The following is a 144,179-nucleotide window of genomic DNA, read 5'->3' as shown; positions in this document are numbered from 1 at the left end:
ACCTCCCCCTTTGCTCATCTGGGATGGCCTTTTCCCCCTGTTCACTGGCAGGTAGTAACTACAGATGCCAGTCTCCTGGGCTGGGGTGTGGTATTCCGCCACCTGATTGTCCAGGGACGATGGTCGAGGCAAGAATCCTCACTATCAATCAACATTCTAGAACTGAGGGCGGTCTTTCTAGCACTTCTACATTGGGAAAGATACCTCAACAACCAGCCAGTCTAGAATCAAACGGACAATGCCACGGCGGTGGCATACATCAATCACCAAGGGGGTACCAGAAGTCCCCGGGCACTGGCCGAGGTATCCAGAATCTTCAACTGGGCAGAAACCACAATTCTGGCAGTTTGCAGTCCTGGCACAGACAACACGGCCGCCGACATCCTCAGTCTGAAGGGGCTCGCGGCAGGGGAATGGTCCTTACACCAGGAAGTGTTCCGTCAGATATGCCAGCTATGGGGGACTCCAGATGTGGACCTCCAGGCATCGCGACAGAACAGAAGGGTCCAACAGTTTGTCTCAAGATACCAAGATCCTTTAGCAATAGGGGTCGACGCGCTGGTCATTCCCTGGGCACAGTTCAGACTCTCTTACCTGTTCCCTCCCCTTCCTCTTCTTCCCAGGCTGCTAAAGAAGATCAAGGCGGAAGGGGTGCTGGTCATATTGATCGCCCCGTACTGGCCCAGGAGGGACTGGTTCACCGAAATTATCAATCTTCACACAGGCACCCCCTGGAGACTCCCCGACAGACCAGATCTCCTGGCTCAGGGGCCATTTTACCACCCATCTCGGTTGCTCAATTTGACGGCATGGCCGTTGAAACCATAATACTGAGAGCAGCGGCTTTTTCGGACCGAGTCATTAATACAATGATCCAGGCTCTTCCAGGGTCTATTATCGAGCCTGGAAGGCCTATTTTGGCTGGTGTGAGTCTAATTACGTCACACCTATGCCCTGTTCCCTGCCAGCTGTCCTAGCTTTTCTCCAGGCAGGGTTAGATGGCGGTCTGGCCCTAAGTTCCTTGAAAGACCAGGTATCTGATCTCTCTATTCTTTTTCAAAAAGAATTTGGCCTCCCGCTTAAAGGTTAAGACCTTTCTGCAAGGAGTGGCACATGCGGCCCCTCCTTACAGATCCCCTGTGGCTCCATGGGATCTTAACTTGGTCTTGGAAGCCTTGACAGGTTCACCCTTTGAACCCCTACAGGAAGCTCCCATGTCTTTGTTGTCCTGGAAGGTGGTATTTCTCGTAGCCATCACCTTTATTAGGCGGGTTTCAGAATTAGCTGCATTGTCCTGTTGTCCTCCATTCCTAATTATGCACCAGGACAAGGTTGTTTTGCGGCCTCCTCCTAACTTTCTTCCCAAGGTGGTATCGGCCTTCCACCTGAACGAGGATATAATCCTTCCGTCATTTTGTCCCACTCCAACCCATCCTCTGGAGCGTTCTTTGAATAAGCTAGACCTGGTCAGGGCAATAAGGATCTATCTGGCCAGAACCGCTCCTTTCAGGAAGGTGGACACACTCTTTGTTATCCCCAATGGGGTGAGAAGAGGCCTGCCGGCCTCTAAGGCAACAATTGCCTGCTGGATCAGAATGGCAAGCCTACCGGGTAAAGGACAGGGGGTCCCCTGCTGGGGTCAAGGCCCATTCAACCTGGGCGGTGGGCGCCTCCTGGGCAGTACACAACAGGGCATCAGCCATGCAGTTGTGCAAGGCTGCCACATGGTCGTCCGTGCATACCTTTTCAAGGTTCTATAAGGTCCATACCTATGCTTCAGCGGACGCCAGCCTAGGCAGAAGAATCTTGCAGGCGGCAGTGGCGAGTTCTCCGACCTGAAGGAAGTTTCTGTCTTTTCCCACCCCAGGGACTGCTTTTGGACGTCCCACGGTTCCTGTGTCCCCCAATGAGATGAAAGAGAAAACAGGATTTTGGTTGCTTACCGTAAAATCTGTTTCTCAGAGTCTTCAATGGGGACACAGCGCCCTCCCATGATTTTATTACATGTAATGAATATATGATGACTTACATGATGTCTCCTTCTACTGCTTTTTCACTAACTGATTGTCCTACAGCCGGTCAGAGGGGTGTATACTGCGGAGGCAGAGTTAACATTTTTCATGCATAGTGTTAACCTCCTAGTGACAGCAGCACACACCCACAGTTCCTGTGTCCTCCAATGAAGACTCTGAGAAACAGATTTTACAGTAAGCAACCAAAATCCTGTTTTGGTCTCCCTGCACAGATAAAATCCAGCGGAATCAAGTGGTGCCTCTACCGTCTTATTTGGACCTTCGGTCGAAAGTTATGGGCCATCCTTGGTTCTGGCTGGAAAATCATACTCAGATATGGGAGGGGGGAGACGGCCCAGCCCAGGGGTGGGTGCAGCATGTGGGAGGGAGCAGCCCAGGGTATATTGGGAAGCTCCTCATTTTGAACTCAGTTTTTCTACTGGCAGGAAGCCCGTTACCGGAAGTGGCCAGGGAATTGCGTAACAAAGATTTGGACCTGTCATCCATCGCCGCCTCCCTGTGGTCACATGCTACATAACACAGTAATTGCAATCTATCTATACCTTACCCTTACACTCTTGACTGTATACTTGCATATCTGTTCTTGTAAATATATACCTGTATATTTCTAGTGCGCATTTCGGCGATTAAACATAAAATTAATCTTGAGCTGCTCTTTTATCTCGATTCACGAGTCCCCACGTCTTCACGCTCCATTGGTTATATACTACCCGGGTTGGTTTCTGATATATATCCCCCCTCACTGGGAGCGCCTCAATAACTTGTACTTTATAAGGGAAGCCTTTAAGGTGACTATTTGCCCTCGGTGCAGTTCCCTGACTGACCTAGGGCAAGTGATGGCGCCAGAGAGCCGATCCCTGCTGGGTCCTTCTCTCCCTTCCCCAGAGGTGGGTGAAGTTGACACACCCTTTCCCCTGCGATCCGTCACACCCAGAAATGATGGATCCATAGGATACGCCAAATCTTGCACTTAAGCCGGGTCAGACTTGCGAGAAACTTGCACGAGTCTTGCATCTCAATACCTGGCACTGCCGCCGGCATTCGGGACTGGAGTATGTGGCTCCATGTATTTCTAAGCAGCTAAGCGCTCCGATCCTGAGTGCCGGCGGCAGTGCCAAGTATTAAGATGCGAGACTCGTGCGAGTTTCTCGCAAGTCTGACCCCTGCCTTAGCTTCACTCTTCCCACTTGCCCTGGTGCGGTGGCAAGTGGGGTGATAGTATTGGGGTCGATGTCACCTTTGTTTTGTCAGGTGAGATCAAGCCCAGAGGTTAGTAATGGAGAGGGGTCTATAAGATGCATTTACTACTAACCCCATAGTCAAATTGTAAAAAAAAACCACCCAGAATAAGGTCTTTTATTTCATATAAGACAGACTCCTTTTAAAGGGCACCTGTCACCCCCTCCAGGCATTATTAAGTAAAAGAGCCACCTTGTGCAGCACTAATGCTGCATTCTGTCAATGAGGCTCTTTTACTTAGCCTCTGTTCCACCGCAGAAATAATCGATTATAAAGTTGTTCCAAAATACCTGAAATTTGTCAGGTGGGCAGGACTTTCCTCCTCTGCCAGATGCCTCTCATCCATCCTTCCTTTCAGATCTGGCGCCGCCTCCTTAGTTTGCTTTTGAAAGTCTGGCGCCTGCGCTGTACTGTATGTTAGGGGGCATGCGGAGTTTGCGCTGCCTGACGTGACCAGACTGTCAAATAACATCTTGGCCTTTGATCTCGCGCGGCCTGAGATCCCGCCCCGCAGTTGTTTATGACTTATCCACACTGCGGGGCTGGGATTCTCAGGCATGCGCAGTGTTGACCTGCGGCACTCCGCCTCCTTCTTCCTACATTGCTTCGTCAGCCTTGTAATCGTCTAACCGAGAATCCCAGCCCCGCAGTGTGGATAAATCATAAACGACTGCGGGGCGGGATCTCAGGTAAATGTTTATTTTTCCCTTTAACATTCCATTAATTCTTCTGAAGCACCTGAAGGGTTAATAAACTTCTTGAATGTGGTTTTGAACGCCTTGAGAGGTGCAGTTTTTAGAATGGTGTCACTTTTGGGTATTTTCGGTCACATAGGCCCCTCAAAGTGACTTCAAGTGTGATGTGGTCCATAAAAAAAATTGTTTCTGCCAATTTTGTTGTAAAAATGAGAAATCGCTGGTCAAATTTTAACCTTTATAGCGTCTTAAAAAAAAAAATGTTTAAAAAATTGTGTTGATGTAAAGTAGATATGTGGAAAATGTTATTTATTATTAGAGTTCAGCGAATTTGTTCAGATCTGAATTTGCCACATTTATGCCATATGGGTACCCTATCCGTACCGAATATATATTTGATGTTCAGTAATTTCTACTCGCATTGACTCTAATGATGTTCGGCTGTGTTCGACGAATATTGCAAAAACAATATTCGCTGTCGATCGTATTCGGAACCGAATCCGATCAAATTCGCTCAACTCTATTAACTATTTTGTGTGATATGACTGATTGAAGGGCATAAAAAATAAAAGTTTGAAAATTGCTAAATTTTCACCAAATTTCTGTTGTTTTTTTTTCCACAAATAAGCGCAAGCTATATCAAAGAAATTTTACTATCATGGAGTACAATATGTCACAAGAAAACGCTCTCAGAATCAGTGGGATCCACTGAAGCGTTCCAGAGTTATAACCTCATAAAGTGACAGTGATCAGAATTGTAAAAACTGACCTGGTGAGGAAGGTGAAAAAAACAGGCTTTGGGGGTGAAGGGATTAAAGTCTTCAACAAAAAGGAGGACAGCACTGTGTACATTACTATAAAGTGTGTGAAACTAAATATCAGGGATTTTTCATTTTTTTATCCCTGTATAGACTAGATTGGATTTGATGGACTACGGTGGACTAACGTGAGATCTTGATCACCCTATAAAAGCAAGAAGCGAAACGCGCGTCAGGGTAACGGGCTGGTGATCTCCTTCTCCCCCACTATAGGTAAGTGATCTACTCTACTTTGGTGTTGTTTATGTACACGCTCCACAGTTTAATTCATTTTCCTCTGTGCACATTTTGAGATTGTATCTATATCTGCAGGCCTGCATTGGCATTTTCACAGACATATGCATTATTCACGCATCTTCCATACATGTTTTATGCACTTGGCACTTAGATTATGCACTTGTAACTTAGATTATGCACTTGTCACTTTGACTCTCTTCTTATGATCAGTAATTCTGTATAATTACTCCATGCATGCCTTATATATGTCTCTGTATAGGTAGCCGTAGATCTGTGTGTATTCATAAGGACTCTTTACATATATTGAGCCACCCATGCTGTGTATACTATAGTGTGGATACACACATTCCTGTGTCTAATAATATCCTAACTACCAATTACCACCACTTTATGCAATCGCTTTTGGAGATCGTTCCCTTCTCGTTTTTTTCTACTTGTGTTATTTTTTATGACCTCCTACAGAATTTGTTTTTAAGTTTATCTATAAATCATTCTTATTTTTAATGCATTTTCATTGTTCCTCTCTTGGTGTTTTCAGCGTACTCCATTCCTTTTCCATTTAATGATTACATAGGAGCACATCACCGCTACTACTATTATGATACATTGTGGGGGACACCATACTAACGTGATATGTTTCCAACCCAACATAATATATTTGTTTGCTCTGGTTTTTTCTTGTTAACAAGGGATCTAGTTGGTTAGTAAAATTATCAGAGGGGATGATGTAGAGTAGTTGTTCTGTTTGCTTTTTGATAGTTTTTTTGTAACACTTTATTATAACATTAGTAATGGAGGTTCCTGATAGACACCTTTTAAATTATACTCTCTGTGGCTTAGTGTCAGCCAGCGTTGTTTTGTTGCCTCGAAAATGTACCCGTCCTCACTATTAATTCACTGCTTAATCCACCAGGGGAATTGGGAAGGAGTCAGTTACCACCAGAAACAGACCATCCAATTTGGTAGTTTGTGCCTATGACGGCTGCAAGCCATTATTTGTAGATAGGGAAGTGACCAGCATCTAATTACCATGTATAATGCAGGCAGCTGCCATGCTACCAGTCTGGAGCCACAATGTACAGTGTGTGTAAGCTTCAAAGAAAAGTGGAGGGCAGCTTCTAAGTGAACAACTAGATGAGGAACGTAGCACTTACTATGAGATAGATGAGAGTGCTATACGTCCTGATCTTCTGGTTGCTGGGGCAAACCTTGGTGTGAAGCAAGCGGCGATGGGGAGCGTCCTCTCGTTGCTAAGTATTCCCCTGGTACTCGTGAAGACACGAGGTGGTGGTGAACTCCAGTCGAAAGCACCGCCATGAAGTAGCGAAGTGAGTGGGAGGCGTGATTATGGAGACAGCTCGTGTATGGACCAATTACAGACGCGTTTTGAAGGACCCAGTCCTTCCTCAAGATATAGTCCATCTATGTGAGCTGTCTCCAAATAACCTTGCTCGCTTCCTCTGCTGAATACTATTGGTTCAAAGCTCTCCATGAACTTGAAATTGCTGCAATAGTCTGAGTTTGCATGTGGCAAACGTCCATGTATGCCAAAGATGTGGAACAATATGTAAAAAGTATATATATGCTTTTGGTGGCAAATACTTACGGTAATTATTTCATAATAGCCCCTACTATTATAGTCTGAACTGCCACTGATTCATGAATAAAATAAATAGAATAAAGAATGAATCCCTAATTGTTGTATATTGGCAGTATTAGCTCCCCCTAAAACATAACTACGGACTGAGCTCTCTTCCTCAATACTGTATGTGGTGGAGATGTGTCCAATGTGAAACATATTAAAAAAATATTTTATTCATTTATTTAAAAACTTTTTGTGATGTTTTGTTTTATAACAAGGTCTCTCCTTACAAAAATTACATCTTATGTAAAAAAAGGTGCCTGTTTAATTAAAAATTCTTTATTAATTTAAATAAAAACTGTTATTGAAAAAATAGAATGTAAAGTAAAAGAATAACCTGCAAATTTTTAAAATTTAGTAAATTTTTTTTAGATATTCAAGTCAAGTATGTATACTAAGGTTGTTTGTAACTAATCAAAAAGTAGGAGCGTGACTAATAGCCTGAGAACCAGACACTATGCATTACGTTTCCCTATACAGACCTTTATTGTGAAAATATATACTAAGCAGTCACCCTCTCCACAAATGGGTAGGTGGTGAGTGGCTGTCTATTTTTGGAGGATTTTAATAATCTTTTTGTGGCTTTGATATTAGTTTAGTGATAGGACTCGCAAGTGTGGGGACCAGTGACATGGGTTGCGAGTTTACATGTTTTGGCCAAAATATCGACCGATACCTCACTATTTTGATGTGTTTTGTGCACTATATTTTTCAGAGTGCAGCCAAGCCCAGTACGTTTGGTCTTGTATACAGGGGTGTTTACACTGGGATGCATTGAGATAGTGTCGGCCAGCCCGCCCAATCGAAAAGTAGGGGCGTGACTAATAGGCTGAGAACCAGACACTATGCGTTACCTTTATGTGAACAGTGCCTACAGTGAACAGTGAATACAGGCCTTTATTGTGCAAATGTCTACTAAGCACTCACCCCCTCCATGAATGGGTAGGTGGTGAGTGGCTGTCTATTTAGTATTTTGAACCTGTGTTGCCAACATCTTGTTGTATGGGCTGGCTGCATCCTGTAGTGCATTTGTCCAAAGACCTGGGCAGGTAAGCGGTGCTGACTTTTTTTTCTGCTATTTTTTTTTGTTTGTAACTAGTACTATATGTTCTATGTGTGTTACAAATAAGCATCCTACGGACATGTGCTTTGAGCGCTCTATAAAGCATATAATTCTATTTTGTGGTTAAGCCACTTAAAGGGGATCTGTCACCCTTTTTTTCCCTTATTAGCTGCCGGCATAGACATCGGGGGCTTATCTACAGCATTCAGTAATGCTGTAGATAAGCCTCCGATGTAACCTGAGAGATAAGAAAAACACGTTATATTATACTCACGGAGGTGGGCGGTCCGGTCCGATGGGTGTTGCGGTCCGGTCCGGCGCCTCCCTTCTTCATGCGATAACGTCCTCTTCTCCCGTCCTGAAATGGCTCCGGCGCAGGCGTATTGCTCTGCCCTGTTGAGGGCAGAGCAGAATTCTGCAGTGCGCTGGTGCCAGACCTCTCCTGATGCCTGCGCACTGCAGGACTCTGCTCTGCCCTCAACAGGGCAGAGCAGTGCGCCTGCGCCGGAGCCATTACAGGACGGGAGAAGAGGACATCATCGCATGAAGAAGGGAGGCGCCGGACGGGACGGCGACACCCATCGGACCGGACCGCCCACCTCTGTGAGTATAATATAACGTGTTTTTCTTCTCTTTCAGGTTACATCGTAGGCTTATCTACAGCATTACAGAATGCTGTAGATAAGCCCCCGATGTATATGCCGGCAGGTGAAAGGCCATAAAAAGGGTGACAGATTCCCTTTAAGGACCAGACTGTCCAGTATAAAGATCAATTTGGATTCAATCCTGGACATTTGTGTCAAGTAGTCCCCCCCTCTCGGATTTTTCTGGACAATTTGGATGCCACTAAAATAGACCCCACTATAGGACCAATTATGTTTGTCCAAATAGTGGCGGCTGTTATGAATGGGTCACCGAGGAGGAGAGCAGGTCCAGGCGAAGCCACAGAAAACCAGAGAGGTTGGTACCTAAGTTGATTGCAGACCCCTGATTCTATCCACACAACTAGCAGTCGCCGTGGAGCGTACCTACGATGATCCTAGACGCCGGAGAGCTAACTAAGCCTAAAGCAAGAAGGGGAAATCTAAACTGCCCCAGAGCAGACCCCAAAGGAATAGATAGCCCCCAAACATATATTGTCGGTGAGACAAGATGAAAACAAACACAGGCAGGAAAATAGACTGAGCAAATGATGGGGCCCACACTGACGAGACAGGACAGGAAAGACACTCTGCAAATTAAGCAAAAAACCCTGCAAAAGTCCAACACATCTGATGCAAAAAACACTGAAGTCACATGACTTCGCCCCCCACTATATCAGCACTCTGGTATATTCTGAAAGCAGAGCAAAAAGAGACCAATCTAACAGGGGATAAAACAAACTGGCACAAGCAGTAACATATGGGCAGTGATTCAGCACAGCCCCAGCCAGAGCTGGTTGACCGCCACCAACCAGATCAAGTGCCAACAGAAAAGCAAATAAACCACTTAGTTGAACATGCAGGGACAGAGCTGGAGAAATCAGACCTCAGAAGGAACGGGAAGCAAATCACCAGCAGGGATAGAGGGAGTCGGCTGTCTTAAATCCCAATCTGTAACCCCAGATCTCCAATCGTCATCATCATTATCAGGTGGCCAGCCTCTGTCAATCAGATCAGCTCCATTACCTCCAGTAACCACCAGAGGGAGCCCAGAAAGAGAACTTGCAACCCCTCTGTCGATCTGACCAGCTCCACTACCTTCAGTAATAACCAGAGGGAGGCCAGAAAGCGAATTCACAACAGTACCCCCCTTGAGGAGGGGTCACCGAACCCTCATCCACGCCACCAGGCCGATCAGGATGGGCCCGGTGAAAAGTACGAACCAATCTTTCGGCATGAATGTCAGAAGCAGAGACCCCAGAATTATCCTCCTGGCCATAACCCTTCCATTTGACCAAGTACTGGAGTCTCCGTCTAGCCAAACCAGAATCCAATATTTTCTCTACCTCATACTCCAAAATGCCTTTAACCAATACAGGTTCAGGAGGCGCCGCCATAGGAACTACAGGCTCCACAAACCTCTTCAACAAAGATTTATGAAACACGTTATGGATCTTAAACGTAACTGGAAGAGCCAATCGAAAGAAACGGGATTAAGGATCTCCAAAATCTTATAAGGTCAAATGAATCTTGGCTTGAATTTTGGAGACGCAACCTTCATAGGAATATTCTTTGAAGACAACCAAACTATATCACCCACTTTAAACCGGGGACCAATGGTCCTATGCCGGTTGGAAAACCATTGGGCTTTTTCCTGAGAGTGGGACAACTTATCCACCACTTGGTCCCAAATCTGCTGCATTCTCTCTACCACAGAGTCCACACTTGTGCAGGCCAAAGATTCCACTTGCCCTGAAGAAAATCGAGGCTGAAACCCAAAGTTACAGAAAAAGGGCGACATCAAAGTGGCAGAACTAGCTCTATTGTTTAGCGCGAATTTGGCCAAGGGCAAAAATGAGACCCAGTAATCCTGATCAGCAGATCTGAAACATCTCAAATAGGACTCCAAAGTCTGATTTGTTCTCTCATTCTGCCCATTGGTCTGAGGATGAAATGCAGAGGAGAAAGATAACTGAATTCCCAGTTTGGAATAAAAAGCTCTCCAAAATCTGGAAACAAACTGGACTCCTCTGTCCGACACAATGTTCTCAGGAATCCCGTGCAACTGAACCACCTGTTGTAAAAACAAGGGCATCAACTCAGAAGAAGATGGCAACTTTGGGAGTGGTACAAGATGGACCATCTTAGAAAATTTATCACAAATCACCCAGATAAGTCATTCTCTGAGAGACAGGAAGATCGGAAATAAAATCCATTGAGATATGGGTCCATGGCCTCCTGGGCACCGGCAGGGGCATCAACAACCCACTAGAACGAGAACAGGGCTTGGACCGAGAACAAGTCCTACAGGACTGCACAAATTTCCTGACATCACGAGATAAGGCAGGCCACCAAATCTCTGGTACCAAAAATACCTGGATGACTAGCCAACGTGGAGCAATGAATTTCAGACATTACTCTTTTCCTCCACTGGTCAGGGACATACAATTCTCCCATTCAGGTTTGTCCTCCTGAAATTCCTCCAGGGCACGTCTCAAATCATGTGAAATAGCGGAAAGAACTACACCCTCATTTAGAATGGTAGTAGGCTCGGTCACATCAAGAGAATCCGCAAAGAAACTCCTAGAAAGGGCGTCCGCCTTAACATTCTTAGTGCTCGGAAGAAAAGAGACCACAAAATTAAAATGCGTGAAAAACAAGGCCCACCTAGCCTGTCTAGGATTCAAGCGTTTGGCTGATTCAAGATAAATCAAATTCTTGTGGTCGGTGAGGACCACAACTTGATGTTTAGCTCCTTCCAACCAATGTCCCACTCTTCAAATGCCCATTTCATGGCCAACAATTCCCAATTCCCCACATCATAGTTGCGTTCAGATGGGGAGAATTTTCGAGAAAAGAAGACACAAGGATTCATCTTAGAAGTCACTGGATCTTTTTGGGACAAAACGGCTCCTGCACCAATCTCAGAAGCATCTACCTCCACCTGAAATGGGAGTGAGGCATCAGGTTGCCGTAGAACCGGAGAAGTGAATCTCCGCTTAAGCTCCTGAAATGCCGAGACTGCCTCTGGAGACCAATTCACCACATCAGCACCCTTTTTGGTCAAATGAGTCAGTGGTTTAACAATACCAGAAAAATTACTTATAAATTTACGGTAGAAATTAGCAAAACCCAAAAACTTCTGGAGAGCCTTCAAAGAAGTGGGCTGAACCCAATCATAAATGGCCTGTATCTTGGCCAGGTCCATTTCAATAGCAGACGGGGACAAAATGAATCCCAAAATTAAAATCCTCTGTACACCAAAAAGGCACTTTGATCCCTTAACATACAGAGAATTTTCCCTCAAAATCCGGAACACAGTCCGGACATGTTCCACATGAGAATCCCAATCACTGGAAAAGATCAAAATATCATCCAGATAAATGATCAAAAACTTATCCACAAAGTCCCGGAAAATATCGTTCATAAAAGATTGGAAGATAGAAGGGGAATTAGTGAGCCCAAAAGGCATCACCAGGTACTCAAAATGTCCCTCCGGAGTATTAAACGCCGTCTTCCATTCATCCCCGTGCTTGATGTGAATAAGATTATGCACCCCCAGAGGTCAAGCTTGGTAAACCAACAGGCACTTTTAACTCTGGAAAATAAATCAGAAATCAGGGGTAACATGTACTGATATTTAACAGTGATTTTGTTAAGGGAACGATAGTCAATACATGGCCTTAATGAACCATCTTTCTTGGCCACAAAAAAAAAACCCAGCACCTAAAGGTGAAGAGGATGGTCTAATATGACCCTTCTCCAATGACTCCTTGATATAAGATCACATAGCATCATGTTCAGGTACCGATAAATTGAAAAGCCGACCCTTGGAAAATTTCCACCCGGGCATTAACTCATAGCTCCTATGAGGAGGCAAAGACGCAGACTTACTCTCACTAAATACATCAAAAATCAGCCAAATAGTCAGGAATATCATGATACTGGGGAGAGTTGGAGAAAACAGGAGTGTCACTAAGAACACATTGACAACCCCAACTCACCACAGACACAGATTCCCAATCCAAAACAGGATTATGAGTTTGCAACCAAGGAAAACCAAGAACAATAGTATCATGCAAATTGTGCAACACCAAAAATTTTCAATTTTCTTGGTGGTCCGGGGCGACCGGCATTATCACCTGGGTCCAAAACTGGGGTTTATTCTCTGCCAAAGGAGTAGCATCAATGCCCCTCAATGGGATAGGAGTCTGCAGGGGTATCATGGGAAAACCACAATGTTTATCAAAGTCCAAATCCATCAGATTCAAAGCTGCTACTGAATCTACAAAAGCCTTAGCGGAAAATGTTGACAAGGAGCAGATCAGGGTAATCGCCAAAAGAAACCTAGGTGGTACACTGCCCACCGCAAATGTGTGAGCAAAACGCTTTTCTCGTTTAGGGCAGACAGAAATGGTATGAGGCGTCTCCACAGAAAAAACACAGCTTATTACGCCTTCTAAACTCCTGACGTTGCGCCCTAGACAAAACCCTATCACATTGCATAGGTTCAGACGTTCGTTCGAAAGGCAGCAACGCCTCTCGTGTAGTTTTACATTCATGTAAACGCCAATCAATTTGAATGGCCAATGACATCGAATCGTCTACACCAGAGGGAACAGGAAATCCTACCATAACATCTTTTACGGTTTCTGCCATACCCTTCCGAAAGAGAGCTGCTAGGGCATCGTCATTCCATTTAGTAAGGACCACCCACTTTTGGAATTTTTGACAATATAACTGCAGAATCCTGAGCCTGGTTCAATGCCAATAAGGTTTTCTCAGCTTGATCAATAGCATTAGGTTCATCATACAACAACCCCAAGGCTTGAAAAAAAACGCGTCCACATTAGCTAGAATAGGAACTCTGGGTGTCAAAGAAAAGGCCCAATCCTGGGGATCGCTGCGCACACAATAAGAGAAAAAAGAATGGATCTACCTGTGGCAAAACATTTCTGTATCCCTGATCACAGCAGCATGGATATGAAATTACTGGTATTGAAAGATAACTTCACATCTCAGAGAGAGAGACGAGTTTGGGAGTACAAATTTATGACGAACTTTGACACTCTCAGTGCTGGAATGAATGTGTCGCATGGATTTATGTCTTTTTACATCAATTAAGGAATTTCCTTTTAAAACCTTGCGGGGCAACACAGAACTAGACCCCAATCAGAGGACCATAAAACATCCAGACTCCTTATCTATGAACTGGTCCAATGTTTATATTTATGTTTCTCCCTCTCCCATATTGATAGTTCTGCTTCACGTCACTTGTCTTATCTATTGCATTTTTTCTAGGCTGTATTGTGCATAAATATGTGACTTCAGATTTTGTATTAGTCTAGCTTGATGAAGAGACCTGAGTAGTCTCGAAAGCTTGCAATGTATTACCATCTTTTCAGTTAGCCATTAAAAGGTATCAACTACTGAGGACTCTCAATCCTGAATATTTTTCTATCCACTGGCTAACACGGTACAAAGATATACATCTTTCCTGCATCAGGAGTAGGAATTTTTGGTTCAACAGCAGATGATTGAGCGAGATAGGCAGAAATTCCCCTCACTTCAGCAGCGAGCTGCTCAGCACGATCAGAGAATTGCTTAGTCTCCATTTAGAGGAAAAAAAAAAAAATCTCCTCCTGCAGCCCCCCCCCCCTAAAAAAAGGGGTGCACCATACGAAGACTGGAAAACATGTAATTGGAAATCGCCTTGCTACACTTATAAGGAGAGCTTCAAACTAGAACAATGCGGGAGGGGAAGCCAAAGGCCCGAAAAAGCAATACACCTGACAAATGCTATTGAGAACTCTGCTATTAGAAGTGGAAAGGAAGAACAAAGACAAAAGAATCTAAATAATAAAAATATTGGAGAAAGAGAAACCAATCACAAACTAAAATGTTTCTATACTAATGCACAAAGCATGGGCAACAAACAAGGAGAATTGGAAATACTAACGCAGGAAAAGAAATATGATGTCATTGGAATCACAGAAACTTGGTGGGACAATATACATGATTGGAATACAAGGCTAGAAGGATACAACTTATTTGCAAGAAACAGACTTGATAAACGAGGAGGAGGTGTCGCATTGTATGTTAGAAACACGTATATCTGCACAGAGATTGAAGCTTCAGAGCCTGGGAGTTCTGCAGAAACTGTTTGGGTAAGAATACAAGGACAGAACAATGGAAAGGACACCATTGTAGACATTTACTACAGGCTGCCTGTGCAAGCTGTAGATATGGATGAACTCTTTATGCTTCACATGGCCAAGTTCTCCAAAAAATATGACATAGTTGTCATGGGAGATTTCAACTATCCAGACATTTGTTGGGAATCTCTCTCAGGCAAAACTAACAGGTCAAGGAAATTCTTATCCTCTCTTGCTGACAACTTTATCTTCCAAAAGGTAGGGGAGAAAACAAGGGGAACTGCTACCTTGGATCTAATCCTTATAAACAGGGAGGAAATGGTTGGAGGTAAAAGAGGCTGGGACCCTAGGACGTAGCGACCATGCTATTTTAGAATTTTGGATAACTAGAGGAGGAAGACCTGTGAAGACTCAGACGTCAAGGTTAGATTTCAGAAAGGCAGATTTTAAGGGATTCAGAAAGAATTGGAGGGATCCAATGGCTGGATATCCTTAAGGATAAAAATGTCCAGGAAGGATGGGAAATCTTGAAAAATGAAATTCTCAAAGCACAATCATTAACAATTCCGAAAAGAGGGAAGAATAGGAAGCATTTAACTAAACCAGGATGGATGAACACAGAACTTAAGCACATGCTAAAAAGGAAGTAAGAAATGTTTATAAAATTGAAAGAGGGAGGCATATCTAAAGAAGAATATAATGCTGTCTGCAGAACCTGCAGGGCACGAATCAGATTACTAAAGCTGACAATGAATTGAGGCTTGCAAGAGACATCAAAAGCAAAAATAAAGGATTTTTGGGATATGTCAAAAGTAAAAGAAAAGTCAAAGATGCTATAGGATTTTTATAGGATGAAAATGATGAAATGATAAGACAGGATGTTGAGAAGGCCAAACTTTTAAATTCCTATTTTGCATCTGTTTTCTCTCAGTAAGGAAATGTAACATCAACTGTTCTTCACTGTCCTATTAAGGGAATAGAAGAATCCAGGATATCTATAAACAGAAATATAGTGAGGAAACACTTAGATAACCTAAATTCAAGTCTCCAGGTCCAGAAGAGTTACACCCCAGAGTATTGAAGGAGATAGCAGAAGAAATTTTTGAACCGCTCTCCATAATCTTTGAAAATTCGTGGAGAACAGGAGAAGTCCCAGAAGACTGGAGAAGAACAAATGTTGTTCCTATCTTCAAAAGGGGAAGAAGGCGGACTCAGGCAACTATAGGCCGGTGAGTCTGACTTCTATACCAGGAAAGATCTTTGAACAAATTATTAAACATGTATGTCAGTACCTGGATAAGAATGAAGTGATTAAACAGAGTCAGCATGGGTTTGTAAATAATAAGTCATGTCAGACTAACTTAATTTCCTTCTATGACAGAATCACTGATTGGGTGGATCAGGGAAATGCTGTAGATATAGTATATCTTGACTTCAGCAAAGCATTTGACAAAGTATCTCACACAATCCTTATTGAAAAAATGACTAAGTATGGAATGGACAAGGCAACTGTTAGGTGGATTCATAACTGGCTTAGTGATCGGACCCAGAGAGTGGTCGTAAATGGCTGCACATCCAGTTGGAAGAATGTCTCAAGTGGGTTACCACAGGGCTCTGTCCTGGGCCCTGTATTGTTCAACATCTTTATCAATGATTTAGATGAAGGAATTGAGGGTAAACTGATTAAATTTGCTGATTACACAAAGCTAGGATGGATAGCTAATACTAGAGAAGAGAGAGAGAAGATTCAAAAAGATGTAAATAAACTGGAGCAGTGGGCAGCAACTAACAGAATGGTTTTTAACAGGGAAAAATGCAAAGTACTACATCTGGGCAATAAAAATGAAAAAAGCATATACCGAATGGGAGGAATAGGGCTAAGCAACAGCACATGTGAAAAGACTTGGGTATACTAATAGATCAGACTGAATATGAGTCAACAGTGTGATGCAGCAGCAAAAAAGGAAAATGCAATTCTAGGATGTATTAACAGAAGCATACAGTCTAGATCACGTGAAGTCATTATTGCCCTCTACTCCTGTTTGGTCAGACCTCATCTGGAATACTGTGTCCAATTTTGGACGCCACATTTTAAAAAAGATATCAATAAACTGGAGCAAGTTCAGAAAAGAGCGACCAGAATGGTAACCGGTCTGCAAACCCTGTCTTATGAGGAAAGGTTGCAGGATTTGGGAATGTTTAGCCTGCAAAAGAGAAGACTGAGAGGCGACTTAATAACGGTCTACAAATATCTCAATGGCTGTCACATTGCAGAAGGATCATCTTTATTCTCATTTGCACAAGGAAAGACTAGAAGCAATGGGATGAAACTGAATGGGAGGAGACACAGATTAGATATTAGAAAAAACTTTTTGACAGAGTGATCAATGAGTGGAACAGGCTGCCACTAGAGGTGGTGAGTTCTCCTTCAATAGAAGTCTTCAAACAGAGGCTGGACAGATATCTGTCTGGGATGATTTAGCGAATCCTGAGCAGGGGGTTGGACCAGATGGCCCAGGAGGCTCCTTCCAACTCTACGATTCTATGAAAAAATATATATCTAAAAAAAAATTTGACACTTACTGCCCCAGAGCAGACCCCGAAGGAATAGATAGCCCCCAAACATATATTGTCAGTGAGACAAGATGAAAACACAAACACAGGCAGGAAAATAGACTGAGCAAATGATGGGGCCCACACTGACTAGACAGGAAAGGAAAGACAGTCTGCAATCACGCAAAAAACCCTGCAAAAAGTCCAACACGTCTGATGCAAAAAACACTGAAGTCACACGACTTTGCCCCCCACTATATCAGCACTCTTGTATATTCTGAAAGCAGAGCAAAAAGAGACCAATCTAACAGGGGATAAAACAAACTGGCACAAGCAGTAACATATGGGCGGTGATTCAGCACAGCCCCAGCTGGAGCTGGCTGACCCGCACCAAGAAGAGAGAGACAAAACCAGATCAAATGCCAACAGAATAGCAAATAAACCACTTAGCTGAACATGCAGGGACAGAACTGGAGAAATCAGACCTCAGGAGGAACAGGAAGCAAATCACCAGCAGGGATAGAGGGAGTCGGCTGTCTTAAATCCCACTCTGAAACCCCAGATCTCCAATCGTCATCATCATTATCAGGTGGCCAGCCTCTGTCAATCAGATCAGCTGCATTACTTCAAGTAACCACCAGAAGGAGCCCAGAAAGAGAACTCGCAACTCCTCTGTCAATCAGACCAGCTCCACTACCTTCAGTAATAAACAGAGGGAGGCCAGAAAGCGAATTCACAACAGGCGGCATACTTTGATATTATCAAAATGTTCTGTCATTCTGTCCATTAGCCGTCTCTTGGTTCGACCTATATATTTTTGTCACAAGGACATCTGACCATATGGATGACCCCTGTGGAGTGGCAGGAAATGATATCTTTAATAGTAAATTGCCTAGTTTTGTTGGTATCCATAAAGGACGTTTGCAGTGTTATTTTGTATGTTATGCGTATGCAACAGGAGCAACTGCCGCACGATGTAAAGCCCATGTTCAGTAATGAAAAGTGTTTGTTAGATGGAACTTTTTTTTGCCTATAGTTTGGGCTTTTCTGTAGATAACCATCAGGTGGACCGGTAATAGTTCCCCTGTACTCTTGTGTTTCTGAAGAACGGGCCAGTGTTTCCGGATAATATTCATGAACCTCCTTGTCATGATCCAGTCCAGTTTGTTTTCTGCGGTCTTCTCTTTGGACTGGTCATGCGGGGGTTAATCCCCTCTGCCTCGTTCTGGAGCTGGCTGGGCTATTTCAGTCCTCTGCAGCCTGCGGGCCAGCGTCAGCTATACTGCAAGCTTCCAAGCTACTGCCTCTGACCTGTATTCATTTAGTGTTCATCTTGCCACTGATTACCTGGACCTGTGTATGACTTGGCTTGATCTCTGGACTCTGCGTCTGGTTTTTGTGTTTCTGATACCACGCTTTCCGGCTGGCTTATACCCTGACAACGGCTTTTGTTTCTGATACCACGTTCCTGGTAGGTCCTGACTTATCACTCATCCCTGACTTGCTGTCTCCCTTGGTGCTTCTGCTCCTGACAGTTGCTGACTTCAGCTAGTCTGACCACTCTCATTACCTGTGACACCTGTGGTGTTGCACTGTACTACTACGCTGTGTGTGCAACCTCTCTTCCCTCACCATCACCCCCTGGTGGAGGTTGCGCTGTACTGCACTGCAGCAGCACGTTACACTCCTATGATCTACATAATAGGTAGTTCCCTAATTTGTTGTGCAAGACTAGGAGGTTCAAGTGTTTTTACCTTATGGATGATTGGTTCTGGGAATAGCTCTTACATCCAGCCTTGCTTTCTCAAGCAATGGCAGTTGGTATCCTTTTTCCAGGAACTGATTTTTGAGATAATCTGGCTCAATATTGTAGTCTCTTACATTAGTACAGTTCCACCTGATCCGTGTAAATTGGCCCCTAGAGATGTTGGTAAGCCATACCTGTAAATGGCAGCTGCTAGTATGGATAAAATTGTTGGAGTCAACCTCTTTTGCGATAACATTTGGTTATCAAAGTACTGTTGTCCACGCAAATGTTAAGATCCAAAAAATTCACATTCGTGTTACTTGTAGCTGGTGTGAACTCCAAGACAAAATTATTATTGTGTCCAGCCATAAAACAGTTGAGATCCATCTGTGTGCCTTCCCGAATGAAAAAAATGTCCATGAAGCGATACCATAACTGACCATTTGTGAAAATGAGTTTACTTCCATTTTCCTACATACAGGTTGGCATAACTTGGGGCAAACCGTGTCCCCATTGCCATTACCCACATTTGGAGATTATTATTTCACATATGAGTCTGACCAACAATTTTATGTTTCAGAATGAATTAGATGCTTTCCACAATGAATTGGACTTAGATCTGACTATATATACCTAGTGTACATAGGAAATAGTCTGCAGATTTGCATACTTTTTGTTGATTAATGATCTTATATAGTGACTTAATGTCCAAAGTACACAAGATGTAATTTTCTGTCCAATTGACCGATTCTAGAATTTGAATTGTGTGTCCAGTATCCTTTAGATATGTAGGTAGCAGTGACACACATTTTTGTAGATGTGTATCCACATATCCACATAGTTGTGCTCAAAAGTTTACATACCCCTGCAGAATTTTTGCTTTCTTGGCCTTTTTTTTTTTTTTTTTTTTTTTTAGAGAATATGAATAACACTTATTCTCCACTCATTGTTTGGCTCTTTTTACACTTACCGTGTTTTTGCGGCCCCAATAGATTTCTTTGGGGCCGCAAAAACAGCCCGCAAAAAATTTGTCGCATCGCCGTATTTACGGCCGTGAAAAAATATTGAGCTTGCTCGATATTTTTCACGGCTTGCGGACACAGCCCCCATTTAAATCAATGGTGCCACAAAAACAACGGTAGCTTGTTTTTGCGGTACACTGTATTTTTTCCCCCAATTGTCAAAACGGCGATCCGAGAAGGTTTTTTGTGGTCCATTTTTGCGGGTGACCCTGAAAATCACGGCAATACAGCCCGCGAAAATCACGGGAAGTGTAAAAGAAGCCTTAGGCCTCCTTCACATCTGTTTTTTGGCATCAGTAGCAATCCAGCAGTTTTGGAAAAAAAACGGATCCGTCGCAGATTGTGAAAAACTGATGCAACGGATCCGGTTTTTTGCTGGATACGACTGCCCTACCTGATAATTGGAGCATGCCAAGTTTAAAAAAAACGGAATCCGTCGCTGGATTCTGTCATTTGCCGGACAGCTAAGGATCCTGCGCCCATAGGCTTCCATTACAGCCAACGACTGACGGCGCTGCATCCGTCGCTGTTCGACTTTTCAACGGAGACAAAAAACATTTCTTTGTCCGTCGTCTCCGCCCGACAGACACAAAATTTCCGACGGATCCAGTGAATGACGGACAAAACGTGAGGCCATCCGTCGCAAATACAAGTCTAGAAGAAAAAAAACGGATCCAGCGTTATCAGTCGCCGGATTCATTTTTTTCTAAAAACTACGGATTGCAACTGATGGCAAAAAACTGATGTGTGAAAGGGGCCTAAGTTCAGTTGTGTACCTGGACTGTGTCTAGGCATACATACATATTAGAGCTGTTCAAAGAGTCAACATAGGGTAAATCATAATTATTTACAAATCGCTAAAGGCAAATAGTCCTTAACTTAAGACTTATGGTATATAACTTTTTTTAATAACAGGAATTTTAATGCTGTTAAAAAGACAATGCTTAGCAGGTGGAATGCAAGGAGACACAGCACAGTGGCTCAGTGGATAGCACTGCAGCCTTGCAGCGCTGGAGTCCTGGGTTTGAATCCCACCAAGCACATACTGATAGGGAATTCAGATTGTGAGCCCCATCGGGGACAGTGATGATAAACTGTAAAGTGCTGCAGAATATGTTAGCGCTATATAAAAATAAAGATTATTAGTAGTAGTATACACACTCCCAATCAGATACATACAGGGTATCTGTCTAATCAGGTGATTCCTTAACTATCATTTGATGTCAGACTTTGTGCGGCTTCGTACCTACATGCACTTGCCAATACACACTTATTAATGACCACCCAAAGCTAGCTTATGCCATTCAAAATCATCATTAGCCTCTTTCTTGGGCAGATAACCTGAGCCCTGACTCCATGGACTTCCGGGTCAACAGACTGGTTCTAGTTTGCCATGGTTGTACTGTTTTGTCCTTTCCCGGGTGTACTGTCATAAAGGATATACAAAGGCTTTGTCATGCTTCAGCTGACCAGATTGTTCTCCACAAGTGTGGAAATCCTTATATTTCTCAAAATAAATCAGGCATTAATCAGTGTGGATTTTTACTTCTCTAATCTCAATGACTACATCTAGCATCTACCTTTCTATTGTGATCTGTACTGTTCTGTTGCAATTAGTGCTGAACCCTCACACAACCAAATACATCTTCCCTATGCATCATGTTATATCTATACTGCTACCAGGGCTGCTCATCTCCTGTCTGTCCATCATGTTCCATACTGTGGTATTGCTGACTCTTCCACTCTTAATAGATTTTTGAAAAGCTTTCAAGAACTGCTGATTTTTCAGTTTTTGCACTTGTTTCCTCCACTATTTTCAACAGACATATTTTTTATTTTTCCATCAACATGGCCAAATGAGGGGGCTTGTTTTTGCAAGTTAAGATGTAGTTTTGAATAACACTATACATTTTATTGTATGATGTACTGGAAAATAGGAAAAAAATCAAAGTGCGGGGAAAAGGATGCACATTCCTGTGTTGAGTTTTGTTTTTACAACATTCAGCATGTGTTAAAAAAATAAGCTGACAATATGATTCTCCAAATCAATATCAGTGTGAATACGGGGATATTAAACTCATGCAGTTTTCTGTTTAAGGGTGTGTGCACACGCTGCGGATTCTGCTGCGGATCCGCAGCGGTTTTGGCCCTGCGGATCCTCAGCAGAGTTAGCTGCATTGTACAGTACCATTATATCCAATGGAAACCGCAGTGCAGACAGTGCGGAATTTTCCACGCGGTTTTTGCTGCGATTTCCAATCCGCAGAAAGAATTGACATGTCACTTCTTGTCTGCCAATTCCGCAGCATTTTGCCATCTCCTCCATTATAGAGATGATAAACCGCAGGCTAATCCGCAGATAAACCGCAGGTCTTTTGAGTTTGCAAAATCTGCGCGGATCAATCTGCAGCATGTGCACGTACCGTAACAGTTAAAGTCTGTTTTTAAATCAATGAGAAAATGGAAAACGGTCTTAGGAGTGCAGGAAAGACACTCAGACAAGAGATGGGTTTAAACCATAACTTCCACCTGATGAAGACGGATCCTCCGTCGAAACGCGTTGTGGTTTAAACCCATCTCTTGTCTGAGTCTCTTTCCTGCGCTCCTAAGACCGTTTTCCATTTTCTCATTGCTACTATCCTCCATTGGAGGTTTTCGGCTGGAGCTGCGGTGGAGAACTGACATCCTTGTCTGCCCCTGGGTTGCTTCCTAAGCGCTCCTTTATGACCGCTTATCACTGACTCTTGTTTTTAAATCAAATCATTTTTATTCAATAACTCCAAATACAAAATTGCCATAAATTGCATAATAATTCCATAGTATAATACATAAACTCAACTTCAATTCCTTAACCCACCCTAAACCCAAATCCCAACATTCCAGAGAGGACCATTTTCATTTTTAGAGCAGTTCTAGAATAACGAAAATTCGTAGGAGGGAGAAGAAAAAAAAGTTAACAATTAACGGATAGCATCGCAAATATTCAATCTCCAATTAGAAGATTTGTAGGCAGCCGTGGAGCATCAAACCAAGGACTCTATCTTTTTAAATTCGAGACTAGAGGTAAGCTTATGATTTGCTCCTCTTTCCAACCAGATTATATTATTTATCCTTCATTGTAGTTCTCCCACAGATGGAGATTGTGCGTTTCTAACCAAAGAAATGCAAGAAGTTTACGTGCTTGAAATAAGATATGAGAGATACCTATGATTAGGGGCAACTCAGGATCCACTCCGTCTTCAAAAAAGTCTAATAAACATATACAGTATATAGGGATCTGTTAACATTTCATTCCACACACTCTACCAAGGAGATTCCAGTGAACCTGGAAATTATAGGCCAGTAAGTCTAACCTCTATTGTTGGTAAAATATTTGAAGGGTTTCTGAGGGATGTTATTCTGGATTATCTCAATGAGAATAACTGTTTAACACCATATCAGCATGAGTTTATGAGGAATCGCTCCTGTCAAACCAATCTAATCCGTTTTTATGAAGAGGTAAGCTATAGACTGGACCAAGGTGAGTCATTGGATGTGGTATATCCTGATTTTTCCAAAGCGTTTGATACCGTGCCACACAAGAGGTTGGTACACAAAATGAGAATGCTGGGTCTGGGGGAAAATGTGTGTAAATGGGTAAGTAACTGGCTTAGTGATAGAAAGCAGAGGGTGGTTATCAATGGTATATTCTCTAACTGGGTCGCTGTGACCAGTGGGGTACCGCAGGGGTCAGTGTTGGGACCTATTCTCTTCAACATATTTATTAACGATCTGGTAGATGGTTTGCACAGTAAAATATCGATATTTGCAGATAATACAAAGCTATGTAAAGCAGTCAATACAAGAGAAGATAGTATTCTGCTACAGATGGATCTGGATAAGTTGGGAACTTGGGCTGAAAGGTGGCAGATGCAGTTTAACAATGATAAATGTAAGGTTATACACATGGGAAGAAGGAATCAATATCACCATTACACACTGAACGGTAAACCACTGGGTAAATCTGACATGGAGAAGGACTTGGGGATCCTAGTTAATGATAAACTTACCTGGAGCAGCCAGTGCCAGGCAGCAGCTGCCAAGGCAAACAGGATCATGGGGTGCATTAAATGAGGTCTGGATACACATGATGAGAACATTATACTGCCTCTGTACAAATCTCTGGTTAGACCGCACATGGAGTACTGTGTACAGTTTTGGGCACCGGTGCTCAGGAAGGATATAATGGAACTAGAGCGGGTACAAAGGAGGGCAACAAAATTAATAAAGGGGATGGGGGAACTACAATACCCAGAGAGATTAGCAAAATTAGGATTATTTAGTCTAGAAAAAAGACGACTGAGGGGCGATCTAATAACCATGTATAAGTATATAAGGGGACAATACAAATATCTCTCCGAGGATCTGTTTATACCAAGGAAGGTGACGGTCACAAGGGGGCATTCTCTGCGTCTGGAGGAGAAAAGGTTTTTCCACCAACATAGAAGAGGATTCTTTACTGCTAGAGCAGTGAGAATCTGGAATTCCCTGCCTGAGGAGGTGGTGAAGGCGAACTCAGTCGAAGGGTTCAAGAGAGGCCTGGATGTCTTCCTGGAGCGTAACAATATTGTATCTTACAGTTATTGTTAGGTTCTTTAGAAGGACGTAGATCTGGGGATTTATTCTGACAGAATTTTATAGGCTGAACTGGATGGACTAATGTCTTTTTTCGGCCTTACTATGTTACCTCTTTCCAAAATGGGCCTATCCGTCTACATTTCTATGTCATATGCATCAAATGTGCCTCCTTAATCCATCACCTAGGGCATTTTGCACCATGGCGATATCCTATTCTTGCGTAAAAAGCTTGGAGTTTTGTACACTCTATGAAATATATTTCAGAACCTTTGCACCTCACAGGGAAATAATTTGAGAATAGTTTATAGAATCTCTCCTCACTGCTCTGTTTTTTAACTGTCAGAGGGTGATTATCCAGTTGGGATGACAATAGGCACTTATATATGGTTGAAATTAAAGCGGATCTGTCACCCCCCTGGGACGTATATGACCTATTAATATGGGCATACAGGTAATAGAAATGTTACACTAGTCCCACATGTATGCCTCATATTAGCAGTTTTGTTGCTGAGAAATGTTATATTCTGTCTTTATGTTAATGATTTCTAAAAGGCTCTGGGGGCGTGCAGTGCCAGGAAGAAATCCCGGCCTCCTGTCCGCATTTCAATACTACCCCTCTCCCATGCACGTCAGTTATGGCCCCGGAATCCTACGTCCTGTAGTCCCTCAGAAATACATACCTCATCATCTTTTCTATGGGCGCTGCATTTAGGAATCTTCTGTGCAGGTGCCAGTGACTTCTGATGTGTGCACTGATAAGGTGCTCTCCCCACTTCCTCCCTGCAGTCATCACTATGTACACCTGGTTCCTAGTGATGACTGTACAGGGAGGAAGTGGGGAGAGCACACCGGCGGTCACAGTGACTTGCCTGCGCAGAAGATCCCTGAATGCAGTGCCCACAGAAGGGAGGATTAGGTAAGCATTTCTGAGAGGGTGCAGGACTCCGAGGAAATAACTGAAGTGCATGGAAGGGGGGTAGTATTGTAATGAGGAGAAGAGGCAGGGATTTATTACAGGCACTGCACACCCCGGGGCCTGGAATAAATCATTAACATAAAGACAGAATATAACATTTCTCAGTATCAAGACCATTAATGAGGAATACAGGTAGGACTAGAGTAACATTTCTGTCACCTGTATGCCCATATTATTAAGTCATATACGTCCCGGGAGGGTGACCGATCCACTTTAAACCCTTTGTATGACCTGTAGAAGTAACAGTATTAGATGATGTTGTATGCAAACCATAAGGCTATGTGCACACGTTGTGGATAGTCCCGTGGATTCTTCCACACAAAAAACGCAGCTCTTGGCAGGTGTGTTTTTGCCGCGGATTTGATGCGGTTTTTCTTGTGTGGTTTTGCCTGCGGATTTATATGTGTTTTTGTAAGCTAAATAAAGATGTTATTTAACAAAAAAAAAGATTTGTGATGTCATTTCTGTCCAACCTTGTCCAACCCACACTCCATTACATAGACAGATGATAATAGATAGATAAATAGATACATATGGGATAGATGGATAGATAATAGAAAGATACAAGGATAGATGATAGATAAATATGGAATAGATAAATATGGGATAGAAAGATAGATAGATAAATTTGGATAGATATAGTTAGATATAGATATATGTCCATCCATAGATATATCCATAGATATTTCCATAGATATATCTATAGACATATACATAGATATATCTAAAGATATATAGCCATATTTATTTAAAAAATAAGGGAAAAAATGGCGTGGGCTCCTGCGCAATTTTCTGTGCCAGAGGGGGAAAGCCGACAACCGGGGCCAATATTTGTAGCCTGGGAAGGGGGTAATAACCATGGCCCCTTCCCAGGCTATGAATATCAGCCCGCAGTCTGCATAGCCTTTACTGGCTATTAAGATAGGGGGACTCCAAAAAAAACAAATACCAACCCGAAGCAGCCCCAGAAATGGCGCATCACTAAGATGCGCCAATTCTGGCACTTAGCCCCTCTCTTCCCACTCCAGTGTAGCGGTGTGATATGTGGTAATATAAGGGGTTAATGTCACCTTGCTATTGGAAGGTGACATTAAGCCCAGTTAATAATGAAGCGGTGTCAATAAGACGTCTATCCATTACTAATCTTTTGAAAGGGTTAAAAAAAAACCCACACACATAATAAAGTCTTTTAATTAAATAAAAACACGGTTTTCATATTTTTATTTGACTCCCAGATCCAAGCGACGCCCTCGTCTCCTACGAAAAATAATAAACCAACTGTATACTCCCTGTCTGACGCGGTCCAATTAATAACGAAGGTCCCACAACGCTCTCCCCTATAGAACAGTGACATCAGGTGATGTCACTGCTCTATGGGGCCTCCAAGTGATGAACTGACAGGAGACAATGCCTACTGCAGTCCATCACTGAGGTTACCTGAGTTCAGGGTCTCACTTTACAGCACTGCTGCGTGAAAATTAGGGTTAGGGCTAGGTTTACAGGACCGCTTTCCCGGCGGAGAGATACACAGCCTGTCATTTCAGTGCTGGAGCCTCTGGAGAGCGGTCGCATCAGCTGATGCGGCTGTTCTCCACGGGAGATCGTCGTGGTACCCTTGATATTAATTGGACTATGGGGGAGAGGTAAATATAGGTTGGTTTATTATTTTATGTTTATTACAGGAGATCGATGGCTTCGGGTAATTAGGTGTGTGTGGTGAGTATGTACTCTGTTATGTGTTGTGTGTTCTGTATGTTATATGTTCTTTGTTATATGTTCGTTCTGTATATTATATGTTGTATGTTCTGTATCTTACATGTATGTTCTGTATGTTATATGTTGTTTGTTATATGTTCGTTCTGTATGTTATATGTTCTGTATCTTACATGTATGTTCTGTATGTTATATGTGCTGTATCTTATACGTATGCTCTGTATGTTATATGTTCTGTATGTATGCTCTATGTATGTTCTATATGTTATATGTTCTGTATGTTGTATGTTCTGCATGTTGTATGTTCATTTTTTTTTTACATTCAACACATTAGTCGGATGATGGGATTACTACTGTCTATAGACTGATAGACTGTCCCGAGGAAGTGGTGTGATCACCATGAATCGTGTAGAAATATTCTATTTTCTATTACATCCACTTGGAATCCTCTGGTACATCAACCTGACAGGCGAGCAGTGCAGTCTGATGCCAATTCTCTTCACCTAGCAAAGGATCATCACATCGGGGCTTGCAGCAGCCGCCAATGCTAAGTGCAGTGGTTGTGTCTCACACAACCAAAATAGGTGAGTGAATTTGATTATCCCTCACGAATGTTCCTTTTATCTCGGATAAGACCCTATGTGCGCTCTATATCCCTTCTAGGTACTTATGATGTGTTTCTTGGATCCAACATTTTCAGCCTCTCTCTTTGACCACTTTCCCCAAGTCTGTGACATGCCAAGCTATCACATTACTGATATGCGCTATATTAAGTAGTATGTGATTTTAGAACAGGATAAGTCATACAAAAAATCCTGTCAGAAGCCATACTGGTGCTCTGATTTAGTATTCACCAGTATGGCTTCTGACAGGTCAGTGACCTGCCCCCTAGTTTACATAATGAATATTATACATACATAGTGAAAAAAAACATTCTGCAGGCAGTTAGGCGCCAGCCATGGCACCTGCGCTGCAGCATAATCATATGTGCTGTGCATATAATTAAAATATTTCAGGTCATCCTGATGTTCCAAAAAAAAAATAATGCATTTGAAAATGGTACCCGCCGCACCTGCGCAGTAGCATCTATCGGTGTATATACAGAAGTGATCTGATAGCTATTACTGCGCAGGAGCCGACAGTGTCATCTTAATAGAGGGAAAAAAAAAAGTCCTCCTCCAAGATGGCGCCGCCGCTCTCTTGGAGGAGGAAATGTGTTTTTTTTTTTCTTTTCTAGCAAACTGGCGCCTGCGCAATAGGTGCTACTGCCATCTTGGAGGAGAAATTTGTTTTCACTAGCAAGATGGCACCGCCGGTAGCACATTATGCACAGTAGCAGCTACCGGATCTCTGATAGCTGCTACTGTGCAGGCGCCATTTTCAAATGCATATTTTTTTGGGAATATCAGGATAATCTGAAATATATTAATTATATACACAGTACATATGCAATTATGCTGTAGCGCAGGTGACACCGCTGGTGCTTGCCTGCAGAAGGTTTTTTTTTTTTTTTTTCAAAATGGATATATAATATTCATTATGTAAACTAAGGGGCAGGTCACTGAGGGGATTACTGACCTGTCAGCAGTCTTCATTATGAATACCTAATCACAGCACCGCATGAAGAGCCCCCCACAGGCCGCCCCCAAAGCACGAGCATATCATTAACATAAAACTGAAAATAAAGATTAAAGAACCACATGACGGATTTCATCAACCAAGCTATCATTTTAATCAGTATAACGGCGCCGACCTGACAATGTCTGTAGGTTACTGTGCACAATGCTGCAGACAGGGTCCGTTTAATATAATTTAGGCTAATTACCAACCTGACTGCCCTTAAAAGAATAGTTTGTATGTACAATAATGTAGGTACATATATTATCATAACTCAACACTTTCCGCTCATAGTGAAATAGCTGAGCATAATCAGATGTTGGCTAAACAAGCATAGTATAGGCACTTTTTCATAATTGAATATGAAAAATATTTGGAGAAAACTGCCTCTAGAAGTCTCTCATCTAGCTCCATTTCGCAGAGATCTCTCATTGGCGTCCAACCATGATAAAGCATCTGGAGCAAAGTCAAACATATGAATTCCACCCAGGGCAACCACCCTGAGTGGAGTGGAGTAGATCATATAAAAGGAAATTTGCTTTTCACAGAACCTTCTTTTTAGATCCCATAACTTGGCCCTCTTGTTCTGAACTTCTGTTGAAAACTCAGGATAAATGGATATTTTTCTTCCATCGATGGTAAGAGTGGTCCCTGGCCTTTCGTAGTATAAGATCTACATTTTAAAATGTAGTAATTTGATGAGTACAGGCCTTGGGGGAGCTGCCGGGGGCAAAGGACATGTTGTCAGGTTTTTCAATTGCAAAAAAATTGAGATAGTGTCTTTGCTCAAGGCCGGGGTCACACTTGCGAGAAACTTGCACGAGTCTCGCGTCTCAATACCCGGCACTGCCGCCAGCACTTGGACCAGAGCGCTCAGCTGCACAGAAATACAATGCCTTGCGAAAGTATTCGGCTCCATGGAACTTTTCAACCTTTTCCCACATATCATGCTTTAACCCCTTACCTACAAGGGACGTAATATTCTGTCCATGTGACCCTGGACCTAATTACCATGGACGGAATATTACGTCCCAGCGATCAGCGGCACCCACGTGGTGAGCGCCGCTGATCGCGGCCGAGTGTCAGCTGATTATCACAGCTGACACCCGGCACAATGTGTCAGGAGCGGTCACGGACCGCCCCGACACGTTAACCCCTTGTATACCGCGATCAAACGCGATCGCGGGGTACCGGGGGTTAAAGGGAAGCATCGGCAGGGAGGGGGCTCCCTCCTTGCTTCCCTGAGCCCCCCACGGCAGCGCAATGTGCAGCGCTGCTGCGGGGGTCTCTTTCCCTACAGGCCCCCGGATACAAGATGGTGACGGGGGCCTTCGGGGGCCTGTAGGGAGCTGACTTCCTCACTGCCTGCAAAGCGCAGGCATGAGGAAGTCTGCAGAACTGCCTGTGACAGATTGCTGATCTGTCACAGTGATCTGTGATGTGACAGATCAGCGATCTGTCACAGGACAGTGATGTCCTACCTGGGACAAGGTAATAAAGTAAAAAAAAAAAAAAAAGTGTTAAAAATAATTTAAAAAAAAATCGCTAAATAAATTAGTAAAAAAAAAATATTCCCCAATAAATCCATTTTTTCAAAATAAAAAAACAAAAAACAATAAAGGTACACATATTTGGTATCGCCGCGTCTGTAGCGACCCGCCCTATAAAACTGTCCCATTAGTTAACCCCTTTAGCGAACCCCTTAAAAATTAAAAATAAAAAACGAAGCAAAAGATAATGATTTATTATCATACCACCGAACAAAAAGTGCAATAATGCACGATCAAAAAGACGCATATAAATATCCATGGTACCGCTGAAAACGTCATCTTGTCCCGCAAAAAACGAGCCACCATACAGCATCATCCGCAAAAAAATAAAAAAGTTATAGCTCGCAGAATAAAGCGATACAAAAATTATTATTTTTTATATAAAATTGTTTTCATTGCAAAAAACCGACAAAACATAAAAAAACGACCTAAATGAGGTATCGCTGTAACCGTACTGACCCGAAGAATAAAACCGCTTTATCAATTTTACCGCACGCGGAACGGTGTAAACGCACCACCCAAAAGAAATTCATGAAGCGCTGGTTTTAGTTCATTCTGCGTCCCAAAAATCGGAATTAAAAGTTATCAAAAAATGTCACGTGCCCGAAAATGGTACCAATGAAAATGTCAACTCGTCCCGCAAAAAATAAGACCTCACATGACTCGGTGGGTCAAAATACGGAAAAATTATAGCTCACAATATGTGGTGATGCAAAAACTATTTTTACAATAAAAAGCGTCTTTTAGCGTCTGACAGCTGCCAAACATAAAAACCGCCATAAATAGTAAATCAAACCCCCTGTTGTCACCCCCTTAGTTAGGGAAAAATAATAAAACTAAAAGAAAATGTATTTATTTCCATTTTCCCATTAGGGTTAGGGTTAGGGCTAGGGTTAGGGTTAGGGTTAGGGCTAGGGTTAGGGTTAGGGCTAGGGTTAGGGCTAGGGTTAGGGCTGAGATTAGGGTTAGGGGTGTGTTGGGGTTAGGGTTGGAGTTATAATTGGGGGGGTTTCCACTGTTTGGGCACATCAGGTGCTCTCCAAAGGCAACATGGCGTCTGATCTCAATTCCAGACAATTCTGCGTTGAAAAAGTCAAATGGTGCTCCTTCCCTTACAAGCTCTGCCATGCGCCCAAACAGTGTTTTACCCCCACATATGGGGTATCAGCCTACTCAGGACAAATTACAAAACAACTTTTGGGGTCCAATTTCTCCTGTTACCCTTAGGAAAATAAAAAATTGGGGGCAAAAATATCATTTTTGCGGAAGAAAATGATTTTTTTATTTTCATGCCCAGGCGTTATATGTAAATCAATCAGCCGCGGAGACACCATCACATGTTTCTCAATGCAAGCAATGACTAGCCAAGTCTTTCACCGGGAAGGAACAACCACGGGAAGGGCAGTCTCCAATGAAGGAAACCACCTATGCCAAAACATGGTATCCATCCACAGACAGCTGTTTCGGGGTATTGCCCCTCATCAGTGTGGAGTAGGAAACTGGCTAGTAGGAGCAATGCCTAGTAAAACTTCTGTGAAGCACTTGGGGGTTCAAAGTGCTCACCACACATCTAGATAAGTTCCATGGGGGGTCTAGTTTCCAAAATGGGGTCACTTGTGGGGAGTTTCAATAGTTTAGGTACATCAGGGGCTCTCCAAATGCACATGACACCCGCAGACCAATCCATCAAAGTCTGCTTTCCAAAACGTCACTACTTCCCTTCCGAGCCCTGACGTGTGCCCATACAGTAGTTTTCTCCCACGTATGAGGTATCAGCGTACTCAGGACAAATTGAACAACAACTTTTGGGGTCCAATTTCTCCTGTTACCCTTGGGAAAATAAAAAAATGGGGACTAAAAGATGATGGTTGTTGAAAAAATACGTTATTTTTATTTTCACAAATGAAAAAATATTTTTTAACAACCAACGGCGCTGAGTGGGGGTATGACAGCTGCAAATTAACAGACTATGCCACCTATTTGTCTGAATATTAAAACAATTAAAAATAAAGCAGAAATTTGCGCTAGTGATACCCACATAGAACCACTCTCTCTAAAGAAAGTAAAATAAATGCCAATCTGTATGCAATAATAATGATACCCCTTAATAGCTGTGGGGGTGTATTATAAATATATATCTCGCTATAGAAACTATATAACAGTTTAAAAAATACAATCAATCTCAATGTCCAATATACATAAATGCGTCTATCACCAAGGAAAAGACATCATACTGACCGTCCAGGTTACTGTTCATACCATGGGCAATAATGGCGGTCTTGGATTCAGCACATAGCAACTCCTCTCCTAATAGGTTTTGATGAATTCCAGTGGTGGTATATTTCTCAGTCCAAAAAATGCACGATCCGAAAGAATGCAGGCTAATGCTGGGTAAAATCCAAAAAGGGTCACCTCTATTATGATACCGGGCGATGCTCCGGCCGGTAGCAATCGCCCAATTCCCCCGTTGTTGCGCTACCCGTTAGTAGTGGGACATGCAGCGGGGGACGCAGTTAATGCCGGCAAGGTACAGGACCTTGCGTGACGTCACAGTCACGTGTTGAGTCACGTGACCGGCTTAGAAAGACTGACAGAACCAACAACCAATCCTACGCGTTTCGGAGGCTTACTGCTTCCTTCCTCAGGGATGATTCCTGTCATAGAGGTGACACATATATATATATACCCAGTCCGTATAATGTATTTATCCTATTTATTAAAAGCAAATAATTCAATTTCGCTATTCAAGCCATTTGGTCTAAGCGTGTTCATTTTAAATATCCACTCACTTTCTACTTTTGACATTTGTTCAATGAAGTTACCTTTTCTCCAGCTTTTCTTAAATGTTTTAATACCGGTTACCGTAATTCCCCTAATAGAGCCTCCATGATGTGTAAGAAAGTGGTTAGAGAGAGGATGACCAGTAAATTTGTTAATAATATTGCGAAGATGTTCAGCAATTTGTACCCGCATTAGACGGATAGTTCTTCCAATATATAATTTACCACATGGGCAAGTTACCCCATAGATAACCCCTTTTGTGTTGCAATCAATAAAGTCAGTTATATTATTCTCAATACCTTTATTGGTGATCATTTTTTGTTTCTTAGTATTTAATTTTTTACATGGTCCACATTTCTTACATGGGAAAAAGCCACTTAGAAGGTTTCGTTCACCATTAGTTATACCATTTGGAACCCTTGGGATTGAAGGTGCTATCAAATTCCCAAGATTATTTGCCTTCCGAAAAACAAATCTAGGGTGCATGGGCAATAATTCCCCAATAATTTTGTCATTTTGTAAGATATTCCAATATCTACTAACAATATTCCTAATAATCCTGACATTGGAATTGTATTGTAAAATAATCAGAATTTCATTTTTAGCAAAAAAATCATTAGGATTGCGTTTTATTATAGGGTCCAGTAGTTGGTCTCTTGGTATTTTTCTAACCATTTCTGTAGTTTTTTCCAATGATTTTACATCATAACCCTTATATTTTAACTTGATATTCATGTACTCGGCTTCTTTTTCAAAATCTTGCTGTTTAGAGCAATTTCTATGTGCTCTAATAAGCTGACTCTTAGGAACATTAAGAAGCCATTTGGGAAGGTGGCAACTATCTAGAGAATTAGTGAAGGGGTTAAACATAAATCTTCACCAAAAATTTACATTTGGTATCTTTAACAAATGGAACACAACTGTGCAGTTGAACAAAATTTATTGATTATTTTAAATTTTTGTGGAAAGTCAAAAACTGAAAAGTGGGGCGTGCAATATTATTTGGCCCCTTTACTTTCAGTGCAGCAAACCCACTTCAGAAGCTCATTGTGAATCTCTGAATGATCCAATGTTGTCCTAAATGACTAATGATGATAAATATAATCCACCTATGTGTAATCAAGTCTCAGTATAAATGCACCTGCTCTGTGATAGTCTCAGGGTTCTGTTTGAAGCGCAGAGAGCATCATAAAGACCAAGGAACACAACAGGCAGGTCCGTGATACTGTTGTGGAGAAGTTTAACCCCTTTAACACCAAGGGTGTTTTGCACGTTAATGACCGGGCCAATTTTTACAATTCTGACCACTGTCCCTTTATGAGGTAATAACTCTGGATCGCTTCCATGGATCCTAGTGATTCTGACATTTTCTTGTGACATATTGTACTTCATGATACTGATAAAATTTCATTCATATAACTTGAGTTTACTTGTGAAAAAAAAAGGAAATTTGGTGAAAATTTTGAAAATTTTGCAATTTTCTAACTTTTAATTTTTATGCCCTTAAATCACAGAGATACGGCACACAAAAAACTTAATAAGTAACATTTCCCACATGTTTACTTTACATCAGCACAATTTTGGAACCAAACATTTTTTTTTGTTAGGAAGTTATAAGGGTTAAAATTTGACCAGCGATTTCTCATTTTTACAACACCATTTTTTTAGGGACCACATCACATTTGAAGTCACTTTGAGGGGTCTATATGATAGAAAATACCCCAGATTGATAATATTCTAAAAACTGCACCCCTGAAGGTACTCAAAACCACATTCAAGAAGTTCAATAATCTTTCAGGTGCTTCACAGGAATTTTTTTAATGTTTAAAGGGAACCTGTCACTCACCCAGGGCGTTTTTAAGTAAAAGAGCCACCTTCAGCAGTACTAAGGCTGCATTCTGTGAAGGTGGCTCTTCTGTTTCTGATCCACAGGAACGCCCAAATATTAATTTTTATAAATAGGTCCAAATACCTGTAATTAGAGTTGAGCGATACCGTCCGATACTTCAAAGTATCGTATCGGATGGTATCGGCCGATCTTTAAAAAAAGTATCGGTATCGCCGATTCCGATACCGGAAGTCCCATTCAAGTCTATGGGACTTCCGGTATCGGAATAAGAAAAACCCTTTCCTGCCCTTGTACAGCCTCTCTGGGGTCTGTACGGGCCTTTCGGGGGGCTGTGCCGGCCTGCCAGGGGGTCTGTGCAGGCTCCGGTGGTCTGTGCCGGCCTGCCGGTGGTCTGTGCAGGCTCCGGGGGGCTGTGCCGGCCTGCCGGGGGGCTGTGCTGGCCTGCCGGGGGGCTGTGCCGGCCTGCCGGGGGGCTGTGCAGGCTCCGGGGGGCTGTGCCGGCCTGCCGGGGGGCTGTGCCGGCCTGCCGGTGGTCTGTGCAGGCTCCGGGGGTCTGTGCAGGCATCGTCCGATGGGACTACAAGTCCCATCGGGCGATGCCTGCTACCATGACAGTGATTGACACATTAGCCAATGATGGGACAGTAGTAGTCCCATCATCCGGCTAATGTGTTAAATGTTAAAAAAAAAAATAAAAAAAAAAAAAAAAATACTACATACATACTACATACATACTACATGCATGCTACATACATACTACATACATGCTACATACATACTGCATGCTACATACATACTACATACATACTACATGCATGCTACATACATACTACATATATACTACATACATACTACATACATGCTACATACATACTGCATGCTACATACATACATACTACATACATACTACATGCATGCTACATACATACTACATATATACTACATACATGCTGCATGCTACATACATACTACATACATACTACATACATGCTACATGCATACTACATATATACTACATGCATGCTACATACATACTACATGCTACATACATACTACATATATACTACATACATACTACATACATGCTGCATGCTACATACATGCTACATACATACTACATACATACTACATACATACTACATGCATGCTACATACATACTACATGCATGCTACATACATACTACATGCATGCTACATACATACTACATGCATGCTACATACATACCACATACATACTACATGCTACATACATACCACATATATACTACATACATACAATACATTCATACAATACATACATAGACATACAGTACATATAACATAGAGTAACATACTTACCAATACTTGTCACATTGTTCCCCGAAGCCATTGTCTATTCCGGGATAAATATTAACATAACAAACCACAAAAATACTCACCCACGATCCGAAGCAGTCCACGAGTGTGTCCCACGACGATCTTGGGTAGAGAACTGCAGCATCAGATGATGCTGCCGTTCTCTACGGGCTGCAGGAATCCAATGACGGAAGGTAGGTATCCTTCCGCACTGTATTCCTCCGCCACTTAAAAAAAAAAAGTCCCTAGTCTCACTTTATGCCATTGCTGTGTGGGAAATTCGGCCGATACCCGATACTTGCGGTATCGGAATGCTCAACACTACCTGTAATACGTCCCATAGGTATGGTGCGTCCCCCTATAGCAGCCGCCTCCCCGCCATCAATCATGCCCTCCCTGCGCCGCCTCCTCCTGCTTTCCTGTCGTAGTTACATGGCACAGCGCAGGCGCCCGCCGGCAACAGTTTTCGGGCATGCGCACTGCCCTGGAACTGACATCAGGCTATTGCGCCTGCGCGTTTTGCAGGCCCCAGATTCCCAGCTCCGCAGTGGGAATACATCATAACACACTGTGGGGCGGGACCTGGCGCCTGCAAAACACAAAAAAATTACTTCAGGTCCAATTTTTTTTATTTTACCAAAGGTAACAGGAGAAATTGGACTGCAAAAGTTATTGTGCAATTTGTCCTGAGTATTCTGATACTTGGGGGGGAACCACTGTTTTGGCGCATGGCAGAGCACGAAAGGGAAGGAGGGCTGGAATTCAGATCGGACACCACGTCACGTTTAAAGAGCCCCTGATGTGCCTAAACAGTGGAAACCCCGACAAGTGACCCCATTTTGGAAACTAGACCCCCCCAAGGAACTTATCTAGACATGTGGTTATGAGAACTTTGAACCCCGAAGGGCTTCACAGAAGTTTATAACATACAGCCGTACAATTTAAAAATCATATTTTTTCCACAAAAATGATCTTTTCATCCCCTATTTTTATTTTCCCAAGAGAAACAGGACCCCAAAAGTTATTGTGCAATTTGTCCTGAGTACACCGATACCCCATGTGTGGGGGTAAACCACTGTTTGGGCGCATGGCAGAGCTCGGAAAGGAATGAGCGCCATTTGACTTTTTCAACGTAGAATTGGCTTGACGCCATATCGCATTTGGAGAGCCTCTGATGTGCCTAAACAGTGGAAACCCCCCCACAAATAACACCATTTTGAAAACTAGACTCCCAAGGAACTTATCTAGATGTGTGGTCAGAACTTTGAACCCCCATGGGCTTCACATGTTTATAACGTACAGCGTAAAATTAAAAAATCCTATTTTTTCCACAAAAATTATCTTTTCACCCCCAATTGTTATTTTCCCAAGGGAAACAGGACTACAAAAGTTATTGTGCAATTTGCCCTGAGTACCCTTAATACCCCATATGTGGGGGTAAACCACTGTTTGGGCGCATGGCAGAGCTCAGAAGGGAATGAGCACCGTTTGACGCAAAATTGGCTGGAATTGAGATCGGGTGCCATGTCGCGTTTGGAGAGCCCCTGATGTGCCTGAACAGTGGAAACCCCCCACAAGTGACCACATTTTGGAAATTAAACCCCCCAAGGAACTTATCTAGATGTGTGGTGAGCACTTTGAACCCCCAAGTGCTTCATAGAAGTTTATAACGTAGAGTCATAAAAATAAAAAAAATCATTTTTTCCACAAAAATATTTTTGCCCCTAATATTTTATTTTCCCAAGGGTAACAGGAGAAATTGGACCTCAAAAGCTGTTATGAAATTTGCCCTGAGTAGGATGACACCCCATATGTGGGGGTAAACCACTGTTTGGGCGCATGGCAGAGCTTGGAAGGGAAGGAGCACCGTTTGACTTTTTCAACGCAGAATTGTCTGGAATTGAGATCAGACGCCATGTTGCATTTGGATAGCCCTTAATGTGCCTAAACAGTGGAAACCCCCCAAATCTAACTCCAACCCAAACCCCAACATACCTCTAACCCTAATCTCAGTCCTAACCCAAATGGGAAAATGGAAATAAATACATTTTTTTAATATTATTCTTCCCTAACTAAGGGGGTGATAAGGGGGGCTTGATTTACTATTTAGCTGGGTTTTTATGTTTTGCAGCTGTCACACGCTAAAAGACTATTGTAAAAATAGTTTTTGCATCACCACATTTTGAGAGCTATAATTTTTCCGTATTTTGACCCACAGAGTCATGTGAAGTCTTATTTTTTGTGGGACGAGTTGACATTTTTACTGGTAGCATTTTCGGGCACGTGACATTTTTTGATCGCTTTTTAATTCCGATTTTTGGGATGCAGAATGAACAAAAACCAGCATTTCATGAATTTCTTTTGGAGGGGGCGTTTATACCGTTCCGCATGTGGTAAAATTGATAAAGCAGTTTTATTCTTCGGGTCAGTACGATTACAGCGATACCTCATCTATATCATTTTTATATGTTTTGGCTCTTTTATACAATAAAAACAATTTTAAATAAAAAATAATTATTTTTGCATCGCTTTATTCTGCGAGCTATAACTTTTTTATTTTTTGCTGATGACGCTGTATGGCGGCTCGTTTTTTGCGGGACAAGATGACGTTTTCAGCGGTACCATGGATATTTATATCTTATGTCTTTTTGATCGCGCGTTATTGCACTTTTTGTTCGGCGGTATGATAAAGCATTGTTTTTTACTTTGTTTTTTTAAGGGGTTCACTAAAGGAGCTAACTAGTGGGACAGTTTTATAGGGCGGATCGTTACGGACGTGGCGATACTAAATATGTGGATTTTTATTATTTTTTTATTTACAAAAAAAGAATTTATTAGGGATTTTTTTTTCAATTTAGGATTTTTTAAAAATTATTTTTACATTTGTTTTTTTTTTACTTTATTATATTGTCCCAGTGTGGGGCAATATACCGTATATACTCGTGTATAAGCCAAACCCCCTAATTTTGCCACAAAAAACTGGGAAAACTTATTGACTCGCGTATAAGCCTAGGGTGGAAAATGCAGAAGCTGCTGGTAAATTTCAAAAGTTAAAATAGATACCAATAAAAGTAAAATTAATTGAGACATCAGTAGGTTAAATGTTTTTGAATATCCACATTGAATCAGGAGCCGCATATAATGCTCCATACTGTTCATGATGGCCCCGTAAGATGTTCCATACAAAATACACCCCATATAATGCTGCACAAAGGTTAATAATGGCCACATAAGATGCTCCATAGAATATGCCCCATATGCTGCTCCATAAAGGTTATGGCCACATAAGATGTTCCATAGAATTATGCCCCATATGCTGCCCCATAAAATGATCCATAGATTATGCCCCATATGCTGCCTCATAAAATGCTCCAAAGATTATGCCCCATAAAATTCTCCATAGACTATGCCCCATATGCTGCTCCATAGATTATGCCCCCATAAAATGCTCCATAGATTATGCCCCATAAGATGCTCCATAGATGCTGACCTATAAAATGCTCCACAGATTATGCCCCCATATGCTGCTCCACAGATTATGCCCCTATATGCTGCCCCCATAAGATTCTCCATAGATTATGCTCCCATAAGATGCTCCAGATTATGCCTCCATATGCTGCTCCCATAAGATGCTCCACAGATTATGCCCCCCTATGCTGCCCCATAAAATGCTCCACAGATTATGCCCCCATATGCTGCCCCATAAGATGCTCCATAGATTATGCCCCCATATGCTGCCCCCATAATATGCTACACAGATAATGCCCCCATATGCTGCCCCCATAAGATGCCCCCATATATTATGCCCCCATAAGCCACCGCCGCTGCTGTAAATAAAAAAAAAAGACATACTCACCTTTCCGTCGCTGGGGCCAGGTGCCGGGGCCCTGAGCAGGCAGGGACAGGTGCTGATCTCGCCGCTGGCTCAGGACCCCAGCACTGGCAATATTCATCTGTCCCCACTCCATCGCTGCGCCCGCTCTGTCTCTTCCGGGTCTTCTGTCAGTGACGTTCAGGCAGAGGGCGTGGCGCGTACTAACTATGTCACCGCGCCCTCTGACCTGAACATCACAGCCAGAGGATGGAGGACAGAGTAGCGCGCAGCGATGGACCGGGGACAGGTGAATATTGCATATACAGTTAGGTCCATATATATTTGGACAGAGACAACATTTTTCTAATTTTGGTTCTAGACATTACCACAATGAATTTTAAACAAAACAATTCAGATGCAGTTGAAGATCAGACTTTCAGCTTTCTTTTGAGGGTATCCACATTAAAATTGGATGAAGGGTTTAGGAGTTTCAGCTCCTTAACATGTGCCACCCTGTTTTTAAAGGAACCAAAAGTAATTGGACAATTGACTCCAAGGCTATTTCATGGACAGGTGTGGGCAATCCCTTCGTTATCTCATTCTCAATTAAGCAGATAAAAGGCCTGGAGTTGATTTGAGGTGTGGTGCTTGCATTTGGAAGGTTTTGCTGTGAAGGAAACATGCGGTCAAAGGAGCTCTCCATGCAGGTGAAACAAGCCATCCTTAGGCTATGTGCCCACGTTGCGTGTTAAAACGCACACTAAAACTGGACTCCTTCCCAGAAATCGTGCATTTTTTTCCACGTGATTTCACAGCGATTTTACCGCGATTCTGTTCGTGATTTTGCCGCGATTTTCTCAAGTACATTCCAAGCAATTTGAAGCATCGCTTGGAAAGTGATTGACAGGTTGGTCACACTCGGCAAACATAGTGTTTGACAAGTGTGACCAGCTTTTTACTATTGAGGCCGCCTATGCGGCATCAATAGTAAAAGATAAAATGTTAAAAATGATAAAAAAATAAAAAATCGGGGTATATTTACCTTCCGACGTCCCGCGCTGCCATCCTAGGCCTCAGCGTTCCCAGCGATGCCTTGCGAGACCTGTGATGACGTTGGTCTCGCGTTACTATAGCGATCTCGCGAGACCGCTAGAGTCACGCGAGACTACGTCATGACAGGACCTTGCCGCAAGGCATTACTGGGAACGCTTAGGCCGGGAATGCAGCGCGGGACGTCGGAAGGTAAATATACCCTGATTTTTTATTCTTTTTTTACAGGGGTATGGTACCCAGGGCCTGGAGGACAGTCTCCTCTCCTCCACACCGTGGGTACCAACCGCACATGAGACGCTTAACTTCCCGCATGGTGGGTATAGCCACATGCGGGAAGTAAGCGATTCTCATGCATTCCTATGGGTGCGGAATCGCGGCAATTCTTTGCGATTCCGCACAAAAGAATGACCATGCTGCGATTTTTTCCGCGATGCAATTCGCTGAAAAAAGTGCAGCATTAGCACAGCATGTGCGGAATGCCATAGGAATGCATGGGGTGCGTTCTGTACACGATTTTTAAACGTTTTCGCAGCGTTTTCGCGCCAAAAATCGCGGCAAAAACACTTAAAAATCGCATTGTGGGCACACAGCCTTAAGCTGCAAAAACAGAAAAAAAACCATCCGAGAAATTGCTACAACATTAGGAGTGGCATAATCTACAGTTTGGTACATCCTGAGAAAGAAAGAAAGCACTGGTGAACTCATCAATGCAAAAAGACCTGGGCGCCGATGGAAGACAACAGTGGTGGATGATCGCAGAATAATTCCCATGGTGAAGAGAAATCCCTTCACAACAGCCAACCAAGTGAACAACACTCTCCAGGAGGTAGGCGTATCAATATCCAAATATGTAAATAGAGAAAGGCACCGCGCTCACAGGAGGATTCACAGATGATAACGTAAAAATGAAAATCTGCCACAGCAAGATACACTGATGAATGGTAAAGGACTTATACAAATTTACCCTAGCTCTGCTGAATGAAGGTGCTGTGCTGATCACAGTGAATGATCCACAGAAATGCTGGAAAACCAGGTGAGAAGCTGGGAGGATGAAGTAAATGAACTAGCTGACTGGGGTGCAAGTAATGAAGAGAGCTGGGCAGAGCCAGGATAGCTCCGGCCGGTAGCGTCCTGGATGCACAGCTGAGGGGGGCCGACACTGTCCTGCACTGACAGCGTGTGACGTCACAGGCTGAGGCTACGGAGCCTAGCTGGGGCCAAAAACCTACGCGTTTCAAGCAAAACGTGCTTCTTCATCAGGGTTACTGCTCACCCAGTGTAGCTGTCATATATAGTGTGCATATGTTCAAACACCTGTTTAACTCTTGGATTGAACACTCACCCCCACCCTCCCAGTAGAAGGCTAATTAATGATTAAGATAATATCATACATTTAAAAAGAAAGAGAAAAGAACAGCCATAGCGTATACCTCACAAAAATGGGTTGTAATATTGAGAATAATAAGGAATGTTAAAAACTATAACTTTATTATGCTGATAATTTTTTAAACATTTTAATATGAATAAAATCGAATACAAATATAAATATAAAGAAAAACTATGCGCGTAAAAATAAAATATGCTCTACCAACCGCAAATACTCATACAAAAAGCAGACATTGAAAATATGAATATAGAGAATATGGTAGGGGAAGGCAAATGCATCTATCCAAAAAAAAAAAAATATTTATAAAACCACATAATGTATATATGGCTGATAAAAACAGTCATAAACAACCTCTATGTATGCATTTCACACTACTAATATTGGTTATAAACGCTGTTCTATTGCATACCAAATCTTAGTATAACTAGTGAGGATAATGATTAAAATTACTTGTATATAAATACCCCTTATAGATATAGTAAAAATCCAGTTTGAATAGTAATAAAAATAGAATAAGTGTGAAAGAACTGGTTAAAAATAATTAATAGGTACATGAAACCTCTAATGCAAGCATCCATATGTATTCATTTGTCTACAATCATATTAGAAGGCATATAATTCCAGTTCGTGATTCAGGCCTTTTGGGGCCAAACTGTCCAAGGAGAATATCCAATAGGACTCTGCTCTAGACATTGCCTTGAGGAAATCACCCCCTCTCTGGTTATAATGGACCACCTGAATGCCGCAAAAGTGAACGCCTTTCAAAGATTGGCTATGTTTGTCTTTAAAATGGCGTGAGAGAGTGTGTCCTATAAAGCCTTTACGAATGTTAGAAAAGTGTTCTTTGATGCGATCCATCAAACGACGTTTGGTGCGGCCCACATACAATTTGTTACATGGGCACCTGATGCAATATATAACCCCCCTGGAAAAACAGGATATGTTCTCTGTGATATTAAACTCCATCGTGCCACTGGAGTTAGAAAAGGTCAATTGGCGTATCTTTTTAAAAGAGGTGTTCATACACCCAAAACACCCTCCACATGGTAAAAAGCCTGTATTGCCTTGATTGAGGGCTTTCCATGGACCTGGAGGGCCCCTGAAAACCATCTTTGTAGTTGGGGCCACAAGGTTCCCTAATGTTTGTGACTTCCTATATACAAATCTAGGGTTGCTAGGGAGAAATTCCCCAATCACTTTATCCTTCTGAAGGATTGGCCAATGTTTGCATATAATGTTGGCATACTTATTGTAACCCATGTTAAACTGAGTAATGATTGGGAGTTTTGAAATCTGTTCCTGTATACTAGAGCCTGGAAGGTCATTTAATTGTGTGTTGCTGATCAAGTTTTCTCTAGAAATAGAGGCAATGTCTTGCCGAACCTGTTCAAGTAGGGCACTAGGGTACCCCTTATCCAAAAATTGTTGAGTTAAATGATCAGCTTCACTATTAAAATCATCCATTTTACAACAGTTACGCCTAATCCTCATGTATTGCCCTTTTGGTATATTTGTGAGCCAGACCGGAAGGTGGCAACTGGTGATATGGATAAAACTATTTGAGTCAACCTCCTTCCGGTGGCATCTGGTAATCAGTCGGTTGTTTTCCACATAAATATTCAAATCTAAGAAAGTCACACTACTTGTACTAATGTTTGGGGTAAACTCAAGGCCATAAGAGTTGTCATTAAGGCTAACAATAAAAGTGTTTAACTCAATTTCAGAGCCTTCCCATATAAACAAAATGTCGTCAATAAAGCGACGCCACATAATTAAGCCTGGACGTAATTGTCCAAAAGGCTGAATATGCGACTCCTCCCACTTGGCAACATATAAATTAGCATAGCTTGGGACAAATTGCGTCCCCATAGCTGTACCCCAAGTCTGAAGATAAAAATTACCCTCATAAACAAAATAATTGTGCTGCAGGATGAATTTAATGCACTCCACAATGAACTGAATTTGTGGTTCATCATGTATGCCCAATGATTGGAGAAAATGCTCAGCTGCTTGGCACCCTTTCTCATGGTTGATAACAGTATATAATGACTTAATGTCTAGAGTGCCAAGTATATAATTTTTATCCCATTTAATTGAATCGCGGACTTTTATAGTATGACCCGTATCTTTAAGATATGCTGGTACTAGGGACATGCACTTATGCAAATGCACATCCACATAATGTGACAAATTAGCTGTTAAGCTATTAATCCCTGAGATGATGGGTCTCCCTGGCGGACATGTTACACTTTTGTGAATTTTAGGGATATGGTAAAACACCGCCAGGTTTGGGTTTTTGTTCCTAATGTATTGAAACTCTTTTTTATTGAGAATACCAGAAGACTTGCCTTTAGAAGCCAGGCAGTTTAATTTCCTAATATATTGTTCCGTGGGATTACTATCTAGTTTTTTATAAGTGATACTGTCCCCAAGAAGTCGGTGGGATTCCTCCTGGTACATATTCTGACTAAGGATAACTATACCCCCACCCTTATCGGCAGGGCGGACCACGATATCATGATTATTTTTCAAGTCTTTAATAGCTTTAATTTCTTGAGGATTTAAATTACGTGGTGCATACCTAGAATTCCTCTTGGTAAGGCGTCTGATATCCCCTGTTACCAACATATCAAACGTGTGAAATGCACTTGAATATTCCTGGATAGGATTAAGGTGGAAGGATTGGCTAAATTAGTATGTATAAAGCCTGATGTAATCTGCTGTGTGTGCATAGTAGTACGTTCTTTTTTAAGAAAGTACTTTTTTAATGCTAAATTCCGAAGATATTTTTTCATACCAATATACAAATGAAATGGTTTGGCCTCATTGGTTGGTGCAAACTTTAAGCCTTTTTGTAAGAGAGAAATCTCATTCTCAGACAATTGATGACAACTGAGATTATATATTTTCTGTGGAACCTTTTGTGTTTCTCTTACTACCTTTTTGGTAAGTTTCCCCCCCCGTTTACCTCTTTTTGTTTTCGGGTTCTGACCCGAAAAAAATCCCTATTAATTAATGAACGGTTTCCTGCTCCTCTACTAGACTTAGATAGCGTATTAGAATTTCTTTGATTGGTACTCTTGTTAATAGAAACTGGAATAGTACTAGGTACCCTACTGGAGAGGGACTGAGAAGGTTTAGAATATAGTTTTGAAGATGCCTTTTGGTTAACAATAGGGATTTGGTTTCTGACCAATTCGTGATTGTGGGCAGAGACCTGTGGTTCACTCTGATTGGGTGTTAGCCCTGAACTAGTGATAATGGATTCCTCAGCGAGGGATAACAGAGACGAATATCTATTGCTGGAATAAATTGGGGTATACCAATATCCAAATATACCATAAAGAGAAGACAGCATGAAAGTAAATACAGAGGGTTCACTGCACGGTGCAAGCCACTCATAAGCATCAAGAATCAAAAGGCTAGACTTGACTTTGCTAAAAAACATCTAAAAAAAGCCAGCACAGTTCTGGAAGAACATTTTTTGGACAGATGAAACCAAGATCAACCTCTACCAGAATGATGGAAAGAGAAAAGTATGGCGAAGATGTGGTACAGCTCATGATCCAAAGAATACCACATCATCTGTAAAACATGGCGGAGGCAGTGTGATGGCTTGGGCATGCATGGCTGCCAGTGGCACTGGGTCACTAGTGTTTATTGATGATGTGACACAGGACAGAAGCAGCCGAATTAATTCTGAGGTATTCAGAGCCATACTGTGTGCTCAGATCCAGCCAAATGCAGCCAAACTGATCGTCTTTTCAAACTCCAGATGGACAATGACCCAAAACATAAAGCCAAAGCAACCCAGGAGTTTATTAAAGCAAAGAAGTGGAATAGTCTTGAATGGCCAAGTCAGTCACCTGATCTCAACCCAATTGAGCATGCATTTCACTTGTTAAAGACTAAACTTCAGACAGAAAGGCCCACAAACAAACAGCAACTGAAAACCACCGCAGTGAAGGCCTGGCAGAGCATCAAAAAGAAGGAAACACAGTGTCTGGTGATGTCCATGAGTTCAAGACTTCAGGCAGTCATTGCCAACAAAGGGTTTTCAACCAAGTACTAGAAATGAACATTTTATTTACAATTATTTAATCTGTCCAATTACTTTTGGTCCCTTTAAAAACAGGGTGGCACATGTTAAGGAGCTGAAACTCCTAAACCCTTCATCCAATTTTAATGTGGATACCCTCAAATGAAAGCTGAAAGTCTGAACTTCAACTGCATCTGAATTGTTTTGTTTAAAATTCATTGTGGTAATGTCTAGAACCAAAATTAGAAAAATGTTGTCTCTGTCCAAATATATATGGACTTAACTGTACTTACCCCCTCCTGGTGCGGTCTCTGCAGCCCCGCTTCTCCCGGTCTCAGGCTCCTTCCTTCATCGGTCATGTGGTACCGCTCATTAAAATACATGAATAAGCGCATATTTATGGCTTTAATGAGAGGTACCACGTGACCGCTGAAGGAAGGAGCCTGAGACCGGGAGAAGCGGGTGGCTGCAGAGACAAGGGGGGGTGTAAGTATGATCTGGCACCCCCCTCTCACCCTCCCGGTATATGACTCGCATATAAGCCGAGAGGGGGATTTTCAGCCCAAAAAAATGGGCTGAAAGTATCGGCTTATACGCAAGTATATATGAAATAAAGTGTCAGATCGCTAATTTGACACTTTGCAGTGCACTGTCAGATCAGCGATCTGACAGGCACTGCTGCAGGCTTTCTCAGAGCAGGCACTGAGAAAACCACCTGCTCCGGGGGTCTCAGGGAAGCACGCAGGGAGCCCCCTCCCTGCCCTGCGCGATTCTTCCCTGTGCCTCTGGTACACTGCTATCATGTTTGATCGCAGTGTGCCGAGAGTTAATGTGCCGGGGCGGTCTGTGACAATCTGCTGACACCGGGCCACGATCAACTGATCGCGGTGACGTACCATCCCGTCCACGGGTACCGTGGACGGGATAGTACGTCAGATGGTAGAAAGGAGGTAAAAGCCGAATGTGGATGCAAAATGATTTCCAAATCTTTAAACACCCAAGGAGCACTGTTGCAAGCGATCATATTGAAATGGAAGGAGTATCATACCACTGCAAATCTACCAAGACCCGGCCGTCCCTCTAAACTTTTATCTCAAACAAGGAGAAGACTGATCAGAGATACAGCCAAGAGGCCCTTGATCACTCTGGATGAACTGCAGAGATCTACAGCTAAGGTGGGACAGTCTGTCCATAGGACAACAATCAGTCGTGCACTGCACAAATCTGGCCTTTATGGAAGAGTGGCAAGAAGAAAGGCATTTCTCAAAGATATCCATAAAAAGTGTCACTTAAAGTTTGCAACAAGCCCCCTGGGGGAGACACCAAACGTGTGGAAGAAGGTGCTCTGGTCAGATGAAACCAAAATCGAACTTTTTGGCAACAATGCCAAACGATATGTTTAGCGTAAAGGCAACACAGCTCATCACCCTGAACACACCATCCCCACTGTCAAACATGGTGGTGGCAGCATCATGGTTTGGGGCTGCTTTTCTTCAGCAGGGACAGGGAAGATGGTTAAAATTGATGGGAAGATGGATGGAGCCAAATACAAAACCATTCTTGAAGAAAACCTGTTGGAGTCGGCAAAAGACCTGAGGACTGGGACTGAGATTTGTCTTCCAACAAGACAATGATCCCAAACATAAAGCAAAATCTACAATGGAATGGTGCACAAATAAACGTATCCAGGTGTTAGAATGGCCAAGTCAAAGTCCAGACCTGAATCCAATCGAGAATCTGTGGAAAGAGCTGAAAACTGCTGTTCACGAATGATCTCCATCAAACCTCACTGAGCTCGAGCTGTTTGCCAAGGAAGAATGGGCAAGAATTTCAGTCTCTCTATGTACAAAACTGATAGAGACATACCCCAAGTGACTTGCAGCTGTAATCGCAGCAAAAGGTGGCGCAACAAAGTATTAAGTTAAAGGAGCCGAATAATATTGCACGCCCCACTTTTCAGTTTTTGACTTTACACAAAAATTTAAAATAACCAATAATTTTCGTTCAACTTCACAATTGTGTTCCACTTGTTGATTCTTCACCAAAAAATGTACATTTGGTATCTTTATTTTTGAAGCATGATATGTGGGAAAAGGTTGAAAAGTTTCAGGGAGCCAAATACTTTCGCAACGCACTGTATATGCAGCCGCTCACTCTGGTCCCGAGTCCCAGGTATTGAGACACGAGACTCATGCGTGTTTCTAGCAAGTGTGACCCCGGCCTAACATTGTAGTCACAAGATTAAAAAAAAAAATCAATTGAATTACGACCTTCCGCTTTTTCAGGAACCCCAACTAAACGTTTATTTTGCAGAAGCCTATTCTCTAGATCATCAGCCTTGTGGAGAAGAGCATTGATATTCTGAAGACCTCTCCAGAGACCTTTATGTACAGTAGGCATTTGGTCCTCAACAGAATAATTCTTTCTGCATGTTTTGCATGATTAGATTAATAAGCCCTCCTATGTGTTTGTTGAGAGTTTCTAAAGAGAGGCTGCAGGATTTTACAGCAGAGAAAACATCTTGTAGTGTAGCCTCTTGCCCAGAAACACTGGCTGGATCTCCATAGGTGTTGTTAGTGCTCTGTATATCCTGTTGAACTGTTGCTGTGAGAGCGGAGCCATATTGCCTACTCAGCACAGACTGTTTCTTTCTCCCCCTGCGAGCATAAGAGCATACTGGATCAGGTGGTAAATAATCTGAAGGGTCCTCAGGGTCTAAGGTGAGTCCAGCAAATCTCCCCAGCTTTGCTGCAGCAGCTGCTCTCACTCTGGCATGATGTCGGGGAAGGAAGCTCCATGTTGGAAGGTACGCTAGCTCACTCTGCTCCTCCTGATACTTGCTTCTTGTCATGCCTGAGTGCACTTTAAGCTTCTCCATTTATTTCTGGGACTTTCCTCCTGCCTTCCGGGCAAGGAATCCATATTTCACTGCTAATAGCCGTGGAAATGACAGGCTGTAGTGCAGAGCGAAGCTCAGTGTGTCCTCTTCACATGGCCGTCTAGACGCGCCCACCTTAAAAATAAATAATTCTTAACCAGAACTTTTTGTCTCTATTGACAATTTCTAGCAGCCATAACTATTTTAATTTTTCTGTCAATGGAACTTTGGGAGGGAATTCATTTTTATGCACCGAGTTGTAGTTTTTACCACCATTTTAGGGTACATATAAAGTTTTGATCTCTTTTCTTTGCATATTTTGGCATTTCAATTTTTATTACTCTACAACGTTTATCTTATTGTTAAAATATTGTTACATTTTCATTGATCAGGTTTTTACAGATACAGCTAAATGTTTATTAATTTTATTTTACAATTTTATTTTTGAATGGGGAAAGTAAACTGATTTAAACTTTTATATTTTAGTCCCTCTTATGGGAACTGCACAGGCAAAATATGCAGCAACAAAAACTCAGCAAATACTCATTATAGGAAGTTAAGGGTATAAACCTCTATTGTTTCTTCTTTTTGCAAATAACAAACCTGTTGCTTTTCCCTAATAGGAATAATATTTGGATCAGCACTTGTCAAAATGTCATGGATTCATGGTGTAGAACGGGCAAAATAAGCATCTGTCAGCCAAAAATATATTTTCTTTGGCCATTTTTAAATTTTAAATGTAACACCCCTTTAAGCCGACATTGTAAACAGGGAGTCTGGTAGAGCTCACCTCAATATGTCTTAGCACCTCCATTCAATTCTTGGCAGGTGCTCTAGGGAAATGCAGCAAGGTCTTCCTCAAGGGTTTAAATGGTGAACTATGCAGGGTGAAGAAAAAGAAATAGCAAATCAGATGATGCCACACAAACACAAGAAATGTGTTACACTCTTAAAGGAATTGTCTACTCAAAACTGATAAGTCTGCAGGCACTCTGAATGTCTGCAGACTTATGAATCCTCCCAGTGTACACACTGTGTGCTGCAGGGATTGGCCGGTTTCAGACCCAGGACCGGAGGGTACGTAGAACTTTGTTATCAGTTTTGAACGGACACCACCTTTAAATGTAAAGGATGTACGCTTCAATGCTGTGACAGTATGGGGTAGTCCCTGGATGGCACAACTGTATTAACAAAAAATCCCCAATTCTACTTCTGCTACTTACACACAGTTAAGAATGACAGTTTTCCTGTAAGTGACAACAGACACTCCTAATTAAGAACACATAACACACAAATGGCTGCACTAATGTAAAAAATATTCAGGATTGAGAGTCCTCAGTAGTTGATACCTTTTAATGGCTAACTGAAAAGATGGTAATACATTGCAAGCTTTCGAGACTACTCAGGTCTCTTCATCAGGCTAGACTAATACAAAATCTGAAGTCACATATTTATGCACAATACAGCACAGAAAAAATGCAATAGATGAGACAAGTGACGTGAAGCAGAACTATCAATATGGGAGAGGGAGAAAGATAAATATAAACATTGGACCAGTTCATAGATAAGGAGTCTGGATGTTTTATGGTCCTCTGATTGGGGTCTAGTTCTGTGTTGCCCTGCAAGGTTTTAAAAGGAAATTCCTTAATTGATGTAAAAAGACATAAATCCATGCGACACATTCATTCCAGCACTGAGAGTGTCAAAGTTCGTCATAAATTTGTACTCCCAAACTCGTCTCTCTCTCTGAGATGTGAAGTTACCTTTCCTTTTAAAACCTTGCAGGGCAACACAGAACTAGACCCCAATCAGAGGACCATAAAACATCCAGACTCCTTATCTATGAACTGGTCCAATGTTTATATTTATCTTTCTCCCTCTCCCATATTGATAGTTCTGCTTCAGGTCACTTGTCTTATCTATTGCATTTTTTCTAGGCTGTATTGTGCATAAATATGTGACTCTTCAGATTTTGTATTAGTCTAGCCTGATGAAGAGACCTGAGTAGTCTCGAAAGCTTGCAATGTATTACCATCTTTTCAGTTAGCCATTAAAAGGTATCAACTACTGAGGACTCTCAATCCTGAATATTTTTCTATCTACTGGCTAACACGGTACAAAGATATACATCTTTCCTGCACTAATGTAAGAACTGCAGTCCAATGTTGTGGTCTAGTTGCAATGAATGTTAGCACGCTTTGAGGAACCGCAAGTTCAAGTTACTATTGCGATCAAAGCAGAATTATATATAAAAACACGTATGCACAGAGCGCATACATATACACATCTGTATACACAAAGCACTATATATATAATTTATTACATGTTCCAGAAAATGAAGTATTTATCTTAGAAAATTATTGAAATTACACGTTTAGTTATACACGTCATTTGTGTGTATTGGAACAACACACAAAAAAAAGGAAAAAAAAAAAAAAGGCAAATTGGACATAATTTCACACAAAACTCCCCAAATGGGCCTGGCAAAATTGTTGGCACCTTAAAAAAACTGTGCATAGGCAACTTTGTTTCAAGCGTGCGATGCTCGTTCAAACTCACCTGTGGCAAGTAACAGATGTGGACAATATGAAAATCACACCTGAAACCAGGTAAAAATGGGAGGTGATTCAATATTTGCTTTGTAGCTAATCTCCTTGAACGTGGATGACAGAGAAAAAATTGATGAAAAGTTGCAACGCAGGATAGTCTAGATTAAGATAAGCAGCCCCAATCAAGTTCCAAAGAAATTCAGGCTGTCTTGCAGTCTCCGGTTGCATCAGTGTCAGTGCAAACTATAAGTTGACATTTGAATTAAATGAAAAGGTATGGCAGGAGACCCAAAAGCAACCCACTACTGATACAGATACTTTTTTTAGACTGCAGTTTGTGAGTAAGCCAAAATCCTTCTGGGAAAGCGTCTTGCGGGCAGTTGAGACAAAGATAGAACTTTTTTGTAAAGCACATCATTCTACTGTTTACTGAAAAAGGTCTACAAAGAAGAGAACACAGTACCTACAGTCAAATATGGTAGAGGTTCAAAGACATTTTGCTGCCTCTGACACTGGGTGCCTTTATAGTCTACATGACATCATGAAATATGAAGATTACCAAAGGATTTTGGATCTCATTGTAGTGCCCGGTGTCAGAAAGCTGGGTTTGCGTCTTCCAACAGAACAATGACCAAAAACATACTTAAAGCATCCAGAAATGGGTGGCATCCATATATATGACCTTAATGAGCAGTAACATGTGGACCACGCGCTTTCACAGGAAAAAAAGATACTAGTGATTATGATGTTTTGCGGAGGGCGGTTGACTGACCCCGGACTTATACATAAAAAAAAAACTTGTTCAGGTGCCGAGTAGGCCCCCCCGTCTCGTCAGGGCCCCGGCACTTGCCCGTGTACATCGGGTGCTAACACCGGCCCTGGTTGTAGCCATATTTGGTGTAACCCCCATAACTCCGTCATCCACAGATCCCCCATAACAGTGCGTCACCACAGATTCCGCATAACAGTGCGTCACCACAGAACACCCATAACAGTGCGTCACCACAGATCCCTTATAACTGTGCGTTACCACAGATCCCCCATAACAGTGCGTCACCACAGATCACCCATAACAGTGTGCCACCAGAGCCCTCATAACAGTTCATCACCACAAATTCCCATAACAGTGTGTCATCCGCAGATCCTCCCATAAGTGTGTACCCTGCAGATTCCCCATAACAGTGCGTCACCACAGATCCTCATAACAGTGCGTCACCAGATTCCCCATAACAGTGTGTCATCCGCAGATCCACCCATAAGTGTGTACCCTGCAGATCCCCCATAACAGTGCATCACCACAGATCCCCCTAACAGTGCATCACCACAGATCCCCCTAACAGTGCATCACCACAGATCCCCCATAAGTGTCACCACAGATCCCCCATAACAGTGTGTCACCAGATCCTCATAACCGTGCATCACCACAGATCCTCATAACAGTGTGTCACCACAGATCACAGATCCTCATAACAGTGTGTCACCACAGATCCTAATAACAGTGCGTCACCACAGATCCCCCATAACAGTGCATCACCACAGATCCTCATAACAGTGCGTCACCATAGATCCCCCATAACAGTGCGTCACCACAGATCCTCATAACAGTGTGTCACCACAGATCCCCCATAACAGTGTGTCACCACATTCCCCATAAGTGTCACCACATTCCCCATAACAGTGTGTCACCACATTCCCCATAACAGTGTGTCACCACAGATCTTCATAAGTGTGTCACTACATTCCCCATAACAGTGTGTCATACGCAGATCCTCCCATAAGTGTGTACCCTGCAGATCCCCCATAACTGTGCGTCACCACAGATCCTCATAACAGTGTGTCACCACGGATCCTCATAAAAGTGCGTCACCACAGATCCTCATAACAGTGCGTCACCACCGATCCTCATAAAAGTGCGTCACCACAGATCCTCATAACAGTGCGTCACCACAGATCCTCATAAGTGTCACCACAGATCCTCATAACAGTGTCACCACAGATCCTCATAACAGTGTCACCACAGATCCTCATAACAGTGCGTCACCACAGATCCTCTTAACAGTGTGTCACCACAGATCCTCATAACAGTGTCACCACAGATCCTCATAACAGTGTCACCACAGATCCTCATAACAGTGTCACCGCAGATCCTCATAACAGTGTGTCACCACATTCCCCATAACAGTGCGTCACCACAGATCCTCATAAGTGTCACCACAGATTCCCCATAACAGTGCATCATCCGCAGATCCCCCCCATAAGTGTGTACCCTGCAGATCCCCCATAACAATGTTTTTCTTCATCACAGGTGTAGAGAAAGACATGGGCCACCCATCTAAAATCATAAGTTCATCTAATGCCACTTAGGCAAAATGAAACTGAACATGGGGTTCTTAGTTTAACATTCTACCGTAATTACGGTAGACTGTATGAAGCCGCTAGCACATGACGGCGAAACTCTTAGTGAGCAAAAATAGGCGGAACCCCTATTGCAGTCTCCAGCCTTGCAGCATGGGTACTGTGGGGCACCAGGTACCCACCCTGCTGGTTCATTGCAGCTGTGGTGGTGGTCGGCACATTGCTCCACACCTTTAAAGCTACAGTATTTAAAGCTATGGACACACTGAGATTCATAAGCTTCATAAGTCTGACCATAATGTTACGGAAAACTAAAAACTTCTTGTTCAGTCGAACATGGTACATTTTTGCCTAACACCACTAGATCAACTTGCGATTTTTGGATGTACGGTCCATGTCTTTTCTACAGCAATAGTACCGTATTCATTCATGCTCTCAGTTGCAATGCCCCCTGTTATGAATGAGTCACCGTAGGAGGCAAAAACAGAAATGCTAGCTAAGTCCAGAAAACCAGAGAAGTTGGCAGCTATCGGATTGCAGACCCCTGAACCTATCAACACAACTAGCAGTAGCCGTGGGGGGTTACTACGATGCCCTAGACCCCTCGATCACAGCCGGAGGACTATATAGTCTAAAGACAGCAAGGGAAATCTAAACTGCCCCAGAGCAGACCCCAAAGCAAAAGGCAGCCCCCAACATATAATGACAGTGAAGCAAGAAGAAAGAACACTAACACAGACAGACAGAAAGATAGACTGAGCAAAGACGGGGCCCAAGCTAACTAGATAGGAAAGGACAGGAAGGCTGCTGTCTGCAATCCGTGAAAAACCCTATGAAAATAAGAGCCAACAGACTGACAGTGAAAAAGGCCCTGAAGACGCTAGGCTTCAAAAAGGCTATGTCAGTACTCAGGAATATTCTGAAGACAGAGCAACCAGCAAAAGGAGATTCAGCTCACCCCAGCAGGGAATGGCAGAATCCAGAAAAGCAAGGCAAACAAAACACAAATGCTAACAGGCAAAGCAGAAAACTTAGCTTTAGAGGAGCAGGAATCAGACTGGTCTCCTAGAAGTCCACAGAGAAATCACCCGCAGGGCAGAAGGGCGTCGGCAGCCTTATATCCAGTCTGTGACTCCACTCAGCCAGTCATCATCATTAGGCTCAGGTGCCTGATAATCAGGCTCATTACCTTCCTTTACCAGAATAGGGAGTTCACCAGATCTCAGTGACGAAGGGGAAAATGAACTCACAACAGCCCCCATAACTATGAAGGACAGAGCTGAAAATTGTTTCAATACTGTACTGCCACCCTATGTGGCATCAATAGTAAAAGATAAAATGGTAAAAATGGTAAAATAAAATAAAAAATCGGGGTATATTTACCTTCCGACATCCTGCGCTGCCATCCCGGGCCTCAGCGTTCCCAGTAATGCCTTGCGAGACCTGTGATGACGTTGGTCTCGCGTTACTATAGCGATCTCGCGAGACCGCTAGTCACGCGAGACTACGTCATCACAGGACCTTGCCGCAAGGCATTACTGGGAACGCTTAGGCCGGGAATGCAGCGCGGGACGTCGGAAGGTAAATATACCCCGATTTTTTATTTTTTACAGGGGTATGGTACCCAGGGCCTGGAGGACAGTCTCCTCTCCTCCACACCGTGGGTACCAACCGCACATGAGACGCTTAACTTCCCGCATGGTGGGCATAGCCACATGCGGGAAGTAAGCGATTCTCATGCATTCCTATGGGTGCGGAATCGCGGCAATTATTTGCGATTCCGCACAAAAGAATGAGCATGCTGCGATTTTTTCCGTGATGTGATTCCGCCGCGGAAAAAAGCGCAGCATTAGCACAGCATGTGCGGAATGCCATAGGAATGCATGTGGGTGTTCTGTACACGATTTTTAAACGTTTTCGCAGCGTTTTCGTGCCGAAAATCGCGGCAAAAATGCTTAAAAATCGCATCGTGGGCACACAGCCTTAAACTGGAAGTTATCAAATACGCTAAAGAGCATGGGAACAGAGCAGTGGAGAGACATTTTGGACCGCCTCCCACTGAAAAAATGATAAGAGAGTGGAGGAAACAGGAGGATGAGCTGCAAAAAGCAGATCTGGTCTTCGTAGGCGTGGTGCAAAGTGGCCAGAGACGTGGACGTAAAAGAATGGATCATACACCACAGAAATAATGGCATTTCGGTCTCAACAAAAATGATCATATTTGAAGCCAAGCGGATTGCTGCTGAGAAAGGCATCAATGACTTCACTGGATCATCATCATGGTGCTTCAGATTTATGAGATGTGGCCTTGCTATGCGCACTAAAACTAGAATTGAGCAAAAAATGCCACAAGAATATGAAGCAAAGATTCTGTTTTTCCACAAATTTGTAATTGACAGCAGAAAAAACAATGGATATGAATTAGGCCAGATTGGGAATATGGATAAAGTCCCTTTAACCTTTGACGTGCCATCCAACAGGACTGTTGATGCAAAGGGTGCCAAAACCGTAACGGTAAAAACTGCAGGACATGAAGAAAACTGCTGTGCCGATGGCACGAAACTGCCACCAATGTTAATTTTTAAAAGAAAGAACATGCCCAAAGAAGCTATCCAATGAGGAGGAGTTGTGCACGTTCACGAGAAAGGATGGATGGATGAGAACGGAATGAGATTGTGGGTTGATAAAGTGTGGTCCAAACGTCCTAGAGGGCTTCTGAAAAAACATCCCTGTTAGTGCAAGACAAGTTTAGGGCACATATTAGTGAAAGCACAAAAAAAAGTGTTTAAAGAAGTGAAGACCCATCTCGCGGTAATTCCAGGGGGGCTTACCAGCCAGCTACAACCTCTCGATGTTTCTATAAACAAGCCGTTTAAAGTCTACATGCGAGAACAGTGGAATAAATGGATCGCTGCTGGCAATCATGACCTGACACCAACTGGACGGATGAAGAGGCCCAGTATCACTCAAGTTTGTGAGTGGGTGAAAACATCATGGGAATCAGTAAAGGATGAAACGGTTATAAGGTCATTAAAAAAATGTGGCATTAGCAATGCCTTAGATGGCACTGAAGATGGTTTTCTTTGAGGACAGTGAGGAAAGTGATACTAATGACTGTGAGTACTTGAGCTTTCTAGATTATGACAGCAGTGATGAGGAGTTACTGGGATTCTCTGACTAGAAGACTGCGGTGTCTGACGATTAACATTTCTCCTCACTTGTTAGCCAGAACATGGCTCTTGCTGTTACTTACAGTACATGGGACTGTTCTTACATGTTACCCACAATGCTGCTGTTGAGTCTACTATATTAAAATATTTTGTTATTTAATTAAAGTTTTTTGCACACTATTTGGCTCAAAATATTTTCTTATATTCCTCCTCTAAAATAAAATCTAGGTGCGTCTTATAAAGCGAAAAATACGTATGTATAATTTAAGTCCCCAGGAACGAGAAAGGTTAGATTTTTTGAAGGCTCTTCCTGATGTAGTGCTGAAGCCAGCCGACAAGGGTGGTAACATTGTAATTTGGCCCAAGCCCCTCTATGAGAAGGAGGCTTTCAAACAACTGGGTAATAAAATATGTTACAAATGTCTTACGTTCAATCCCTTGTCAATATTTATGGAACAACTATTAAAAATCTTGAATAGCGCCGTACAAACTGGCATAGTCACAAAAGAACTGGCTTCAGCACTACAGGTTCAGGAACCAACCATTTCAACATTGTACCTCTTACTAAAGGTGCATAAAAATGTGGAGTCTCCTCCAGGGCGCCCTATTATTTCGGGTTCAGGCAATTACTTAGAGAAGGTTAATTGCTGGATTGACTACAAAATAAAAGCCGATTGTGGAAAGTCTCCCTTCCTTTCTTCTTGATACTGGAGAGTTCCTGAGAAGTGTTGATGGTCTCCACATTGGGGGTGATACCATACTTGTAACGGGTGATGTTGAATCACTTTATACAAATATAAGACACACGGATGGTTTGGCAGCTACTAAATACTTTTTGAACATGTCCAATCTGCCTGTGGGGATCATCAACCTGATTCTGGAACTCCTAGAATTTTCACTTACGCACAATTTTTTTTTACCTTTAAGGGGTCCTTCTACCTACAGCTCCAGGGTACAGCCATGGGTGCATCTTTTGCGCCATCATACGCCAACCTGTTCCTGGGGCTGTGAGAGAGGGACCTCCCCCTGTCAGATTGGGGGTCGTCGTTGGACCGCATCCCCTTTTGGGTGCGGTACATCAACGACATATTCCTAATCTGGCAGGGTTGCTCTTCTCAATTGAGCAAATTCATGGATGGTATTAATTCTAATGATCGCAACATCCATATTACTCATCAAGCACATGTTAACAGAATTGATTTTTTGGATGTTACAGTATAGCGCAATTCTGATGATATCCTTCAGACTACCATTTTCAGGAAGGAAACATCAACTAACATGTTACTCCATGCATCTTCCGCACATCCAAAGTCACTTATTAATTCCATCCCCACTGGACAGTTTCTGCGGTTGCGCAGAATCTGTTCAGATGATTGTGACTTTGAAAGACAGGCTTTGGATCTTTCAGTTCGATTTCAAGAGAGAGGTTATAGTAAACGGTCCATAAAGCGAGTTTATAATAGAGCAAAACATTTTACAAGACATTCTCTGCTATATAACCAAAAAGTGAAAAGATCACCTCAGAAAATTAGATTCATCACTAGCTATCATTCTCAATTTGCACAAATGAGACACTGTATTCAGAAGGCAGGGCCCATCCTTCAAACCGATTCAATTTTGAAGCAAATTCTTCCCAATGTACCTAGTATAACCATTAGGAGGTCCAAGAACCTCAGAAATTATTTGGTGCATAGCCATTATCATGGTGAACCCAAGCCCAATATTTTTGGTAGTAGTGGTCCTAAGCGTGGTTGTTTTCCTTGTGGTGGGTGTGTCGCCTGTCCAAACATCGAACGTACGGATTCCTTTTTTAATTCTAGTGGCACCAGGACATATGACATTAGGGGACATATTTCTTGTACCTCTCGTTATGTAATCTATTTTGCCTTGTGTCCATGTAATTTAATTTATATAGGTACGACGACTCGTCAATTAAAAGTACGTGCCCGTGAACACATCCTGGGCATTCAGGCGGCAGCCGGCCATGATGATCTGACCACGCTTAGGACACTACCTCGGCACTTTAAATTGCACCACGGCTGTGACGGCTCGTTACTTAAAATCAGAGGTATCGACATTATTGAGCCAAATATCCGCGGTGGAAAAATTAGCCAAAAATTATCTCAATGTGAGACAAGATGGATCTGGGCATTGGACACTGTTCACCCGAAGGGCTTAAATGAATCAAATAGCTTTGTTCCATTTTTATAACATCTTTTCTGGCTTTGACATCTATAGTTCTCTTGTACATTGCAGGTAATAGTTTTCTTCTAATTATCATTCTCATATTTTTATTCTTTTTTATTTAGTCTTTGTCCATCTTCGCATGCACACCTCATGTGGTGTGGGCCGTTATTTGGATGGTGATGCGTTATATGATCACAGATTCTAGTCACGTCGCGGGATTTATTCATCTTGACTTGTACTATCTTACAGCCTATGGTTATTTCATTCAAGTTGTATTTTAATTGATGTATACTATTGCCCAGTTGGGGATTTGTTATGTCATTTGTGGTGATTTAAATTGCATGATCAGGATATTGTGACATGTATATTCCTTTTGTTACATTATAACAAATCTGTTCATGTGATATTTCTACATGTATATTTAATTTTTAATATCTCTGTAAATATTATGGCAATAATAGTTATCAATTCAGAGTATTCATGTAGACACAGTTTCAATTGTGCTTCTATATCAGTAATTGTATATCATAATTTGAATGGCGTAACGATCTTGCCTTGTGGGGTTTTTCATCCATTATCCTGCTCTGAATTTTGTATATACACAATCATTTACCATGTGTGATCTATATATTTGCTACTTAAATACTAATAATCATTATTATACGGCCACATCTAATTGAACCAAATCGGTGCTTGCTTATAATAATATAATCTTATATTCGCTCCCGGTTTTTAGCCAGTATTAACAATGCCATCTCACGACGACCGCTGGTACGCACGCGCTCTGCGGCTTCTGTGACACCCGGTGGCTCTCGGCGTCCTTGCTGGTCTGGTGGTAGTCACACCCACTGTGACGTCACCAGATGGCTGACGCCGACGCCGCCCGGCGTCTCCAGTTGCCGCGGTGATGCGTGCGTCACAGGAGGCGGTCCGGACATGACGTGGATATACTGAGGCACAATTATACTCTGATGCTAACCAGTGACTACAACTGAATAGCCGCTACCTGATTGGTTGTACTAGTCACGAGTGGCTCTTGCGTCTGTGATTGGTGGACACTGCGGTTTTAATCCCCTCACTCACTCCTTCCTATCACCCCTTGAGAAAGGCATTTCACGCCGAAACGCGCGTTGGGGGGGACACACACTGGGCGGCACGCCTCTTATCCTTACCAGGTATGAATTTAGCTCTTATATCTTCATCATTGAATGCTGACACTTTTCATTGATATATGTCTGGTAGTGTGCACTTTATGAGGCCTTTTTGGGGGATGTGTAATTTTGCTTTGAGCAAGCATAATTGAATCTATTTGCAGTAAGGCACTATATGTGATTTATACTTACCCCCTCCCTCCTGTGTATGTGTGTCCCATGGTCTTTTCTGCATGTACAAGCAGTTTTGGATCTCCCACCTCACTGTGTTTCCACATATCCTGTGTGTTAATTTATCAATAAATTATATTTTGTATTATTTTATGTCTTGTGAGATTTTCTGGTCGTTTGTTTTTCCCTCATACTCAATGCTGCTGTTGAGTCTACTATGTTAAAATAATATTTTGTTATTTACCGGTATTAAAAGTTTTTACACACTATTTGGCAGTGATGAGGAATTCCTGGGATTCCCTGATTAGAAGATTGTGGTGCCTGAAGAATAAAGTTTCTCCTCACTTGTTAGCCAGAACACGGTTCCTGCTGTTACTTACGGTACATGGGACTGTTCTTACGTTACCTACAATGCTGCTGTTGAGTCTACTATATTAAAATATTTTGTTATTTAATTAAAGTTTTTTGCACAGTATTTGGCTCAAAATATTTTCTTATATTCCTCCTCTAAAATCTAGTTGCGTCTTATAAAGCGAAAAATACGGTATTTGGTCACCTAAAAACATGCAAGATTTCTGGCTCTCACAGACCTGTAACTTCTTCTTTAAGAGGCTCCGCTGTCCTACACTCATTGCCTGCAGTAATGGCACCTGTTGGACACCAGAAACAAAATTGTAGCCCTGCACCATGCTGGGAAGACTGAGTCTGCAATAGGCAAACATCTTGGTGCGGTGAAATCAACTGTGGGAGCAATAATAAGAAAATGGAAGACATACAAGACCACTGATAATATCCCTCGATCTGGGGCTCCACACAAGATCTCACCCCTTGGGGTCAAAATCATCACAAGGATGGTGAGAAACAAATCCCAGAACCACACGGGGGGGGACACCTAGTGAATGACCTGCATAGAGCTGGAACCACCGTAACAAAGGATACCATCAGTGACACTGTTAGGGTTCTTGGTAGGAACCCGAGAGTGGACCCTCTGGGTCGTGGCTCCAGAGTCCCCAAGGGCGAGCGGACCAGGTGATGACCACCCCCTATAAAGGGAGTGTTAGGGGCAAGCCCAAGGGAGATGGAACCACGACAGCCGGAACCAAAGGGACGACCCGGGGTGTTTACAGGAGAGAAGATCAGAGTGCAGGAGAGCATACGAGAGAGGGTATGGACCCGAGGCAGGAGGAGACACGCTGAGGGGTCTGGGATGGATCAGGACGAGCAAAGACCAATAGCTGAAATAGAAGGGCGACACAAGGAGACAATGGACCAAGGGGTACTGGCAGAACACAAGAAAAGATGGAAGAGGCGAAATACACAGATAACTACAGAGGAAGCGGTACAGGCGAGGAAACAGGCACGGTAGTAATACAGGATGGCTAGCGGAGGAACAGGAGAGGGAGGTAGGACGAGAGGACAGAGGAGGGAGCGAGAGCAGGGAGACACAGGACGGGGAAGCCAGGCGAGAAACAAGGCAGAAAGCTGACCGCAGCACAGAGGGTGCACAGGGACCTGAGAGTCGGGGGTGACGCTGCGCAAAGAATGCTTAGCGCCACAGAGATAGACAAACAGGCGTCTTTCCTGCCAAGACGCCAAGTAGAAATACCCGGTGGGCGCCGCCATGATGGGGCAGAGCCACTGGATCACAAGCTCCCAGGATGCCTGGCGGCCGGGGAAGAGCGAGCGCGCATGCGCGGACCTCTGACGCGCCGTGACCCTGCAAAGCCAGACGAGGAACGGCGTGAGAGCGGACTGGGAGGGCGCCGGGAGGAGGCGGTCGCCAGGTGAGAGTCTGGGGGTGTAACAGTACCCCCTCTCTTACTCCCCTCCTTCTTAAGGCGGGACAGAAACCTCATGATGTGAGGGGCATTGATGTTCTCCCGGGGCTCCCATGCCCTCTCTTCAGGAAAAAACCCTTTCCAATCAATAAGAAAAAAGGTCCTACCCCCGGACTGTCTTCTTCGCCAAGATGTCCTTGACATCAAAGATGTCTTCAGCGGTGCTAGGCTGAGGAGAGTGGGACGAAGCTGGGTGAAAGCGAATAAACACCGTAGGTTTGAGGAGCGAGAAGTGGAAGGTATTGGGAATCCGCAGAGAGGCAGGTAGTTTTAATTTATAGGCCACGTCATTGATGCGACTCAAAACCTCAAAGGGACCAATATAATGCGAGCCCAACTTATAAGAGGGAAAAGTCGGATGAAGCGCGAGGATAGCCAGACCCTGTCGCCCGGATGATAAGGAGGGGCTTCAAGGCGTTTCTTGTCTGCGTACCTCTTCATCCGATCGCTAGCTCTCTCAAGGGCCCCTTTTGTCTCCTCCCAAATTTTAGAGAATTCTGAGGACAAGGAGTCTGTCGCCAGCACGCCCGAGGCGGGGGAAATGGGAAGAGGAATGCCCGGATGTTGCCCAAAAACCACAGAAAAGGGAGACTTAGAAGAGGATTCGTTGGGGTGGTTGTTGTAGGCGAATTCGGCCCACGGAAGCAGCGAGACCCAATTGCTCTGGTGTGCGTTAGAAAAATGCCAAAGATAGGAGGTTAACACTTGATTGACTCGCTCCACTTGGCCGTTGGATTGCGGGTGGTGGGCAGAGGAGAGATCCAGGGTTACCTTCATTAAGCCGCAGAGGGCTCTCCAGAAACGAGAGGTGAACTGAACAACGCGATCTGACACGATGTGCCGGGGAAAACCATGAAGTCGGAAAATATGGTGCAAGAAGATCTTTGCCAACTCGGGAGCAGAAGGCAGACCAGACAGAGGGATGAAGTGGGCCATTTTGGAAAAACGATCCACCACCACCAAAATGACAGTACAATTGGAAGACGGAGGTAGATTCGTGATAAAATCCATGGCGATATGGCTCCAAGGGACCGAAGGTACAGGCAACGGATGCAAGAGACCAGAGGGCAATTGTCTTGGGACCTTGTTTCGGGCGCAGGAGGAGCAAGAAGCGGTGAACTCTAAGATGTCCTGGCGGAGCGAGGGCCACCAATAATGGTGGGAGATGAGGGATAGAGTCTTCTTGGCTCCGGCATGCCCGGCGACTTTAGGAGTGTCCCCAACGCAGAACCCTTACTCTGTCATGGTCCAAAACAAAGGTCTTGCCAGGTGGTGGATTGACCAGACTTAGAGGAGCTAAGGTGATGATCTTGGCTGGATCGATGATGTGGGCAGGACTCTCCTCTTCATCGGCAGGAAGAAACTACCTCGATAGAGCATCTGCTTTAGTATTCTTATTACCCGGCCGAAAGTGGAGCTCGAAGTCAAAGCGTCCAAAGAATAAGGACCATCTGGCTTGCCGAGGGTTGAGCCTTTGAGCAGACTGAACGTAGGCCAAATTCTTGTGGTCGGTAAATATGGTGAAGGGATGGACGGCTCCTTCGAGAAGTTAACGCCACTCCTCTAAAGCCAGTTTTATTGCAAGTAGTTCCTTGTCCCCAATGGAATAATTGCGTTCGGGAGGAGAAGAGGCTTTAGAGAAGAATCCACATGTGACAGCCCGACCAGTGGAGGTTCTTTGCAGAAGAACTGCTCCAACAGATGATGCGTCGACCTCGAGAATGAAGGGCCTATCGGCATCCGGATGGTGGAGAACAGGCGCTGTAGATAATTCCTTCTTCAGAGTTTGGAAGGCGTCCTCTGCCTCAGGGGAGCAGAGGTTGGGATTTGCCCCTTTGCGTACGAGAGCAGAGATAGGCTTGGTTAAGGTGGAGAAATGAGGGATGAATTGCCTATAATAATTGGCAAAGCCGAGGAAGCGTTGAATGGCTTTGAGTCCAAGGGGACGAGGCCAGTTAAGGACAGCGGACAATTTCTCGGGATCCATCTTCAGACCAGACTTCGAGACGATGTAACCTAGAAAAAGCATGGACGGTTGCTCGAAGATGCATTTCTCCAACTTGGCAAAAAGGTGTTTCTCTCTTAGACGTTGTAAAACTTGCAGTATATCTAGCCGATGGGTAGAGAGATCCGGAGAAAAGACAAGGATGTCGTCTAGATAAACCACGACACAAGAGTAGAGGAGATACCGAAAAATATCGTTGATGAGCTCCTGAAATACTGCTGGTGCATTACAGAGGCCAAAAGGCATAACAAGGTACTCATAGTGACCGTCACGAGTGTTGAACGCAGTCTTCCACTCATCCCCAGCGTGAATTCGGACCAAGTTATAGGCTCCTCGAAGATCAAGTTTGGTAAATATTTGTGCTCTTCTCAGGCGATCAAAGAGTTCGGGGATGAGGGGTAACGGGTACTTGTTCTTTATTTTAATGCTGTTTAAACCTCTGTAGTCGATGCACGGACAGAGCGAGCCATCCTTGACAAAAAAGAAACCTGCGCCTGCAGGAGAGGAAGACTTTCGTATGAAACCCTTGGCCAAATTCTCTTGAACATACTCCAACATGGCTTGCGTCTCTGCCGGCGAGAGCAGGTAAATCCTACGCCTCGGAGGGATGGCTCCAGGGACGAGATCGATGGGGCAATCGTAGGGTCGGTGCGGCGGGAAGTTCTCGGCTTCCTTCTTGTTAAAGATGTCCGAAAAAGAACTGTAAGCGATGGGCAACCCAGGGGAAATGGAACGGGGACCACCCACGGGACGCACCGGCAGCAGACACCTCGCTCCACAGGACTCCCCCCAGCGCAAAATATTGCCCTTATGCCAGTCTAAGGTAGGCTCTTGTGCCCGTAACCAGGGAAGGCCAAGAAGAATAGGATGAGAGATGCCCGCTAAGACATAAAAGGCGATTGTGCAAGGCCCCTACCTGGAGTTCTACCTCATGGGTGACTAGGGTAATGGCCTCTTGAAGGGGTTTGCCGTCCACGGAAGCGAGGATCCGTGGAGTCTCTAAAGTTTTAACCGGGACCGAAAATTTAAGGACCTCCTCGAGCCTAATAAAATTTCCTACTGCGCCGGAATCCACATAGGCTGCCAAAGAAAAACGTTTACCACCAATGTGCAACAGGACGGACAGAGTGAGGGGTAGAGATGTATCAGATATACCTAGGGAGGCCTCTCTTACCTGACCTAGGCGGAGGAGTTTTACGGGCGTTCCGGGCAGGCACAGATCAAATGAGGCACTGCCACAGTAGAAACAGAGACCCTGGGTGCGCCTCTCATCACAGCGTGTCCAGATAGTCTGAGCCGGTCCACTTGCATGGGTTCTGGCATTGAAGCTGAAGCGGATGTCCCGGACCGAGGACAGGGCGGTCCACGGATACCTGGGGAAGAACGGGGAAGTCTCCTCTCACGAGCACGTTCTTGGAATCGAAGATCGATACGTGTGGCCAGCGAAATCAGATCTTCTAAGGCAGTGGGGGTGTCGCGACCAGCCAACTCATCCTTAATTCGACCCACGAGTCCTCGCCAGAAGACCCCTACCAACGCTTCGTTGTTCCATCCCAAATCAGGGGACAGGGTACGAAATTGGATGGCGTACTGACCCACAGTTTGGGATCCCTGGGGAAGGTTAAAGATTCCGTGGTAGAGGCCAGGCGACCCGGCTCGTCGAACACTCGACGAAATGTCTCAAAAAAGGTACTTAGCTGGGAGACCACAGGATCGTCATGCTCCCAGAGGGTTAACCCATGCAAAAGCGTCTCCCTCAAGGTGGGAGACAATAAAAGCCACCTTGGCCCGCTCAGTGGGATACTGGTGAGACAGGAGTTGAAAGTGGAGGCGGCACTGGTTCAGGAAACCCCGACACAGCTTGGGGTCCCCGTTGTAAGGAGGTGGCTTAGCTAGGCAGGGAGGTGGGTGAGGAGCCAAAGCTAGGGCGGGGGATGCGGCGGCCGACTGCAGGGAGAGTAAGCGGTCGTCTACAGAGGCCATATAGCTGAGGATATGGGTCTTGGTATCTCTCTGCTGAACCAGCTCTTGCTGCAGTCCAGCCAATTGGGAGGCGTTCCCTGGATCGGAGGCCTGGAGCGCGGAGAGACGGGAGTCCATAGACTTCATGAAAGCCATGATATGGGTTTGATTCTCCTGCAAATAGGCCATGGACCCCACTGGAGCCGCTGCGGCTCAGAAAGAGCTAGTCTGTTTGTTCTGTTAGGGTTCTTGGTAGGAACCAGAGAGTGGACCCTCTGGGTCATGGCTCCAGAGTCCCCAAGGGCGAGCGGACCAGGTGATGACCACCCCCTATACAGGGAGTGTTAGGGGCAAGCCCAAGGGAGATGGAACCACGACAGCCGGAACCAAAGGGACGACCCGGGGTGTTTACAGGAGAGAAGATCAGAGTGCAGGAGAGCATACGAGAGAGGGTATGGACCCGAGGCAGGAGGAGACAAGCTGAGGGGTTCGGGATGGATCAGGACGAGCAAAGACCAATAGCTGAAATAGAAGGGGGACACAAGGAGACTAAGATAAGATGGAAGAGGCAAAATACACAGCTAACTACAGAGGCAGCGGTACAGGCGAGGAAACAGGCACGGTAGTAATACAGGATGGCTAGCAGAGGAACAGGAGAGGGAGGTAGGACGAGAGGAGGGAGCGAGAGCAGGGAGACACAGGACCGGGAAGCCAGGCAAGAAACAAGGCAGAAAGCTGACCGCAGCACAGAGGGTGCACAGGGACCTGAGAGTCGGGGGTGACATTGCGCAAAGAATGCTTAGCGCCACAGAGATAGTCTTACCTGCCAAGACGCCAAGCAGAAATATCCGGTGGGCGCCGCCATGATGGGGCGGAGCCACCGGGTCACGAGCTCCCAGGATGCCTGGCAGCCGGGGAAGAGCGAGCGCGCATGTGCGGACCTCTGACGCGCCGTGACCCTGCAAAGCCAGACGAGGAACGGCGTGAGAGCGGACTGGGAGGGCGCCGGGAGGAGGCGGTCGCCAGGTGAGAGTCTGGGGTGTAACAGACACATTACGCCGCCAGGAACTCAGATCCTGCAGTGCTAGACCCTGATAAGGCAGTACATGTCCGGACCCATCTGAAGTTTGCTAGAGAGCATTTGCATTACCCAGATGAGTATTGGGAGAAGGTTGTATGGTCTGATGAATCCAAGGTAGAACTGTTTGGTAGAAACAAAACTCGTGGGGGGGCGTGGCCTGGCAGGCAATGTGAAAGGAAGCAGGGTCTGTTTCTCCCTCTGGTGCCTGGAGTAATTCGCAGCCCCGCTGACACCACTGATATCCTCAGCCAGACGATCAGATAGATAAGGGGGAGACTACCTGCAGCTGCATTCTGAAGCCCTGGTGAGGAGCCATGACCCGCAGGAGACAGAAAGATGCAGGAAGGGGAGATGTACTCAGCTCACAAGATGGAGCTGAGGCCAGGAAGGAGGCGGAGAGAGCCAACACTGAATGTCAGAGATGTATGGAGGCTGCAGCTAAGCTGAAGAAGTTTGCTAGAACTGAGGAGGATTCCCTGCGATCTGGAGGCATGATTCAGAGGATTCCCTCGGAGAGATGGGGGAGGAAGAGGAGCAGCCGCAAAATGGAGGAGCTGTGGTGGGGGCAGGTGAGACCCAGGAGGCAGGGGAGGATCATGAGAATCCCACACTGAAGGACATATTTGCTGCGGTCTCCTTCTGTAAGAATGCCTTAACCACGCTGACACAGCATGTTCTGGGAATTCAATCTGAAGTGGCTGGTTTAAAAAAAGATATGAAAAAAGCTGATACCACAACAGAAGAGGTAGAAAAGAGAGTGGGACAAGCAGAGGACCACATCACTAAACTCCAGAAAGCAGAAAAAAGATTCGCTCAGCAAATCTCTGAAATAGTGGGCAAAAATGATGATCTAGAGAATCGCTCTAGACGTAATAATATAAGGATTGTTGGCCTCCCGGAAAAATCAGAAGGGAGAAACCCCACAGAATTTATGGAAGAGTGGCTCAGGGAGAAATTTGGCACAGATACTCTGACCAGGTTTTTTGCTGTGGAGTGTGCACACAGAGTTCCCATGCAGCCACAACCACCGGGTAGGGGGCCACGCACTATGCTTGCTAAGCTTCTCCATTATAGGGATAGAGACATAATTCTAAGGAGGGAGAGAGAGATGGGGGATCTTGCCATGAATGGTGAAAAAGTAGCTATCTACCCAGACTTTTCTATTGCAGTCCAAAAACAGCGTATGCAATTTGGAGGAGTAAAGAAGCATCTTAGAGAGCTGGGAGTGCAGTACTCCATGATTTTCCCGGCTAAACTAAGGGTGGTGGCGCTTGATAAAGTGCAATTTTTCATCGATCCGATAGAAGCTAACCAATGGATTGACATTAATGCACATAAACTCCAGGGGAAGACATGAGCTGGAATTGATTGATTAGTCAAGAGGACTATGCCTGAGATGGTCAGCTGAGGACATATTACATCTTTCAGTGTCTCGCAAGGAATTCTTAACCGTTTTTTTCCGGTCGAAGAACTGATTTTTGGTAGGCTTCGGCCTTATTCCTGGTTTTCCTGCCTGTTTTTTTTTTTTTTTTTTTGCCATCGGTTCTTTGGCCCTTTTATTATACGCCTCTTGCTCTCCTGAATATGATCTTCTTTAGATCCACTGGCATATGGTTGAGATTTAGGCTTTGGCGGGGCGAGATGATTGAGATTTGATGGTTGCCCAATGTTGTGCACAGCGGGGGTGTTTATTGTTATAGTTTCCAAAATTTGAATTGTATATATGTTTTATAATATTATTGATGATGTTATACAATGGGATCTTCTATCCTACACAACAGGACTGGGAAGGGAGCTGGGAAGATAGTTGCTCTACGTATGCAATTAGATGAATGTAGAAGCATAGTGGGAGGGGAGGGGGCCAGGGACCAGATTACCCAGCTCTCTTTGAGAGTATATGCACTAGGAAGGGGCAGAAGAGGAGGGGGGGATGGGTGAAGGGGAGGGTGAGGGAGGAGGGATGGGTTCAGACAGCAAGGGGGAAAACTACACCGATTAATAATTCCAGTTATCAACACTATGGAGGGGGGGAAATTAAGGTACTAAGTTGGAATGTTAAGGGTTTATCTGACAAAACTAAGAGGGCAGCTATATTCAAATATATACAAGACCAGGGCCCATCGGTGGTATGCCTCCTGGAGACTCATCTTTTACCGGACACAACGAGACTCTTGAATAGGCGATGGATACAGAGGGCCTATCACTCTACTTTTTCTAGCTACGCAAAGGGGGTATCTGTGCTAATTCATACTTCAATACAATATGAGGAAATAGAGGTGCATATTGACCCGGATGGGCAGTGTGTAGTCATCAAATGTAAATTATTTGGCCACCTTATGTGCATTGCCGCTATTTATATTCCACCCCCCTACTCGAGTACTAAGCTGAGGGAGACTTGGGAATTCTCAGGAAGAGGGGGAGTAATGCCTCTTTTGGTAGTGGGTGACTATAATAATGTAATAGACTCTTATTGGGACAGGAATAGGAGGCTGTTGGGAGTATTGAGTGACACTATAACCCCATTTGGCAATTTAGTTCGGGAAATTGGTTTGATGGACATTTGTAGGGTAAGAAATGACGGGAAACAGTGCTTCTCCTGCTATTCAGCTTCTTATAATACCCTATCCCGCATCGACATGGCATTAGCTAATGAGTTGATGAATGCAGTGGTGGGGGATGTGCAATACTTACCGAAAGTGATCTCGGACCACATTCCCATCCTTGTGTCCATTAAACGGGAGCGTTTGAGAGGGGGGATAAGGGGAGAGTGGAAGTTACATCCGGCCTGGATACAACATATAAATATGCAGGGCATCATGCGGGAGATTGGGGAATTCTTTGTCCATAATGATGATAGTGCTCATCCTCTGGTGGTATGGGACGCCATGAAGGCATATCTCCGGGGAATTCTATACAGGGATATATGTTGGAGAAAGACACAAACTAAGCGAGATGAGGTGGATAGTCTGGAAGCCCTAACTAGGGCGGAAATAGAAATGGCACAGCACGCTACACCCGACACTCAACTGACACTTAGGCAGGCACATGAAAGGGTCAATAGGTTATTACTAGATAAAGCAACTAAGAAGCAGGCTTTTCAGAAGATTAGATTCTATGAAGAAGGGGAAAAAGTTGGTCATCTATTGTCGATTATAGCTGCAGCCCAGAGAGGCAGCTCATTTATACATAGTATGGATACTGCAAAGGGGACAAGGGTTACTGAGACGCCCGAAATTCTGGAGGTCTTCGCAGATTTTTACCAGAACCTCTATTCATCGATTAGAATGGGAGGGGAAGGGGGGGCGGAGGCATTTCTGGGAGCGGGACTGCTTCCGACACTATCTATGGAAGATAGGGATAAGTTGGAGTCTCCTATCACAGTAGAGGAGTTGGAGATGGCTCTGTATGGCATGACTAATGAGAGGGCCCCGGGAGCAGACGGTCTTCCTGCGGAAATATACAAACACCTAGAAGAAATTCTGCTACCCAAGCTATTAATAGTGTTTGAGGAGGCTATGAAAGAAGGGATTTTGCCTGCGTCTATGCGGGAGGCGGTGATAGTGGTGATTTCTAAGGACGGTAAGAATCCAGGAATTCCAGAGTCATACAGGCCAATATCCTTGCTGACAGCTGATGTGAAAATACTAGCTAAAGTGCTGGCGAACCGACTAACTGGTGTTGTTGATACATTGATCCATATGGATCAATCGGGGTTTATGCCCAACAGAACAACAGCAGCCAATATACGGAGACTATATCTCAATCTGCAGTTGCCAGTTGATAACCCAGGTGGGAGGGTGATAGCCTCACTTGATGCCCATAAAGCCTTTGACTCTGTAGAATGGTCATACCTGTGGAGAGTGCTGCATAGTATGGGCTGTGGTCCTCAATTTACAGCGTGGATTCAGCTATTGTATACTCAACCCACAGCTAGAGTTAAGATTAATGGGGTAATGTCCGCGGGAATACAGCTGCATAGAGGAACGAGGCAAGGCTGTCCATTGTCACCGCTCCTGTTCGCTATTGCGATAGAGCCATTGGCGGCTGCTATTAGACGCAACAAGCCAATAAAGCCAACACTCTATCATTACTCCATTACTAAAGAAACCCACCCTCGACCCATCCTGCACAAACAACTACAGACCAGTCTCCAATCTCCCCTTCATCTCTAAACTCTTGGAGCGCCTGATATACTCACGCCTTACCCGTTACCTCTCCACTCACTCCCTCCTAGACCCTTCACAGTCCGGTTTCCGCCCCCTACATTCGACAGAAACTGCACTCATCAAAGTGACCAATGACCTTCTGACAGCAAAACGTAATGGTGACCACTCTCTGCTCATTCTTCTCGACCTTTCTCCAGCTTTCGACACTGTTGACCATCCTCTCCTACTCTCTAGGCTCCAGTCACTAGGCATTAAGGACACTGCTCTTTCCTGTTCTCCTCCTATCTTTCCGACCGCTCCTTCAGTGTTCTGTTTTCTGGCTCCACTTCATCTCCTCTTCCTCTCGCTGTTGGGGTACCTCAGGGCTCAGTCCTTGGCCCCCTTCTCTTCTCTCTCTATACGGCCCCAATTGGACAGACCATCAGCAGATTTGGCTTTCAGTACCATCTTTATGCTGATGATACACAACTGTACACATCATCCCCTGACCTTACCTCCGCTGTACTACAGAACGCCACTGACTGTCTGTCTGCAGTCTCCAACATCATGTCTGCTCTCTATCTGAAACTCAACCTCTCCAAAACTGAACTTCTTCTGCTCCCACCATCTACTAACCTCCCTAAATCTGACATTTCCCTCTCTGTGGGTGGCACCATAATAACACCCCGACAGCAGGCGCGCTGTATGGGTGTTATGTTCGACTCCGATCTCTCCTTCACCTCCCATATACAATCTCTTGCCCGCTCATGCCGCTTACACCTAAAGAACATCTCTAGAATCCGCCCTTTTCTCACCATGGAAACAACAAAAACTCTCACTGTCGCCCTGATCCACTCCCGCCTGGACTACTGTAATGCTCTATTAATTGGCCTCCCTCTCACTCGACTCTCCCCTCTCCAGTCTATCCTTAATGCAGCAGCCAGGGTTGTCCATCTGGCTAATCGTTACTCAGACGCGTCCGCTCTTCGCCAGTCGTTACACTGGCTGCCAATTCATTACAGGGTACAATTCAAAGTACTTGTTCTCACCCACAAAGCTCTCCACAGTGTGGCACCCCCTTACATCTCCTCCCTCATTTCTGTCTATCGGCCTAACCGACCGCTGCGCTCTGCAAATGACTTTCGACTAACCTCTGCCCTAATCCGTACCTCCCACTCCCGACTCCAAGACTTCTCCCGTGCTGCGCCAATCCTCTGGAATGCTCTACCCCAAGATATTAGGACCATCCACAATTTGCATAGTTTTAGGCGCTCGCTCAAAACACATTTGTTCAGAGCGGCCTATCACATTCAGTAAAGTCATGTTTGTGTGTGTGTAGCCCATTCACTATCTCCATCTAACCCCCACCCCCTGAAGATGGCTGGACGGTCATTGTAAATACATCATTGTAAATACAAACCTGTGCTTTGTATCTCCCCCACCTCATTGTAGATTGTAAGCTCCACGAGCAGGGTCGTCTTATTTCGCTTTAATTATTGTATTGTTAACGTTGTTACTTATGACTGTTGTGTTTGAAACTGTTCAACTGTAAAGCGCTGCGGAATATGTTGGCGCTATATAAATAAAGATTATTATTATTATTATTAATAAAGGGGATTCAATATGGCGATTTGGAGGAAAAGGTGGCCCTATATGCGGATGACCTTTTGTGAAACAGGTGTCTTGTATCATCCGGCTGGAGGAAAGGATATATGCTAAAAGAGGCAATTATAAAACCTATGAGAGGTTGTGGAATCCCTGGTTACAATACGGTACAGTTAACTGATGGGAATGTGCTATATTTTACAATGCTGGTGTTGTGGATAGACCATTAATACCTGGAGATAGGAACATTTCTGTTTTGTATGGTTTGACTGACAATATGGGTAAAAAGGATGACTAATGGTAAATTACGGTGTAAGAGAAATCTTATGGAGAAAAGAGTTATATAAGCTGTCTACATGGGGGGGGTGGGAGGGGGGGAACAGGGATGTTCAATTTGTAAATCTATTGTTTGTGGAAGATTTACTGTATATTCTGTATTTTGAATTCTGATTAATAAAAATCTATTTGATAAAAAAAAAAAGAAACAAAACTCGTCTTTTTTGGAGGAGACAAAATGCTGAGTTGCATCCAAAGAACATCATGCCTTATTGTGAAGCATGGGGGTGGCAACATCATGCTTTGGGGTTGTTTCTCTGCAAAGGGACCATGACGACTGATCCATGTACATGAAAGAATGAATAAGGCTATGTATCATGAGATTTTGAGTGCAAACCTCCTTTCAACAGCAAGGGCATTGAAGATGAAACGTGGATGGGTCTTTCAGCATAATAATGATCCCAAGCACACCGCAAGGGCAACGAAGGAGTGGCTTTGTAAGAAGCATATGAAGGTCCTAAAAAGCCAGTCTCCAGATCTCAACAACATATAAAACCTTTGGAGGGATCGGAAAGTCCGTATTGCCCAGCGACAGGCCCAAAACATCACTGCTCTAGAGATCTGCATGGAAGAATGGGCCAACATGCCACCAACAGTGTGTGCCAACCTTGTGAAGACTTACAGAAAATGTTTGACCTCTGTCATTGCCAACAAAGTGTATATAACAAAATATTGAGATGAACGTTTGTTAATGACCAAATACTTATTTTCCACCATAATTTGCACAATAAGTCTTGCCAAATCAGACAAGGTGATTTTCTGGATTTGTTTGCAAATACTTTTTTCCCCACTGTATATATTATGCCAATATTTTATTCTAAAGATGTTTTACCGTATATACTCGAATATAAGTCGAGATTTTCAGCCCAAAAAATTGGGCTGAAAGTCCCCCTCTCGTCTTGTATTCGAGTCATATACAAAGGGGGTCGGAGGGGGCGGAGTTGTCAGATCATATTTACCCGTCCTGACGCTGTGTCTTGAGCCCCCAGCTTCTCCCCGTGCTCTCTCTTCCTGCCTTCAGCGGCTTATACTCGGGTCGACTTATACTTGAGTATATATGGTAATTAAAAATGTACTTTGTTTATGGGACAACTCCTATACCATAAAACACAGGTGTATGATGTGTCATAAAAGTCTTTATGAAATAGCAAAAAATATTTACCGTATATACTCAAGTATAAGCCGAGGCCCCTAATTTTGCCATGGGAAACTGGGTAAGCTTATTGACTCGCGTATAAGCCAGGTGTACATTGTCCCCTCATCCCTGTCCTGCTGTGTGGTTCTTCCCCCTCCCAGTATGCATGGCTCGGCTCCCCCATCCCATCCTTTTATGTATGGTTCAGCTCTCTGTCCTCCCCCGTCCTCCACAGTGCTCTCCTGTCGTCCTCCATGCTCCTCAGTGCACCCTCATCCTCCTCGGTGTTCCCCCCTTCCTCTCCTGTACTCCTCCATGCTCCTCAGTGCACCCCCATCCTCCTCCGTGCTCCCCCATCCTGCTCTGTGCTCCCCCCATCCTCTGTGCTCCCCAGTCCTGCTCCATGCTTCCCCTGTCCTTTTCCGTCATACTCACCCTGCTGTGCCATCGCCGAATGTCCCTGCATCCTCCATTGTCCTGGTGCGGCAGGTTCTTCCTGTGCTGAGCGGTCACGTGGTACTGCTCATTAAGGTCATGAATATGGACGCCATGCCTATTGGAGTGGAGTTGCGTCCATATTCATGACCTTAGTGAGCGGTAACATGTGACTGCTTACACAGGAAGAAACTGCCAGCCCTGGGACAAGGAGGATGCAGGGAATGTTCAGCAATGGCAAAGGAGAGTGATTATGAAGTCCCAGCCACCGGCTACTGCTGCCGCTTCCCCTCCCCCCGCTGGTTTCTGCACAATGACTCGTGTATGAGCCGAGGGGGCATTTTCAGCACAAAAAAAGTGCTGAAAATCTCGGCTTATACACGAGTATATATGGTAAACCCCTTACCCTCCAGCCTGTTTTCACCAGGCCAAATTTTACAATTCTGACCAGTGTCACCTTATGTAGTAACTGGAACGCTTCAACAGATCCCACTGATTCTGAAACTGTTTTGTACTTCATGATAGTGGTAAAATTTGCTCAATATGTCTTGCGCTTATTTGGAAAATATCGTACATTTGGCAAAAGTTTAACAATTTTCAAACTTATAACTCTCTGATTTAAAGGGCATAAGGATCGAGTCACACAAAACAGTTAATAAATAACAATTATCTCATGTCTACTTTACATCTGCAGTCATTTTTTAAACAATTCTTTTGTTAGGAAGTTAGGATAGTTAAAAGTTGATCAGCAATTTCTCATTTTTGAAACAAAATTTACAAAACCAGTTTTTTTAGGGACCACATCACATTAGAAGTGATTTTGCTGGGCCTATATGCCAGAAAATACCCAAAAGTGACACCATTCTAAAAACTGCACCCCTTAAAACAATACTCAAGAAGTTTATTAACCCTTCAGTTGCTTCGCAGAAATTATTGCAATGAGAATGAAAAAATAAACATTTAACTTTTTTCACAAAAATGTTACTGTAGCCGCAATTTTTTTACTTTCACAAGGATAACAGGAGAAAATAGACCCAAAATTTGTTGTGCAATTTCTCCTGAGTATGCGGATACCACATATGTGTGGAGCAACTACTGTTTGAGTGCAGCAATGCTCAGAAGGAGTGTAGTTTGACTTTTTGAAAATCTGCTGGAATTGTTAGTGGACGCCATGTTGGGTTTGGAGAGCCCCTGATGTGGCTAAACATTGGAAACCCCCTCACAAGTGACCCCATTTTGGAAAATAGATCTTTCAAGAAACCTCCAGGTGCTTCATAGAAGTTTTTAACTTCGAGCCGTAAAAGAAAAAAAAAAAACATTTTTCCACAAAAATGTTCTTTTAGCTCTAAAGTTTTTATTTTCACAAATATAACAGGAAAAAATTTGAACTCAAAATGTGTTGTGTAATTTTTTTTTTGAGTACATCGATACCCCATGTGATCGAAATCCACTTTTGAGGCACAGTGCAAAGTTGAGAAAGGAAGAAGTGCCATGCTGGAGTTCAGATTGTGCTGGAATGGTTTGAGGGTGCCATGTCATATCGGTAGAGCCCCTGAGGTACCATAACAGCAGAAACCCTCCATAAATGACCTAATTTTACAAACTACACCCCCCAATTTTAGTTCACATTTTACTGTTATGGTCTGCGGGTACCATAATCCACTGGGAGAGCTCCTGATGTGCCAGAACAAATGAACCCAGTGACCTAAGTGACCACATTTTACAAACTACACCTCTCAATGATTTCATCTAGGGGTGCATATTGACACCACTATTGTGTCACAGAATTTTATACCATTGGACAGGGAAGAAAATATTACATTTTTACCACCAAAATTTTGTTTTATTCCCAGATTTTACATTTTCAACTTGAGTAAAAATTACAACAAAATTTGTCCCACAATTTCTGCTGAGTGTGGAAGTACCCCATATGTGGCTGTACAGTACCGCTTAGCCATACGGCCAGTGCACACTTCCAACTCAAGTGATCCCATTTTGGAAATAATAACCCTTTGGGTATTTATCTACAGGTGTAGTGACTATTTTGACTCCATGCGTCTTCTCCAGAAACAAGCACCAGTGGGATTTGCCGAGTGAAAATTGCAAACTGCTATTGTAGTGCCGAGTACGTCGTAGCGCCCAGTACTTTGTAGTTCCCAGCTCATACTTCTGGATATATGAACCCGTAAATTAGGCGGATTCTCATCGCTACAAAAATGTCAAACATGCAGATTTAGTTTAGTCACGCTGTGGCTCAAAAGGGAGAGGAGCATAAAGATTTTTGAGTGCAGGCAGGTATTTGTGCTCACAGAGAACAGTAAGCACCCTTCTTTAGGGTACTACATATCCTATAGCATGCCTTTATATAATTGCAATGTTAAAGGTATTAAAACATTATAACAATAGTGGTAGTGGCTTTTAAGAGTGAACGTACAGCACCCAATGTTTGCATGATGCTTACTTTGTTTCAGGTCAATCAATTTTCATGAGTAGGTGACATTCATTTTGTTTCTGGTTTAAGAGCATTTTAAAGGGTATTTGTCACCACATTTGACCTATCTAAAATATTAATATGGGCATACAGGTTATAGACAGATGAAAAAAGTCCTCCCTGTATGTGTCACGATTCATTTTTGGAACTGTATCAGTTTGGGCTGCTCTGATATTAACTTTCTTCCTTTCAAGCCATCGGGGGTTAATCAGTTTTTGCCCCCGGTGGCCGCTGGTGTTACTGCATGTTTAGTTAGTCTGCATGTGACCACTCCCACCTTCCTATATAAGGTCACCTGGTACAACAGCTAGCTGTTGGTAATACAGGTCATTTGCAAACCAACCTTTCTGAAGAGAGGAGCTATCTGGAGCAGTGCTGTTGAGCTGTGGTGTTTCTGCTTACTCTGCTGTCCAGTGCATGGCAGCAGAGGAAGCTAAGTGTTGTTTGCTTTTTCCTGTCTGCTTTCTTTCCTTGGTGTTGTATTAGTGCAGCGGTGGAACCAGTGTCCGCACTAGCCAAATCCCTAGTGAGGGATAGGTGGAGGGCAAGTGAGGGCTGAGGCTATCCTGGTCGGCGACGGTTTGAAAGAAGCCATATAGGGACGTCAGGATAGTCCAGGACACAGCCTCAAAAGAGTGCAGGAGGTGTCCCTTCCCCCGTTCCCTATTGCAGGGCCCACCGTTGTAATTGTGTCCCCTTGTTTTGTCTTGTTGTTTGGTGACCAACCAATCGTCGGGTCGCGTCACATAGGGCCAGTCACATCGTGACAGTATGCCTCACATCAAATGCCTTGTTGTTGAGAAATCATCATTCATCACTTTATACACCGTATTTTTTGGACTGTAAGGCTAGTTTCACACTAGCATTCTCAGGTGCAGCGCAGGGCCACCACTTAGCTCCGCCCCCGGCTGCGCCCCCTCCGGTCAGCTCCTCCTAGGATCGCATGACGCTGCATGTGATCAGCGTACCGTATATTTAGCGTTCGGTATGTTGACCGTGCGCTGGTATGATTTTGCTGGTGCTGCGCCCAGCGCACAAAAATGCTCATTTTTGTACGCTGGGCGCAGCGCCAAAATGGCACAGCGCCAGCAAAATCATGCCAGCGCACGACCAGCACACAGTCAGCGTACCCAACGCTAAATATACGGTACGCTGATCGCATGCAGCGTCATGCGATCCTAGGAGCTGACCGTAGGGGGCGCAGCCGGGGGCGGAGCTAAGCGGCGGTCCTGCGCTCGAGAATGCTAGTGTGAAACTAGCCTAAGACACTTTTTTCTTCCAAAAATTTGGAGGAAAATTGGGGATGGGGTGCATCTTATAGTCCAGTTTACCTGCTGTGACTGGGGGGACAGGTGAGTGGCAGTGGCGGACGAGCAGGTCACTTGAGGCAGGAGCTGGCTGCTGTGTCTAACCCCTGTGCCCGCTGTTAGAGACATCATTCACTACTCCCCACATACATAATCCCTCTCACCCTGAAGATAGCGCCAAGAGGTTGGAGGGATTATGGGCATGGAGAGCAGTGAATAATCATCTTTAATAGCAGGCACACTGTTAGCCGCAGTCTCCAGCTTTCTGTAGTGCCTGGGCGATCATGTGCGCCCGCTATGAAAGAGAATGGATTGGGGCCATGCATACCAGGTTAGGGATGAGAGGGCCATGCATACCAGCTTAGGGATGAGAGGGCTATGCATACCAGGATGGAGATGAGGGGGACATGCATACCAGAATGGGGATGAGGGGACCATGAATACCAGGATGGTGATGAAGGGGCCAAGTATACCTGGATTGGGAACATATATATACCAGGATTGGGGATATTAGTACAGAATTGATCACGTTTTTTACTTTAAATTTTTTTTCTATTTTCCTCCTCTAAAACCTAGGTGCCGTCTTATGGTCCGGTGCATCTTCATAGTCTGAAAAATAAGGTAAATGACCTCTTCCAGGCTCTGGTAAAGATGGTGCCTGGAGAATAACTCTGCCTCCAGTGCTTGTTTTACATGAAGGGGAGTTACCAGCGTGGTATGTAATGGAACAATAAAAACATACAAAACAGAAGATAAAGTGGATTTTACAGGAAAAAATTTTTTAGGAACCATTCTTTCCTGTATAACTTGTGTATATAAAAGCAAAAAAAATGCCTCCTTAACCCCTATGTACATAGCGATAACTATGCAGGGAAGTGGGGAGAACACCTTATTTGAGCGCACATCGGAGGTCACAGGAGCAGAAGTCGCTGGCGCCTGTGCAGAAGATCCCTGAATACAGTGCCCATAGAAGGGAGGATTGCGCGCCATAGCTGACATGCATGGGAGGGGGAGTGATATTACATTGAAGATAGGAGGCATGGATTTCTTCCTGGCACCGCATGCCCCGCAGCCTGGAAGAAATCATTAGCATAAATACAGAATATAACATTTCTCCACAACAAGACCGTTAATTTGAGGAATACAGGTAGGACTAGTGTAACATTTCTGTCACCTGTATGCCCATATTAATAGGTAATATACAGTTGTGCTCAAAAGTTTACATACCCCGGCAGAATTTTTGCTTTCTTAGCCTTTTTTCAGACAATATGATTGATAAATTGATAAAACTTTTTCTCCACTCATGGTTAGTGGTTGGATGAAGCCATTTATTGTCAATACAAAGTCCAGAAATAGAAGGCGAGCACCATCACAATAGTCCACACATCCTAACCATCATACGTGTATAAAATAGATGCAGCCAGCAATACCACTGTTTTACCCTTTCATGGAAAATAAGCTAATCCACATAGCAAAAAATAGTAGAAAAGAGCGGCACTCACCGGGTAGTGTAGTCAAGACTTTCTTATAAAAGCATATCAGTGGGAGAACGGGTGCAAAAAGGAGAGAGCAACGACGATCGTTTCGCGCTGCAAAGGCGCTTCCACAGGTTACATCATTTTTAAATAATGATAACTCAAAACATCCAAATGACCCTGATCAAAAGTTCACATACCCTGGTGATTTGGCCTGATAACATGCATAGAAGTTGACACAAATGGGTTTGAATGGCTACAAAAGGTAACATCCTCACCTGTTACCTGTTTGCTTGTAATCAGTGTGTATGCATAAAAGCTGAGTGAGTTTCTGGGATCCAGATAGACTCTTGAATCTTTCATCCAGCCACTGATGGAACAAACAAATATTACAACAGAATAACAGCAAAATTATACTGTAGAAATAGATGATCTTGTTGAAGCTGCTTCAAAACACTTTCATATTCATCACATGCGTTGTGTTGTGCACACGCTGCAGCTGGCAATAAGAGACAGTCTGCAAGAGGGACATGCTGGAAATCTGATTGGAAAAGTGAGGAAATTGGTTATTACCGCCAGAACCCCTAAAATTGATTCCATCTTGAAGAGACGTGCTGGGAAAGGGGAAATTGTCGATCAAACCACTCGGTGGGGCAGCACTTATTTAATAATTGAGCGATTGCTTGAACTAAAACAGTTTCTTATAGATATGACGAACCCTCAGGTAACCCTAAATGAAGGTCAATGGACACAGGTGGCTGAATTGAAGGAATTGCTTAACCACCCATTTACAGTGACTAAAAAATTACAAGCTGAGGATTTAACTCCTGGCATTTTCATAAGGGAGTGGAAGAACTTGCTATTTTGCCCATCCCAAATAGGAGGTTTAAACGCAGATGGCATTTCTGCTTCAATGAAACGGAGAGAGACACTGCTATTGGAAAATAAAAAAAATTCTGGCAGTTGTTTATGTGGACCCAAGTCATCGTATACTGCTTGATGATCAACAGTGTACTAAAGGAAAAGAAGCTCTGACTGAGGTAGCAGTTAGGATGAGTGGCCTACAGAAGGACTGCCAGACGCAAGAGGACTTTGGTCCTTACAGTGCCACTGCTGCCATATCTTCATCCTCATCAGATGAGGCGTTTGACTTTGACAAGTATTTGGATGACATGGAGCAGGCAAAGCGTTGCCGCAAGGAAAAAGATTTCACTCCATCTCCTATAGCAAGCAGATTGACCATATTTCAGCAAAAATTTCACTTGCTCTCAAAGAAATAGAAATATTCAACCGTTCATAAAAGCTGACTGTGCATGAGGCCAATAATTTATACCCGAAAATTGTTAGAGATGTTCCCATGTGGTTACAGCTTTGCCTCCAACCCAAGTTAGTGTAGAGAGGTTGTTCTCTGGCCTTCAAATTATTAGGTCAGATTTGAGGTCATCTATGAAGGAGGATCTGATGGAGGCAATTCTATTTCTTAGAACAAATTCATAGACTGCACAAATGTTATTTAGTATGTTTTTGTTGAAAACTGTTTTTTGCCACTTACAGTCATGGCCAAAAGTATTGACACCCCTGCAATTCTGTCAGATAATACTCAGTTTCTTCCTGAAAATGATTGCAAACACAAATTCTTTGGTATTATTATCTTCATTTAATTTGTCTTAAATGAAAAAACACAAAAAGAATTGTCCTAAAGCCAAATTGGATATAATTCCACACCAAACATAACAAAGAGGGTGGACAAAAGTATTGGCACTGTTCGAAAAATCATGTGATGCTTCTCTAATTTGTGTAATTAACAGCACCTATAACTTACCTGTGGCACCTAACAGGTGTTGGCAATAACTAAATCACACTTGCAGCCAGTTGACATGGATTAAAGTTGACTCAACCTCTGTCCTGTGTCCTTGTGTGTACCACATTGAGCATGGAGAAAAGAAAGAAGACCAAAGAACTGTCTGAGGACTTGAAAAACCAAATTGTGAGGAAGCATGAGCAATCTCAAGGCTACAAGTCCATCTCCAAAGACCTGAATGTTCCTGTGTCTACCGTGCGCAGTGTCATCAAGAAGTTTAAAGCCCATGGCACTGTGGCTAACCTCCCTAGATGTGGACGGAAAAGAAAAATTGACAAGAGATTTCAACGCAAGATTGTGCGGATGTTGGATAAAGAACCTCCACTAACATCCAAACAAGTTCAAGCTGCCCTGCAGTCCGAGGGTACAACAGTGTCAACCCGTACTATCCGTCGGCATCTGAATGAAAAGGGACTGTATGGTAGGAGACCCAGGAAAACTCCACTTCTTACCCCGAGACATAAAAAAGCCAGGCTGGAGTTTGCCAAAACTTACCTGAAAAAGCCTAAAACATTTTGGAAGAATGTTCTTTGGTCAGATGAGACAAAAGTAGAGCTTTTAGGGCAAAAGCATCAACATAGAGTTTACAGGAGAAAAAAGAGGCATTCAAAGAAAAGTACATGGTCCCTACAGTCAAACATGGCGGAGGTTCCCTGATGTTTTGGGGTTGCTTTGCTGCCTCTGGCACTGGACTGCTTGACCGTGTGCATGGCATTATGAAGTCAGAAGACTACCAACAAATTTTGCAGCATAATTTAGGGCCCAGTGTGAGAAAGCTGGGTCTACCTCAGAGGTCATGGGTCTTCCAGCAGGACAATAACCCAAAACACACTTCAAAAAGCACTAGAAAATGGTTTGAGAGAAAGCACTGGAGACTTCTAAGGTGGCCAGCAATGAGTCCAGACCTGAATCCCATAGAACACCTGTGGAGAGATCTAAAAATGGTAGTTTGGAGAAGGCACCCTTCAAATATCAGGGACCTGGAGTAGTTTGCCAAAGAAGAATGGTCTAAAATTCCAGCAGAGCATTGTAACAAACTCATTGATGGTTACCGGAAGCGGTTGGTCGCAGTTATTTTGGCTAAAGGTTGTGCAACCAAGTATTAGGCTGAGGGTGCCAATACTTTTGTCGGGCCCATTTTTGGAGTTTTGTGTGAAATGATCAATGTTTTGCTTTTTGCTTCATTCTCTTTTGCGTTTTTTCATTTAAGACAAATTAAATGAAGATAATAATACCAAAGAATTTGTGTTTGCAATCATTTTCAGGAAGAAACTGAATATTATCTGACAGAATTGCAGGGGTGTCAATACTTTTGGCCATGACTGTACACAGTTTATTACATAGTGTTTATATATATATATATATATATATATATATATATATATATACATACACACACACACATATATAATATATACTGTATATGTAATCGATATTACATAGTGTATTACATATTTACAATTTATTACAGTTTTTTGTGTTCTAAAGTTGTATTCCAATAAATATATGTTATGTTCTATCTAAATATCTTGATTATTGTATCATAAAAATGATTAAATGTCTGATGTTCACATTGTACTACAATAAATGTTTCACTTAAATATAAGCAATATATGTGGGAGTCGGAGTCAGGGAAATTGAGGAGTTGGAGTCGCAGGTTTGGCTTACCGACTCCACAGCCCTGATTATTACTATAGTGACTCGCGTCGCATCTCGCCTACAATAAGCAAAAACAGCACAGAGACAAGCCTCAAAATTTCTGGAACAAGATAATTTGGACTGATGAGACCAAAACGGAACTGTTTGGCCACAACCATATACGTTGCATGTGGAGAGAGGTCAACAAGGCCTACGATGAAAGGAACACCATTCCTACTGCAAAGCACAGTGGTGAATTCCTGATGTTTTGGGGATGTGTGAGCTACAAAGGCACAGATATCTTGGTCAAAGTTGAAGGAAAGATGAATGCAGCACCTGATCAACAAATACTGGAGGCAAATTTTCACTCTTCAGCCCCAAAGCTGCGCATGGGACATACTTGGACATTACAATATAACAATGATCCAAAGCACAAGGCCAAATCGACTTGTCATTGGCTACTGCAGAACAAAGTGAAGATTCTGGAGTGGCCATCTCAGTCTCCTCACCTCAATATCATTGAGCCACTCTGGGGAGATCTCGAGCGCACAGTTCATACTAGAGAGCCCAAGAATTTACAGGAACTGGAGGGTTTTTGCCAAAAAGAGTGGGCAGCTTTACCATCTGAGAAAATAAAGAACCTCATCCGCAACTACCACAAAAGACTTCAAGCTGTCAATGATGCTAGAAGGGGCAATACACGGTATTAAGAAATGGGGTATGTGATCAGGGTCATTTGGATGTTTTGGGTTGTCGTTACGATTTAAAAAGATAAAACAGTAGTTTGACAATAAATGGTTTCACCAAACCACTAACCATGAGTGGAGAAAAAGTTTTTGTGTTATGATTCATATTCTATGAATGTCACAAAGGAGGAAAGAAAAAGACCAGGTTTTTCAATGTATCTGCCCTGACCACACAAGGACAGGATTATTCTTCAAAAGCTTTATTGTGCTGACGCGTTGTGGCAAATCTGCCACTTCCTCAGGGCCAAAGAATTGAGGAAGTGGCAGATTTGCCAAGAAACGCGTCGGCACAATAAAGCTTTGAAGAATAATCCTGTCCTTGTTTGGTCAGTGCGGATACATTGAAAAACCCGGTCTTTTTCTTTCCTCCTTTGTGACATTGGTATCTACGGGAGTCTGCAGCAACCACTGTTCACAACCTGTAAAGGTGAGTGCACTAACCGTGTATTGTCACCCAAAATATCACTTTTATCGCCCTATGTGCGTTCTCTTTCCTTAATTTCATATTCTCTGAAAAAAGGCTAAGAAAGCAAAAATTCTGCCGGGGTATGTAATCTTTTGATAACGGTTATTTGGATATTTTGGGTTGTCAATATGAGAATACACAGTAGTTTGACAATAAATGGCTTCACCCAAACACTAACCATGAGTAGAGAAAAAGTTTTGGTGTTATGATTCATATTCTCTGAAAAAAGGCCAAGAAAGCAAAAATTCTGCACGGTTCTGTAAACTTTTGAGCACAACTGTACATCCTGGGGGAGGGGGGGTGACATATTCCCTTTAAGAACTTTCCTTTGGTCCTACAGATAAATGGCTAATATTAATCATTGTTTTTGCTGATAATTCAGACAATAATGAAAAACGATTCACACGCTTACCTAGCCTGGATATTCAGAGAGTGAGAAGAAAAGTTTGTCCCTTTAGGGGTACAATTATTTGTGACATTTATTTATCTCTTTATTATTGTTCATCCTTAGGGGTTCTCAATAGAGACATTAAAACTGTTTTATTGTATAATGTCTATCCATTTCAATGTTATCACTATAATAATTCCCTGTTGGGATTCAATTACCTGGTGATCTCACTATTCAACTGTCTTTTTCAAAAGATAGAGTTGTACTAGTAACTATTAAATTTCTGAAATATCGCGTCATTAGTTTTCTGTCCCCTCTGGGATAAACACACTAGCTCTCTCAAATCCTCACAGTATTTGACTGACAATTGTTTCTGTTGGAATGTGGTCCACAGTACTAGAGTATTACTATTCTAATTGCCCCCCACTATTTTATATGACTTTCTCACTAGAACCAGACTAGTCGTAGGTCCATAGTGTATCTCAGGACATCAATTCATGGCTGGCTTGATAATGACTAACATTACTGGCACCATCAGGACAAATTAGGCTGCAATGGCCACTGGGCAGAACCCATAAGCTTTTAAAAGGTAAGTTATGATGTAATTTAGGTCATCCATGAGTCAGAGTTAATACATCTGCTAATCCAGAACAGTTTTGTTGGTAGAAAAAACAACAATTGATTGTTAAAAAGACATGTCACTCATCAAAGGTTAACCTCATAGTAACGTATTTGTTTAGGGAAAGCTCACATGTCCAATTGTAGTTTTGGCATGCAAGGACCAACACAAAGGTCCTCCCAGGTCACCATCAATCTCACTGGCACCTGAGCAGAGAAGACAAAAAAACTAGATGGGCATTTCCTGAAGGAAATACATGGTGCTTGAACAGCGCTGCCAGATTTACAGCAGTGTATCAGGTGTCGACTGTAAGAAAGTAAAGTTAGAATATGAATGCATTACACATCCCCATTCTAGTGATTTGGGGATGTTTTTAAGTAATTTTTTACACAGTAAGCCTTTGGAGGGTGCCCTGATCCTTATGCACACACTTAAAATTAAATCTGTGATGAAAAAGTCACTCAGACCCCGTTTTTCGGGGTATATTTTCGTCGCAGTCGAATGTTAATGTGTGCAGTAGCATCAGCTAAGGATTCCTCAGATTTTCCCGCATGCGTTTTTTGCGGGAAAATCTGAGGAATCCTTAGCTGATGCTACTGCACACCTGAAAATTGGACTGCGAAGCCAAAATACCCCAAAAACCAGGGTCAGAGTGACCTTTTCTTCACAGATCACCTCTGAACCTGCCCCAGGCTCTTCCAGCCTTTGACAACCTGCCCCAGGCACTTCCAGCCTCAGACAACCTGCCCCAGGCTCCAGCAGCCTCTGACAACATGCCCCAGGCTCTTCCAGCCTCTAACAACCTGCCCCCAGCCTATGACAACCTGCCCCAGGCTCCGACAGCCTGACAACCTGACCCAGGCTCCGACAGCCTCTGACAACCTGCCCCCAGCCTCTGAAAACCTGCTCCAGGCTCCAGCAGCCTCTGAAAACCTGCCCCAGGCTCCAGCGACCTCTGAAAAGCTGCCCCAGACTCCGACAGCCTCTGACAACCTGCCTCCAGCCTCTGACAACCTGCCCCAGGCTCCGACAGCCTCTGACAACCTGCCACCACAGCCTCTGACAACCTGCCCCCAGGCTGTTCTAGCCTCTGACAACCTGCCCCCAGCCTCTGACAACCTGCCCCCAGCCTCCGACAACCTCTGACAACCTGCCTCCAGCCTCTGATAACCCGCCCCTAGTCTCCGACAGCCTCTGATAACCTGCCTCCAGCCTCTGACAACCCGCCCCAGGCTCTGACAGCCTCTGACAACCCGCCCCCAGGCTCCGACAGCCTCTGACAGCCTGCTCTAGGCTCTTCCAGCCTCTGACAACCTGCCCCCATCCTCTGACAACTTGGTAGTCACTTTGGCTATTGCGTAATACGGGTCATGTGTGGAAGCTGCATTTGCATAGCTGCCATCTTTGTAAGGTCACTGCACCTGCGCTGTGGCATCAATCCATGTCAGTTGGGGGTTATGGAAAGGTCGCCATTTATTACTATGGGAAACTTTTTGCTTAAAATGTGATTTTTTAAAAAAAAACTACAAATCGGATAGACTCCAAAAATACATAGCACACCTGTCCCCACCGAGGGCTTCGAAACGCCGCCTGAACGGGGTGTCTGCGCCGAGCGGTTCGGGCCGCATTAATTGCAGAAAACGCGGAGAAGTAGAATAAAATATAAGAAATTGGATTACAATATGTTGCTTGAACCTAGAGGTTCAAGCGCCATAATGAGGACCTCTGAGGTCATGTGATGACCATCGGCACTTGCGCAGTCTGCACTACAGATGGATAACATGAAGGACCTGTCAGCACAGTGTAAACGTCACCGCGCGTGTCCTGTAGGGTACAGTGGATATGGGAAGTATTCAGACCTCTTTAAATTTTTCACTCTTTGTTTCATTGCAGCCATTTGGAAAATTCAAAAAACGTTCATTTTTTTCATTAATGTACATGCTGCACCCCATCTTGACTGAAAAAAAACAGAAATGTAGAAATTTTTGTAAATTTATTAATAAAGAAAAACTGAAATATCACATGGTCACAAGTATTCAGACCCTTTGCTCAGACACTCATATTTAAGTCACATGCTGTCTATTTCCTTGTGATTCTCCTTGAGATGGCTCTACTCCTTCATTGGAGTCCAGCTGTGTTTAATTAAACTGATAGGACTTGATTTGTGAAGGCACACACCTGTCTTATATAAGACCTCACAGCTCACAATGCATGTCAGACCAAATGAAAATCATGAGGTCAAAGGAACTGCCCAAGGAGCTTGGAGACAGAATTGTGGCAAGGCACACCAAGGTTACAAAATAATTTCTGCACTACTCAAGGTTCAGTGGCATCCATAATCCTTAAATGGAAGAATTTTGGGACCACCAGAAGTCTTCCTAGACCTGGCCATCCAGCCAAACTGAGCAATAGTAGAAGAGCCTTGGTGAGAGAGGCAAGGTGGAACCCCAAGATCACTGTGGCTGAGCTCTAGAGATGCAGTAGGGAGATGGGAGAAAGTTCCACAAAGTCAACTATCACTGCAGCCCTCCTCCAGTTGGGCCTCTAAGGCAGAGTGGCCAGACGGAAGCCTCTCCTCAGTGCAAGACATATGAAAGCCCACATAGTTTGCTAAAAAACACACAAAGGACTCCCAGACTATGAGAAATAAGATTATCTGGTCTGATGAGACAAAGATAGACCTATTTGGTGATGACTCTAAGTAGTATGTGTGGAGAAAACCAGACATTGCTCATCACCTACCCAATAAAATCCCAACAGTGAAACATGGTGGTGGCAGCATCATGCTGCGAGGGTGTTTTTCAGCTGCATAGACAGGACTGGTTGCCATTGACGGAAAGATGAATGTGGCCACGTACAGAGAGATCCTGGATGAATACCTCTTCCAGAGTGCTCTGGACCTCAGACTTGGCCGAAGGTTCTGTCAGGTGTGGACCTATGGAACCACCACCCAGACTACAGGGACACCGACAAGGAGTATATGGAGAAGTCTTACCCGCAGCTGTGAGGGTCCGGTGTATAGCGTGGGTATGAGCAGACAGGATCCGGGACCTGCGGGAGGCGGAGGAATTGTGAATCGCTCGATACCCACAGGACCTGCGGTCATGTGGCCGCGTGTCAGGGAGAGGGGCAGGATTACAACCAAGCCCCTCCAGGAGCCGACAGCAGTACTTGCAATACAGCGGCGAAGAGGAGTAAACAGTAGCAAGATCAGACAAGCAATAAAGTCATACACAGGGCGAGCGGCGAGGTACAGGCGGGATAATCAAAGGGAGGTCACAACGTAGCCAAAGGTCATACACAGAGCGGGCGGCGAGGTACAGGAGGGATAATCAAACGGAGGTCAGAACGTAGCCATAAGTCATACACGGAGCGGGAATCAAGGTACAGAATCAGTAGACAAGAGACGTTAACCGTGACGGGACCGGATAAAACACCAAGCAGACATACAACGATAGGCATGAAGCACAGACAATAGGGTCAGGCACACTCAGCTCAGAGTATAAACGACAGCGAACGGCTCCACCATGAGGCTATAAGGACCCTCCCAGATCCATAGAGAGGCCTTCCATGTTAACTCTTACACCACCTGGCCTGTAACCCACAGTAAACCATGACAGGTTCACCTTCCAACAAGACAATGACCCTAAGCACACAGCTAAAATAACAAAGGAGTGGCTTCACAACAAGTCTGTGACCATTCTTGACTGGCCCAGCCAGAGCCCTGACCTCAACCCAATTAAGCATCTCTGGAGAGACCTGAAAATGGTTGTCCACCAACGTTCACCATCCAACCTGACGGAACTGGAGAGGATCTGCAAAGAAGAATAGCAGAGGATCCCCAAATCCAGGGGTGAAAAACTTGTTGCATCATTCCCAAGAAGACTCATGGCTGTACTAGCTCAAAAGGGTGCTTCTACTCAATACTGAACAAAGTGTCTGAATACTTATGACTATGCAATATTTCAGTTTTTCTTTAGCAAAAATTTCTACATTTGTTTTTTTTCAGTCAAGATGGGGTGCAAAGTGTACATTAATGAGAAAAAAATTAACTTTTTTGAATTTACCAAATGGCTGCAATGAAACAAAAGAGTGAAAAATTTAAAGGGGTCTGAATAGTTTCCATACCCACTGTAATTATCAAGAAGGACTTGTGAAATCACATGCTCATAAGCGCCTGTACAGAAGTTCAAAGGTACATATTAGAAAGGACCTTTTGATATACCTACTACGTCATCAGTAGTGTTGAGCGATACCGTCCGATACTTAAAAGTAGCGTATCGGATGGTATCGGCCGATCTAAAAAAAATATCGGGTATCGCCGATTCCGATACCGGAAGTCCCATTCAAGTCTATGGGACTTCCGGTATCGGAATAAGAAAAACCCTATTTTTGCCTTGTACAGCCTCTCTGGGGTCTGTACGGGCCTTTCGGGGGGCTGTGCCGGCCTGCCGGGGGGTCTGTGCAGGCTCCGGTGGTCTGTGCAGGCCTACCGGTGGTCTGTGCAGGCTCCGGTGGTCTGTGCAGGCCTGCCGGGGGGCTGTGCCGGCCTGCCGGTGGTCTGTGCAGGCCTGCCGGGGGGCTGTGCCGGCCTGCCGGTGGTCTGTGCAGGCTCCGGGGGTCTGTGCCGGCCTGCCGGGGGGGCTGTGCCGGCCTGCCGGTGGTCTGTGCAGGCTCCGGTGGTCTGTGCCGGCCTGCCGGGGGGCTGTGCCGGCCTGCCGGTGGTCTGTGCAGGCTCCGGGGGTCTGTGCCGGCCTGCCGGGGGGGCTGTGCCGGCCTGCCGGTGGTCTGTGCAGGCTCCGGTGGTCTGTGCCGGCCTGCCGGGGGGCTGTGCCGGCCTGCCGGGGAGCTGTGCAGGCTCCGGTGGTCTGTGCCGGCCTGACGGGGGGCTGTGCCGGCCTGCCGGTGGGCTGTGCAGGCTCCGGGGGTCTGTGCAGGCATCGTCCGATGGGACTACAAGTCCCATCGGGCGATGCCTGCTACCATGACAGTGATTGACACATTAGCCAATGATGGGACAGTAGTAGTCCCATCATCCGGCTAATGTATTGAATGTAAAAAAAAAAAAAAAAAAAAACAATTACATGCTACATACATACAACATGCATACTACATATATACTACATGTAACATACATACTACATATATACTACATGCAACATGCATACTACATACATGCTACATACTACATGCATGCTACATACATGCTACATACTACATACATAATACATATATACTACATGCATGCAACATACATACAACATATATACTACATGCATGCAACATGCATACTACATATATACTATATATACTACATGTAACATACATACTACATGTTGTATGTATGTTGCATGCATGTAGTATATATGTATTATGTATGTAGTATGTATGTAGCATGTATGTAGTATGTATGTTGCATGTATGTAGCATGTAGTATATATGTAGTATGTATGTTACATGTAGTATATATAGTATATATGTAGTATGCATGTAGTATATATGTTGTATGTATGTTGCATGCATGTAGTATATATATATATTATGTATGTAGTATGTAGCATGTATGTAGCATGTATGTAGCATGGTGGTCAGCCATTTGATCCCTAGGCACGACCGGCTTACAGGACTATTTTGGTGAGCACAAATTTCCCTTTCCCCTTCCTAATTTCCTAGCATGTATGTAGCATGTAGTATATATGTAGTATGTATGTTACATGTAGTATATATAGTATATATGTAGTATGCATGTTGCATGCATGTAGTATATATGTTGCATGTATGTTGCATGCATGTAGTATATATGTATTATGTATGTAGTATGTATGTAGCATGTATGTAGTATGTAGCATGTATGTAGTATGTAGCATGTATGTAGCATGCATGTAGTATGTAGCATGTATGTAGTATGCATGTTGCAATAAGTATGTATGTTACATGTAGTATATATGTAGTATGCATGTTGTATGTATGTAGCATGTATGTAGCATGTAATTTTTTATTTATTTTTTTTTACATTCAACACATTAGCCGGATGATGGGACTACTACAGTCCCATCATTGGCTAATGTGTCAATCACTGTCATGGTAGCAGGCATCGCCCGATGGGACTTGTAGTCCCATCGGACGATGCCTGCACAGACCCCCGGAGCCTGCACAGACCACCGGCAGGCCGGCACAGCCCCCCGGAGCCTGCACAGACCACCGGCAGACCGGCACAGCCCCCCGGCAGGCCGGCACAGACCACCGGAGCCTGCACAGACCACCGGCAGGCCGGCACAGACCCCCGGAGCCTGCACAGACCACTGGCAGGCCGGCACAGCCCCCCCCGGCAGGCCGGCACAGACCCCCGGAGCCTGCACAGACCACCGGCAGGCCGGCACAGCCCCCCGGCAGGCCGGCACAGACCCCCGGAGCCTGCACAGACCACCGGCAGGCCGGCACAGACCCCCGGACAGTCGGCACAGCCCCCCCGAAGGCCCGAACTGACGGCGCATCATGATGCGCACAGACAGCGCATCATGATGACGTCATTTCGGCAGCCAATCAGAGCCACAAAAGTGGCTCATTGCATTTTGGACTTCCGATTCCGGTATCCGATACGAAAAAAGTATCGGTACTCGGTATCGGAATTCCGATACGGCAAATATCGGCCGATACCCGATACTTGCGGTATCGGAAAGCTCAACACTAGTCATCAGGCATAGTGAGAGTCCAAACGAGGGGTATCAACTGCGCATGTCAAAGGATCCACACAGAGCTTCGGTATATACATAAGGATTGCGTGTCTGATAGATGTCAACAATTTATCATCTCCACAGAAACTTCAAAGTTTTTCAATAAATCTGCATCCACATACAAAATTCATTATAAAGGTACCACATTAAAATCTTATAATGTGACCATTATACCATAAGCTATATAATTAGGACAAGACTATCTTTACTACAAACCAAGAAGTTGGAGTAATTACTCAATATTGAATTATCCCTGTAAGTGTCACTTATAATTGATGTAAACTATCAACAAATTCTCACTAATTAAGAAAGGCAAACAATGAGAACGCTGTGTGCTAACCAATGCTATTTGTCCAACACAAAAGAAATTATATGTATATATATATATATATGCACGCAACCTCCGATCCTCACAAGATCTCCTTCTCTACTCCCCTCTTATCTCCTCTTCCCACAATCACATACAAGATTTCTCTCGCGCATCACCCCTACTCTGGAACTCTCTACCACAACATATCAGACTCTCACCTACCATCCAAACCTTCAAAAAGAGCCTGAAGACCCACCTCTTCCGACAAGCCTATAACCTGCAGTAACCACCGATCGACGAAACCGCTGCACGACCAGCTCTACCCTCGCCTACTGTATTATCACCCATCCCTTGAAGATTGTGAGCCCTCGCGGGCAGGGTCCTCTCTCCTCCTGTACCAGTTATGACTTGTATTGTTTAAGATTATTGTACTTGTTTTTATGTATACCCCCCTCACATGTAAAGCGCCATGGAATAAATGGCGCTATAACAATAAATAATAATAATAATAATAATAATAATAATAATAATATATATATATATATACACACACACACATACACACACACATTCTGCTCCCTGGAAATTTTCAACCTTTTCCCACATATCGTGCCTCAAACATAAAGATACTAAATGTAAATTTTTGGTGAAGAATCAACAACAAATGGAACACAATTGTGCAGGTCAACGAAATTTATTGGTTATTTTAAATTTTTGCGGAAATTCAAAAACTGAAAAGTGGGGCGTGCAATATTATTCGGCCCCTTTACTTTCAGTGCAGCAGACTCACTCCAGAAGTTCATTGCGGATCTCTGAATGATCCAATGTTGTCCTAAATGACTAATGATTATAAATATAATCCACCTGTGTGTAATCAAGTCATCGTATAGTGATAAACAAAAGGGATGGAGGGCACCACTTAATATATTCCAAAAAAGACAGGAGGGCTCACTAAGGGCATGTAAAGAACATGGAATCCAAGAACAAGAAAAAGATCACGCCCATAATCAAGGAGCACCTCAAGCATGTATAAAAAACATGACACTTTATTAAACAGCTATAATACAACAGCAAAAAAAACCACATGATATTAAAAACATTTAAAAAAGAGAAATCCTGTTCAAAATCATGCCCTATAATAAAGGCAATGATAACCCCACACCTGAAAATCTCCCCTGAACAGCACAAAAGATATATATGTGTATATATATATATAGGAATCGCTACAAGTGGTCCAACATTCACCACTGGGATACTAATTAGAAAATTCTGGGAGAGATAAAAAACAGCTGCTATGTCACATAAATGTTGCATGAATTTATAACTAATACAGTTACAAATAATTGCTGTCATACAGACCCAGATATGAAAAGAAGATTAAATATATAAAAGTCCCAGCAAGGGACTTAGAATGGATACCAAAAAAAAAACCCAGAAGAACTAGATCGTATACACAATAATTTTAAAGTGCATATAGCTGAAGCCTATAACTAGTGCCATATGGGTCCAATAAAGCAAGCATCCAAATATCAAGGAGAAAAGGTATGCCAGAGAGAAGGCAATAATAGCCACACTCAATCCAGACTTTTTAAACAATCGCCAGGAAATAATAAGACTGGCAAACTGCAATACAAGAGATAGATAAACAAACCTATTCCCAAAGCAAAAAAAGTTCACACATCAGTTACATGTGGAGCCAGGAAGGAATAGCTATTCCTTCCCTGAGGAAGCCACAATCTGTGGCGATACGTGTGGGAATTTATCCCCCACCTCTCTCTCCCCCTTGCCAGGGCCCTGGCTCGCATCTTTGGCTCCATATGTAACTGATGTGTGAACTTTTTTGCCTTGGGAATAGGTTTATCTATCTTTTGTATTGCAGTTTGCCTGTCTTATTATTTCCTGGCGATTGTTTAAAAAGTCTGGATTGAGTGTGGCTATTATTGCCTTCTCTCTGGCATACCTTTTCTGGTAAACCCATCATACATATCCACGATCCCATAGGCCCATGCCCATATACCCATCATACATATCCTCCATCCCATAGTCGAGTGTCCATATATCCATCACACATATTCTCCATCCCATAGTCCCATGCCCATATACCCATCATACATATTAGCCATCCCATAGTCGAGTGCCCATATACCCATAACACATCCTTCATCTCATAGTCCCATGCCTATGTACCCATCATACATATCCTCTATGACATCAGCGTCGCCATGGCAACCATTGTGACATCATAATGAGGGGCGGGGCTTGATACGCACACACTGTTTCCCCATTATGTAGATAGGGGCATTATGACATCATGAGGGGCGGAGCTTGACGCGCCCAGTATGTAGATAGGGGCAAAATTGTTTGGTGAATTGGAACACGCGGGGTTAAAATTTCGCCTCACAACATAGCTTAGGACGCTCTCGGGGTCCAGACGTGCGACTGTGCCAAATTTTGTGGCTGTAGCTGCGACGGTGCGGATGCCAATCCCGGACATACATACATACATACATACACACACTTGAGCTTTATATAATAGATATATCTTTTGTGCTGTTCAGGGGACATTTAAAGGTGTGGGGTTATCATTGCCTTTATTATAGGGCATGATTTTGAACAGGATTTCTCTTTTTTAAATGTTTTTAATATCATGTGTGTTTTTTTTGCTGTTGTATTACAGCTGTTTAATAAAGTGTCATGTTTTTTATACATGCTTGAGGTGCTCCTTGATTATGGGCGTGATCTTTTTCTTGTTCTTGGATTACAAGTCTCCGTATAAATGCACCTGCTCTGTGATAATCTCAGGGTTCTGTTTGAAGCACAGAGAGCATCATGAAGACCAAGGAACACAACAGGCAGGTCCGTGATTCTGTAGTGGAAAAGTTTAAAGCCGGATTTGGATACAAAATGATTTCCAAAACTTTAAACATCCCAAGGAGCACTGTGCAAGCAATCATATTGAAATGGAAGGTGTACCATACCACTGCATATCTACCAAGACCCGTTGTCCCTCTAAACTTTCATCTCAAACAAGGACAAGACTGATCAGTGATGCAGCCAAAAGGCCCATGATCACGCTGGATGAACTGCAGAGATCTACAGCTGAGGTGGGACAGTCTGTCCATAGGACAACAATCAGTCGTATACTGCACATGTGACGAGTGTCAGCTTACGCTGAGTTGTTCTTCTTAGAAAGAGTGGACCCTCTGGGCCGTGGCACCCACCCACCTAGGGCGAGCTGACCTAGTGAGAACCACCCCCTATACAGGGAGTGTCAGGGGCAAGACCAAGGAGGTGAGCCACCACGGCTGCTGGACTAGACAGCCGGCTCAGGGAAACAAGACAAGGCAAGACGAGTCGTTAAATCAAAGAAACTTCATTAAGGAAGACTTTAGGTACAACAGCTGCAAAACGTGAACACACAGAACATAAGACAAGGTGCGTGCAAGGGCACGCCGAGGTCCAAGACTTGAGGAACTCTTCAGGGTGCAACAGGAGCAAACGTGAACACACAGAGTTCATGAAACAGGGTGCGTGCAATGGCAGCCGAGGTCCAAGCATGGAACGTGCAGATGGTATGCGGACATCGGACTCCGGACAACAGTCCACGATCAACCAGGGCATCTGGGTCTGTAGCTCAGAGGGTGATCGGCAGGATCCGGACATCCAGAAGTTAGCCAGGGTTCCATGCAAGGAAACAAGAGAGTTAGTGACATGGTGCGTGTCAACGGACACGCCAGGATCAGGTTCACAGGACAGAGACCTGCGCTTGCCGAGGGGCATGCCAGGGACGGGTCAGGTTCACAGGACGGTGGCCTGCGCATGCCAAGGGGCAAGACAGGGATGGGTCAGGTTCACAGGACGGTGGCCTGCGCATGCCAAGGGGCATGCCAGGGAGAGGCACAGAGTACGGTGGCATCGGAATCCAAATGCTGGCATCGACCGACAGGGTCCAGGTATCTGGCTACGGACATCAGCTCCGGACAGCAGGCCGCAGTCATTTAGGTCCGGACCTCTGGCAGCGGTTGGCAGGTTATGGAATCCAGCAGGCAAACTAGGGAACAGAGAAGAGCAAAAGAGACAAAGGCTTTGTGCAAGAGTAGCACGAAAAGGCACAGTGCGAGAACCAGCATGAGTGCAAGGGAGCACAGAGACCACGGCTGGGAGCACCGGCAGGTGGTACCGATGATGGCAGTTGCAAGCGGGCACGACTAGAGGCGGCACCGCTGCGGGGCCACGCAGCCAGACCACTATAGCACTGGACGGGGCACGGCTGGGGCACACAGGCGAGCACGGCTAGAGGCGGCACGGCTGAGGCACACCAGGTAGGCACAGGCGACCAGGCATGTGCACAGAGGCACGGAGCCACAAGGCAGGGCTAGGCAAAGGGTACAGGACAGAGCCACATGCGAGACAGCATGGCAAAGCCTAGTATGAAATGTGCCAGGGCGCACGAAACATCAGGGACAATACAAAGAACGAGGCAGAGACCTGCGCATGCAAAGAGCATGCCAGGGACAGGGACAGTCTAGCAGCGGAGCGTAGGCTGAAGCCCAGAGCTGGGCCAAGGAAGGACCTTGGGACTAGACAGGATACAGAATGAGGCCTGCACGTGTAGAGACACGCCAAGGAGAGGTTCAGAGCGGAGGCCTGCACGTGTAGAGACACGCCAGGGGCAGGTTCAGAGCGGAGGCCTGCACGTGTAGAGACACGCCAGGGACAGGTTCAGAGCGGAGGCTTGCACGTGTAGAGACACGCCAGGGACAGGTTCAGAGCGGAGGCTTGCACGTGTAGAGACACGCCAGAGACAGAGGCAGGGTACCTGAAGCCACAAAGCAGAGCGAGACATGAAACAAGGAACAGAATCAGAGCAAACGAGGACTATAAGGCAAAGCAGAGCAGGGACAAAACATGGCACGAAGGGCAAACACTAGACAAGACACGAGACAAGACCAGAGACGGAATACGAGCACGGAGCGTGTGCAGAGACGCACGACAGAGCAGAGTGCAAGGGCACAGAATAGAGGGAGTGCCCCACAGCCCAAGCAGCCATGCAGGGACCCCACACAATACTCTGGCCCTGAGCATAGGAAGGGGCGGCCTGATATAGGGCATAGCACCTGCTCTTCCAGGTCAGGACCAGGGGAGCACTTCCGGGTTCAGATCCACAGGATAACAGAGCATAGTCACATGATCAGAGTTCCAGACATGACAAGATGACTCCAGATCCAGTGCTGAAACCTAGACAGGTCACATGATCAGAGTTCTAGACATGACGAGACGACTGCAGAATCAGTGCTGAAACCAAGACAGGTCACATGATCAGAGTTCTAGACATGACGAGATGATTACCAAACCAGACAGTGCAGGATCCTAGGAAAGGTCACATGATGAGCGTTTCAGACATGACAAGATGATTACAGAACCAGACAGTGCAGGATCCTAGGAAAGGTCACATGATCAGCGTTTCAGACATGACGAGATGATTGCAGAACCAGACAGTGCAGGATCCAGGCAGGGACACATGACCAGGGACTCTAGACATGACGAGAAGATCACAGAAGGCAGAGCAGAAACGCAGGCCTCCTGCAGCTCAGACATGAGTTGGGTGTGCACACTGCTCAAGGGAACATGCAGGATAGCAGACAAGATATGCGCATGCACATCACTCCAGGAGTTCTTGAGAGAAAACAGACAGGGCAGACATGGCGGACATGACAGCACAAATCTGGCCTTTATGGTAGAGTGGCAAGAAGAAAGCCATTTCTCAAAGATATCCATAAAAAGTGTTGTTTAAAGTTTGCAACAAACCACCTGGGAGACACACCAAACAGGTGGAAGAAGGTGCTCTGATCAGATGAAACCAAAATTGAACCTTTTGGCAACAATGCCAAATGATATGTTTGACGTAAAGGCAACACAGCTCATCACCCTGAACACACCATCCCAACTGTCAAACATGGTGGTGGCAGCATCATGGTTTGGTCCTGCTTTTCTTCAGCAAGGACAGGGAAGATACAGGATGCCGATACATGGCGCAATTACAATAGTTACCATGGGGTGAGTCATGCTCATTTATATGCTAATACAGCTGCCACTGATTTGAAATTAAAGGACATTACTAGATATTAATGGTTTTTAAGTGGAGATTAATATATTTTCATCAATTGAGGCCCTTTTGCACATTGCACTATAAATGCACTTTTTGATTCTTATTCATGTTTTGTAAAACTATGTATTGCATAATGTATATTATCTAATTGTCTGTGAACACCTGTATGATTGGTGAGCTTTAAATAGCACACACTTTGCATTGTTACAATGCTTGAGAAACGACCACAACTCCCAGGGCCGAAACGTCGCTATATGGGCAACTAGCCAGATGGGCTAATAAATAGCACTTTGACTGAAACTCTTTTTGTGTGCTGCTTTTATCTTGAGGACACTATTTTTGAGGTTTGGTATATGCCTGGAAGTCTTGCACCCGCATTGTCTGTTTATTTTTTGTGCTGCTTTTCCTCTTTTTTCACACACACACACACACACACACACATATATTATTGTAAGGTAGCGCTGTCATTCGGGTAGGGGATACTCGCTTGGCAGCCAATAAATCACATCCGGCACAGGTTTTCCATAAAACCAAAACAGTCCAAGTGGTTTATTTTGGCATCATAAACCATCAAAGCAATAGAAAATAGCTTAGCGTCCATGACAGAGCTTCACTCCGTTTATCCTGTAGTCATACAGGTTATGCAATGTTCCATACGCAGGCTCTTCAGCCTCACAGTTAGCTCACCCGTCAGGGTTCCCTCATGGATGTTTCTTCATACTGCAGATGTCCTTTCCCTCCAGGGAACTATCAGGCATGTGTAGCCATTAACACAGCATTCACTTGCTGTCAGGAAGACAGCCCCATCTCTCTCAGACGGGACCTTCCACAACGGACCAACCAGGTCCCAGCATTCTCTCCATGTGACCTACCCTGGCCACCTTACATGGTCCGTAGCCACGCCCACCGGGTCACATGGCTATGACCTCATCCCAGGTCCTTCAACCACTCATACACTTTATAATAGCGTTTCTTAAACACACCCCCTGGGTGGGATTGTAGGTAACTAGTCCAGCCAAACTCATCAGTTACCTGGAGACTTCCCAAACACAGTGAAACAGCACCTCAGCAGTATCACTGCTGATCAACAGACACATAAGTCTCCATCTCAAGGCCACCCACCTTGAGATACATAACGGTCCTTCAGTCTTCTGCCATTCATCCTCTCTCCTAGGACATCCACAGTGCCCCCTAGCGGACACAGTGGTCACTACACCACATACCTCCCCCTCTGTTCAAACTTGTGGGATTGAACACACATTACCCCGGGATCTCGAGACCGAGCACTCATTACACCTTGGCCCACAGGTCGAGAGAACCGTCTCTGTCTGTCATCTCTATGTTAGGCCTCCCCCGCCCCCAGCGTTCAGAATATCGATCGTTGTCTTTGACCCTCCAATCACGGTCTGTCTACGTTGTCAGACTACTCACCATCCTTTCTCTATCTAAGGCCTCTTTCACACTTCCGTTTTGACAATCAGTCAAGATCCGCCGATTTGGAAAAAAAACGGATCCGCCATTTTTCATGGTGGATCCGTTTTTTTTACAAATTGACTTTCATTATTGGCGGATCTTGACGAATTGCCGTCCTTTGCATCCGTTTTTGTGCGGATCCGCCAAAATGTTGCTGTCCGTCAACATCCTCAAAGAGTTCCAAACGGAGCTTGCAACTTTTTTTGGCCAGCGGATCCTCCACACACTGATTTAACCCGAAATTCTGTCTGGGTGCCAGACAAAAAAAAAAAAATTCTCTCTCTCTCGGCCAGTGGCTCCTTTAAAATTCTTCATTCTGCGGATCCGTCATAAAACGGATCCTATTGCATCCGTTCACATCAGTTACAGACGGATCCGCTTTTCCGCCTTTTTGGCGGATTTTGACTGATGCAAATAACTGAAGTGTGAAAGAGGCCTTAGCGTCTTGTAACAAGTGGTACCCCACCATGTCTAAAGTTTTCTTTTCAGTGCATTAACCTCACAGTTCTTTGCATCTTCTGTCTCTGTAGCATCCTTCAGTTCACACTGTAATCTACGGTGCAACGTATTGGCACGTTGAGCCTCTTTCTCTGCTTCTTCCACCTGGCGTTTCAGCTGTTTCAGACGCACATCATTTCCTTCCGCCAGGTCTTTGTACTGCTCAGAACTACGCCTTTCGTCATCCATTTGCCTTAGTACCACCTTCAGCTTTTTCTCCGTACGACGTACTTGTTTGCTTGCAGATTGTCGCACTTTAATTTCCGCATCAAGCTGTTCCTCCAGTAGTGCAACCTTTGCTTCTAACTCCTTATTCTGGCGAACTAATTGCTGACGGGCACTCTCATTCTTCTGAGCATTACTACGTTCTTCCGCCACTTCTTGAAGCTGAGCCATGCGAGACTCTAACTGCCTCTTTTCTTCCAAAGCCAGAGCATCTTTACCACTGTTATTAGCAACTAAATCAGCCAGTTCATCTCTTTCCTGCTGTGCTTGTCTTTTAGCACACTCTGCAGCAGCAAGCGCCGTTTGCAAACGGATCACCTCTGCTTCCATACTTTTCAGTTTCTTTTTTTCTTCACACTGTTTCTCACTCAGGCCTGGCCGCTGTAAGTCTTCGTCCCACTTCTCGTGCAGAAGACCTCTTACAGTTTCTGTGAGTACTCCTACCTCTTCTCTGAGGGACTTATTCAGACCTTGCCACGATGCCAGGTGACCTTTGGGCTCGAGGACTTTTCTCTAGCTCTTCTAGTCTGTGCTCCCTTTCTCTCTCAGAGCCACAGTCACCCCTAGAATCTGAGTCACACCGATCATCCGAGTCAACCCTCCAGTTACCCTCTGACCGTGTGTCCACTAGAGTTGAGCGACTTTTGTTTTTTTAGGGTCGCGTTTCGTTTCGTGAAACCCGACTTTTCCAAAAGTCGGGTCGAGCAAGATCGTCCGATTATAGGGAAAAGTCGGGGTCGTCCCGAAACACGAAACCCAATGTAAGTCAATGGGGAATAAAAGTCGGCAGTGAGAGGAGGACAGGAAACACACCAACAGTGCCCATTTGAATGCCAAAAACATCAATTCTTCTTACTTAAGCTTGTCAACCTTAATTAACTTCATAATATAAGTTACGCACTGAAAAATGGGTGTTATTTGGCTAAAGTTGTGGGGGGGGAGGGCTGGCTGCAGGTTTTCAGGTGCCCTGGGCGAAAGAGCGCCCCTTTAACACATACCACAACTCATCATGCTCCGATACGGCAGATAAATAGCGGTATAGTACAATGAAAAATACCTCACTTTTTACATCTCATGACGAGGCCCATCTATTTCTCCATACAGAATCATTGGTCCCATATAATGTTTGAAACAGTATATGATGAGCTCCACATAATGCTACAGTATATGTTGGTCCCCATGGATGAAGCTCCACTGTCTTATGGGCCCAAATAATGCTCCAAACATAATGGGCCCCATTTCTAATGCTATAGTGTATAATGGGCCCTGTAAATGCTGCTCCAGTGTCTGATGTCCACCTTTGGAATGTTCCAGTGTATGGTGGGCCCCATCTATCATTCTCCAGAGTATAGTGCTCCCCAAAAATTGCTGTCCCAACATTGAAAACAATCAAATAAGTCTCCTCGCTAGGGAATCCCTGTACTTGTCTGGACAGGTGCTGTAGCTTGCTTAACAGCTCGCCAGCCGTTCTCACGCCCAGTATGGATTGCACGTGATTGCACAAAGGTTAGAAAGGGTACCGTATCCCCGGATAACATGTATGGATAGCGTACACATTCAAAATATATGTCTATACAGCATGAGGCAGGCTCAGACGGTGTTAGGCCCAGTATGGATTGCACGTCATTGCACAAAGGTTAGAAAGGGTACCGTATCCCCGGATAACATGTATGGATAGCGTACACATTCAAAATATATGTCTATACAGCATGAGGCAGGCTCAGACGGTGTTAGGCCCAGTATGGATTGCACGTCATTGCACAAAGGTTAGAAAGGGTACCGTATCCCCGGATAACATGTATGGATAGCGTACACATTCAAAATATATGTCTATACAGCATGAGGCAGGCTCAGACGGTGTTAGGCCCAGTATGGATTGCACGTCATTGCACAAAGGTTAGAAAGGGTACCGTATCCCCGGATAACATGTATGGATAGCGTACACATTCAAAATATATGTCTATACAGCATGAGGCAGGCTCAGACGGTGTTAGGCCCAGTATGGATTGCACGTCATTGCACAAAGGTTAGAAAGGGTACCGTATCCCCGGATAACATGTATGGATAGCGTACACATTCAAAATATATGTCTATACAGCATGAGGCAGGCTCAGACGGTGTTAGGCCCAGTATGGATTGCACGTCATTGCACAAAGGTTAGAAAGGGTACCGTATCCCCGGATAACATGTATGGATAGCGTACACATTCAAAATATATGTCTATACAGCATGAGGCAGGCTCAGACGGTGTTAGGCCCAGTATGGATTGCACGTCATTGCACAAAGGTTAGAAAGGGTACCGTATCCCTGGATAACATGTATGGATAGCGTACACATTCAAAATATATGTCTATACAGCATGAGGCAGGCTCAGACGGTGTTAGGCCCAGTATGGATTGCACGTCATTGCACAAAGGTTAGAAAGGGTACCGTATCCCCGGATAACATGTATGGATAGCGTACACATTCAAAATATATGTCTATACAGCATGAGGCAGGCTCAGACGGTGTTAGGCCCAGTATGGATTGCACGTCATTGCACAAAGGTTAGAAAGGGTACCGTATCCTCGGATAACATGTATGGATAGCGTACACATTCAAAATATATGTCTATACAGCATGAGGCAGGCTCAGACGGTGTTAGGCCCAGTATGGATTGCATGTCATTGCACAAAGGTTAGAAAGGGTACCGTATCCCCGGATAACATGTATGGATAGCGTACACATTCAAAATATATGTCTATACAGCATGAGGCAGGCTCAGATGGTGTTAGGCCCAGTATGGATTGCACGTCATTGCACAAAGGTTAGAAAGGGTACCGTATCCCCGGATAACATGTATGGATAGCGTACACATTCAAAATATATGTCTATACAGCATGAGGCAGGCTCAGACGGTGTTAGGCCCAGTATGGATTGCACGTCATTGCACAAAGGTTAGAAAGGGTACCGTATCCCCGGATAACATGTATGGATAGCGTACACATTCAAAATATATGTCTATACAGCATGAGGCAGGCTCAGACGGTGTTAGGCCCAGTATGGATTGCACGTGATTGCACAAAGGTTAGAAAGGGTACCGTATCCCTGGATAACATGTATGGATAGCGTACACATTCAAAATATATGTCTATACAGCATGAGGCAGGCTCAGACGGTGTTAGGCCCAGTATGGATTGCACGTCATTGCACAAAGGTTAGAAAGGGTACCGTATCCCCGGATAACATGTATGGATAGCGTACACATTCAAAATATATGTCTCAGGAGGCAGGCTCAGACGGTGTCAGGCACAGTATGGATTTGACGGCCCAGATTACACAGCGGAGGAGCAGGGAGAGGTAAAGATTGCAAATGCTGGGGCCCTGCCCAAGCAAGGGGGGCCCACTCGTGGGCGTCGGTACTGGCACTGGGCCCCTCATAGTACAGCGGTGTGTCTGACGGCGGGTGTGTACCACCGCCGTCAGAGACACTTGATTGCACTATGAGGGACCCTGTGCCAGTGCCCGCGCCCAAGAGTCGGCCTACCCACCTGTCCAGGGCAACGGCACTCGCACGGTGTCGTGCGGTAGGTGGTGACCCCGGCCATGGGGGGGGAGGCAGCACAGTTAGGGAGTTTTAGAAAGTGGCATATGTTGATGTTGGACATTCAGCTGATGCAAAAGGCGAAATAGGTGAAGTACCAGGAAGAGGTGGACCAAAGCAAGCCATTTTTCTGTCACCCTATGTGTCATCAGGGGAAGGTGGGACAAAATCCTTGGAAACCCATGCGTGGTTCATTTTAATGAAGGTTAGATCATCCACATTTTGGGTTGACAGACGGGTCCTTTTTTCTGTAAGGATTGATCCAGCTGCACTGAAGACTCTTTCCGATAGCACACTTGCAGCTGGGCAAGCGAGCTCCTGTAAGGCATATTGGGCCAATTCAGGCCAGGTGTCCAGTTTAGCGGCCCAATAGTCAAAGGGGAATGACCTGTGTGGGAGAACATCAATATGGGAGGAAAAGTAGTTTGTAACCATAGTTGACAACTGCTGTCTCCTGTCACTTTCCATCGATGCAGTATTACCAGTTGTGTGAGCGGTATTTGAAAAATCAGTCCACAACATTGTCATGAAACCCCTGTCTCCAACGCCACTTCTGCTGTGTGCACCACGAACACCTCTGCCAAGCTGCCCCCGGCCCGTACGGCTCGTGTGAGAACCATCACCGCTGCTGTGTGCTGGGAATGCCTCAAGCAACCGATTTACCAGAGTTGCTTGTTTATTAGCCAATATTAGGTCAAGGTTCTCCTGTGGCATGATGTTTTGTAATTTGCCTTTATAGCGTGGATCCAGGATGCTGGCCAACCAGTAGTCGTCATCGTTCATCATTTTGGCAATGCGGGGGTCCCTTTTTAGGATCCGCAAGGCATAATCTGACATGTGGGCCAATGTTCCCGGTGTCAATGATGCACTGCGAGTGCTGGGTGGAGGAGCACTTTCTGGCAAATCCACATCCCTCCAGTCACGCACAAACCCTGTACCAGACCTTGCCACGCCAACATTTTCACTTGCCCCACGAGATGCATCCTCCTCCCCTAAGTAATCATCCCCATCATCCTCCTCCTCCTCCTCTTCTTCCTCCACTTCGTCCAGGAGAGGTCCCTGAGCAGACAATGGCTGAATGTCATCAAGGATTCCCTCCTCCTCTTCCTCCTCATCAACATTGGCTGCAGACGCCTGCTCCTTAAGGTGCGTCAAAGTTTGCATGAGCAGACGCATAAGTGGGATGCTCATGCTTAGGATGGCGTCGTCTGCTCTTACCAGCCGTGTGCATTCCTCAAAACACTGAAGGACTTTACAAAGGTCTTTCAGCTTCGACCACTGCACGCCTGTCAACTCCATGTCTGCTCTCAAAGTGCCTGGCCGTGTATCCTCCCACAAATGCATTATGGCCTGCCTCTGCTCGCACAGCCGCTCCACCATGTGCAGGGTGGAGTTCCACCTTGTTGCAATGTCGATAATGAGGCGGTGGTTGGGAAGGTGGAGCAATCGCTGCAGCTTCTGCATACGAACGGAGTGTACAGGCGACCGGCGGATGTGCGCGCACAGTCTTCGCACCTTCTGGAGCAGGGCTGTTAACTCCGGATAATTTTTGAGGAAGCACTGCACCACCAGGTTCAATGTGTGAGCCAAGCAAGGTATGTGGCTGAGTTTTGAAAGGGCTATGGCTGCCACAAAATTACGGCCGTTATCACTAACTACCTTGCCTGCCTCAAGATGTACACTGCCCAGCCATGACTCAGTTTGTCGCTTCAAGTACTCGGCCAGCACCTCGGCGGTGTGTCTGTCGCCCAAACACATCATCTGCAACACAGCCTGCTGACGCTTTCCACTAGCTGCTCGATAGGGGGACACATCGTGTGCAACAGTGGCAGCTGCAGATGGAGTGCTAGTACGACTGCGCTCTGTGGACGAGCTTTCGCTTCTGGAGGAGGAGGAGGAGGAGGAGGGTCGAACGCCTACAGCCAACTGTTTCCTATACCGTGGGCTAGGCAGCACTGTCCCACCACCGCTGTCCCCTGTGGACCCTGCATCCACCACATTAACCCAGTGCGCAGTGATGGACACGTAACGGCCCTGGCCATGCCGACTGGACCATGCATCAGTTGTGAGGTGCACCTTTCCGCTCACTGACTGCTTGAGTGCATGGACAATGCGGTCTTTCACATGATGGTGGAGGGCTGGGATGGCTTTGCGAGAGAAGAAGTGGCGACTGGGTAGGTCATAGCGTGGTACTGCGTAGGCCATGAGTTCGCGGAAAGCTGTGCTTTCCACCAACCGAAAGGGCATCATCTCAAACGAGATTAGTTTGGCAATGTGGGCGTTCAAACCCAGTGTACGTGGATGAGAGACTGAGTACTTTCTTGACCTACTCATAGTGTCTGGGAGGGTGAGCTGGACTTGAGAGCTGCATATGGTGGAAGTAGCGGTGGACAGGGCGGACTGAGAGAGGGTTGATGATGGTGATGGAGTTGGTGTTCTTTCTGATGGCCTAGAATCAGTCTTTCGTTGATATAACAGTGGGATTCCCTGACTGCTGTGGCCTTGCAACGACACCTCAACATTTGCTGCTGTGCTAACCGGTGGGCTTACAGTGGGGGAAACAATGTAGCGTTGCTGACTACCTTCGTTGTGATCAGTTGCACATGTGGCACTTGAGGTTTGGTGTTGTGTCCACGCTTGCAAGTGCATGCTGGTTAAATGTCTAAGCATGCAACTGGTATTCAAATTTTTCAGATTTTTCCCTCGGCTAAAGGTCTTTGCGCACTTCTTACAGATAACCTTGGCCTGATCATGAGGATTTTGTTCAAAAATGTGCCACACTGCACTCTTCCTACTTTGGCAGACATTTTGCGGCCTAGCACGCTGTGATCTTTTGACCCTCTGGACAAGCTGTCCAGCAACTCTTTTGATGTTTGGAACCTGTCTTTGGAGTGCTCCGGGCCTGCCAGATAACAGCTGTTGCGATGTCGATGTCTGCTGTGGATGCTCCTCATCTGAGCTATTGGAAGCAGCACCCTCTTCCCCCAATGGATGCCAATCTGGGTCAACAACTGGGTCATCCATCACCTCCTCTTCTATGTCATGTGCACCTTTCTCTGTGTCACCGTGTATGGTGGTATAGTGTGCGGGAAGGGGCACCTGAGTCTCATCAGGGTCAAAATCTGGCTCTGTACACTGCGAGGACAATGTAGTGCTCTGAGTGAATGTACCAGCAGAATCATCCATCAGCGGCAGTGCATCAGTGCACTCCATGTCAGATTCATCTTGGCCTGGGTAATTCACCATTTGACTTGATAATCCAGGCATGGTATGTGAAAACAGCTCCATGGAGTAATCAGTAGTATGGCCTGAGTCATCCTTCAATCTTGGTTGGGGTGAAGGACACAAGGAAAGGTGTGGTTCATGAACATGAGCCTCCAATGACGACTCAGTGCTTTTACTTTTTACAACTGAAGAAGAGGAGGCGATAGAGCTGGAGGCTGAGTCAGCAATGTAAGACAAAACTTTTTCCTGATGCTCTGCCTTTAAAAGCGGTTTGCCAACTCCTAGAAAACTAAGCGTTCGAGGCCTTACATAGCCAGACGATGACGCAGGGTCAGCACCTCCTGCATTCGGTCCTATTTTGCTCTTGCCACTACCCTCAGATCCACCACCAACACCATCATTACCAGCTGCCAACCCCCGCCCAATTCCACGGCCTCTTCCACCAGCCTTCCTCATTTTTGGTAGAAATGTAGACAAAATCCAACAAACTATATAGTAATGTAAAACAAGGTACAAGGTGTCTATAGGACAGGGGAGATTTAGAATTTCTGCACACACTTTTGGACAGTGGACACTTTTGGATTGTGTGAGGCCCACTGATATCTGAGCGCTATGTGACACGCTCGATGGCACAGCTGCCTGTGACCAAAGTGACGAGAGGATAATGGAGATTTTGAATCTCTGCGTACACTTTTGGACACTGGACACTTGTGGATTGTGTGAGGCCCACTGATATCTGAGTGCTATGTGACACGCTCGATGGCACAGCTGCCTGTGACCAAAGTGACGAGAGGATAATGGAGATTTTGAATCTCTGCGTACACTTTTGGACACTGGACACTTGTAGATTGTGTGAGGCCCACTGATATCTGAGCGCTATGTGACACGCTCGATGGCACAGCTGCCTGTGACCAAAGTGACGAGAGGATAATGGAGATTTTGAATCTCTGCGTACACTTTTGGACACTGGACACTTGTGGATTGTGTGAGGCCCACTGATATCTGAGCGCTATGTGACACGCTTGATGGCACAGCTGCCTGTGACCAAAGTGACGAGAGGATAATGGAGATTTTGAATCTCTGCGTACACTTTTGGACACTGGACACTTGTGGATTGTGTGAGGCCCACTGATATCTGAGCGCTATGTGACACGCTCGATGGCACAGCTGCCTGTGACCAAAGTGACGAGAGGATAATGGAGATTTTGAATCTCTGCGTACACTTTTGGACACTGGACACTTGTAGATTGTGTGAGGCCCACTGATATCTGAGCGCTATGTGACACGCTCGATGGCACAGCTGCCTGTGACCAAAGTGAAGAGAGGATAATGGAGATTTTGAATCTCTGCGTACACTTTTGGACACTGGACACTTGTGGATTGTGTGAGGCCCACTGATATCTGAGCGCTATGTGACACGCTCGATGGCACAGCTGCCTGTGACCAAAGTGACGAGAGGATAATGGAGATTTTGAATCTCTGCGTACACTTTTGGACACTGGACACTTGTGGATTGTGTGAGGCCCACTGATATCTGAGCGCTATGTGACACGCTCGATGGCACAGCTGCCTGTGACCAAAGTGACGAGAGGATAATGGAGATTTTGAATCTCTGCGTACACTTTTGGACACTGGACACTTGTGGATTGTGTGAGGCCCACTGATATCTGAGCGATATGTGACACGCTCGATGGCACAGCTGCCTGTGACCAAAGTGACGAGAGGATAATGGAGATTTTGAATCTCTGCGTACACTTTTGGACACTGGACACTTGTGGATTGTGTGAGGCCCACTGATATCTGAGCGCTATGTGACACGCTCGATGGCACAGCTGCCTGTGACCAAAGTGACGAGAGGATAATGGAGATTTTGAATCTCTGCGTACACTTTTGGACACTGTACACTTGTAGATTGTGTGAGGCCCACTGATATCTGAGCGCTATGTGACACGCTCGATGGCACAGCTGCCTGTGACCAAAGTGAAGAGAGGATAATGGAGATTTTGAATCTCTGCGTACACTTTTGGACACTGGACACTTGTAGATTGTGTGAGGCCCACTGATATCTGAGCGCTATGTGACACGCTCGATGGCACAGCTGCCTGTGACCAAAGTGACGAGAGGATAATGGAGATTTTGATTCTCTGCGTACACTTTTGGACACTGGACACTTGTAGATTGTGTGAGGCCCACTGATATCTGAGCGCTATGTGACACGCTCGATGGCACAGCTGCCTGTGACCAAAGTGACGAGAGGATAATGGAGATTTTGAATCTCTGCGTACACTTTTGGACACTGGACACTTGTAGATTGTGTGAGGCCCACTGATATCTGAGCGCTATGTGACACGCTCGATGGCACAGCTGCCTGTGACCAAAGTGACGAGAGGATAGTGGAGATTTTGATTCTCTGCGTACACTTTTGGACACTGGACACTTGTAGATTGTGTGAGGCCCACTGCTTTCTGAGCGCTATGTGACACGCTCGATGGCACAGCTGCCTGTGACCAAAGTGACGAGAGGATAATGGAGATTTTGAATCTCTGCGTACACTTTTGGACACTGGACACTTGTAGATTGTGTGAGGCCCACTGATATCTGAGCGCTATGTGACACGCTCGATGGCACAGCTGCCTGTGACCAAAGTGACGAGAAGATAATGGAGATTTTGAATCTCTGCGTACACTTTTGGACACTGGACACTTGTAGATTGTGTGAGGCCCACTGATATCTGAGCGCTATGTGACACGCTCGATGGCACAGCTGCCTGTGACCAAAGTGACGAGAGGATAATGGAGATTTTGAATCTCTGCGTACACTTTTGGACACTGGACACTTGTGGATTGTGTGAGGCCCACTGATATCTGAGCGCTATGTGACACGCTTGATGGCACAGCTGCCTGTGACCAAAGTGACGAGAGGATAATGGAGATTTTGAATCTCTGCGTACACTTTTGGACACTGGACACTTGTGGATTGTGTGAGGCCCACTGATATCTGAGCGCTATGTGACACGCTCGATGGCACAGCTGCCTGTGACCAAAGTGACGAGAGGATAATGGAGATTTTGAATCTCTGCGTACACTTTTGGACACTGGACACTTGTAGATTGTGTGAGGCCCACTGATATCTGAGCGCTATGTGACACGCTCGATGGCACAGCTGCCTGTGACCAAAGTGAAGAGAGGATAATGGAGATTTTGAATCTCTGCGTACACTTTTGGACACTGGACACTTGTAGATTGTGTGAGGCCCACTGATATCTGAGCGCTATGTGACACGCTCGATGGCACAGCTGCCTGTGACCAAAGTGACGAGAGGATAATGGAGATTTTGATTCTCTGCGTACACTTTTGGACACTGGACACTTGTAGATTGTGTGAGGCCCACTGATATCTGAGCGCTATGTGACACGCTCGATGGCACAGCTGCCTGTGACCAAAGTGACGAGAGGATAATGGAGATTTTGAATCTCTGCGTACACTTTTGGACACTGGACACTTGTAGATTGTGTGAGGCCCACTGATATCTGAGCGCTATGTGACACGCTCGATGGCACAGCTGCCTGTGACCAAAGTGACGAGAGGATAATGGAGATTTTGAATCTCTGCGTACACTTTTGGACACTGGACACTTGTGGATTGTGTGAGGCCCACTGATATCTCAGCGCTATGTGACACGCTCGATGGCACAGCTGCCTGTGACCAAAGTGACGAGAGGATAATGGAGATTTTGAATCTCTGCGTACACTTTTGGACACTGGACACTTGTGGATTGTGTGAGGCCCACTGATATCTGAGCGCTATGTGACACGCTCGATGGCACAGCTGCCTGTGACCAAAGTGACGAGAGGATAATGGAGATTTTAAATCTCTGCTTACACTTTTGGACACTGGACACTTGTGGATTGTGTGAGGCCAACTGATATCTGAGCGCTATGTGACACGCTCGATGGCACAGCTGCCTGTGACCAAAGTGACGAGAGGATAATGGAGATTTTGAATCTGTGCGTACACTTTTGGACACTGGACACTTGTGGATTGTGTGAGGCCCACTGATATCTGAGCGCTATGTGACACGCTCGATGGCACAGCTGCCTGTGACCAAAGTGACGAGAGGATAATGGAGATTTTGAATCTCTGCGTACACTTTTGGACACTGGACACTTGTAGATTGTGTGAGGCCCACTGATATCTGAGCGCTATGTGACACGCTCGATGGCACAGCTGCCTGTGACCAAAGTGAAGAGAGGATAATGGAGATTTTGAATCTCTGCGTACACTTTTGGACACTGGACACTTGTAGATTGTGTGAGGCCCACTGATATCTGAGCGCTATGTGACACGCTCGATGGCACAGCTGCCTGTGACCAAAGTGACGAGAGGATAATGGAGATTTTGATTCTCTGCGTACACTTTTGGACACTTGTAGATTGTGTGAGGCCCACTGATATCTGAGCGCTATGTGACACGCTCGATGGCACAGCTGCCTGTGACCAAAGTGACGAGAGGATAATGGAGATTTTGAATCTCTGCGTACACTTTTGGACACTGGACACTTGTAGATTGTGTGAGGCCCACTGATATCTGAGCGCTATGTGACACGCTCGATGGCACAGCTGCCTGTGACCAAAGTGAAGAGAGGATAATGGAGATTTTGAATCTCTGCGTACACTTTTGGACACTGGACACTTGTAGATTGTGTGAGGCCCACTGATATCTGAGCGCTATGTGACACGCTCGATGGCACAGCTGCCTGTGACCAAAGTGACGAGAGGATAATGGAGATTTTGATTCTCTGCGTACACTTTTGGACACTGGACACTTGTAGATTGTGTGAGGCCCACTGATATCTGAGCGCTATGTGACACGCTCGATGGCACAGCTGCCTGTGACCAAAGTGACGAGAGGATAATGGAGATTTTGAATCTCTGCGTACACTTTTGGACACTGGACACTTGTAGATTGTGTGAGGCCCACTGATATCTGAGCGCTATGTGACACGCTCGATGGCACAGCTGCCTGTGACCAAAGTGACGAGAGGATAATGGAGATTTTGATTCTCTTCGTACACTTTTGGACACTGGACACTTGTAGATTGTGTGAGGCCCACTGATATCTGAGCGCTATGTGACACGCTCGATGGCACAGCTGCCTGTGACCAAAGTGACGAGAGGATAATGGAGATTTTGAATCTCTGCGTACACTTTTGGACACTGGACACTTGTAGATTGTGTGAGGCCCACTGATATCTGAGCGCTATGTGACACGCTCGATGGCACAGCTGCCTGTGACCAAAGTGACGAGAGGATAATGGAGATTTTGAATCTCTGCGTACACTTTTGGACACTGGACACTTGTGGATTGTGTGAGGCCCACTGATATCTGAGCGCTATGTGACACGCTCGATGGCACAGCTGCCTGTGACCAAAGTGACGAGAGGATAATGGAGATTTTGAATCTCTGCGTACACTTTTGGACACTGGACACTTGTGGATTGTGTGAGGCCCACTGATATCTGAGCGCTATGTGACACGCTCGATGGCACAGCTGCCTGTGACCAAAGTGACGAGAGGATAATGGAGATTTTGAATCTCTGCGTACACTTTTGGACACTGGACACTTGTAGATTGTGTGAGGCCCACTGATATCTGAGCGCTATGTGACACGCTCGATGGCACAGCTGCCTGTGACCAAAGTGAAGAGAGGATAATGGAGATTTTGAATCTCTGCGTACACTTTTGGACACTGGACACTTGTAGATTGTGTGAGGCCCACTGATATCTGAGCGCTATGTGACACGCTCGATGGCACAGCTGCCTGTGACCAAAGTGACGAGAGGATAATGGAGATTTTGATTCTCTGCGTACACTTTTGGACACTGGACACTTGTAGATTGTGTGAGGCCCACTGATATCTGAGCGCTATGTGACACGCTCGATGGCACAGCTGCCTGTGACCAAAGTGACGAGAGGATAATGGAGATTTTGAATCTCTGCGTACACTTTTGGACACTGGACACTTGTAGATTGTGTGAGGCCCACTGATATCTGAGCGCTATGTGACACGCTCGATGGCACAGCTGCCTGTGACCAAAGTGACGAGAGGATAATGGAGATTTTGATTCTCTGCGTACACTTTTGGACACTGGACACTTGTAGATTGTGTGAGGCCCACTGATATCTGAGCGCTATGTGACACGCTCGATGGCACAGCTGCCTGTGACCAAAGTGACGAGAGGATAATGGAGATTTTGAATCTCTGCGTAGACTTTTGGACACTGGACACTTGTAGATTGTGTGAGGCCCACTGATATCTGAGCGCTATGTGACACGCTCGATGGCACAGCTGCCTGTGACCAAAGTGACGAGAGGATAATGGAGATTTTGAATCTCTGCGTACACTTTTGGACACTGGACACTTGTAGATTGTGTGAGGCCCACTGATATCTGAGCGCTATGTGACACACTCGATGGCACAGCTGCCTGTGACCAAAGTGACGAGAGGATAATGGAGATTTTGAATCTCTGCGTACACTTTTGGACACTGGACACTTGTAGATTGTGTGAGGCCCACTGATATCTGAGCGCTATGTGACACGCTCGATGGCACAGCTGCCTGTGACCAAAGTGACGAGAGGATAATGGAGATTTTGAATCTCTGCGTACACTTTTGGACACTGGACACTTGTGGATTGTGTGAGGCCCACTGATATCTGAGCGCTATGTGACACGCTCGATGGCACAGCTGCCTGTGACCAAAGTGACGAGAGGATAATGGAGATTTTGAATCTCTGCGTACACTTTTGGACACTGGACACTTGTAGATTGTGTGAGGCCCACTGATATCTGAGCGCTATGTGACACGCTCGATGGCACAGCTGCCTGTGACCAAAGTGACGAGAGGATAATGGAGATTTTGAATCTCTGCGTACACTTTTGGACACCGGACACTAGTAGATTGTGTGAGGCCCACTGATATCTGAGCGCTATGTGACACACTCGATGGCACAGCTGTGACAAAAGTGACTAGAGGATAAGGGAGATTGGATTGCTTTTAAAAAAGCAGTTTGCGGAGCAGTGGGTAAACAGCAATGCCAGCGTGTCAGGAAGCCTTAGAAGGCAGCCCAACAACCAACACCACTGATACACCACAATATAGCCTCCCCTTGCACTGCACACACAGTGACTTGTGTGTTGTGCAGGCCAAATCGCTAGCAGCAGAAGCAGTTCTTTTGTCTTCTTCCCTGCCTAACGCTCTCCCTACAGAATCAGCAGCAACCTCTCCCTATACTAAGATCGGCAGAAGTAAGATGGCGGTCGGCGTGCACGCCCTTTTATACCCCCTGTGACGCCCACCACAGCAAGCCAATCACTTGCATGCCCTTCTGAAAGATGGTGGTGACCCGTGCCTAGGTCATCACGTTGCCCACAGTGTCCGTGGATCCTGATTGGCTGAAAAAGAGCGCAAAACAAACTTTTGAAACGCGACTTTGGCGCGTAAGTCGCCGACCTCGTGGCCGACCTCATCCTAGGGTCGGGTTTCGTTTCATGAAACCCGACTTTGCCAAAAGTCGGCGACTTTTGAATTTTTTCGACCCATTTCGCTCAACTCTAGTGTCCACTCCAATCGTCTCATCTCCCAGCCCACCATCTGTCTTCTCATGAGACGTCAGGTCCATCAGTTGAGTAGATGTACCCCTTCTTCCAGTCACTTCTACATCAGCCCTGTCCACTTTAACAGGCGCCACCGTCACACTGTTTGCTAACCCAACAGTAGAAAAGTCTCCCTCACTCGACCATACATCAAACAACACAAAGTCCCTGCCCCTCTCAAAGGCATAGACTAAGTCAGGTGGTATCCCTCCACCTTGGCATTCACCACTTTTGGACCCTTCAAACATTACGGTCTACCGCATAGTTCACCTTGACCCCATGTTTACAGCAAACCTGAACTCATACACACACACACTGCGGTTCCCCAGACATATCCACTGAGGTACCCAGTGCTGCCCCTTTTGACAAGTCGGCCCCTTTCTGGACCACCATCCCGATTTGGGCCACCGCCCCCTTTCGGTACTCCACCCCCTTTTGGGTTACCACCCCAAGCTGGGTCACCGCTCCCCTCTGGGACTCCACCACCTTTTGGGTCACTGCCCCCTTCTGCAACTCCACCCCTTTTGGGCTACCACCCCGATTTGGGCCACCACCCCCTTTCGGGATTTCACAATGTCTGTTTTACCGGTCTCCTTAGACCGCAATCTCTCATGATACCACACAAGTCCTTGCTAGCACCACCACAGTTCCTGCTGTCACCGATCACCGACACCACCGGCTGCCGTTCACACACAGCGGCTGGTGTCACCTTCGTAACCCCGTCGAGTTACTGGAAGCCGCTTGTCCCCTTCGTAACGCTGAGTTACAGCAAGCCGCTTGTCACCTTCATAACCCCGCTGAGTTGCAGCAAGCCGCTTGTCACCTTCTTGACTCCAAGTGAGCCACCGCAGGCTAAGTTGAGAAAAGAAAAAAAACACCACACAAAACTCACGTGTCCTGTCTGTGTGCTATTCAGGACGTTCCGTCTCCGCCTGAGACCGTCCAACACACAGGGCGCACCGGGTGCTATTCAGGGAGCCGACCCTCCTCCCAGGGTTTCCCAACACACCGGCCACACCAGGTCCAGGGGCTTAGCGGGTGCTCTTCAGGACATCCATCTCCTCCTGAGACTGCCCAACACTCATGCCTCACCAGGTCCAAGGTCATACCACATGCTCCAGGGATCCGATTCTTCTCCCAGAACCTCCCAACACTGACCCTCCAGGACCTTGCTCACTGAACCCTCCAGGTAGTCTTTCCCACTGACCCAGGTCAGTACAACACAAACACCTGTCCGTTACCTGTGTCGGCCACACAGGTCCTCGGGTACCTCTTCTCTACAGAGGCCCCCTATAGCAATCACCAGTCTCTTTCTCACTGACCCCGGTCAGTACAACACGGCTTTCACGGCCGTCACCTGCTGGCCGCGCAGGTTCTCGGACCTCTCTACCGCTGAGGTGTCCTATAAGTCTTTTCCACTGACTCCAGTCAGCATATCACACGGCTTTCCAGACCGTCAACCCTTCTGGCTCAGCGTTGCCCTTAGCATCTTGGATCGGCAAAATCCTGCGATACTCAAGATGGCGTCGCCGCAAGAACATGTCACCGGCGCGGACGACGTTGGGATCCAGGATGGCGTCGACGAAATCTCACGAGATTTCGCCGACGCCATCTTGGATCCCGCGGAATTTCGTCATTTACCTCACTCCGACTTGCTGTGCGGACGTGTTGCCTTGCTCCTCTGCCTGTTCACTGCTGGTGTCTAATTACAGGGCCAATTTGCCTCTACCACTTCATAACTACTGCTGCCTTGCTCCTCTGCCTGTTGACTGCCGCTGTTTAATTACAGGGCCAATTTGCCTCTACCACTTCATAACTACTGCTGCGCAATTACAGGGCCAATTTGCCTCTACCACTTCATAACTACTGCTGGGCAATTACAGGGCCAATTTACCGTTACCACTTCATAACTACTGCTGGGCAATTACAGGGCCAATTTGCCGCTACAACTTCATAACTACTGCTGGGCAATTACAGGGCCAATTTGCCGCTACCACTTCATAACTACTGCTGGGCAATTACAGGGCCAATTTACCGTTACCACTTTATAACTACTGCTGGGCAATTACTGGGCCAATTTGCCGCTACAACTTCATAACTACTGCTGGGCAATTACAGGGCCAATTTGCCTCTACCACTTCATAACTACTGCTGGGCAATTACAGGGCCAATTTGCCGCTACCACTTCATAACTACTGCTGGGCAATTACAGGGCCAATTTGCCTCTACCACTTCATAACTACTGCTGGGCAATTACAGAGCCAATTTGCCCCTACCACTTCATAACTACTGCTGGGCAATTACAGGGCCAATTTGCCACTACCATTTCATAACTACTGCTGGGCAATTACAGGGCCAATTAGTATCTGTTTACACTAAAATACTCCAGGACGCCTTCTTCACTGCCAGATAACTGCCAAATAGACTCCTTTACCTGTGCCAACATGAGTCTTAACAACAAGTATGCCAATGCCAGTGAAAGGAAAGCAGCTTTAGCAGTACGACAAAAACAACGCTGTGCTAATGAGACTCCTGAGGAAAAACACCATTGCCTTGACAAGATTAAGGCTTATAAACGTCGTCGCCTCACACACGAATCCCCTAACTCTAAATCCATTAGATGGCTGAAGAAGTCTCTGCACGCCATCACCGCCAACAATAGACGGCTTCTTCTTCATCATTATTATTAGACTCACAACAGGATGCTTCCACATCAGCATGTGGAACAAGTTACTACCACACTTCATCCTATATGCCGTTCACTGACATAACTAATCAGCAATCTGTTTCTGCCCTATCAATACCACCATTAGTCAATACCGACGCACAGTTTCTTCACATACAAGCTGCAACAGTTAGCCCGCAGAAAGTGCAACCAAGACAAATATACGTTGGTCTCAAAACTAGGCGCACCCCCCGGTTGGACATGCACTTCTACTACAACCTCACATTTTCACTAATGATGAAAATAGTATTACGGAACACAGCTGTGGTGACATGACCCATGTATGTGAGCATTGCCAAGCTTTGCATTTTGTAGCAAAGATACCTTCTGATAACAACTTTACGCTCTGCTGTCAGAAGGGTAAAGTCCATGTACCCATACTACAATATCCTGATGTCTTTACACGTTTGCTGAAAGGGCAAAGTAAATTTAGCAAAAATGTCATGGATAATATTCGAAGTATTAACAGTTCCTTTGCTTTTGCCTCCATGGGTGCAAATATTTCACCACCTCCTGGATATGGCCCATACTGGTTCCGCATACATGGGCAGATCTATCATAGAACTGGAACACTACATCCCTCAGATGACCAACAACGCGCATTTGCCCAACTTTACATTCTCGATACTGCTACCGCTAACGAACAACGCTTACGTAAAGAAAATCAAAAATGTCATCCTACATTGATGAACATTATTGCCCTTCAAATTCAAACTATTAATCCTTTTGTGGCAGCTTATCAAATGTTACGTGATGTGGAAGAACAAGAAAAAATTAAATCTCTACAAAACGGAACTGTCATGCCAAACATCACTATGGCTATTAAACAAGATCATACTCAAGACCCTCGACGCTACAATAATCCCACTGTCAGTGAAATAGCAGTCGTGTTTCAAAATGACAATGGTGAGCCACCTTTCAATAGACATATTAATTTATTTAAAACCTGATCCCCACAACCCTTTAGCTCCAAAAACACAACAAATTAGCATTCTCCATAGCAATTTGGATGCCCTCCTCTATCCAATATTTTTCCCTTATGGAGACCAAGGATGGCATGATGGACTCAAACAACAAGGCAAAAGTCCGAGGAGGATCACACAACTCTAGTGCTATTGCTATATGTTATCTGTCAGAAATTACTTTAATCCACTCCTCAATGGTGGTAAGCTAACACAGCAATATTTAGTAGATGCTTATGTCAAAATCGAAGCTAATCACCTACATTACACCCGCAACCACCAAAAAGATTTAAAAGTGGAGGATTACTACCTCCTTCAAGAACACCTCAAAAAATCGGTTCAAAAGGGCATCCCAATTGGGAAAACCGTCATTTTACCATCTTCTTTTGAAGGCAGTCCAAGAAACATGCAGCAGCGCTACCAGGATGCTATGGCTATTGTTACGAAGTATGGTCGACCAGATCTATTTATCACCATGACATGTAATCCTAAGTGGAGTGAGATTACTACACATTTAGAACCGTGGCAGCGTGTTGAACACAGACCAGACTTGGTTGCACGAGTCTTTAAAATTAAACTGGAATCCCTCTTAAAAGACATTAGCAGTGGATTATTTGGAAACATGACTGCAATGGTCCATGTCATTGAATTTCAGAAGCGTGGTCTCCCGCATGCTCATATTTTAATTATTCTTGACAGCCTGTCTAAATTACGGACTGAGGCGGACATAGATAATATAGTCTGGGCTGAAATACCTGATGAAACAATCTACACTCAGCTCCATAACATTGTTCTTCAACACATGATTCATGGTCCCTGTGGAGAACACAATCCTAATTCTCCCTGTATGGATCTTGGAAAGTGTAGCAAAGGTTTCCCTAAACAATACCAACCATATACCATCAAAGAAAAGGACCAACTATTGATATAGTTTCAATAAGTCATACTATATATATATATATATATATATATATATATATATACAGTCATATGTAAAAGTTTGGGCACCCCTATTAATGTTAACCTTTTTTCTTTATAACAATTTTGGTTTTTGCAACAGGTATTTCAGTTTCATATATCTAATAACTGATGGACTCAGTTATATTTCTGGATTCAAATGAGGTTTATTGTACTAACAGAAAATGTGCAATCTGCATTTAAACAAAATTTGACCGGTGCAAAAGTATGGGCACCCTTATCATTTTCTTGATTTGAACACTCCTAACTACTTTTTACTGACTTCCTGAAGCACTAAATTGGTTTTGTAACCTCATTGAGCTTTGAACTTCATAGCCAGGTGTATCAAATCATGAGAAAAGGTATTTAAAGTGGCCACTTGCAAGTAGTTCTCCTATTTGATTCTCCTATGAAGAGTGGCATCATGGGCTCCTCAAAACAAATCTCAAATGATCTGAAAACAAATATTATAAAAACATAGCTTTTCAGGGGAAGGATACAAAAAGTTGTCTCAGAGATTTAACCAGTCAGTTTCCACTGTGAGGAACATAGTAAGGAAATGGAAGAACACAGGTACAGTTCTTGTTAAGCCCAGAAGTGGCAGGCCAAGAAAAATATCAGAAAGGCAGAGAAGAAGAATGGTGAGAACAGTCAAGGACAATCCACAGACCACCTCCAAAGACCTGCAGCATCATCTTGCTGCAGATGGTGTCACTGTGCATCGGTCAACAATACAGCGCATGCATAACGCCTTTTTGTATGACCAAACAACTCAATCTTTGTTTCATCAGTTCACAGGACCTTCTTCCAAAATGTAACTGGCTTGTCCAAATGTGCTTTTGCATACCTCAGGCGACTCTGTTTGTGGCGTGCTTGCAGAAACGGCTTCTTTCGCATCACTCTCCCATACAGCTTCTCCTTGTGCAAAGTGCGCTGTATTGTTGACCGATGCACAGTGACACCATCTGCAGCAAAATGATGCTGCAGGTCTTTGGAGGTGGTCTGTGGATTGTCCTTGACTGTTCTCACCATTCTTCTTCTCTGCCTTTCTGACATAGCTTTTTTTTTTTCACTGTCAGTCTGTTGGCTCTTATTTTCATAGGGTTTTTCACGGATTGCAGACAGCAGCCTTCCTGTCCTTTCCTATCTAGTTAGCTTGGGCCCCGTCTTTGCTCAGTCTATCTTTCTGTCTGTGTTAGTGTTCTTTCTTCTTGCTTCACCATCATTATATGTTGGGGGCTGCCTATTGCTTTGGGGTCTGCTCTGGGGCAGTTTAGATTTCCCCTTTCTTTCTTTAGGCCTATTTAATTCTCCGGCTGTGATCGAGGGGTCTAGGGCATCGTAGGAATCCCCCACGGCTACTGTTAGTTGTTGTGATAGGATCAGGGGTCTGCAATCCGATAGCTGCCAACCTCTCTGGTTTTCTGGACTTAGCTAGCATTTCTGTTTTTGCCTCCTATGGTGACTCAATCATAACAGAATCACCCGCCATACCGCAGATCCTAGAGTACTCAATAGCAGGAAAGAATTGTGTTTAAAAAAAAAAAAAAAAAAGGTGTGTGTATATTCTTTCCTCTATATCTCTGAGGCCGTAGGGGGAATTTTTTTTTTTTCTCTCAATGGAGATAAAGCAATTGTCTGATCGTGTGGAGCAGCTCGCTGCGGAAGTGCGGGTAATTTCCGCCTACCTTGCTCGTTCGCATGCTGTTGAACCAAAGATCTCTACACCTGATGTATTTTTTGGGGATCGATCTAAATTTTTGAGTTTCAAAAATAATTGTAAATTATTTTTTGCCTTGAAGCCTAACTCGTCAGGGAGCTCCACACAGCAGGTTAAAATTGTCATCTCTTTGCTGCGTGGCTATCCCCAGGATTGGGCGTTTTCTTTGAAACCAGATGATCCTATTCTGACTAATGTGAACGCATTCTTTCAAGCCTTGGAGTTGTTGTATGACGAACCTAATGCTATTGATCAGGCTGAAAAGACCCTGTTGGCATTGAACCAGGGTTGAGATTCTGCAGAGTTGTACTGTCAAAAGTTCCGAAAGTGGGCGGTCCTTACTACCTGGAATGATAATGCCTTGGCTGCTCTCTTTCGGAAGGGTTTGTCAGAAGCCGTAAGATACTATGGTGGGATTTCCTGTTCCCTCTGGCTAATGACATAGAATCGTCCAGACCATTCAGGTTGATCGGCGTTTACGTGAACGCAGGATTGCACGAGAGGTGTTGCCACCGGTTGAACAGACGTCTGAACCTACGCAATGTGATAGAGTTTTGTCTAAGGCGCAACGTCAGGAGTTCAGAAGGCGTAATAATAAGCTGTGTTTTTTCTGTGGAGATGCCTCGCATATTATTTCTGTTTGTCCTAAACGAGAGAAACGCTTTGCACACACGTTTTCTGTTGGTGGTGTTCAACCTAAGTTTCTTCTGGCAATTACTCTGATCTGCTCCCTGTCCACATTTTCCATCAAGGCTTTTGTGGATTCGGGAGCAGCGCTAAACCTAATGGACTTGGATTTTGCTAAACGTTGTGGATTTCCGATGACACCTCTGCAGACGCCTATCCCTTTGAGGGGGATTGATGCTACTCCTTTGGCTAAAAATAAACCTCAGTTTTGGACCCAGGTGGTCATGCGGGTCGCCCCACACCATCAAGAAAATTGCAGATTTTTGGTGTTGCATGGTCTGCATGATGCCATTGTTCTGGGGTTTCCCTGGTTGCAAATTCATAATCCAGTTTTGGATTGGAAATCTGTGTCTGTGGTAAGTTGGGGTTGTCGGTGTGCCTTTAGTGAGGCTCCGGTTTTTTCCACCTCTCCTCAGTCACATGATGTTCCTGACTATTTGGCGGACTTTTATGATGTATTTAGTGAGAATGAGTCTGCATACTTGCCTCCTCATAGGAGTTATGACTGTGCAATTGAACTAAGCCCGGGGTGTAAATTTCCCAAGGGTCGGCTCTTCAATTTATCTGTACCCGAGCACGAGGCTATGCGGTCCTATATTAAGGAGGCGTTAGAGAAGGGTCATATTAGACCATCCTCTTCACCCTTAGGTGCCGTTTTTTTTGTGGCCAAAAAGGATGGTTCTTTAAGGCCTTGTATTGATTATCGTGCCCTCAATAAAATTACTATTAAATATCAGTATCCGTTACCCCTGATTTCGGATCTATTCTCTAGAGTTAGAGGTGCTTGCTGGTTTACCAAGCTTGACCTCAGGGGGGCGTATAATCTTATCCGCATTAAGCAGGTGGATGAATGGAAGACGGCGTTTAATACTCCGGAGGGACATTTTGAGTACCTGGTGATGCCTTTTGGGCTCACTAATGCCCCTTCTGTCTTCCAGTGCTTCATGAACGATATGTTCCGAGACTTTGTCGATAAATTTTTGATTATCTATCTGGATGATATTTTGATCTTCTCCAAGAATTGGGATTCTCATGTGGAACATATTCGGACTGTGTTCCGGATCTTGAGGGAGAATTCCCTGTATGTCAAAGGATCGAAATGCCTTTTTGGAGTACAGAGGATTTCATTTTTGGGATTTATTTTGTCTCCGTCAACTATTGAAATGGACCCGGCCAAGGTACAATCCATTTATGATTGGGTTCAGCCCACTTCTTTGAAGGCCCTCCAGAAGTTTTTGGGTTTTGCTAATTTTTATTGGAAATTTATAGCAAAATTTTCTAGTATTGCCAAGCCATTGACTGATCTGACTAAGAAGGGTGCTGATGTGTTGAATTGGTCTCCGGAGGCTGTTGCTTCCTTTCAGGAGCTGAAGCGAAGATTTACCTCCGCCCCGGTTTTGCGGCAACCTGATGTCTCACTCCCGTTCATGGTAGAGGTGGATGCTTCTGAGATTGGTGCAGGAGCTGTTTTGTCCCTAAAGGATCCTGTAACATCTAAAATGAATCCCTGTGCTTTCTTTTCCCGAAAGTTCTCTCCATCTGAACGTAACTATGATGTGGGGAATCGGGAACTGTTGGCCATGAAATGGGCATTTGAGGAGTGGAGACATTGGTTGGAGGGAGCTAAACATCAAGTTGTGGTCCTCACTGACCACAAGAATTTGATTTACCTAGAGTCGGCTAAACGCTTGAACCCTAGACAGGCTAGGTGGGCCTTGTTTTTTACACGTTTTGATTTTGTGGTCTCTTTTCTTCCTGGAACTAAGAATGTCAAGGCAGACGCCCTCTCTAGGAGTTTCTTTGCTGATTCTCCTGTGGTGTTCAAGCCTGCTACCATCTTAGGCGAAGGGGTAGTGCTTTCTGCCATCTCGCCCGATTTGAGACTTGCTCTGCAAGAGTTCCAGGAGGACAAACCTGAGCATTGTCCCAGTGGAAAGTTGTATGTTCCTGACCAGTGGAAGAAGAGAGTGATGTCTGAAGTTCATTGCTCTGCATTGGCTGGTCATCCAGGTATTTTTGGTACTAGAGAGCTGGTGAGTCGCTCTTTTTGGTGGCCCACCTTGTCTCATGATGTCAGGAATTTTGTGCAGTCCTGTGGGACTTGCTCCCGGTCTAAATCTTGTTCTCGTTCTAGTGGGTTGTTGATGCCTTTGCCGGTCCCCAGGAGGCCATGGACCCATATTTCAATGGATTTCATCTCTGATATGCCGGTCTCTCAAAGAATGACTGTTATTTGGGTGATTTGTGATAGGTTCTCTAAGATAGTTCATCTTGTACCACTCCCTAAGTTGCCATCTTCCTCTGAGTTGGTCCCCCTGTTTTTGCAACAGGTGGTTCGCTTACATGGGATTCCTGAGAACATTGTATCTGACAGAGGAGTTCAGTTTGTGTCTAGATTTTGGAGAACTTTCTGTTCCAAGCTGGGAATTCAGTTGTCCTTCTCCTCTGCTTTTCACCCTCCGACCAATGGGCAGACAGAGAGAACAAACCAGAACTTGGAGTCGTATTTGAGATGTTTTATTTCCGCTGATCAGGATGATTGGGTTTCATTTTTGCCCTTGGCCGAATTTGCTTTAAATAATAGAGCTAGTTCTGCCACTTTGATGTCACCTTTTTTTTGTAACTTTGGGTTTCATCCTTGATTTTCTTCAGGGCAGGTGGAGCCTTCTACCTGCCCAGGTGTTGACACTGTGGTGGAGAGAATGCACCAGATCTGGGACCAAGTGGTGGATAAGTTATCTCTCTCCCAGGAAAAGGCCCAGCGGTTTTCCAATCGACATAGGACCATTGGTCCCCAGTTTAAGATTGGTGATATGGTGTGGTTATCATCAAAAAATATTGCTATGAAGGTGGCTTCTCCTAAGTTTAAGCCTAGATTTATTGGACCTTACAAGATTTGAGATTATTAATCCGGTCTCTTTTCGTTTGGCTCTTCCTGTCACATTTAAAATCCATAATGTGTTCCATAAGTCCTTGTTGAAGAGGTTTGTTGAACCAGTTGTTCCTGGGGTGGCACCTCCAGACCCTGTATTGGTTGAAGGTAACATGGAATATGAGGTAGAGAAAATATTGGATTCCCGTCTGGCTAGACAGAGACTCCAGTATTTGTTAAGTGGAAGGGTTATGGTCAGGAGGATAATTCCTGGGTCTCTGCCTCTGATAATCATGCCAAAAGATTGGTGCGTGCCTTTCATCGGGCTCACCCTGATCGCCCTGGTGGCGTGGTTGAGGGTTCGGTGACCCCTCCTCAAGGGGGAGGTACTGTTGTGAGTTCATTTTCCCCTTCGTCACTGAGGTCTGGTGAACTCCCATATCAGGCACCTGAGCCTAATGAGGATGACTGGCTGAGTGGAGTCACTGACTGGATATAAGGTTGCGGACGCCCTTCTGCCCTGCGGGTGATTTCTCTGTGGACTTCTAGGACACCTGTCTGATTCCTGCTCCTCTAAAGCTAAGTTTTCTGCTTTGCCTGTTAGCATTTGTCTTTTGTTTTGCTTGCTTTTCAGGATTCTGCCATTCCCTGCTGGGTGAGCTGAATCTCCTTTTGCCGGTTGCTCTGTCTTCAGAATATTCCTGAGTACTGACATAGCTTTTTTGAAGCCTAGCGTCTTCAGGGTCTTTTTCACTGTCAGTCTGTTGGTTCTTATTTTCATAGGGTTATTCATGGATTGCAGACAGCAGCCTTCCTGTCCTTTCCTATCTAGTTAGCTTGGGCCCCGTCTTTGCTCAGTCTATCTTTCTGTCTGTGTTAGTGTTTTCATCTTGCTTCACCGTCATATGTTGGGGGCTGCCTATTGCTTTGGGGTCTGCTCTGGGGCAGTTTAGATTTCCCCTTTCTTTCTTTAGGCCTATTTAATTCTCCGGCTGTGATGGAGGGGTCTAGGGCATCGTAGGAACCCCCACGGCTACTGTTAGTTGTTGTGATAGGATCAGGGGTCTGCAATCAGATAGCTGCCAACCTCTCTGGTTTTCTGGACTTAGCTAGCATTTCTGTTTTTGCCTCCTACGGTGACTCAATCATAACACCAAAGTGTGTGTTTGTCTATATATAAATGAGAATCTCTCCTGCTTACTGAATGAATGCATTTAGGTTTAGCCAGAGAGTGTGTGTTGATGTAATGTGTATATTATGTAAAAATAATAATTTGCTAGAATTGGGTTAATAGCAAATTGGTTTGGGTTCGGTTTTCCTTAACATGTAATTGTACTGATTCTGATTAGTAGTAACATTATTTTGTGATCTCCATGAACATGATTGTACTGGTAAGATCATCGTTCTTATGCAAATGTGATTGACATGAATTTGATGTGTTTGATCAGTGTATAAGGCCATACAAATATGATATATATTTTATGTAGTATTATCGAGAGTAGAAATATTTGGTACAGTAGAAAATTTCAAAGGTCATTCTGGGCACAATTTGGACCAACAAACTTACAGTAATTTTGTTTGAGTCGTTTGATCAAGGGGTGGAAAACAAGCCAACAGGACTGAGTTATATTGAACAAATTAATCTATCTTGGACTGTGAATATATCATGGACTGAGTTATTTTGGATTGTTGCTTTGGACTGAGTTAGCTCTGCCAAGACTTTGGAACTTTCAAGTATGATTGTGAATTTCACTTTCCCTCAGTGCAGGCTGTGTCTTGTGTGTAGACTGAAGATGTCCAATTGAGCGCTGAGACTGAGCCTGGATGATACTGAACCGTCAACCAGGGTGAATCCTCATGACTGCCAGCTGATGCAAATGGCATATAAAGTGAGGCCCTGATCAGCTGCAGCAATAGATGAAAGGACTCTTATGTTCAGTCATTGGACACCTGCACCGAGGGGTTAATGTCATGAAGGGCAGGGACAGATTGCTCTTTAGAGTCTGTTCTTTTGCTAACCAGGGAAAGTAGTGGTCACCCCAAAGTGATGAGGGCATAATAATCCCCGTGCTTTCCCTGCAACAGAGACCCATTTAAAAATTGCGGTCAAGAAGATCCGAAGAAAGATTTCTACAGACATTTGATATTTCAGTACCTGCTGGTCCAATGTTGTTTTTGTTCCGTTTTAAGCCCAGGATGTTATTTTTTACCAAGCGGTTTTCTATTGGTAGCAAATAAATAAATTTATATACGAGCAATGCAAATAATGATAAATGGTATAGTTTAGTGGCAGGTTAATTAATTAAAGTGATTGAAACCAAGGGGTGGAATGTATACTATGATTTATTTTTAATGGTTTCAACACTCCAATTAAATAATACCAACTATTCATATAATTTCAATCAGTTGTACTATATATATATATATATATTCAGCTCTTTGAACCTTCCTAGAAGGTCATTGAAACTTGTTTCAACCAGATGGTCAAATTGTCCAAGCAGAACAAATAACTGGCTTACACTTATCTACCAACAAAAGACCTTCATTGTCATAATTAGATTGGGTGTGTAAACATTCCCAAGGATGTGATTTGGTCAGGGGACTTTCTCATTAGCATTCAAGGATAGATCAAAGAAGACACATTTGAATGCTTTTGGGGGGGATAAAAGGAGGGTAGATGAGAAGAGAGACACAGAAAAAGAGATGTGACAGACCAGAGAGGACACCGAGATGAGACTATCTGAATAATGTAATGTATGAATGCCTGTTTCTGATTAATGCATATGTATTTATAGTTTTATATTTTAATCTTATCATTTATATAGTAAATCAATTTAGTAAATTCAATTCTTGTGTGAGCATTTTCTTATTCATTACAATCCATTGGAACCCTTACAATACAATGGGTAGTTCCATATAACCCATTTTTACTCACCAAATACAAGTGCCATATTAATGTAGAAATATGTGCTTCCATTCAAAGTGTAAAATATTTATTTAAATACGTTTACAATGGACATGGCAAAGCCAACCTTGAAATTTCCCAAAATAACATCAACATGATGAAACACACCAATTTACGGATACCAGATATGTTAGTGCACCTGAGGCTGCGTGGCGGATATTTGCTTTTCCTATGCATAAACAATCTCATGCCATCATTCGCCTAGCTGTACATCTGCCTAATTCTCAACCACTCTATTTTCATGAGAATGACTCTGCAGACAACATCCATCAAAAGCTCAATTCCAATTCTACACTTATGGCGTATTTCAACCTTAATAAGATCGACCACAATGCACATAACTATTTCTACCGCGAAATTCCAGAACACTACGTTTGGAAACAAGGCACATGGGAACGAAGAAAACGAGGGGGTCTCACAGTTATTGGAAGAATGTATTCTGTTAGTGTGAATGACCAAGAACACTATTATTTACGTTTGTTACTGCATGTAAAAGCTGCTACCAGTTTTGACAGCATTAAAACCGTCAATGGAGTTATGCATGAAACCTTTAAGGATGCTGCGTTAGCACTCGGATTATTATTCGATGATAGCATCTGGAGACATACTTTAAGAGATGCTTGCATTCTTAACATGCCTTCCCAACTTAGAGACATGTTTGCATATATCTGTATTTTCGGCCCCCCCAGTAATCCACTTGAATTGTGGAATGAATTTACGGACCATTTTTTACAAGACTACTGTCATACCTACCACAGCGACACTGAAGAGTGTATCAATTGTGAAGGATATGCTATGAAAGATGTCCAAGATGTCCTCATAGTCCATGGAAAAACTTTTGCTGATTTCAATTTACCACGCCCAGCAAAAAATATTAAACACCTCCTTAAACAATATGATAAGGATTATGAGTTAAAAAAAGCTGCAGAGATGAAACTCTTAATCAGGAGAAACTTTTTGCCTATAATGTCATTACTGAAGCTTTACAAAATAGCAGTTTAACACCAAAGTGCTTTTTTCTCGACGGACCTGGTGGCAGTGGAAAGACCTACCTATACCATCTACTTACACATCATTTAAGAGGCCAAGGAGAAATTGTCTCACATGCAGCGACTACAGGAATAGCAGCTATCTTGATACAAGGAGGCCGAACAATCCACTCTCTATATGGCATACCTATTCCGATCAACGAAACATCCGTTTCCAGGATTAAAAACGATACAAATGCAGGAAAACATTTACAGAGTACAAAACTTTTTATTATTGATGAGTGCACTATGGTCCAAAAACATGCATTGAATGTGATAGATAGACTTCTACGTGACATCATGACAACAAATGTTGCTGAAAAAAATAAAACACCGTTTGGAGGTAAAGTAATTGTCTGAAGTCTCCTCCAAGAACAATGTCTTCCCGTCACCGCTCATGGAACAAGAATAGACATTGTAGATTCCTGCATTAAATATTCACAACATTGGCAACATTTTACCAGACTACCGCTGATCAACAGCATGCGCTCCACTGATCCTGAATACAGCACTAGGTTGCTTAAACTTGGAAATTGTGAGCTGTCTAATGAACATAACATTGGAGAGGATGTCATTGAAATTCCTCCAGACATGCTTTGCACTGGCTCTATAGTAACCGAGATCTTTGGAGACCATATTTGCATTGATGTTAATGACAAACAAAGCCTCAACACTGCTGCATCACATGCTATACTATGTCCAAAAAATGAGGACGTAGACTTTCTGAACTGTAAAGTAATGGATCGCATCAGTGGTGATTATACTGTATATACAAGTGATGATTCTGTCGATGCTGATGAGGCAGAGGAATGTGAAAACTACCCAGTTGAATTTTTAAACTCTCTGACACCATTAGGAATGCCATCGCATATCTTAAAACTTAAAATTGGCACCATTGTGATGCTATTAAGAAACCTAAACACCAAGAAAGGTCTCCGCAATGGCACTCGCCTCATTGTCACTGCCTTACTCCGCAACATCATACAGGCTAAAGTTATTACTGGCTCAGCTGAAGGAGACATTGTATTTATTCCACGCATCGATTTGTGTCCTTCAGAAACTGGGTTACCTTTTAAATTAAAACGTCAAGTTTCCTCTAAAACCTGCTTTTGCTATGACCATTAACAAATCAAAAGGACAGACCCTCAATCGAGTTGACATTTTTTTGCCCGAACCTTTATTTGCCCATGGACAATTGTATGTTGCATTCTCCCGAGTAAAGCAACGCAGCAACGTTAGGGTCAAAGTGGTGGATACACCACTTCAAGGACAATTGAATCATAGAATCGTAGAGTTGGAAGGGACCTCCTGGGCCATCTGGTCCAACCCCCTGCTCAAAGCAGGATTCGCTAAATCATCCCAGTCAGATGTCTGTCCAGCCTGTTTAAAGACTTCCATTGAAGGAGAACTCACCACTTCTCATGGCAGCCTGTTCCACTCATTGATCACTCTGTCAAAAAGTTTTTTCTAATATCTAATCTGTGTCTCCTCCCATTCAGCTTCATCCCATTGCTTCTAGTCTTTCCTTGTGCAAATGAGAATAAAGTTGATCCTTCTACAATGTGACAGCCCTTGAGATATTTTTAGACAGCTATTAAGTCTCCTCTCAGTCTTCTCTTTTGCAAACTAAACATTCCCAACTCCTGCAACCTTTCCTCATAAGACAGGGTTTGCAGACCGGTCACCATTCTGGTCGCTCTTTTCTGAACCTGCTCCAGTTTGTTGATGTCTTTTTTAAAATGTGGTGCCCAAAACTGGACACAATATTCCAGATGAGGTCTGACCAAAGAGTAGAGGGAAATAATGACTTCACGTGATCTAGACTGTATGCTTCTGTTAATACATCCTAGAATTGCATTTGCCTTTTTTGCTGCGGCATCACACTGTTGAGTCATATTCAGTCTGTGATCTATTAGTATACCCAAGTCTTTTTCACATGTGCTGTTCCTTAGCCCTATTCCTCCCATTCTGTATATGCTTTTTTCATTTTTATTGCCCAGATATAGTACTTTGCATTTTTCCCTGTTAAAAACCATTCTGTTAGTTGCTGCCCACTTCTCCAGTTTATTTATATCTTTTTGAATCCTCTCTCTCTTCTCTAGTATTAGCTATCCCTCCTAGCTTTGTGTCATCAGCAAATTTAATTTACCCTCAATTCCTTCATCTAAATCGTTGATAAAGATGTTGAACAATAAAGGGCCCAGGACAGAGCCCTGTGGTACCCCACTTGAGACATTCTTCCAACTGGATGTGCAGCCATTTACGACCACTCTTTGGGTCCGATCACTAAGCCAGTTATGAATCCACCTAACAGTTGCCTTGTCCATTCCATACTTAGTCATTTTTTCAATCAGGATTGTATGAGATACTTTGTCAAATGCTTTGCTGAAGTCAAGATATACTATATCTACAGCATTTCCTTGATCCACCCAATCAGTGATTCCGTCATAGAAGGAAATTAAGTTAGTCTGTCATGACTTATTAGTTACAAACCCATGCTGACTCTGTTTAATCACTTCATTCTTATCCAGGTACTGACATACATGTTGTTTAATAATTTGTTCAAAGATCTTTCCTGGTATAGAAGTCAGACTCACCGGCTATAGTTGCCTGGGTCCACCTTCTTCCCCTTTTTGAAGATAGGAACAACATTTGCTCTTCTCCAGTCTTCTGGGACTTCTCCTGTTCTCCAAGAATTTTCAAAGATTATGGAGAGGGGTTCAAAAATTTCTTCTGCTATCTCCTTCAGTACTCTGGGGTGTAATTCATCCTGGACACTTGAATTCATTTAGGTTAGCTAAGTGTTTCCTCACTATCTTTCTGTTTATAGATATCCTGGATTCTTCTATTCCCTTAATAGGACAGTGAAGAACAGTTGATGTTACATTTCCTTTCTGAGAGAAAACAGATGCAAAATAGGAATTTAAAAGTTCTGCCTTCTCAACATCCTGTCTTACCATTTCATCATTTTCATCCTGTAAAAATCCTATAGCATCTTTGACTTTTCTTTTACTTTTGACATATCCCCAAAATCCTTTATTATTGCTTTTGACATCTCTTGCAAGCCTCAATTCATTGTCAGCTTTAGAAAACCTGATTTGTGCCCTGCAGGTTCTGCAGACAGCATTATATTCTTCTTTAGATATGCCTCCCTCTTTCCATTTTATAAACATTTTTTTCTTCCTTTTAAGCATGTGCTTAAGTTCTGTGTTCATCCATCCTGGTTTCCTTAAATGCTTCCTATTCTTCCCTCTTTTCGGAATTGTTAACATTTGTGCTTTGAGAATTTCATTTTTCAAGATTTCCCATCCTTCCTGGACATTTTTGTCTTTAAGGATATCCAGCCATTGGATCCCTCCAATTCTCTTTCTGAATCCCTTAAAATCTGCCTTTCTGAAATCTAACCTTGACGTCTGAGTCTTCACAGGTCTTCCTCCTCTAGTTATCCAAAATTCTAAAATAGCATAGTCGCTACCTCCTAGGGTCCCAGCCACTTTTACCTCCTCAACCATTTCCTCCCTGTTTATAAGGATTAGATCCAAGGTAGCAGTTCCCCTTGTTTTATCCCCTACCTTTTGGAAGATAATACCTAATAGCCCAAAAATCTTCACTAGAAATGTCGTTTACAAAAATGTTTTACTTTAAACTATTTAAGTTGGTCCTGGAATGGATAGATAGATATATAAATGAGTTACATTCTAAATAGATATAGATAGACTTCTATACATAGCTTGATATATGTTATATATATATTCTAAGCAGATAGATATATCATACACTAATTATCTCTTTCACATATATGTCATAGACATATTTAAATCCATAAAAACATATAGGTATATATAGATTAAAAAAAATAATACAAAAACAAAAAAAATTTAGGCACCGATACGTAGATTTCAACTACATAGCTAACACATACCTACATAACTTAGGTAATAATAATAAAATTTTTATTTATTTATTGAGTACTATTATTTCAATAGCACTTTACATACGTCAGTAATACTGTCCCTCTTGAGGCTCACTATGTAAATATCCTATCCAAATAAAAACATTGGTGTGATACAGTAATATTGAGAATTATGTGTAAATGTAACACACATGAAGTATAAAAGGGGAGATGTGTATCATCAAAATTCTTTCATTTGGTGATATGAACCCGGATGTCAAGGTCCAGCATCATATTTGCTGCTGAGATATGTTATTTCCTCTTTTAACAGGGCCGGGTTTTTGTGAACAGCTAAAGAGATAGGCAGGATGGCTGTTCACCACATCTCCTTCTCAAGGTGTGCTGCTCACAGTGCCACACAACACATGGTCAACGCTACATCACTATCCTCCCGATGCGATAGCATCGGGCCTTAATCTAGTAAGTAATAACAATGCTGTAGGAACGAACAGGTGTTTTCGTCGTTGGTGAGCTGACTTTTCCTGTTTTCTTTAAAAACAGGAATAAAGGTACAGTATGTTATGACACTTTCTACATTACATACAATACCTTATTAATGCTCTATTAACATACATCATCCTTATTAGCATGTAGACGACTAACATGGCCTGTATGCCTCAACCTAACAGAGGTCACTCCCAGTACTAGGCCTGTCACTGCCATATATTTGTTTTGGCACCTCTAGTGATTACAACAACTGCCATAAGTCCCAGGAGAGTCAATCGATACCCAGTGTATAATCTCGCTGGCTTCCTTCATTCTCTGAATCGCAGCCTCCGTCCACACCCTGTACCGTACATCTGCGCTGGAAGTAATGTCCTGATTCACCCAAGGCTTCTCTTCAGCATGACAGAAGCTTCATCCCATCCAACAATCAGCATCTGACTTTCTGTGCTTGACCTACGGGAGTCTGAGCTTTGGGTCTTGACAGGCAATGTCTGGGCGCTGGGTCTTAACTAGCAAAGTCTGGATGTCGATACTTGGCCAACGATGTCTCACCTGCTCTGGTACCAAGCTACCCTCCTATAGCTCTACTCTGGGGATGGCCACAAGCTTGTTAACCCCTTAGTGAGAGGGCTACATTTTTTAAATCTGACCAGTATCCCTTTGTATGGTAATATCTCTGGAATTCTTCAACAAATCCCAGTGATTTTGAGATTGTTTTTTCGTGGCACATTATAATTTATTATAATAGTAAATTTAGGTCAATATTTTGTGTTTCTTTATAAAAAAAATAAAAATATTTGACAAAAAAATAAAAAATAGCAATTTTCAAACTTTGAATGATTATCTTTTTTATCCAGATAGTCATACCACAGAAAAACAATAAAACAATAATAAATAACATTTTCCACATGTCTGCTTTACATCAGCACCATTTGTAAACTGTTATTTCATTCTGTTAGGCCTCTTTCACACTTCCGTTTTTTACAATCAGTCAAAATCCGCCAAGTTTTGAAAAAAACGGATCCGCAATTTTTTTTGCGGATCCGTTTTTTCCCCATTGACTTCCATTATTGGCGGATTTTGATGGATTGCCATCCGTTGCATCCGTTTTTGTGAGGATCCGCCATAATGTTGACACTAAATTCTCTCTCTCTCTCCTGTGCCATCCGTTCACATCAGTTAAGAACGGATCCGCTTCTCCGCCTTTTTGGCGGATTATAACTGACACAAAACACTGAAGTGTGAAAGAGGCCTTAGCATTTTAGAAGGTTTAACCCCTTTACCCCCAAGGGTGGTTTGCACGTTCATGACCGGGCCAATTTTTACAATTCTGACCACTGTCCCTTTATGAGGTAATAACTCTGGAACGCTTCCATGGATCCCGGTGATTCTGACATTGTTTTCTCGTGACATATTGTACTTCATGTTAGTGGTAAAATTTAATTCATATAACTTGCGTTTATTTGTGAAAAAAATGGAAATTTGGCGAAAATTTTTAAAATTTTGCAATTTTCCAACTTTCAATTTTTATGCCCTTAAATCACAGAGATACGGCATACAAAAAACTTAATAAGTAACATTTCCCACGTTTACTTTACATCAGCACAATTTTGGAACAATTTTTTTTTTTTAGGAAGTTAAAAGGGATAAAAGTTGACCAGCAATTTCTCATTTTTATAACACCATTTTCTTTTAGGTACCACATCACATTTGAAGTCACTTTGAAGGGTCTATATCAGGGGTGGGGAACCTCAGGCCCCAGGGCCATTTACGGCCCTTAATGACCTTTTATCCGGCTCCCGGACAGATTCTCAGGGACTGCATTGCTTTGGCAGGGAGTTGTATTTTGACTGCCACCAGCTCATTATTTTCTTCTTGCTCTGTTAGCACACACACGCAGTGTTCACTACTGAACACTGAAGGGCATGCAATGAAAGATTAAGTCCTGACACCAGTCCCAGAGTCAGGATATACTTTGTGGGCGGAGTTTGTACAGCCCCCGAAGGATGGTATAAATATCAAAATGGCCCTTGGCAGAAAAGATTCCTTACCCCTGGTCTATATGATAAAAAAATACCCAAAAGTGACACCATTCTAAAAACTGCATCCCTCAAGGTACGCACAGGAATTTTTTGAAACAGGAGAAATTGGACTGTAAAAGTTATTGTGCAATTTGTCCTGTGTACGCCGATACCTGATATGTTGGGGGAACCATTGTTTCTACGCCTGGCAGAGCTCAGAAGGGAAGAAGCGCCTGTTTGACTTTCTCAGCAGAAAACTGGCTGGAATTGAGATCGGACGCCATATCACGTTTGGAGAGCCGACCCCATTTTGGAAATTAGACCCCCCCAAGGAACTTATCTAGATATGTGGTGACAACTTTGAACCCCCAAGGGCTTCACATAAGTTTATAACGTACAGCCGTACAATTTAAAAATCATATTTTGGGGGGGGCGTGACCGGATGTGGAGCTGAGTGGACGTGTGCGGCCCGTGCTCCCCAGCCACCAGCAGTAAATAAGCGTCTCAAAGCGCAGGAGGGTTACCGGAGGCCAATTCAGGAGGCAGGAGTGGCGGAGGCACCGGAGATCAGAGCGCAGTAAGAATGATGCGGGGGAGGAGGGAGCAGGCTCCAGGCAAGGTCCAGGTCTTTGAGGCAGCGGGCAGTCGGATCCAAGATGGCGGCCACGACTCTCACCACGTGGCCGCCGGCAGCAGCAGGAGCAGTAACAGTGTGCAGCAGAGCTCAGAGCCGCACACTGAAAAAGCACACCACCAGCCCCACACCCCCAATAAAGCTGCAAACACCCTGGTCGCACAGAACTTCTCACCAACGCTGCAGTCCCTGCTCCTCTCCCCTGCTAAAAGTGCTGGAGGTCCAAAGCCTCATGATCTACAGTTACAAAGCACAGCCCTGACCATCCCCTCACAATCTCCTATTAAAGACTCCAATTCTACCCCAGTCACTGTAGCCACACTCAGATCCCTGCTGGGAGACCAGAAAAAAGCCATTCATACTGATATTACAATGGCTTTCACTGCGCTATATAAAGAAATTACGCAGATTGGCGACAGAACCTCACACAGAGGGGAAACTGGAAGAATATACTACAGCGCATAACTATCTTGTGGATGCGCATAATGAAGCGGATGAAGAAATCATGGCCTTAAAACTAAAGCTTGCAGACTTAGAAGACCGTTCCAGGCGCAATAACTTGCGCTTCAGAGGAATCCCTGAGTGTGATAGCGGAGGCCTTAAAGGAGTTTCTAACACACTTTTTCACAACCCTAGTGCCTTCGGCGGATCAAAGAGACCTGCTGATTGACAGGGCGCATCGGATCCCTAAGCCAAAGTCGGCTCCCAGTTCCACAACACAGGACGTGATAGCCAGGCTGCACTTCTACCACTTCAAGGAGGCAGGGACCAGGGCAGCGACAACAAAGCAGGATCTTCCAGAAAGATTTCAGAGCATCTTGGCTTTCACAGATTTGTCCGCAACCACCCTGAAGAGGAGGTGGGAATTTTCATCTGCAACCAAGATTCTACGGGACAACAATATCACCTACAAGTGGGGATATCCGGTAAAGCTCATCGTGATGAAGAACGGAGTCACTCACATCCTTGTGTCCCCCAGAGAGGCCATGACCCTGCTCCAGGAGCGGTCCCTGGCGTCAGTGGATGAAGACACTAGCTCCCGCTAAAGAAGAGACCCCCGACGCTGAGCAAAGAATGGACCTAATCCCCACGCAAGTATACTGTGACTATATGTGGCCCGTGTGCCTATGCCGGGACACCCCACTGCTAGTATTTTTTTTTTGTTTTGCTGGCAGGTTGAAGGGACATGAGAATATTTTCTTTTCTCTATTCTCACCCCCCCAATACCGGATAGGAACGAGTATCCAGTTGGTTCACATAGAACCGGACTCTGAGTTGTACAAGTTGTACTTGTTATAGTTGTTGTTAATAACCTTAACCCCTTCATTTTCCCAATTATTGCCCCATATTTGGTGACTTATTGATTCCTTTACTTACTACTGTAACCGATGGTATTTCAGATTTCAAGCATCAATGCAAAAGGTCTAAATAGCCCCTATATAAGATCGTTACTTTGGAAGGAAGCCCAGAAACTTAAGGCGGACATATTATGTGTCCAAGAAACACATCTAAACCGTGAAGATGGGCATAGATTACAACATAGAAACTTTCCCTATAACTGTGTGTCATATGCGGCGAAAAAGAAGAGAGGTGTAGCGATCGCAATAAAAGATACTACAGCGTTCCAACTTATTGATAGGGTTCTAGATGAAGAAGGCAGATATGTAATATTAATATGCAATATCAATAATAAAGTGTATACAATCACATCCATATACGCACCCAATTCAGGTCAAATCACCTTCAATAAAGAGCTTATAACTAAATTAATATAAAACAAGGATCCCTGCTAATTTTTGGGGTTTTTAACATGACTCCAATCCCTAGTATAGACAAATCCTGGTGCTCGAAGAAAAAACCCTAGTCCCACGCGTTATCTCAGTGTCTCATGTCAGAAGAATTGTAAGATTGCTGTAAAAGAGATAGCGCAATAGTGCATTATCCGGTGTGCAGATGAAAAAAAAAAAAATGGTTTTTTTCCTGAGGAAGGAGTTCTGTGAGACTCTGAAATGCGTAGAATAAAGACAACTGTATTAATAATCTGAGTTTTTAGTGATTCGCAGCACGGATTGTCTGACCACATTTTTCCTATCCAGAGTCAGAAGAATTGTATGACGCGTGGAGAGTCCTTCACGCTTCTGAGCGGGATTATACGTATTACTCCCACCCACATAAAATATATTCAAGAATAGATCTAATGGTAGTGGATAAATGGCTCCTGCAGAATATAGTCAGCCAAAATTGGAAACATAACCTGGTCGGACCATGCCCCTCTAACTTGCCAAATTAAAGAGATGTACAATAATGTAAATTATTCCCCTTGGAGAATTAATAACTTTCTAACATCCTCAGATAACATCAAATCCCAAGTGACCTCGCCTATATAAGACGGCGACTAATACAGATAGCAGCTCAACACAAAAAATTAAGAATGCGGAGAACACCCATAAACAGAATCCTTCACCCATGGTATATGGGAAACTACAAAAGGCAAGGTATGAATTATATCCGCTACTCCAATATAAATGAGCATAACTTGGAGAAACAAAGCAAAATATTATTGGCAAGGGAATAAGGCGAGTAAAATACTAGCTAATAAGATCAAAGCGAGATTAACAAAGCAAAAAATAGCCCATATACAAGAATCCCAAAAGAATAAAATTTACAACCCTAAAGAAATTTCGAATACCTTCGCAAAATATTATTCTCTCTATAATCTCGAGAGCGATAATCTGACCCCACAACCAAATGCGGATCTAATCAATAATTTTTTGAACAGCATATCCCTACCCCAAATCCCAGAAGATAAACTGATGGTAATAAGCCAACCCATAAGCCAAAAAGAAATCCAACAAACCATTCAAGCAACCAAAAATAACAAATCCCCAGGACCGGATAGTATAACCAATGAACACTTGAAGTTATTCTACCAAATTTTGTCCCCACATCTATTATTAGTCTTCCAAAACATATTCGAAACGGGCAAAATACGTGACGAAATGTTACAATCGACCATAGTTCCCCTCCCTAAGCCAGGCAAATCACCCGACCATCCAAATAATTTTAGGCCAATTTCCCTTTTAAACACAGACCTCAAGCCGTACTCCAAAATTTTAGCAAATAGAATCTCTGATATAATCCCTTCCCTGGTGCACTGGGATCAGATCGGCTTTATTAAATCTAGACAGACATTGGACGCTACCAGACGAATGATTAATCTCATTCATGTGGCGAGGGGGAATCGGACGCCTTCTCTGCTCCTATCATTGGATGCGGAAAAGGCGTTCGATCGGGTGCATTGGGGATATTTGTTTGAGGTCTTAACCAGGTTCGGATTTAAGGGTAGTATTTTTAAGGCAATTACTCTGTTATATTCTCACCCATCAGCGTCAGTCTCTATCTCGGGAATGATGTTGGATAGGTTTTTTATTACCAATGGGACGAGACAGGGGTGTCCGTTATCACCCATTATATTTGCTTTGGTGATTGAACCTCTAGCGGAAAAAATTAGGCTACATTCAACAGTATCAGGGATCCAGGTGAATTAAACGGAACACAAAATCAGATTATTTGCAGACGATATCATCCTAGCGTTAACAAATCCCACAGTCGTTACCGGCAGCAATGCAAATAATCGAATCATACACTAAAATATCATATTATAAGCTCAATATGTCTAAATGTCAGGTATTAAATTTAACCCCATTTGTAGTGTATCCAAAAATATTTCAGGATAAATATCCTCTTAAATGGGGGAATGATAGTATTGAGCACCTGGGTATTTCGGTTACACTATCAGCAGATAAATGGCTATCATTAAACTATGAGGCTCTGAAGAAGAAAATCCAGACAGACATGTTACGTATGAAGAATCATGAACTATCATGGCTGGGCAGGATAGCGTCAGTTAAAATGTTCATTCTCCCACAGATATTGTATCTGTTCCGCAATCTCCCCATCATATTCCCAATGAAAATATTAAAAGAGATCCAAGCAATGATCTTAAAATACAGTATATTTGGCCAGAGAAAAAATCCAGGGTCCAAGCGGATACGCTTTACATCCCTATGAGTAAGGGAGGCCTGGGATGCCCCTCGGTGGTCCGTTACTACATAGCCACGTTATTCGAACAATTATGATTTATGTGGAACAACGATGATGACCGGCATTGGATAACAATTGAAAAACATTTGATGAGAACCTCCAACGTCTCAGCTTTTTACCATGCACATCACATCACAATCGCTAATGGAGATACAGTTGACGCGTCTCTGGAACTATGGAAAATGTTGAATAGTAAACTAGGCCTTATACAAACCACACTTCTAACAGCCCCCATAGAGACACTGGAGCATTGTATCCCGAACCTCAACCTCCAAAATAGGAAATCTTCCGGAGCCGCTCCGGTTGGGAGTTTGTATGAGGGACTAATTACTTTCTCATCATTGCGGGATAGATACAATGTCCCCCAAAGGGATTTCTATAAATATTTTCAGATTCGGCACTTTCTGACTGAAAGGAAGGAGCAGGTACATGTTCCACCATCTAAACTATACTCTATACTGTTAAACCTCACGTTACAAATTAGGGCATTATCTATAGGCTATGATTGTATGTTGGAGAATGCCCTCCCCTCACTAACTTCATACTTACAAAAGTGGGAAAAAGACCTTAATTGCACATTTACATCAGAGCAGTAGAGGGCATCCTTCTTAATTATTGGAAGCCAATCTAAATGCACTAACCACTTTGAGAATGCAAGTAAATAATTATATAGGTGGTAATTCACTCCTTATAGGCTGTCCGGGATGTTCCGCAGTTCCCCAGACACGTGCTGGAGATGTGGAAACCCTGACGCAGATATATTACATATATGTGGAGTCGCGGTAATGTTAGGAGTCTGTGGGAAGCTATAAACCATTTGATACTTCAAATTTGTGGTATATCAGTGTCTCTTACCGCACAGCATGCACTACTCGCCATTGATCTCGACTCGTTTCCCTATGAGTTCCGCACAGTAATTTTACATATTATTGTAGCTACAAGAATTAAAATCGCTAGCTATTGGAAAAACCCCAAATGCCCTTCATTGTCCGAAGTAGTCTCACTGATAGTGTTGAGCATTCCGATACCGCAAGTATCGGGTATCGGCCGATATTCACTGTATCGGAATTCCGATACTAAGTTCCGATACTTTTAGCATATCGAATACCGGAATCGGAAGTTCCCATAATGCTATGAGCCAGTTTGATTTGATTCAGCCAATGACAATCCTCAGAAGTGTGGGCACATCCTGTTAGGCATGTTAACTAATGGCAAGGCTGTGATTGGCTGCTGAAATGATGTCATGATGCACTATAAAAGCCGCCGCCATTTCTGGTTCACTCTGCTGTGAATTCGGTTAGGGACAGGCTGCTGTTCAAGACTCTGAGGTACAGTTAGTGATAGCGATTTTCAAAAGCATATTGTGCTTTACCCAGGCTACATTCTCAATAAGTGTAGCTTTGTTTTGCCTTGCAGCAGTGTTCACAGCTGTCTGCAAGGTCTGGGTGAGTGCAGCTCATGCTGTGTAGTGTGTCTTGCAGGCACGTCTGCTTGTAGGCCGCTCAGCTTGTCACTGCCTCATACATATTTTTTCTTTTATAGCTGCAAATTTTTCATTCTATTAGTGTGCAATTGCATCCATCCGTATTCATATACGTTGGTTGCAACCACTATAGGAGTAGAGAGCGGAGCCTTTCAATGCTAGTACCCATTTATCTGCACTGTTCACGGCTGTCTGAGAGGTCTCTTTGTGCGAGTGCAGCTCACGCTGTATTGTGTCCTGCAGGCACGTATGCTTGTAGGCTGCTCAGCATGCGTCACTGCCTCACACATATTTTTCTTTTATTGCAGCTAATTTTTAATTCTATTAGTGTGCATCAATCCGTATCCATATACGGTGGTTGCAAACACTATAGGAGTAGACAGCGGAGCCTCTCTGCAGCCTTTCAGTGCTAGTGCCCACTTATCTGCACTGTTCACGGCTGTCTGAGAGGTTTCTGCGTGTGAGTGCAGCTCACGCTGAGTAGTGTGTCTTGCAGCTCATCTGGTTGTAGGCCGCTCAGTGTGCGTCACTGCCTCACACATTTTTCTTTTATTGCAGCTCATTTTTTATTCTCCTATTAGTGTGCATCCATCCGTATCCATCTACATTGGTTGGTTGCAAACACTATATAGGAGTAGCTAGAGGAGCCTTTTTTCTGGCTTGTGCCCTTCAGCCGCAGCCAGATTAGTATTACCCTATTTTTTGGAGCCTCATCTTTTGCAGTGTAGGTTACCTGCCTGCACTGGAATAGCTCCAAAAAGTTTGTGATATTATCGCTTTCAAATCTTTGGTCACATCCTTTTAGTTTTTTTTCAAAAAATGCAACAAAATAAAGTTCACCAAATACTACATTTGACAGCTGTGTAGGCCACATTACCTCCTATTAAAGTGTAGTCCACACACACACTTCATGGAATAAGCACACTAAGCCCCCCCTTTGTACTTTTCTGCCTATCTTTATCAGTCTACCAAGATGAAGAAGGCAGGGAGTAAGGCACGTGGGCGTGGAGTTTCAGCAGGGAGAGGACGTGGGGATTCTGCAGGTAGAGGACGTGGGGATTCTGCAGGGAGAGGACGTGGGGATTCTGTGCCTGCTGCGGGCACCAGTGAGTCAGCATCCCCCAGTTTTAGCAGGCAACAGTCCTTTATGCGCAGCTTTGTAGGACCTCGCCGTACCCCACTGCTGCGGGAGGAACAAATTGAAGCCATTGTCGGATGGATGGCAGCTAACGCATCAGCTT

Source organism: Dendrobates tinctorius, unplaced genomic scaffold, assembly GCF_039654945.1.
Source record: "Dendrobates tinctorius isolate UK_male_01 unplaced genomic scaffold, ASM3965494v1 ptg000034l, whole genome shotgun sequence".
Lineage (NCBI taxonomy): Eukaryota > Metazoa > Chordata > Amphibia > Anura > Dendrobatidae > Dendrobates > Dendrobates tinctorius.
Note: the sequence above shows the minus strand (reverse complement) of the source record.